At 41.7% G+C, this 144,179-nt stretch overlaps 1 protein-coding gene and 1 pseudogene across 1 annotated transcript; both read right to left on the bottom strand.

Annotated features, from left to right (window-relative positions):
* Positions 1 to 3,885: 3,885 nt before the first annotated feature.
* On the bottom strand, positions 3,886 to 5,246 carry LOC120043685 (annotated as a pseudogene).
* An 18,172-nt stretch (positions 5,247 to 23,418) lies between these two features.
* LOC120045086 (ephrin-B1-like) lies at positions 23,419 to 100,440 on the bottom strand. The gene is made up of 5 exons (XM_038989956.1): positions 99,383 to 100,440; positions 72,799 to 73,076; positions 48,767 to 48,859; positions 34,125 to 34,256; positions 23,419 to 27,843 (listed from the first exon to the last, which is right to left on the bottom strand). The coding sequence occupies exons 1-5, from the start codon at positions 99,499 to 99,501 to the stop codon at positions 27,452 to 27,454; spliced, it is 1,014 nt and encodes a 337-aa protein (XP_038845884.1). The 5' UTR covers positions 99,502 to 100,440; the 3' UTR covers positions 23,419 to 27,451.
* Positions 100,441 to 144,179: the final 43,739 nt, after the last annotated feature.

The raw sequence follows: 144,179 nt of genomic DNA, 5'->3' as shown, positions 1-144,179 counted from the left end.
GAGATACGCGTAGCCAGCAAAGGTTTGAAACTGGCAGAAAAATGTCATGCTCTCAGCCATGAGGTACATGCCTTATCATTTCCAAGGTTATAGGAAAATGAGCTGACCCACCTTAATATATTTAGCAGTTTAATCTGCAACACCATATGAATCTTTAACATGAGCATCTCCTGTGTTGGTTAGTATTCACCCCATGCAGTGACAGAGTGTGTGTTAGGATCCGGTCCAGTGCATTACCTAGAATGTGGATTGGTCTGTTGAGGCTTCCAGGGGAAGCAGTGGAGCCTCAGATCTGTCTGCAATTGTTTATCTCACCTGTAATGTGACTGGATTCACATTATATGTCAGTAAATTACAGTAGCTACACTCATTATGGCATCCTGTCCTGTGTATCTTGGATATCTGTATATCACAAGTATCAACACAAGTATCAACACCTGCAATTTATTGATGTATTAAATTATTTAAATGTTGGTTTAACAGGAATTAAAGGGCAGTAACGCTTAAACGGTTTATAAATCTCAAAGTATAATATTATGGTGGTAAATTAGACACATTTCTTAGTGATAACGCCATCAGTAAATGTAACTATTTTAGTAAACCTGTCACGTTCCTGACCTGTTTTCTGTTGTTTTGTATGTGTTGAATTGGTCAGGGCGTGAGTTGGGGTGGGTAGTCTATGTTATGTGTTTTCTATGTTGGGTTAATGGTTTGCCTGGTATGGTTCTCAATTAGAGGCAGGTGTGTGTCGTTTCCTCTGATTGAGAGCCATATTAAGGTAGGTTGTTCTCACTGTTTGTTTGTGGGTGATTGTTCCTGTGTCTGTGTTTACCACATGGGACTGTTTCGTTTGTTCGTTCGTTTTAGGTAGTCTGTTCCTGTTCGTGCGTTCTTCGTCTATATGTAAGTTCGTTTGTTTCTGGTCTGTTGACTTCGTTTATTGTTTTGTAGTTTGTTATAGTGTTTTGTCAGTGTTTCGTCTTTGATTCAATAAATTAGTATGTATTCCTCACCTGCTGCGCCTTGGTCCGTTCATGCACCACAAGACGAACGTTACAGAATCACCCACCAACAAAGGATCAAGCAGCGGTGTAACGGGAGAGAGAGACAGCGCACGAAGGAGGAATGGACATGGGAGGATGTTTTGGACGGCAAGGGTTGCTACACATGGGAGGAGATCCTGGCTGGAAAGGATCGCCTCCCATGGGAACAGCTGGAGGCAGCTCGGAGAGCGGAGGCAACCGGAGAGAGGAACCGGAGTTATGAGGGGACGCGTCTAGCACGGAAGCCCGAGAGGCTCACCCAAAAATTTCTTGGGGGGGGGCTAAAGGGTAGTGTGGCGAGGGCAGGTAGGAAACCTGCGCCCACTTCCCATGCTTACCGTGGAGAGCGGGAGTACGGGCAGACACCGTGTTATGCGGAAGAGCGCACGGTGTCTCCTGTACGGGTGCATAGCCCGGTGCGGGTTATTCCACCTCCCCGCACTGGGCGGGCTAGAGTGAGCATTGAGCCAAGTGCCATGAAGCCGGCTCTACATATCTGGCCTCCAGTACGTCTCCTCGGGCTGGTGTACATGGCACCAGCCTTACGCATGGTGTCCCCGGTTCGCCAACACAGCCCAGTGCGGGTTATTCCACCTCCCCGCACTGGACGGGCGACGGGGAGCAGGCAACCAGGTAAGGTTGGGCAGGCTCAGTGCTCAAGGGAGCCAGTACGCCTGCACGGTCCGGTATATCCGGCGCCACCTTCCCGCCCCAGCCCAGTACCTCCAGTTCCAGCACCCCGCACTCGCCTTATGGTGCGTGGCCCCAGCCCAGTACCACCAGTGCCTACACCACGCACCAGGCTTCCAGTGCGTCTCCAGAGCCCTGTTCCTCCTCCACGCACTCTCCCTGTGGTGCGTGTCTCCAGCCCAGTGCCTCCAGTTCCGGCACCACGCACCAAGCCTCCTGTGCTTCTCCAGAGCCCTGTACGCACTGTTCCTTCTCTCCGCACTCGCCCTGAGGTGCGTGCCCTCAGCCCGGTACCACCAGTTCCGGTACCACGCACCAGGCCTATAGTGCGCATCGAGAGTCCAGTGTGCCCTGTTCCTGTTCCCCGCACTAGCCTTGCGGTGCGTGTCTCCAGTCCGGTACCACCAGTTCCGGCACCACGCACCAGGCCTACTGTGCGCATCAGCGGGTCAGAGCTGCCTGCCTGCCCAGTGCCGTCTGAACTGCCTGCACTGCTCGTCTGCTCAACGCGGCCTGCACTGCTCGTCTGTCCAGCGCCGTCTGAGCTGCCTGCCTGCCCAGCGCCGTCTGAACTGCCTGCGCTGCTCGTCTGCTCAACGCCGCCTGCACTGCTCGTCTGCCCAGCGCCGTCTGAGCCATCCGTCTGCCCAGCTCCGTCTGAGCCATCCGTCTGCCCAGCGCCGTCTGAGCCATCCGTCTGCCCAGCGCCGTCTGAGCCATCCGTCTGCCCAGCGCCGTCTGAGCCATCCGTCTGCCCAGCGCCGTCTGAGCCATCCGTCTGCCCAGCGCCGTCTGAGCCATCTGTCTGCCTAGCGCCATCTGAGTCATCCGTCTGCCACGAGCCATTAGAGCCGCCCGTCTGTCCCGAGCCATTAGAGCCGTCCGTCAGTCAGGAGCCGCTAGAGCCGTCCGTCAGTCAGGAGCTGCCAGAGCCGCCAGCCAGTCAGGAGCTGCCAGAGCCGCCAGCCAGTCAGGAGCTGCCAGAGCCGCCAGCCAGTCAGGAGCTGCCAGAGCCGCCAGCCAGTCAGGAGCTGCCAGAGCCGCCAGCCAGTCAGGAGCTGCCAGAGCCGCCAGCCAGTCAGGAGCTGCCAGAGCTGCCCTACAGTCATGAGCTGCCCTATAGTCATGAGCTGCCCTATAGTCATGAGCTGCCCTCCAGTCATGAGCTGCCCTCCAGTCATGAGCTGCCCTCCAGTCATGAGCTGCCCTCCAGTCATGAGCTGCCCTCCAGTCATGAGCTGCCACCCAGTCATGAGCTGCCACCCAGTCATGAGCTGCCACCCAGACCCTCCCCTTGAGTTTTAGGGGTGCGCCCGGAGTTCGCACCTTGAGGGGGGGGGTTCTGTCACGTTCCTGACCTGTTTTCTGTTGTTTTGTATGTGTTGAATTGGTCAGGGCGTGAGTTGGGGTGGGTAGTCTATGTTATGTGTTTTCTATGTTGGGTTAATGGTTTGCCTGGTATGGTTCTCAATTAGAGGCAGGTGTGTGTCGTTTCCTCTGATTGAGAGCCATATTAAGGTAGGTTTTTCTCACTGTTTGTTTGTGGGTGATTGTTCCTGTGTCTGTGTTTACCACATGGGACTGTTTCGTTTGTTCGTTCGTTTTAGGTAGTCTGTTCCTGTTCGTGCGTTCTTCGTCTATATGTAAGTTCGTTTGTTTCTGGTCTGTTGACTTCGTTTATTGTTTTGTAGTTTGTTATAGTGTTTTGTCAGTGTTTCGTCTTTGATTCAATAAATTAGTATGTATTCCTCACCTGCTGCGCCTTGGTCCGTTCATGCACCACAAGACGAACGTTACAAAACCAGAAATTATGAATCATTACTGCATCAAATCAAATCAAGCGTTGTTTATACAACACATTTCAGACATGGAATGCAATATGCTTTACAGGAAAAAATATTGAAAAAACTATTAAAATAAAAGCTGAAATATTAACTACACAACAAACATAAGATTGAAAACAAAAGAATGACAAAAACTAAACAACTAAAAAGCACCCCAAGGAAAAGCAAAGCTAAAAATGTGTTTTAAGATCTCTTTTAAATATGTCCACCGTTTCAGCCCCTCTCAGGTTTTCTGGCAGGCTACTCCAGAGGCTTGGGGTATAATAATTAAAGGCTGCCTCTCCATGCCTCTTGGTCATAGGCTTTGGGATAGTTAAAAGGCCAGTGCCAGAGGATCTGAGGGACTTACTGGGTGCATAACTTAAAAGCATGTCTGACATGTATTGGGGTGCACAATCGTGGATTGATTCAAAAACCAATAGAAGAATCTTAAAATGAATTCTAAAACTCACAGGTATCCAGTGCAGAGACCTTACACCGGTGTAATGTGTGCTCTCCATCTGGTCTTGGTCAGTACCCATGCTGCAACATTCTGTATGTTTTGCAGTTGACCAATGGTTTCTTGGGTAGACCAGACAGGAGAGCATTACAGTAGTCAAGCCTGCTTGTAATAATAGCATGGATGAATCTCTCTGTATCAGCCTGAGAGAGAAATGGCCGCACCTTGGCAATGTTCCTCAGGTGGTAAAAAAACCGATTTTGTTCACATTCCTAAAGTGTGATTCGAAATTTAGTTCAGAATTTAAAATAACACCTAGGTTTTTTACCTGGTGTTTTGTTTTTATTGCCCATGAATTAAAATGTGTGGCTAGATTCTCTCTCTGTGCTTTGGCTCCAACAATAAGTCTTGTCTTGATTTAGCTGGAGGAAGTTGTGAGCCATCCAAGTATTTAAATCACTAATTCAGTCTAATAATTTATCCGTGGAGGAAAAATAATCTGGTGACACAGAAATGTATAGCTGTGTATCATCTGCGTAGCAGTGAAAATCAATGTTGTGCTTTCTGATTACGCTTCCAAGGGGTAACATTTATGAACTGAACAGTAACAGACCCAAAATCCAACATTGTCGAACGCCACATGTGATATGTATTTTCTCTGAGTTATGTTCACCAAAGGTGACAAAAAACTCTTGACCGGTTAAATAAGTCCTAAACCATTTTAGAACTGGACCGGAGAGGCCAACCCACCTCTCCAGTCTGTCCAGAAGGACATCATGGTCAACAGTGTCGAATGCAGCACTTAAATCAGAGAGCAGTTTGGCATCTGTGTTGGCTCTAAGATAATTTATCACTTTAACTAAGGCTGTCTCTGTGCTGGGCACGAAAACCAGATTGGAATTTTTCTAAAATACAGTTTGCAAAATAATTTAGCAGTTTGAACACCAATTTCTCCAGAATTTTGCTGGAGAATGGAAGGTTGAAGAATGGCTGAAAATTGCTAAAAGCTTAAGAATCCAAATTACTTTTCTTCAGAAAGGGTTTCACCAAAGCAGTTTTAGTGCAGTGGGGATTATAGCTTGCACTTCTTCAGATACACAATTAAATATTGTTTTGAGGAAGGTGATGGGGACAGGATTGAGAAGGCAGGTAGAAGGCTTAAATTGTGATGTCACTTTCCGGAGCATGTCTGTGTCAACCAGGGGAAATAAATCCATCATGCCTTTGCATGGTAGCTAGGGCGCATATCATCAAACTTCTCATGAGGTCTTACTTGACTGACACCCAGCGTAATGTTGGTTATCTTATCTCTGAAATATGCCGCAAACTCATCACATTTAGAGGTGGAGGAAAGTTCACATAGGTTTGCTGGGGTAGGATTTATCAGGCCATCAATGGTCGACAGAGCACTCTCTAATTATTCTGATTAAGAGTGATCAAGAGAGCCCGTCTGGCATTTCTAATTGTGTAGTGTGCGTTAAGTGTGCGTTAAGACCACCCCTACACTCTTTAAAAAGGGGTTCAAAAAGGGTTATTCGGGTGTCCCTATAGGATAACCCTTTTTGGTTTCAGGTAAAACTATTTTGGGTTCCATGTACAACCCTCTGTGGAAAGGGTTCTACCTGATAACCAAAATGGTTCTACTTGGAACCAAAAGGGTTCCACCTGGAACCAAAGATGGATCTTCAAAGCGTTCTCCTATAGGGACAGCCGAAGAACCATTTAGGTTATAGATATCACCTTTTTTTCTAAGAGTGTAACATACAGATCGCTGAGTGATGTCATGAGGGGGTGAAGGTCGAGAGTCGGCCCTTTTCATGTCACAGGAAGTGGTTATTTTTCGTTCCAGTCGTAGCACAAACATTCATGATATGTATGAGAATTCACAGTGATGGGGAGATCAAACACTCCGTCATACAGGAGAGAGGGGGGAACTACTTTCCTCATGACATTAAAATGCACTTCAGAGTGTCTGCAACATAAACTTCCCCAGAAAAGTAATTTCACTGTGAATTTGAGCACCAGTATGACAGCACAAGCCAGATAATCAGAATTTGTGGGCAGAGTGTTATCTCTGCAGGCAGTGTCAGGAAATTTACTGCTGAAAACATTCAGCGGTAATACATTTGTTGCTTATGGTCATTCCTAAAAGAGTGTTTCTTCCTGCTCACTGACCAGATTTCGGTCTCTCCACTTTCATCTTTGATAAGAAAATCAAGCCAAAGAGAGAAATGTCCTCCACACTCTATATTACAGACATGATGAGATACAATCATGAATGCGTGGCTTGCAATGTGAAAAGTTGAAGGAGAACTGTATATGAAAGTAATACTGTCTAGATGAGTATCATTAAAGCTCTTCTGATGTTAAAATAATCCATGACTTCTACCGTCTCCTCCATGATGTTAGTTGGGTTTAAACCGTTACTTATTGATTGTTCCATATATATATATATATATATATATATATATATATATATATATATATATATATATATATATATATATATATATATATACACACTGCTCAAAAAAAATAAAGGGAACACTTAAACAACACAATGTAACTCCAAGTCAATCACACTTCTGTGAAATCAAACTGTCCACTTAGGAAGCAACATTGATTGACAATAAATTTCACATGCTGTTGTGCAAATGGAATAGACAACAGGTGGAAATTATAGGCAATTAGCAAGACACCCCCAATAAAGGAGTGGTTCTGCAGGTGGTGACCACAGACCACTTCTCAGTTCCTATGCTTCCTGGCTGATGTTTTGGTCACTTTTGAATGCTGGCGGTGCATTCACTCTAGTGGTAGCATGAGATGGAGTCTACAACCCACACAAGTGGCTCAGGTAGTGCAGATCAATGCGAGCTGTGGCAAGAAGGTTTGCTGTGTCTGTCAGCGTAGTGTCCAGAGCATGGAGGCGCTACCAGGAGACAGGCCAGTACATCAGGAGACGTGGAGGAGGCCGTAGGAGGGCAACAACCCAGCAGCAGGACCGCTACCTCCGCCTTTGTGCAAGGAGGAGCACTGCCAGAGCCCTGCAAAATGACCTCCAGCAGGCCACAAATCTGCATGTGTCTGCTCAAACGGTCAGAAACAGACTCCATGAGGGTGGTATGAGGGCCCGACGTCCACAGGTGGGGGTTGTGCTTACAGCCCAACACTGTGCAGGACGTTTGTAATTTTCCAGAGAACACCAAGATTGGCAAATTCACCACTGGCGCCCTGTGCTCTTCACAGATGAAAGCAGGTTCACACTGAGCACATGAGCACATGTGACAGACGTGACAGAGTCTGGAGACGCTGTGGAGAACGTTCTGCTGCCTGCAACATCCTCCAGCATGACCGGTTTGGCAGTGGGTCAGTCATGTTGTGGGGTGGCATTTCTTTGGGGGGCCACACAGCCCTCCATGTGCTCGCCAGAGGTAGCCTGACTGCCATTAGGTACCGAGATGAGATCCTCAGACCCCTTGTGAGACCATATGCTGGTGCGGTTGGCCCTGGGTTCCTCCTAATGCAAGACAATGCTAGACCTCATGTGGCTGGAGTGTGTCAGCAGTTCCTGCAAGAGGAAGGCATTGATGCTATGGACTGGCCCGCCCGTTCCCCAGACCTGAATCCAATTGAGCACATCTGGGACATCATGTCTCGCTCCATTCACCAACGCCACGTTGCACCACAGACTGTCCAGGAGTTGGCGGATGCTTTAGTCCAGGTCTGGGAGGAGATCCCTCAGGAGACCATCCGCCACCTCATCAGGAGCATGCCCAGGCGTTGTAGGGAGGTCATACAGGCACGTGGAGGCCACACACACTACCGAGCCTCATTTTGACTTGTTTTAAGGACATTACATCAAAGTTGGATCAGCTTGTAGTGTGGTTTTCCACTTTAATTTTGAGTGTGACTCCAAATCCAGACCTCCATGGGTTGATAAATTTGATTTCCATTGTTAATTTTTGTGTGATTTTGTTGTCAGCACATTCAACTATGTAAAGAAAAAAGTATTTAATAAGAATATTGCATTCATTCAGATCTAGGATGTGTTATTTTAGTGTTCCCTTTATTTTTTTGAGCAGTGTATATATATATATATACACTACCGTTCAAAAGTTTGGGGTCACTTAGAAATGTCCTTGTTTTTGAAAGAAAAGCAGATTTTTTTGTCTATTTAAATAACATCAAATTGATCAGAAATACAGTGTAGACATTGTTAATGTTGTAAATGACTATTGTACCTGAAAACGGTAGATTTTTAATGGAATATCTACATAGGTGTACAGAGGCCCATTATCAGCAACCATCACTCCTGTCTTCCAATGGCACGTTGTGTTAGCTAATCCAAGTGTATCATTTTAAAAGGCTAATTGATCATTAGAAAACCATTTTGCAATTATGTTAGCGCAGCTGAAAAATGTTGTTCTGATTAAAGACGCAATAAAACTGGCCTTCTTTAAACTAGTTGAGTATCTGGAGCATCAGCATTTGTGGGTTCGATTACAGGCTCAAAATGGCAAGAAACAAAGAGCTTTCTTCTGAAACTTATCAGTCTATTCTTGTTCTGAGAAATGAAGGCTATGCCATGTGAGAAATTTCCAAGAAACTGAAGATCTCGTACAAAGCTGTGTACTACTCCCTTCACAGAACAGCGCAAACTAGCTCTAACCAGAATAGAAAGAGGAGTGGGAGACCCCGGTGCACAACTGGGCAAGAGGACAAGTACATTAGAGTGTCTAGTTTGAGAAACAGACGCCTCACAAGTCCTCAACTGGCAGCTTCATTAAATAGTACCCGCAAAACACCAGTTTGACGAAAGCAAAGTTTGAAGGACACCATTATTATTTCAATTAAAAATCATTATTTATAACCTTGTTAACGTCTTGAATATATTTCCAAATCATTTTGCAACTCATTTCATGTATATTTTCATGGAAAACACGGACATTTCTAAGTGACCCCAAACTCATTGCTCGCACACACTTTTTCAGTTCTGCCCACACATTTTCTATAGGATTGAGGTCAGGGCTTTGTGATGGCCACTCCAATACCTTGACTTTGTTATCCTTAAGCCATTTTGCCACAACTTTGGTAGTATGCTTGGGGTCATTGTCCATTTGGAAGACCCATTTGCGACCAAGCTTTAACTTCCTGACTGGTCTTGAGATGTTGCTTCAATATATCCACATAATTTTCACCCCTCATGATGCCATCTCTTTTGTGAAGAGCACCAGTCCTTCCTGCAGCAAAGCACCCCACAACATGATGCTGCCACCCCAGTGCTTCATGGTTGGGATGGTGTTCTTTGGCTTGCAAGCCTCCCCATTTTTCCTCCAAAACATAATGATGGTCATTATGGCCAAACAGTTCTATTTTTGTTTTATTAGACCAGAGAACATTTCTCCAAAAAGTACAATCTTTGTCCCCATGTGCAGTTGCAAACCGTAGTCTGGCTTTTTTATGGCTGTTTTGGAGCAGTGACTTCTTCCTTGCTGAGCGGCTTTTCAGGTTATGTCGATATAGGACTCGTTTTACTGTGGATATAGATACGTTTGTACCTGTTTCCTCCAGCATCTTCACAAGGTCCTTTGCTGTTGTTCTGGGATTGATTTGCATTTTTCGCACCAAAGTACGTTCATCTCTAGGAGACAGAACGTGTCTCCTTCCTGAGCGGTATGAAGGCTGTGTGGTCCCATGGTGTTTCTACTTGCGTACTATTGTTTGTACAGATGAACGTGGTACCTTCAGGCCTTTGGAAATTGCTCCCACGGATGAACCAGACTTGTGGAGGTCTACAAATCTTTTTCGGAGGTCTTGGCTGATTTTTTTTGATTTTCCCATGATGTCAAGCAAAGAGGCACTGAGTTTGAAGTTAGGCCTTGAAATACATCCACAGGTACACCTCCTATTGACTCAAATTATGTCAATTAGCCTATCAGAAGCTTCTAAAGCCATGACATATTTTTCTGGAATTTTCCAAGCTGTTTAAAGGCACAGTCAACTTAGTGTATGTAAACTTCTGACCCAATGGAATTGTGATACAGTGAATTATAAGTAAAATAATCTGTCTGTCAACAATTGTTGGAAAAATTACCTGTTTCATGCACAAAGTAGATGTCCTAACCGACTTGCCAAAACTATAATTTGTTAACAAGAAATTTGTGGAGTGGTTGAAAAACGAGTTTTAATGACTCCAACCTAAGTGTATGTAATCTTTTGACTTCAACTGTATATATTTAAGCAAAAAGGCATAGGGGGGTGTGGTTTATGGCCAATATACCACGGCTAAGGGCTGTTCTTAGGCACAACGCATCGCGGCGTTTCTGGACACAGCCCTTAGCCGTGGTATATTGGCCATATACCACAAATTCCCGAGGTGTCTTATTGCTATTATAAGCTGGTTACCAACATAATTAGAGCAGTAAAAATACATGTTTTGTCATACCTGTGGTATACGATCTGATATACCACAGCTGTCAGCCAATCAGCATTCAGGGCTCTAACCACCCAGTTTCCAAATATGTATATATATAAATAAAAGTTTTTTTCCGATTGGATCACATTGTTGGTCTTCCTGTGAATCCCTTGATTGTTGTCTTATTGAGTTTTTCACAGTATTTAAAAACATATATTTTACCTTTATTTAACTAGGCAAGTCAGTTAAGAACAAATTCTCATTTTCAATGACGGCCTAGTAACAGTGGGTTAACTGCCTTGTTCAGGGGTAGAAGGACAGATTTTTACCTTGTAAGCTTGGGGATTCGATCTTGCAACCTTTCGTTTACAAGTCCAACGCTCTAACAACTAGGCTACCTACCGCCTAGTGTTAGTAAAAGCAGACCAGATTCTCTCAAACGCTAGATAATACATGTCCCTCCTGAGATGTGGCCCTCCTGGATGTGTTTTATAACAGCATAGATCTCTTTATTCTAATTCTCATATTGAAGTGAGGGGTCATGAGAGGTGGAACCCTTTCTCTAATGGGAAGTCTGCTGCCTTACCAGATCACATGGTCCAGCACCACTCTTTAGCTCTGCTGTTCTGTTCCTAGATAAATAAATTAAAGTGTCAGGAAAGTTATCAGCGTTAGCATTCACTTTCACTTGAAGGGGTTGCATGAAACGATTTGTCCCTCCAGTTTTCTACACTCCTTAAAGCGCTAAAATTATATTTTTTAATATTCATGACAAGATATTCGCTGACAGTGGCTCTTATGAAACTTTTGAGACGCCAAAGAAATATGTGCTGAATTTTCACAAACTGAGTGTTAGAAAGAATATGTTTTGGGGGGTGCCTTTGCTGACAACCAGTACCCCTGGTACTGTTTAAGAGGCAATTCAATGCTTCGTACAAACATCTAGCAAACCCTATGAGAGGCAGGATACTATACAATTCAGGTCATATTGTGAAAAGGGAGGAGAAACACTTTTTTTATTTTTCATTCCAATTAATAGCATCAAAAACTTGTGTTTGATTGGATTTCCATTTGAAATGATTATGTTTTAGAATAAAATAATCAGCAATATCTAAATAAATGATCACCTTGGAGAATTTTTTTAAATGCTACCGTATACAGTAGAAATAATTGTTGTGGAAACTGAGGACTTCAGGGAGCTAATAAGGATCACCACAACAACACATGATTTGTTCATTTGGATCAATTTGCAGTTAGGTTGTCAAAAAGCCAGGATTTCAAATGACAGGATGCCTCAGCAGCATAGCTATACATACAGTAGTTAGAGACCAACATGCAAATACACATTCATTACAAGACCTCCTGTACTAGCTCCAGCCACGAGAACAATATTTGCTCAATACATGTGTGCTATGCGCTGAAGCTCAGAACAAATGGATAGCATCAACGAAGCAGTTAGTGGAGAGGAAATGTATAATAAAACTCTCTCTTTCACTTTGTCTCTCTCTCATTGGACCTGCGATCAGTGCTGGCTGGAATTGTGTAGAGTACCAGCGTTAGCCTACGTATGCCGGCCAAAGTTCAAAAAGGTTGGAGTAATGGAGAGGACAGTGTTTCGCTATCACAGGTGCGTGATCTTTTAAATCACCAACATGATGTCTACAAGCAATTGTAACTGCAACAGGAAAATAGCTTCAAGAGCTTTGTCCAAATACTGGTGGACTTAAAACTTATTTGGGAACGGGGGGCAGTATTGAGTAGCTTGGATGAATAAGGTGCCCAGAGTAAACTGCCTGTTACTCAGGCCCAGAAGCTAGGATAAGCATATCATTAGTAGATTTGTATAGAAAACACTCTAAAGCTTCCACAACTGTTAAAATAATGTCTGTGAGTATAACAGAACTCATATGGCAGGCAAAAACCTGAGAGAAATCCAACCAGGAAGTGGGAAATCTGAGGCGCATTTGGATTACTGGACTAAACGCGTGAACAAAAAGGAGGAATTTGGACATAAAGATGAACTTTATCGAACAAAACGAACATTTATTGTCTAACATGGAGACCTGGGAGTGCCATCAGATGAAGATCATCAAAGGTAAGTGATTAATATTAACGCTATTTCTGACTTTTGTGACACCTCCCCTTGGTTGGAAAATGGCTGTATGGTTTTCTGTGGCTAGGCGCTGACCTAACATAATCGCATGGTGTGCTTTCGCCGTAAAGCCTTTTTGAAATCAGACACTGTGGCTGGATTAACAAGAAGTGTATCTTTAAAATGGTGTATAATACGTGTATGTTTGAGGAATTTTAATTATGAGATTTCTGTTGTTTGAATTTGGCGCCCTGCAATTTCACTGGCTGTTGGCGAGGTGGGACGCTAGCGTCCCACATATCCCAGATAAGTAACAAAAGAATGGACGATCTGAACAGAGAAGGCCAAGACCTTAGTAACAGTTTGCAGTTCTCCAAGGGAAAGGTGGATGTCATGAAAGAGACTAGCAGCAAGATGGCAACAAACTGTAAGTCTACATGAGATAACAATAGCACTGTCTGTGAATCATTTTTAGAGATGACTTGTAAAACAGACTAGAGCCCTCAAACTCAACTCTGGACCTCGAAGCCAGTTCCACTGCATTTTTTCATTGTTCCCTTCTAAAAGCATCAGCATGCTTCAGTTCGGCTTGCGGCTAGCCGAGGTCGGCTAGGCGAACATAATGAGTGTTCTCAAATATTCCCTTTAAAGATCTTCACTTGAAAAACGAGAAAAAAGCGGCAATAGTACTGTTTGTCTAGTAGTACTGAGATGCCGTAGCATAGTCAGAATGAATCTAAGATAACTCAAGAAATCTGACATTAATTTTGACATTTCTGATGAGGAGATCTTAGTCGCTCAATTTTACATCTAACTAAGATGTTTGATGGAGTATTTCTCAATAACAAAATTGCACGAAAATAAGTCTCTCACTGACAACAAAGGCTTTATTGAAGAATCCCTACAGTTGACCAATCACAGGCGAAGGAGCGTAGACTTCGGCTCCCCAACTTTGGCTGGCCTAGAGTAAAAATCTGTGCACGAACAGCCGAAAAAAACTCTTACCAAAGTCAAAAAAACTAACAAAAACTAACAAAATGTTGTCATAATATCTGCATAAACTCTTCCGAACTGTTTCAGCTGGGATGCATGCGGACGCCTTAATCAGGGACTGATTTAGGCCTGGAACACCAGGTGGGTGCAATTAATTATCAGGTAGAATGCAACACCAGCAGGCTCTGGACCCCGTAGGGTAAGAGTTGAATACCCCTGATCTAGAGGGACAATCCAGGAGGAATAACATAATTGTGGATGGCATACCAGAGTCTCCAAATGAGACCTTATGATGGAGATGTCATTCACTGGCCGCAGGTAGCATTTGGTAAGATAACACACCCGCACACACATACTCATCACCCCTCCCTGCTCCATTCAAGTTCACCTAGCGATCTCAGTTCATACATTGCACACATTATTCTTACATCTCTTCAGTAACAGTTTGGTATGGTATAAAGTTCCCAAACTTTTTAGTCCCGTACCCAGTCAAACATTCAACCTCCAGCTGCGTACCCCCTCTAGCACCAGGGTCAGAGCACTCTCAAATGTTGTTTTTTGCCATCATTTTAAGCCTGGCACACACACACTATACGATACATTTATTAAACATAAGAATGAGTGTGAGTTTTTGTCACAACCCGGCTTGTGGGAAGTGATAAAAAGCTCTTATAGGACCAGGGCACAAATAATAATATAATAATAATCAATCATTTTGCTCTTACATATGAAACCTTATTTGTTCATCGACAATTGTGAATAACTCACCACAGGTTAATGAGAAGGGTGTGCTTGAAAGGATGCACATAACTCTGCAATGTTGGGTTGTATTGAAGAGAGTCTCAGTCTTAAATCATTTTCCACACACAGTCTGTGCATGTATTTAGTTTTCATGCTAGCGAGGGCCGAGAATCCACTCTCACATAGGTATGTGGTTGCAAAGGGCATCAGGGTCTTAACAGCGCGATTTGCCAAGGCAAGAAACTCTGAGCGCAGCCCAATCCAGAAATCTGTCAGCTTCTGAATAAATTCAATTTTCACAGAACCGCTTGTTGCAATTTCGATGAGGCTCTCTTGTTCAGATATCGGTAAGTGGACTGGAGGCAGGGCATGAAAGGGATAACGAATCCAGTTGTTTGTGTCATCCGTTTTGGGAAAGTACCTGCGTAATTGAGCACTCAACTCACTCAGGTGCTTCGCTATATCACATTTGACATTGTCCGTAAGCTTGAGTTCATTTGCACACAAAAAAAACATACAATGATGGAAAGAACTGTGTGTTTTCCTTGATAATGCAGACAGCGAAGAGCTCCAACTTCTTAATCGTAGCCTCAATTTTGTCCCGCACATTGAATATAGTTGCGAAGAGTCCTTGTAATCCTAGATTCAGGTCATGCAGGCGAGAAAAAACATCACCCAGATAGGCCAGTCGTGTGAGAAGCTCATCATCATGCAAGCTGTCAGACAAGTGAAAAATATGGTCAGTAAAGAAAACTTTAAGCTCGTCTCTCAATTCAAAAAAATGTGTCAATACTTTGCCCCTTGATATCCAGTGCACTTCTGTATGTTGTAAAAGCGTTACATGGTCTCTGCCCATATCATTGCATAGTGCAGAAAATACACGACAGTTCAGGGGCCTTGCTTTAACAAGTTAACCATTTTCACTGTAGTGTCCAAAACGCCTTTCGAGCTGTCAGGCATTCCCTTGGCAGCAAGAGCCTCTTTGTGGATGCTGCAATGTACGCAAGTGGCGTCGGGAGCAACTGCTTGCACGCGCGTTACCACTCCACTATGTCTCCCTGTCATGGCTTTTGCGCCATCAGTACAGATACCAACATGAGCAGTAGCTACATTTTGCTGCATACGGACCTTTAGTGGAATTCCCATGAGAGAGTAATGGTTAATGTGATTGGATGTTAATTATTTGACTAGGCTACCTGTATTTGACATTGTGTTGTTATTTCACTGAACACTAGATGGTTTAATTGTATTTTTGGCAAAGAAACGAGGCTACTCAAGCGAGAAAGAAACCTCACCCAAATGTATAGCCCCGTTGGAAAATATAAATGGACTGTTTTATAAATTTTTAAAATGTGAATCACATTTTTATTTGGTGTACCCCGAAGGCATTGCTTGTACCCCAGTTGGGGAATACCTGGTATAAAGAATACGCATACAAGCTTTGATGTTTCATTTAGGGATGTTTATTGTACTTATCAATGTTTTGGATGAGCGCTCTGTTTGTTTGTTTCTGTTCCCCTCTCTCCGTCTCTGTAGCTTCCGGGTATGCTGGAATCGGGCTGGCTTTGTAGTGCCTGTCCCTAATTGCTCGTTCATTGTCCACCCTCCCTCCCAAAAGCCCGAGAGGACTGAGAGAGCCAAGCTTCCGGGTCAGTAGCTTCAGCCCAACATCACATATACACACAAAAATACACCAACTGACACTCACAAGCACCTGATTGACTGACTCTATTACTGTAGCTAAACAATGTTTTTATTTTATTTATTCATTTTATATTATGTCTATCTCAGATAAGCTACCCAGGAAAGGGCTAAGAATAACCCATGTTAATATATGTAGCCTAATAAATATGCTTCATAAAATCAATAACTTGCTAACATCGGATAACATTCATATACTGGCCATTTCTAAACTCATTTAGATAATTCCTTTGATAATACAGCAGTAGCGATACAAGGATATAACATCTACAGAAAAGACAGGAATGCCTATGGGGGAGGTGTTGCGGCATACAGCACCTTCAAAAAGTATTCACACCCCTTGACTTTTTTTACATTTTGTGTTAAAGCCTGAATTTAAAATGGATTACATATAAATTGTGTGTCACTGGCCTACAAACAATACCCCATAATGTCAAAGTGGAATTATGTTTTTATAATTTTTTTGAAATTGATTAAAAAAATTTTTTTAAAAATGTCTTCAACCCCTTTATTATGGCAAGCCTAAATACGTTTAGGAATAAAACAATTCATAAGTCACACAATATGCTGCATGGACTCACTCTGTGTGTAATAATAGTGTTTAACATAATTTTTTTATGACTACCTCATCTGTCAAGCAGTGAATTTCAGACACAGATTAAACCACAAAGACCAGGGAGGACTTCCAATGGTAACTGGGTAAAAAAAACTGACATTGAATATCCCTTTGAGCATGGTGAAGTTATCAGTAACACTTTGGATGGTGTATCAATACACCCAGTCACTATAAAGATACTTCTAACTCAGTTGCCAGAGAGGAAGGAAACCACTCAGGGATTTCACCATGAGGCCAATGGTGACTAAAACAGTTACAGAGTTTAATGGCTGTGATAGGAGAAAATGGAGGACATTGTAGTTACGCCACAATACTAACCTAAATGACAGAATGAAAAGAAGGAAGCCTGTACAGAATACAAATATTTCAATCATTTTGCCACCTGTTCTCTATCATAATCAGTCAAAAGTCACGACTAGGCCGTTAGCATAAAACATGTTTTTTTTTCAAAAATATGTCATTTTTTGGGATTAAAACAGAATTCACAAGAACAACATGTTTTCTAGCCAACCCAATTCATTTAAAATGTTGAAATCATAGTTTAAGTACACTTATCAGATGATAAGAAACATGTTTTGAAATGAGTCATTAGCTAGCTAACAGTTGTTTAGCTGGCTAGCACACCCACAAACTTGTTTTAAACATATTAACCAGCTAGCAAGCACATTATCTTATCAAACTACTAAATGAGTTGCAAGCCAGGTACATGTGATGTCAAATAACAATATTTAATGTCTTCTACAGTGGGACTTGTGCTGCGACATGCAAAATGCAAATGGCGCTGCGCTGAAAACCCCCAAAAACTTTTAGGGGGATTTTCTCTAAACAGCTCATCAGGGAGACTTCCAATGTAACTAGCTGGCTGCGCTCAATTGTAACAGTTAATACACAAATTATACATCATTTTGAAGCTATGAATCTCCTATTTCCAGTAGTGTATATGACTTCTAATGTGTTTAGGGGTCAATGTGACTGATTATGATAGAGCAAGTCACAAATGATTTGCTACTGGTCTTACACAAAGCTAGAATGACTATGTATCAGATGACTCCACAATCTACATGTCAGCACCCAAAGCCAGTGAGTTCACAGAAATTCTAAATCAGGGAGTTACAGTCAGTATCAGAAAGGGTGATTAATAATAAACTGGTCTAAAACTAAAAGCATTGTGTAGTCAGCAAAAAAAGAAATGTTCCTTTCTCAGGACCCTGTCTTTCAAAGATAATTAGTAAAAATCCAAATAACTTCACAGATCTTCATTGTAAATGGTTTAAACACTGTTTCCCATGCTTGATCAATGAACCATAAACAATGAATGAACATGCACCTGTGGAACAGAGGTTAAGACACTAACAGCTTACAGACGGTAGGCAATTAAGGTCACAGTTCTGAAAACTTAGGACACTAAAGAGGCCTTTCTACTGACTCTGAAAAAGACCAAAAGAAAGATGCCCAGGGTCCCTGCTCATCTGCGTGACCGTGTCTTAGGCATGCTGCAAGGAGACATGAGGACTGCAGATGTGGCCAGGGCAATAAATTGCAATGTCCGTACTGTGAGACGCCTAAGACAGCGCTACAGGGAGACAGGACGGACAGCTGATTGTTCTCGCAGTGGCAGACCACGTGTAACAACACCTGCACAGGATCGGTACATCCGAACTAAGACAGGTACAGGATGGCAACAACAACTGCCCGAGTTACACCAGGAACGCACAATCCCTCCATCAGTGCTCAGACTGTCCGCAATAGGCTGAGAGAGGCTGGACTGAGGGCATCACCGGCAACAACGTCGCCTATGGACACAAACCCACTGTCGCCTATGGGCACAAACCCAACTTCGCCGGACCAGAAAAGACTGGGAAAAAGTGTTCTTCACTGACGAGTCGCGATTTTGTCTCACCAGGGGTGATGGTCAGATTCGCGTTTATCGTCGAAGGAATCGAGCGTTACACTGAGGCCTGTACTCTGGAGTGGGATCGATTTGGAGGTGGAGGGTCCTTCATGGTCTGGGGCAGTGTGTCCAGACTCACATTAAGCATCTCCAATCCAAAATTAAATCTAGAATTGGCTTCTTATTTCGCAATAAAGCCTCCTTCACTCATGCTGCCAAACATACCCTCGTAAAACTGACTATCCTACCGATCCTTGACTTCGGCGATGTCATTTACAAAATAGCCTCCAACACTCTACTCAGCAAATTGGATACAGTCTATCACAGTGCCATCCGTTTTGTCACCAAAGCCCCATATACTACCCACCACTGCGACCTGTATGCTCTCGTTGGCTGGTCCTCGCTACATACTCGTCGCCAAACCCACTGGCTCCAGGTCATCTATAAGTCTTTGCTAGGTAAAGCTCCACCTTATCTCAGCTCACTGGTCACCATAGCAACACCCACCCGTAGCACGCTCTCCAGCAGGTATATTTCACTGGTCATCCCAAAAGCCAACATCTCCTTTGGCCGCCTTTCCCTCCAGTTCTCTGCTGCCAATGACTGGAACGAATTGCAAAAATCAATGAAGTTGGAGACATATCTCCCTCACTAACTTTAAGCATCAGCTGTCAGAACAGCTTACCAATCGCTGCAGCTGTACACAGCCCATCTGTAAATAGCCCATCCAACCAACTACCTACCTCATCCCCATATTTTGTTGTTCTGCTCTTTTGCACACCAGTATCTCTACTTGCACATCCTCATCCGCACATATATCACTCCAGTGTAAATTGCTAAATTGTAATTACATTGCCACTAATGGCCTATTTATTGCCTTACCTCCTTACTTCATTTGCACACACTGTATACACATTTTTCTATTGTGTTATTGACTGTACGTTTGTTTGTCCCATGTGTAACTCTGTTGTTGTTATTTCTGTCGCACTGCTTTGCTTTATCTTGGCCAGGTCACAGTTGTAAATGAGAGCTTGCTCTCAACTGGCCTACCTGGTTAAATAAAGGTGAAATAAAAATACAATTAAAAACAGCATCATCGGACTGAGCTTGTTGTCATTGCAGGCAATCTCAATGCTGTGCGTTACAGGGAAGACATCCTCCTCCCTCATGTGGTACCCTTCCTGCAGGCTCATTCTGACATGACCCTCCAGCATAACAATGTCACCAGTCATACTGCTCATTCTGCGCGTGATTTCCTGCAAGACAGGAATGTCAGTGTTCTGCCATGGCCAGCGAAGAGCCTGGATCTCACGTCTGGGACCTGTTGGATCGGAGGGTGAGGGCTAGGGCCATTGCCCCCAGAAATGTCTGGGAACTTGCAGGTGCCTTGGTGGAAGAGTGGGGTAACATCTTGCAGCAAGAACTGGCAAATCTGGTGCAGTCCATGAGGAGGAGATGCACTGCAGTACTTAACGCAGATACTGACCGTTACTTTTGACCCCCCCCCCCCCCCCCCCCCCCTTAGTTCAGGGACGCATTATTCCATTTCTGTTAGTCACATGTCTGTGGAACTTGTTCAGTTTTTGTCTCAGTTGTTGAACATTTCTTTTTTTGCTGAGTTTATTTGGCTCGAAACATTCTCTAAAACATTAACCTCAATAGGAGTTCTGTATAAAGGGATGAGCAAGTTGAGGTAACTAAACTCCTAGGTATAACACTGGATGGTCAATTATCAAATTCAAATCAAATTGACAAAGTTGTTGTGAAGATGGGAAGGGGTACAGTTGAAGTCGGAAGTTTACATACACCTTAGCCAAATATATGTAAACTCAGTTTTTCACAATTCCTGACATTTAATCCTTGTAATAATTCCCTGTTTTAGGTCAGTTAGGATCACCACTTTATTTTAAAAATGTGAAATGTCAGAATAATAGTACAATGATTTATTTCAGCTTTTATTTCTTTCATCACATTCCCAATGGGTAAGAAGTTTACATACACTCAATTAGTATTTGGTAGCATTGCCTTTCAATTGTTTAACTTGGGTCAAACATTTCGGGTAGCCTTCCACAAGCGTCCCACAATAAGTTGGGTAAATTCTGGCCCGTTCCTCCTGACAGAGCTGGAGTAACTGAGTCAGGTTTGTAGGCCTCCTTGCTCGCACATGCTTTTTCAGTTCTGCCCACAAATTTTCTATAGGATTGAGGTCAGGGCTTTGTGATGGCCACTCCAATACCTTGACTTTGTTGTCCTTAAGCCATTTTGCCACAACTTTGTGGCAAGGTCATTGTCCATTTGGAAGACCCATTTGCGACTAAGCTTTAACTTCCTGACTGATGTCTTGAGATGTTGCTTCAATATATCCACATCCTTTTCAACCCTCATGATGCCATCTATTTTGTGAAGTGCACCAGTCCCTCCTGCAGCAAAGCACCCCACAACATGATGCTGCCACCCCAGTGCTTCATGGTTGGGATGGTGTTCTTTGGCTTGCAAGCCTCCCCATTTTTCCTCCAAAACATAATGATGGTCATTATGGCCAAACAGTTCTATTTTTGTTTCATCAGACCAGAGAACATTTCTCCAAAAAGTACAACCATGTGCAGTTGCAAACCTTAGTCTGGCTTTTTTATGTCGGTTTTGAAGCAGTGGCTTCTTCCTTGCTGAGCGACCTTTCAGGTTATGTCGATATAGGACTCGTTTTACTGTGGATATAGATACTTTTGTACCTGTTTCCTCCAGCATCTTCACAAGGTGCTTTGCTGTTGTTCTGGGATTGATTTGCACTTTTCACACCAAAGTACGTTCATCTCTAGGAGACAGAACGTGTCTCCTTCCTGAGCGGTATGAAGGCTGTCAAGCAAAGAGGCACTGAGTTTGAAGGTAGGCCTTGAAATACATCCACAGGTACACCTCCAATTGACTCAAATTATGTCAATTAGCCTATCAGAAGCTTCTAAAGCCATGACATAATTTTCTGGAATTTTCCAAGCAGTCAACTTAGTGTATGTTAACTTCTGACCCACTAGAATTGTGATACAGTGAATTATAAGTGAAATAATCTGTCTGTCAACAATTGTTGGAAAAATGACTTGTGTCATGCACAAAGTAGATGTCCTAACCGACTGGCCAAAACTATAGTTTGTTAACAAGAAATTTGTGAAGTGGTTGAAAAATGAGTTTTAATGACTCCAACCTAAGTGTATGTAAACTTCCGACTTCAACTGTATGTCTGTTATTAAAAGATGTTCTGAGTTTTTTACACAAAAATCAACTGTACTAGTTGACCAGGCTCTGATCTTGTCCCATCTTGATTATTGTCCTGTAATATGGTCAAGTGTAGCAAAGAAAGACCTAGCAAAGCTACAGCTGGCTCAAAACCAAGCGGCACGCCTTGCCCTTAACTGCACATACAGAGCTAACATAAACAACATGCATGCCAGTCTTTCCTGGTTGAGGGTTGAAGAGAGATGAATTGCTTCTGATCTACTTTTTATGAGAAGTATTACTGTAATGAAAATTCCAGATTGTGTGGAATTCATATCCCACAAGACATGCCACCAGGGGCCTCTTCACAGTCCCCAAGTCTAAAACAAATTCATGGCAATACACAGTATTATACAGAGCCACAATCACACGGAACTCCCTTCCACCTCCAATTACTCACGCAAACAGCAAAATTACCTTAAAAAAAGATCCAACAACATCTCATGGAACAGCGGGGACTGTGTTTGTATATAATAATTTATTTATTTTCATATTGTTTGTATATCACGGTATTTAAAGTTTGTGGTACTACCCTTGTCTAACAGTGTATCAGTGTTTAGTTACTTGTCATGTTTTGTGTTTTTTTGTGGACCGCAGGAAGAATAGATGCTGCCTCTACAAAAGCTAATGGGAATCCAAATAAACAAACTCTCTCTGGGCTTAGTGGCAGATGAGCATATCTTCCCCCAGGCTGTTGCCTATATTGCATTACTCTCAGATAGAGGTCGGGAATCTAATTCCATGCATGCCCTCCAAGTGCCACTCCATGGTTGCAAGATGTCTGGAGTATCTCTCAGAGAACATCCTGAGTTTTTGAATCCCTGGCACAAGGCAAATGACATGCCATATGTGCTTCATATTGGACCCAGTCAAGTATTTACTTAATGTTTTGCATATTAAAGAGGAGAGAAACAGAGGATCTGTGAATCCAGCAGCACTCTCTAAGCCATCTATTTAAAACATAGGCTTCAGATGGAACACCTGTCTTACAGAGACAGATCAAAGTTTTGGATGTAAAATAATGATAAAACAACATTTATTTTGTTCAGCTAAGAAATGTGGCTGTTGAAATATACACTGCATGTACACAATATTAGGAACACCTTCCTAATATTGAGTTGCACCCCCCTTTTCCCTCAGAACAGCCTCAATTCATTAGGGCATGGACTACAAAGTGTTGAAAGCGTTCCACAGGGATGCTGGCCCATGTTGACTCCAATGCTTCCCACAGTTGTGTCAAGTTGGCTGGATGTCCGGTGGGAGATGGACCATTCTTGATACACACAGGAAACTGTTGAGCGTGAAAAACCCAGCAGCATTGCAGTTCTTGACACATTCAAACCAGTGCGCCTGGCACCTACTACCATACCTCGTTCAAAAGCACTTAAATCTTTTGTCTTTCCCACTCACCCTCTGAATGGCACACATACACAATCCATGTCTCAATTGTCTCAAGGCTTAAAAAATAATTCTTTAACATATCTCCTCCTCTTCATCCACACTGATTGAAGTGTATTTAACAGGTGACATCAATAAGGGATCATAGCTTTCACCTGGTCAGTCTGCCAGGTGCTCCTAATGTTTTGTACACACACAGGGGTGCCTTGCGTAAGACACATTCTACTGTGCAGGGTCAATGCACCATATGTTATAGATTTTTTTTTATAAAAGACGACACCAGATAAATCCATAGGAAAAATTTATTTATCAATATGCAATATCAGGATTTCAAACTTGGCTCATGGAATTTCCATTCCATAGTAACTGGTTATGTTGAACATGGGTGTTGAAGCTGCGTGTGAATGAAAGGCGAAATATATGAACATGGAGCAGACGCAAAAAAACAAATTCACTGGGATTGCATACATGTACATTGAAAATAATACTGAATCATGAACAGAAATAAAACAATGACAATAATGATTTACTGAGGGCAGGGAAAGTGAGCAACCAGTCACACTGAACACGCCATTACTGTTTAAACTGTATTGAGCAGGAAAACCAAACCAAATAATGTAGATATTTTCCTTCTTACTCCTATAGCATGGAGATGGTCACACACTTCAGCTATCAGGTTGCTAAGCACTGCTGTAATATTTTTCAACTATGCGAGTGGCCTGGCCACCATACACAGCACAGCAGAGGTGGGCTGAAATTGGCTGTGTGGCTGATAGCTGAGGAAATGTCTGGGGCTTGAGCTGCTTTCTCATTAGAGCGAGCCAGAGATAATATCGTGATAATCTGCGGAGGTCAAGAGAGCGTGTCCATTTCACCTTGAGGGGTGTCGAAGGACTGAGATAGAGCCATGTATGTTGGCCTTATTTATTTCCCAAAGTCGCAAGCTCAGCAGACCTCCTCCAAGCACGATGCTTCTTCTTCACCTTGGACTCTCACGACTAGAGATGGAATTACTGTATCCTTGGTCAGTGAGACCATACAGAGAGTTTAGGGAAACTTGCACGGAAAGATGCCCGGAATAATGTATTGCTCATCTGACTATTTCAGCATGGGTAAAACATTTCTTTTTTACCTTTGGAGCATTGTATTATACTCAGACTCATCTTGATCAAAACATCAAGGCATCAAGTATTTACTTGGTTGCTCACCATACCCTGTTTTTAAGATCGCTAACATATCCATGGATTTCAAGAGGTGACTGTGTCACAGAGAAAATCTATCAAATGTATAGGAGAGTATCTGGCCCTTCTCTAGACTCCCAATCCAGTCCCCACCCACCCACAAACAGTCTGTGACAGCAAGAATGAAACTGAGGGGAAATAATGGTTCTCATGTTGTATGTATGTGGTGAACAATGATACAATTTTCTTCTTTCCTTGTAAGGCCTGGCACTTAAAACACCCGCTCTAAGAGATTTGTGTCTATAAAAAAATCAAGATTTATACAAAATGTCTTTCCAGAAACACACCTATTTACAAAATTCTGCATTAAAAAAACACATTTTACGATCATAAATGGGTCTCTATTAAATCTAACTTTAAAATGGTACTTTTTCACATATTTACATTATTTTAGGCCACTGTACTACCAAAAATAAAATAAAAAACAATAAACAAGCAGTAAAGGGACATCACATGTTACTTCTAGGACTACAGGGTATTGTGTTACTGTAAATAATTGAAGATCACACAGTGGTGTACACATTATCCTTAAATATTGTGAAGATGATCATTGTGTAATAAACTATACCTTTACCCAATGACAAACAACACACAACAATAAAACAATGCTTGTTCAATATCTAAAGAATTAGGATTCTGTTTGTTACCAGTTGGTCATTGACTTAATTTGAGCTTTATTCTTAACACTTTGATAAAACTTAGTTACAGTATAATTCAGTTCAAAACAAACAAAATATGTTTAAAAAATGTCAAATCATGGTTAGAGTCATATTTGTATATGTTGTAGACATAATTTATTTCTGTAATGTAAGTGATAATGTACAAGACACCGGGAAGGCAAAAGTCAACTTTGAGGCTATTTTTGAGCGAAACAATGTTAATTTATCCAAATAAATCCAGACTGAAAAAAAAATATATATAATGTTTCAAAAGAACAGTCAATCTGCTCTAACCCTCAAAGCAAACAAATATGTCAGTCTAGTCACGTCCATCTAAATAACAGTGAATCTGCTCTCTTATCTGAAACAATGCCAACAAACTGGTAGCACATGTCCTGCTCTCGCTGATAAACTTCTTAATAACTTAAAATAATCTCAATGTTATCAACATGAAAAGTATGCCAGAGTAATTCTACTGTAAATACATGACAGTATCTATCTTGTTTCAAAATAAACACACACGACTAGACTATGGGACCCACTTAAGTACATGGAGATAAGATATTGAAACAGAAAACATGTGTGATGATTCATGTTGAAAACAATTTGGTACCAGTGTAATCTTGCCTGGTCTTTGAGGATGCCAGGTGATAGGAATGGTAAGTCATTAGTCCTCCTCCTGAAGACACCAGAGATGTTTTAGCGCCATCCCTTTGCGGTTGTAACAAGGGTAAAACTCTTTAGGAATTAAAAAAACCTTTTTGTGAGTAGGAACAGTTTAAGATAAATATGTACTGTATTGCAATTACGTTTGTACAACAATTTGTAATGTAGCAGAATCATTACTTACTTTAAGTGTCCACTCTGTACCTCTCTTGTCTGCGCTGTGTTTTTTTTTAAAGGTTTGGTTTTCTCATCATCGCACAGTTGAGGAGAATAGGGACTGGAGCTGGTTGCCAAACTCTTTCCATTGTCCTCTAACAAGCTTTTATGGAGATGCACAGCACGTTGGACATTACCTGCATCCCTTCTCATTCTGAGCACACGACTGATCCAGGCACCATGCCTAAGTGGCTATGAATGAATTCAGACTCAAACATGAATGTGGCAAACAATAAAACCATCCTTAGCTACATCCCTAGCATTCCACTGTCTCCGGGCGCAGAACTATCACTACAAATGTCATACCGTTAGGTGAACGCAAATCATTCCCTCCGAAGTCATCCAATTCTTCTGAGAGCACGGCCTTTAGGTGGGAGCAAAAGGCTCTGCTCCTTTGATAACATCTTAATTGCTTCCACACTTTTTTCTGCTCAAACAAATTTGATCTTGTTATTCTTTTTCACAAAGGGGAAAACTCGGAATGAAAACCCTCGAGGCCGCTCAGACACAGAAGTGACCTGTCATTTTGAAACATAACCTTTTCATTTTCTTAAAATTTATTTCAGTCATGATGACCTCTCACCGCAATTGAGTATGAGCTATTTGTCTTTCATTAATTCACATCCAGGGTGAGACATGTTCATTGCTAGTTTTTTCCCACCACAGTTGCATACCTGACTTTGCCTGTTCTGACACGCTTAAAGAAATATAACAGGAGACACATACTGAACACAATTATGGGACCTACATATGTAAGTGTTTTTTTTTTTATAAACAGAAAGAGTGGACAACCTCAAAATAGCCATTAATGACAGAGATCGTCCTACATGTGACAAAGTATCAGTAAAGGATACATGAAAAATATTAATATTTACCATAATATAGTATGTATTAACTAGATATTCAGTAGAAATATTAATATTTACCATAATATAGCATGTATTAACTAGATATTCAGTAGAAAAGAAACACAATGTTGAAGGAGCAGACACTGGTGAAAAGCAAGCTACTGTAGGTGACTGATAAAAAACAATAGCGCAGGTAAAACACATTTGTTGTGAAAGGGAAGTGTATTTTGCTGTCATCACACTGTGCCTTTTTCTGTCTCTGAGCAAACCATGGAGGCTTCATTACAGGAATGGAGCCCATGAGTGACAGCCCTATTGCAGGGTCCTTTGTTTGTGTAGTATACCCTGTTTGCAACTCGTCTCCATTGTCAGAGTGAAGGCTTCTCTACGCCATAGGCTTTACCATCTTATAGTCTTCTCAGACACACAGTATAGCAAAACTTGGGCGAATTAAAATTTCTAGCTTGAAGCAGGAAGAGAAGACGACACAAACTCTTCAAAACCTGCCTTTGGCCTATCCGGAAACATAAAACATGTTTCAACTACTGTGTCCAGGACAACCTTCTTTCATTTCTGTTCTTGTGTCACTATTTTGAACATCAAAAGTGTCTTTCAACATCAGACGGACAAGGTAGTAAAAGGTAGGCCAGAATTCTCCCCTACAGCAAGCATCCTAGACATAGTCGTTGCCTCAGACCTTGTAGTAGATGTTGGCTGGGCTTTGCGCTGGCATCTCTTGGACTATATAAACCGGATGGCCGTATTCCCCGCTCACCTTCTCGTAATGGGGGCAGTAGTTGTTTTCTGTAGTCCGTAGCGGGATGATGATGTCACTGGGTTCGGAGCCGGCGTTCCCAGAGCACTTGGGGCTGGCCAGCGTGCTGAGTGACAGAGCGGTGGTCCGCTGCTGGGTGTGCTTGCGGTTCCTCTTCTTCAGCTTGATCAGCAGGACGATGAGGATGATGATGATCAGGAGGAAGATGACGCATCCCGCCCCGATGACTGCAAACAGCGCTGGCTTGGAGGCAAAGAAACCCTCCGCTGAGTCGGACGAGTCTGACTTGTTGTCCTGGTTCATGGTGTCTGTGGATGGAAGAAAAAAGGAATCAGTTAGCAGCAGGGAAAGAACGAGCAGTGGTCTGCTTGGCAGACTGTCAGACAAAGCTGTACTGTTGCTGATCATGATAGAGGTGGAACCCTGCGAGTGTGCAAATGGGTTCTCAAAGAGAAAAAAGGCTTCTTCCATTATTCCTCTGAATTGAGTGAGTAACTAGGGGCTTCCTGACTGTGTGGCCTTTGTGAGCATGTGGGGGTGTCAGTTTTAGACAGATGATAGCTCATTTCTTCTTGGCATGCATCTTGAGAGCGAGGGGAGGATTAAACTGTGTATGTTTAGCCATATGTTATAACTCCACATGAGGGGGTAAAGGAAGAGAAACTGTTTAAATGTATATTACCGGCTTGAGGGAAAAGAAAACACCAGTCTCTCATTAGACACAGAGGATGAGGACTGAGTCCAATTAGAGTGGCATGCCTATTTCCTGTGTGGTCCTGAAGCCTCCCTCCCTAACCCTCCCTCCCCTTCTTCACTATTTATACTCCGCTGCATCCCAGCTCTGCCTGCCTGGAAGCACAGTTTCCACCGCTGCCTGTCTGTCTGGGAGCATAGCTTCCACTGCTGCCTGGGAGCATAGCGCACACTGCTGCTTGTCTGCCTGGGAGCATAGCTTCCACTGCTGCCTGTATGCCTGGGAGCATAGCTTCCACTGCTGCCTGTCTGTCTGGGAGCATAGCTTCCACTGCTGCCTGTCTGCCTGGGAGCATAGCTTCCACTGCTGCCTGTATGCCTGGGAGCATAGCTTCCACTGCTGCCTGTCTGTCTGGGAGCATAGCTTCCACTGCTGCCTGTCTGTCTGGGAGCATAGCTTCCACTGCTGCCTGGGAGCATAGCGCACACTGCTGCTTGTCTGCCTGGGAGCATAGCTTCCACTACTGCCTGTATGCCTGGGAGCATAGCTTCCACTGCTGCCTGTCTGTCTGGGAGCATAGCTTCCACTGCTGCCTGTCTGCCTGGGAGCATAGCTTCCACTGCTGCCTGTCTGCCTGGGAGCATAGCTTCCACTGCTGCCTGTCTGTCTGGGAGCATAGCTTCCACTGCTGCCTGTCTGTCTGGGAGCATAGCTTCCACTGCTGCCTGTCTGTCTGGGAGCATAGCTTCCACTGCTGCCTGGCTGCCTGGGAGCATAGCTTCCACTGCTGCCTGCCTGCCTGGGAGCATCGCTTCCACTGCTGACTGCCTGCCCAATGCTGCTGCCGCACTGTCAAAACGGAGGCTGCTAGCTACAGTGCCTTGCAAAGTATTCATCCCCCTTGCCGTTTTTCCTATTTTGTTGCATTACAACCTGTAATTGAAATAGATTTTTATTTGGATTTCATGTAACGGACATATACAAAATAGTCCAAATTGGTGAAGTGAAAAAAATTCTAAAAACGACAAGTGGTGCGTGCATATGTATCACTCCCTTTGCTATGAAGCCCCTAAATAAGATCTGGTGCAACCAATTACCCTCAGAAGTCACATAATTAGTTAAATAAAGTCCACCTGTGTGCAATCTAAGTGTCACATGATCTCAGTATATATACAAACCTGTTCCGAAAGGCCCCAGAGTCTGCAACACCACTAAGCAAGGGGCACCACCAAGCAAGCGGAACCATGAAGACCAAGGAGCTCTCCAAACAGGTCAGGGACAACGTTGTGGAGAAGTACAGATCAGGGTTAGGTTATAAAAAAATATCTGAAACTTTGAACATCCCACGGAGCACCATTAAATCCATTATTAAAAAATGGAAAGAATATAGCACCACAACAAACCTGCCAAGAGAGTGCCGCCACCAAAACTCACGGACCAGGCAAGGAGGGCATTAATCAGAAAGGCAACAAAGAGACCAAAGATAACCCTGAAGGAGCAGCAAAGCTCCACAGCGGAGATTGGAGTATCTGTCCATAGGACCACTTTAAGCCGTACACTCCACAGAGCTGGGCTTTACAGAAGAGTGACCAGAAAAAAGCCATTGCCTAAAGAAAAAAATAATCAAACACGTTTGGTGTTCGCCAAAAGGCATGTCAAATGAGACAAAAATTTTGTTTTTTGGCCATCAGGGAAAATACTATGTCTGGCGCAAACCCAACACCTCTCATCACCACGAGAACACCATCCCCACAATGAAGCATGGTGGTGGCAGCATCATGCTGTGGGGATGGTTTTTTATCGGCAGGGACTGGGAAACTGGTCAGAAATGAAGGAACGATGGATGGCGCTAAATACAGGGAAATTCTTGAGGGAAACCTGTTTCAGTCTTCCAGAGATTTGCTGGAGGTTCACCTTCCAGCAGGACAATGACCCTAAGCATACTGATAAAGCAACACTTGAGTGGTTTAAGGGGAAACATTTAAATGTCTTGGAATGGCCTAGTCAAAGCCCAGACCTCAATCCAATTGAGAATCTGTGGTATGACTTAAAGATTGCTGTACACCAGAGGAACCCATCCAGCTTGAAGGAGCTGGAGCAGTTTTGCCTTGAAGAATGGGCAAAAATCCCAGTGGCTAGATTTGCCAAGCTTATAGAGACATACCCCAAGAGACTTGCAGCTGTAATTGCTGCAAAAGGTGGCTCTACAAAGTATTGACTTTGGGGGGAGGGGGGTGAATTTTTATGCACGCTCAAGTTTTCAGACTTTTTGTTTTATTTCTTGTTTGTTTCACAAAAAAATATTTTGCATCTTCAAAGTGGTAGGCATGTTGTGTAAATCAAATGATACAAACCCCCCCAAAAATCAATTTTAATTCCAGGTTGTAAGGCAACAAAATAGGAAAAATGCCAAGGGGGGTGAATACTTGCGTAAGCCACTGTACGTTTACACTGGGGATGGAGGGATGGATTCCACAGTGAACCAAATCTCAGCTCTTATTATTTGTTCATTTATTTTGCAGGGTAAGATGACCTTGATGAAAGCGGAAGGAAATCCCATTTCAAAGTTGGCAGATGGAAAACAACAGACTATTGATCGTACATGAGACCATAGAGCCCAATGTGTGTGTTGAAGGCAATGGAAGTCTGTCGGTCCCCATTGCTTTTATTTTCCTGCTTGTCAGAAATATGTTGAGTGAACAAAAGACTAGTTTGTTCTCGCTCACATTAATGAAGACCACCTGCCAGTTAATAAGAGGACGTTATCGTGACACGGAACATTGGCTTTCCTCAAGATCGTCTGAATGATTATGAAACACTAGAATTATTCAAATTACTTCTGGGTGAACAAATTTTCACATTTGCACCTAACTGTAAGCCCATGCCAACACTTCAGAATGTTCTGAATAATTTATAGAAATCTATTCTGGCTATCTCTCTACCCAGTTTAATTTAGATGTTGAGCATGAATGACTGTACAGAACGTGTTATTTATCATGTGTTTTCCTCACATTCTACGGAGACCGCTTCTGCTTCCAAAGAGCTTAATAGCTCAGGAAAAATGTGCATACAAATTAAAGAGGTTTAACCTCTTTGTATTACAGAGAAAACAACATTTTACATTTAAATCGATTGAATGATTGGCAGAAGGAAGCCGTTTCCCTTGTTAAAAGCATTTTTCTGAATGCTTAGTCCCCTCCTGTACTCCCTGTTCACCCACAACTGTGTGGCCGCACACGACTCCAACACCATCCTTAAGTTTGCTGATGACCAGATGGTGGTAGGCCTGATCACCGACGACGATGAGACAGCCTATAGGGAGGATGTCAGTTACCTGGCAGTGTGGTGCCAGGACAACAACCTCTCCCTCAACGTTAGCAGGGCAAAGGAGCTGATCGTGGACTACAGGAAACGGAGATCAGAGCACGCCCCCATCCACATCAACGGGGCTGTAGTGGAGCGGGTCGAGAGCTTCAAGTTCCTTAGTGTCCACATCATTAAGGAATTAACATGGTCCACACTCACCAACACAGTCGTGGCGGGGCATGACAACGCCTCTACCCCCTCAGGAGGCTGAAAAGATTTGGCATGGGCCCTCAGATCCTCAAAAAGGTGTACAGCTACACCATTGAGAACATCTTGATTGCCTGCATCACCGCTTGGTATGGCAACTGTTTGGCATCTGACCACAAGGCGCTAAAGATGGTGGTGCAGACGGCCCAGTACATCACTAGGGCCGAGCTCCCTGCCATCCAGGACCTCTATACCAGGCGGTGTCAGAGGAAGGCCCGGAAAATTGTCAAAGACCCCAGCCACCCAAGCCATAGACTGTTCACTCTGCTACAGCACAGCAAGCGGTACCGGAGCGCCAAGTCTGGAACCATAAGTCTGCTGAACATTTAATTAAATGGCCACCGAACTATTACATTGACCCTTTTTTGCACTGACTCTCTTACACTGAATCTATGCACAATCACTGAACTCACACACTCAGACATTATTACACTGACACTCCAACACACACTACATATGCTCACACCCACACACACACACACACACACACACACACTTTCACACGCTTCACATACACTGCTACTACTCTGATTATTATCTATCCTGATTGCCTAGTCACTTTTACCCGTACCTACATGTACATATTACCTCAACTACTTCGTACCCCTGCACATTGACTTGTTACATGTACTCCTTGTATAAAGCCTCATTATTTATTACGTTACCATTTCTTACTTTTTAACTGTGCATTGTTGGGAAAGGGCTCGTAAGTAAGCATTTCATGGTAAAGTCTACACCTGTTGTATTTGGTGCATGTGACAAATAAAATTTGATTGGAATTACCTATGATATCTGTGCTCCTCTGTCAAACAGGGCGATGCTTCAACACAACAAAGGCAAAGCATTGTAACGAATATCTCACAGTATCTTTTAACTTTATAGCAGAGGGATAAACTTCCCAAAAGTATCCCCAAATGTTTAAATGATGAAGTATTTGTAAGTTGAAACGTATCATTTCGTTCCTGCTGGCAGCTCTGACAATAAACCCATGCATATTGTGTCTGCTGTCCTGATTGGCTTTGGATCAGTTGTGTGCGTTTGGCCGCGTTCAGCTGTGGAGCTGTGCAGACAGGCATGATAAACCATCGACCTTTATTACATTCCTCTTCACCCGAGGTATGAGAGCTCTCGGGTAAGTCAGACTCAACAGGTTGTTATGGCGGCGCTCTTCTTCCTTCTATGCAGTTAAAGGAATAGGACAGAAACAAAAGTTCAAAGAAACACACATCAAGAAAAATGTCTGCCAAACCTTCACATTGAAAGAAAACCGCACTGTGGGAGACTTGGCAGCTGTCCATGATGAGAGGGAAGGCCACTTTTTCCAGAACATCTGATTTTATTTTGTCCTGCAGCAGAGCCAGAACCCTTGGGCCCAAATGACTTTCTAAACCTATATAAACTTCAGCATTTTCTGCTTCCCTGTAAAAAAATACCATTCTGGTGACTGAAACCCTAGCAAAATAAATACAAATGGATCTATCCAATATGCAGAAATCCTGCTCTTTATCTGCAGCTAGATCTCAGCCTAACAGCTAGGATTTTAATTTTTCATTACCACACTTGAGCACCGTGTCTATCCACATTACTACTCAGCATAATTAAAAAAGTGGATCAGTGTAACTTTCTCAAACCAAAAGGGAAACATATAATGTGTGTGTGTGTGTGTGTGTGTGTGTGTGTGTGTGTGTGTGTGTGTGTGTGTGTGTGTGTGTGTGTGTGTGTGTGTGTGTGTGTGTGTGTGTGTGTGTGTGTGTGTGTGTGTCCACAAAAATTGTAAACAAACAAATAATTTTACCAACCCGGGACATTTTGTTAGTCCCCACAAGGTCAAATGCTATTTCTAGTGGGTTTAGGGTTAAGGTTAGAATTAGTGTTAAGCTTAGAATTAGGGTTAGGTGCTAGGGTTAGGTTAAAGGTTAGGGTTAAGGTTAGGTTTTGGGAAAATAGGATTTTGAATGGGACTGAATTGGGTTTCCCCACAAGTTTAGTTATACAATACTGTGTGTGTGTGTGTGTGTGTGTGTGTGTGTGTGTGTGTGTGTGTGTGTGTGTGTGTGTGTGTGTGTGTGTGTGTGTGTGTGTGTGTGTGTGTGTGTGTGTGTGTGTGTGTGTGTGTGTGTGTGGCGGATGTGGGGGAGCATTGTACAGAGAACAATGGTTTCACAGAGTGGGATACAGTATTGGAAGCAAACCATGACCTTTTGGCATTGAAGGTTACAGTCAAATCTTGCACACTGATAATAAGGACTAGAGCACAAAACCGGGAAACAGGGGTCATACTGTGGCAAATACTCCTTTTCCCACAAGTCTGAGCATCCTCACCTTTGTTGCCTGGCTCCACGGCTCCACCCCTGCCCCCCTTATTATTTGGTTTGGTGGTTGTCTCCTTCACAACGTTTTCCTCTTGGCTGGGCTTCTCTGTTATCACTGGGTCCGGTACAACTGTGTTCGGGTCTGCAATTTGGACGAAGAACGTTAACAAAGTTAGATTCCAATGTGAATATTGTAAATGCTGTTGGTCCTTTTAGTATCATTTTCCAATAAAGATTTAAAATGGGGTGTGGAATGGGAGCCATAGTAATCAGTTCCTTTGACCCCAATTGTATGTCCTAATTAAAGCCAATGAATATAAAGTCTGAGGCATGCATGACAGTGTCTGCTATAACCTGCCAAATGAAGCTATAAAAAAGGCATTAGTCATTTTTTGCGGTAACACTTTACTTGACACATAGAGTCATAACACGTTATGACACGATCATAACCATGTCATAATATGTCATAATAGCTGACAACCTGTTATAATGTGGTCATAACACTGTCACAACACATATTTAGACCTGTTGTGACATACAGTATATTGTGTTCTTTTATGGCTGGTTATGACGCCTACATAAGAGTGTCAAAACCCAAAAAACCTACCACACAAGGCAAAATATTCCATTACACCATAGCCTACGTGTTAACTGTATAGTTCTGTTTGTTTTTTATTGACCATATTAAATTATTATATTAATTGCATATTAATTGCATACACATTGATGTCAGACACGCACCTACCCCAATGCTCTGTTGCTGATGACTGGGATGAATGCAGGAGCAGATTTCAGGAGCAGGACAAGACACCCTCTTTTTGACTGATAACTGATATAACGGCATGCACGTGATAGGCCTATCTGGCTTATATGATTATGATGGTCAGAATGCTTCTTGAAAGTGTCATAAAGTGTATTTTCTTAGTCCAAGTAAAGTGACACAGGATGGTCATGTTTTTTGACAGTGTCATAAAGTGTATTTTCTTGGTCCAAATAAAGTGACGAAGGTTGGTCATAATGCTTTATGACAGTGTCATATTTTCTATAAGCTATTTAAAATATGATGGAAAAAAACATGACTGTAAAGAATTCATTACAAACAAAGGATTTTATAAACAAACTTTCAAACAAAAGGAAACTTCTTAGCAGGGAAATCAATTATCTGAACAAATAATTTGAATAAATGTAGGTGTCATAACCAGCCATAAAATAATGTAATATACTGTATGTCACAACAGGTGTAAATATGGGTCATGACAGTGTTATGACCATATTATGACATGTTATGTCAAGTTATGTCAGCTGTTGTGACATATTATGACATGGTTATGAGCAGTGTCAAGTAAAGTGTTACCCTTTTTTCATTGTTCCCCTGAGTGTCATCAATGTAGAAGCATAAGGGGAGTAGTCTGAATACACTGGCATTAAGGGAGATTTCATCGACTGGAAAATCATTGAAGTGTACATCAGAGGCTGGTGGTAGGAGTTAAAGGAGGACAGGCTCATTGTAATGGCTGGAATGGAATACATGGAACAGAGTCAATACAATAAATAGAACAGTTTCTATATGCCTGATGTGTTTGATACCGTTCCATTTATTCCATTCTAGTCTTTACAATCAGACTTTACTCCTCCCACCAGCATCCTCTGGTGTACATATGCTGTTTTACTTCCCCTCCTCCCAAGAGAACTATGTGATCTTGGAATTATTTTACTCTAATAGTTTCTAGAAAATATTCTCAACTAAATCAAGGAAACAAGTAGCACTTAAATGTCCAATTGTTCTTTTGTTAGAATGGCATTTTTAAGAGCCCTGCTGGGGGTCTAGCAGGGCCTAAAATAGTGTATAAGAGATCATACAAAAGATTTTGCTGTGACTCATGTGGATGATGTTAAAAATATTTGTTAGTCGGATGTGATTAAGAAGGAGCATCCAGATGCTGCACTTGAAGAATTTATGAAATTGCTTCTTCCAATTATTGATAAACATGCACCTGTTAAGAAACTGACTGTTAGAACTGTTAAGGCTCCATAGATTGATGAGGAATTGAAAAACTGTATGGTTGAACTGTATGGCTGCACACCTGACTGGCTGACTTACTGCAAATTGATAAATTATGTGACTAAACTCAACAAAAAGAAGAAACTGTATTGTGAAGCCAAGATCAATGATATAAAGAATGATGCAAAAAAAATTGAGTACTTTAAATGAAATTATGGGCAAAAAATGTTTTAATTCCATCTTTCATCGAATCAGATGTCTTATTCATCACAAAACCATTTGATGTTGCTAATTATTTTAATGATTACTTCATTGGAAAAAGTGGAAAAACTTAGGCAGGAAATGCCAACAACAAACTGTGAGCCATCGTACTCACGTATTTAAAAAAATAAATAAAAAAATATTTAAAAAATGAAAGAAAAGCATTGCAAGTTTAAATTTGGTAAAGTTATTGAGGGAGAGGTGGAAAAAGTATTGTTATCCAATCAATAATGACAAACCTCCTGGCATTGACAATTTATATGGAAAGCTACAGAGGATGGTAGCTGACTCTAAAGCCACTCCTATCTGTCATATCTTTAATCTGAGCCTAGAGGAAAGTCTTTGTCCTCAAGCCTGGAGGGAAACCAGTCATTCCACTACCCAAGAGTGGTAAAGCGGCCTTTACTGGTTCTAACAGCAGACCTATCAGCTTACTGCCAGATCTAGGCAAACTGTTGGAAAAAATTGTGTTTGACCAAGAACAATGTTATTTCTCTGTAAATAAACGAACAACAGACTTTCAGCATGCTTATAAAAAAGGGCACTCAACATGTACTGCACTGACACAAATGACTCATGATTAGTTGAAAGAAATGAATAAGAAGAATATTGTGGGAGCTGTACTGTTAGATTTCAGTGCAGTCTTTGATATTATTGATCATAACCTGTTGTTGAGAAAACTTTTGTGTTATGGCTTTTCAACCCCTGCCATATTGTGGATTCAGAGCTATCTATCTAATAGAACTCAGAGGGTTTTCTTTAATGGAAGCTTCTCTAATGTCAAACATGTAAAGTGTGGTGTACCGCAGGGCAGCTCTGTAGGCCCTCTACTATTTTTTTAACAAGTTGATGAGACTAAATTACTTGCTGTTACCTTAGATTGTAAACTGTCATGGTCGAAACATATAGATTCAATGGTTGTAAAGGTGGGGAGAGGTTTGTCCATAATAAAGAGATCCTCTGCTTTTTTGACACCACACTCAACAAAGCAAGTCCTGCAGGGCTAATATTAAATACTATGCATGCCAGTCTCTCTTGGCTAAAGGCTAAAAGTTGAGGAAAGACTGACTGCGTCACTTCTTGTTTTTATAGAAACATTAATGTGTTGGAAATTCCAAATTGTTTGCATAGTGTCACGACTCCTACCGAAGTTGGCTCCCCTTCCTGTTCGGGTGGCACATATTATGAAATGAAATTATGGGCAAAAAATGTTTTAATTACATCTTTCATCGAATCAGATGTCTTATTCATCACAAAACCATTTGATGTTGCTAATTATTTTAATGATTACTTCATTGGAAAAAGTGGAAAAACTTAGGCAGGAAATGCCAACAACAAACTGTGAGCCATCGTACTCACGTATTTATAAAAATAAAAAAAAAATGAAAGAAAAGCATTGCAAGTTTAAATTTGGTAAAGTTAGTGAGGGAGAGGTGGAAAAATTATTGTTATCTAATCAATAATGACAAACCTCCTGGCATTGACAATTTATATGGAAAGCTACAGAGGATGGTAGCTGACTCTAAAGCCACTCCTATCTGTCATTGTTTTTGTGTACTGTTGTACATGCCTGTAAGTCACGGTTCGTGTACGTTGTATTTTCTGAACTGTTTAGTTCCCCTTGTGTGTTGGGGCATTTGTTTTAACTGGGGGAACACTTCTCAGTCACCTCAGGTGAGTAAGCACCAGACTCACCCAGAACCCCCTGTTGGTCACATGTTTGTCTTGATTTTTTTCCTTGATTTTTTCCCCTCTTCCCAGCATAAGGCACTAGTCGATTCAGGTGCAGCTGGGAACTTTATGGATCGCGGACTCGCCATCAAGCTAGGTGTTCCGCTTGTGCCGATAGATTCTCCCTTCCCCGTGCACTCCCTAGATAGCCGGCCATTAGGGTCAGGGTTGGTCAGGGAGGCCAAGGTTCCACTGGACATGGTGACGCAGGGGAATCATAGGGAGCGTATAAGTATCTACATTATCGATTCGCCTGCGTTTCCAGTGGTGCTGGGGATTCCCTGGCTGACTAGTCACAATCCTAAGATTTCGTGGAAACAGGGGGTTCTCCAGGGGTGGTCAGAGGAGTGTTCTGGAAGGTGTCTGGGAGTTTCCATCGGTGCCACGTCGGTGGAAAGTCCAGACCAGGGTTCCACGGTGCGCATCCCCCCCGAATATGCCGATTTGGCAATCGCTTTCAGTAAAAAGAAAGCGACTAAATTACCACCTCATCGACTGGGAGGGGATTGTGCGATAGATCTCCAGGTAAACGCTGCGCTTCCCAAGAGTCACGTGTACCCATTGTCCCAGGAGGAGACGTTGGCTATGGAGACATATGTCACGGAGTCTCTGGGACAGGGGTACATTCGGCCCTCCATCTCACCCGTCTCCTCGAGTTTCTTTTTTGTAAAGAAAAAGGAGGGAGGTCTGCGTCCGTGCATTGATTATAGAGGTCTAAATGCTATCACAGTGGGGTTTAGTTACCCACTACCTCTCATCGCTACGGCGGTGGAATCATTTCACGGAGCACAGTTCTTTACAAAACTGGATCTCAGGAGCGCGTATAGTTTGGTGCGTATTCGGGATGGAGACGAGTGGAAAACCGCGTTTAGTACCACATCGGGCCACTATGAGTACCTCGTCATGCCGTATGGGTTAAAGAATGCTCCAGCCGTCTTTCAATCCTTTGTAGACGAGATTCTCAGGGACCTGCACGGGCAGGGCGTGGTGGTTTATATTGATGATATTCTGATCTATTCCGCCACCCGCGCCGCGCATGTGTCTCTGGTACGCAAGGTGCTTGGGAGACTGCTGGAGCATGACTTATACGTCAAGGCTGAGAAGTGTGTGTTCTCCAAACGAGCCGTCTCCTTCCGGGGTTATCGCATTTCCACCTCGGGGGTGGTGATGGAGTGTGACCGCATTAAGGCCGTGCGTAATTGGCCGACTCCGACCACGGTGAAGGAGGGTTTGCCAATTACTACCGGAGGTTTATCCGGGGTTTTGGCCAGGTAGCGGCTTCCATTACCTCACTGCTGAAGGGGGGCCCGATGCGTTTGCGGTGGTCGGCAGGGGCGGACAGAGCCTTCAATAGGTTGAAGGCGCTGTTCACGGATGCACCCGTGTTGGCGCACCCGGACCCCTCTCTAGCATTCATAGTGGAGGTGGACGCGTCCGAGGTTGGGGTGGGTGCCGTGCTATCACAGCGCTCGGGTACGCCACCAAAACTCCGCCCCTGCGCTTTCTTTTCAAGGAAGCTTAGTCCAGCGGAGCGTAACTATGATGTGGGGGACAGGGAGTTGTTAGCGTTGGTCAGGGCTCTGAAGGTGTGGAGACACTGGCTTGAGGGGGCTAAGCACCCTTTTCTCATCTGGACCGACCACCAGAATCTGGAGTATATTCGGGCAGCTAGGAGACTGAATCCATGTCAGGCAAGGTGGGCCATTTTCTTCACCCGATTCCGGTTTACTCTGTCGTATAGACCGGGCTCTCAGAATGTAAAGGCTGACGCACTGTCCCGCCTTTATGACATGGAGGATAGGTCCACCGAGCCTACTCCCATCCTTCCAGCCTCGAGGCTGATTGCACCAGTGGTATGGGAGGTGGACTCGGACATCGAGCGGGCGTTACGGGCGGAGCCTGCGCCTCCTCAGTGTCCGGCTGGGCGGAAGTACGTGCCGCTTGGTGTTCGGGACCAACTGATTCGGTGGGCTCACACCCTACCCTCCTCGGGTCACCCTGGGGTGGCGAGGACAGTGCGGGGCCACCGGGAGAAGTATTGGTGGCCCACCTTGGCTAGGGATGTTAGGGTTTATGTCTCTTCCTGTTCAGTGTGCGTCCAGAGTAAGGATCCTAGGCACCTTCCTAGAGGGAAGTTACAACCCCTCCCCGTTCCACAACGGCCATGGTCTCACCTATCCGTAGATTTCCTGACCGATCTTCCCCCGTCTCAGGGGAACACTACGGTTTTGGTGATTGTGGATCGGTTCTCTAAGTCCTGCCGTCTCCTCCCATTGCCCGGTCTCCCTACAGCCCTACAGACTGCGGAGGCGTTATTCACCCACGTCTTCCGGCACTACGGGGTGCCGGAGGACATCGTCTCTGATCGGGGTCCCCAGTTCACGTCCCGGGTATGGAGGGCGTTCATGGAGCGTCTGGGGGTCTCGGTCAGCCTGACGTCCGGTTATCACCCCGAGAGTAATGGGCAGGTGGAGAGAGTGAACCAGGAGGTGGGTAGGTTTCTGCGGTCGTATTGCCAGGACCGGCCCAGCGAGTGGGCTAGGTACGTCCCATGGGCGGAGTTGGCCCAAAATTCACTCCGTCACTCCTCGACTAACCTATCTCCGTTCCAGTGTGTGTTGGGCTACCAGCCGGTCCTGGCACCGTGGCATCCGAGTGGGTGCAGCGCTTCAAGGAGACCTGGAGGGCCGTCCAGGAATCCCTCAAACAAGCCAGTGGATGGCAGAAGAGGAGTGCTGACCACCACCGCAGTGAGGCCCCCGTGTTTGTACCGGGGGACAGGGTCTGGCTCTCGACCCGAAACCTACCCCTCCGCTTGCCCTGCCGGAAACTGGGGCCGCAGTGTGTAGGGCCCTTCAAAGTCCTGAGGAGAATAAACGAGGTGTGTTATCGATTACAACTCCCTTCCTATTATCGTATTAACCCCTCGTTTCATGTGTCTCTCCTCAGGCCGGTGGTAGCTGGTCCCCTGCAGGACGGTGAGGTGCCGGAGGTCCCTCTTCCCCCCTGGACATCGAGGGGTCCCCGGCGTACACGATACGGGCCATTCTGGACTCGAGACGCCGGGTGAGGGGCCTGCAGTACCTCGTGGACTGGGAGGGGTACGGTCCGGAGGAGAGGTGCTGGGTACCGGTGGGGGACATTTTGGATCCGTCAATGTTGAGGGATTTCCATCGCCTCCATCCGGATCGCCCTGCGCCTCGCCCTCCGGGTCGCCCTCGAGGCCGGAGTCGGCGCGCTGCGGGAGCCGCGTGTCAGGGGGGGCGGGTACTGTCACGACTACTACCGAAGGTGGCTCACCTTCCTGTTCGGGTGGCGCACGGCGGTCGTCGTCACCGGCCTACTAGCTGCCACTGATTTTTTCCTCCCCCTCCTTGTTTGTTTATTGGTTACACCTGTTTGTAATTAGGTTGATGAGTTGGGCTTTATTACCCAGCCGGCCCGCCTGCTGGGTGTGCGGGATTGTTTTTGTGTACTGTTGTACATGCCTGTAAGTCACGGTTCGTGTACGTTGTATTTTCGGAACTGTTTAGTTCCCTTGTGTGTTGGGGCATTTGTTTTAAGTGGCGTCGTTTTCACCTAGGTGGTGATTAAAGTTACGCTACTCTGAACTCTCTGTCTCCTGCGTCTGACTCCTTCCTCCACTACACCCCGGGCATTACACATAGTCAACTTACATTCAGCATTGACACACACACTTACCCCGCCAGACATGCCACCAGGGTTATTTTTACATTCTCCAGGTCCATAACAAATTCAAGGAAACGTACAGTACTATACAGAGCCATGAGTGCATGGAACTTCCTTCTATCTTATATAGCACAAGTGAAAAGCAAACCTGGTTTCAAAAAACAAATATAGCAACACCTCATGGCACAACGCCTCTGCCCCATGTGACCAATTTGTTGTGTGTATGTACCAACATGTATGTGTAATTGATAGATTCACACACACACACTACATGTTACCCCGCATGTAGGTTGGTCCTGCCGTACATACTTACACGTACGCTACGGTCACAAGACGCAGGCCTCCTAATTGTCCCTAGAATTTCTAAGCAAACAGCTGGAGGCAGGGCTTTCTCCTATAGATCTCCATTTTTATGGAATGGTCTGCCTACCCATGTGAGAGACGCAGACTTGGTCTCAACCTTTAAGTCTTTACTGAAGACTTATCTCTTCAGTAGGTCATATGATTGAGTGTAGTCTGGCCCAGGAGTGTGAAGGTGAACGGAAAGGCTCTGGAGCAACGAACCGCCCTTGCTGTCTCTGCCTGGCCGGTTCCCCTCTCTCCACTGGGATTCTCTGCCTCTAACCCTATTACAGGGGCTGAGTCACTGGCTTACTGGTGCTCTTTCATGCCGTCCCTAGGAGGGGTGCGTCACTTGAGTGGGTTGAGTCACTGACGTGATCTTCCTGTCTGGGTTGGCGCCCCCCCCTTGGTTTGTGCCGTGGCGGAGATCTTTGTGGGTTATACTCAGCCTTGTCTCATGATTGTGGTGCGGGGGCTGTGCTTTGGCAGAGTGGGTGGGGTTATATCCTTCCTGTTTGGCCCTGTCCGGGGGTATCATCGGATGGGGCCACAGTGTCTCCTGACCCCCCTTGTCTCAGCCTCCAGTGTTTATGCTGCAGTAGTTTATGTGTCGGGGGGCTAGGGTCAGTTTGTTATATCTGGAGTACTTCTCCTGTCTTATCCGGTGTCCTGTGTGAATTTAAGTATGCTCTCTCTAATTCTCTCCTTCTCTCTTTCTTTCTCTCTCTCGGAGGACCTGAGCCCTAGGACCATGCGTCAGGACTACCGGGCATGATGACTCCTTGCTGTCCCCAGTCCACCTGGCCTTGCTGCTGTTCCAGTTTCAACTGTTCTGCCTGCGGCTATGGAACCCTGACCTGTCCACCGGACGTGCTACCTGTCCCAGACCTGCTGTTTTCAACACTCTAGAGACCGCAGGAGCGGTAGAGATACTCTTAATGATCGGGTATGATAAGCCAACTGACATTTACTCCAGAGGTGCTGACTTGCTACACCCTCGATAACTTCTGTGATTATTATTATTTGACCATGCTGGTCATTTATGAACATTTGAACATCTTGGCCATGTTCTGTTATAATCTCCACCCGGCACAGCCAGAAGAGGACTGGCCACCCCTCATAGCCTGGTTCCTCTCTAGGTTTCTTCCTAGGTTTTGACCTTTCTAGGGAGTTTTTCCTAGCCACCGTGCTTCTACACCTGCATTGCTTGCTGTTTGGGGTTTTAGGCTGGGTTTCTGTACAGCACTTCGAGATATTAGCTGATGTACGAAGAGCTATATAAAATAAATTTGATTTGATGATTTGATGTTCTAGTTTTTAAATGTATGTAAAATGTAAAGTCTTTTGTCTCTAATGTCTTTTTCGTTATGTGTCGGACGCTAGTAAGATTAACTGTCACCATTGGTGTCGGCTAATGGGGATCCTAATAAATTTTAATATAAAAAAGTATATTTAAATGCAAGATGTTCACATTTATTTAACTAGGCAAGTCAGTTAAACCTGTCTGGCTCTGGCGTTCCGCCAGCGGAACTCCTCCCACATTCCACTGAAAAGGCAGAGCGCGAAATTCAAGATATTTTTTAGAAATATTTAACTTTCACACATTAACAAGTCCAATACAGCAAATGAAAGATACACATCTTGTGAATCCAGTCAACATGTCCGATTTTTAAAATGTTTTACAGCGAAAACACCACATATATTTATGTTAGCTCACCACCAAATACAAAAAAGGACAGACATTTTTCACAGCACAGGTAGCATGCACAAAGCCAACCTAACTAACCAAGAACCAACCAAACTAACCAACAAACAACTTCATCAGATGACAGTCTTATAACATGTTATTCAATAAATCTATGTTTTGTTCGAAAAATGTGCATATTTCAGGTATAAATCATAGTTTACATTGCAGCTACAATCAGAAATTGCACCGAAAGCAGCCAGAATAATTACAGACACCAACGTCAAATACCTAAATACTCATCATAAAACATTTCTGAAAAATCGATGGTGTACAGCAAATTAAAGACAAACATCTTGTGAATCCAGCCAATATTTCCAATTTTTTAAGTGTTTTACAGCGAAAACACAATATAGCATTATATTAGCTTACTACAATAGCCTACCACACTACCGCATTCATTCATCAAGGCACGTTAGCGATAGCAATAGGCACGTTAGCGATAGCGAATAAACCAGCAAGATATATAATTTTTGACTAACCTTGATAAGCTTCATCAGATGACAGTCCTATAACATCAGGTTATACATACACTTATGTTTTTAACCACTGAAATCAGTGGTTATACATTGTGCTAACGTAGCATCTTTTTCCCACAACGTCCGGATATTTTTCTGACACTTTTTCTGACACACATATTCTGACCAAATAACTATTCATAAACATAACTAAAAAATACATGTTGTATAGAAAATGATAGATACACTAGTTCTTAATGCAATCGCCGTGTTAGAATTCTAAAAATAACTTCATTACGACATCCAGCTTAGGTATAGCGAGAGAGTACCCAAAAGCTGGGCGCAAACGACTAGTACAACATGTTCGACAGATATATGAAATAGCATCATAAAATGGGTCCTACTTTTGCTGATCTTCCATCAGAATGTTGTACAAGGGGTCCTTTGTCGGGAACGTTGTTTGGTTTTAGAACGGCCTTTTTCCCTCTCGATTTAGCAAGCACACTTGCCAAGTGGCGCGAATCTCTCCATCGTCAACAAACTCAGAGAACGGAACACGGCAAAACTCCCGAAAAAATTTCAATAATCTGATTAAACTATATTGAAAAAACATACTTTACGATGATATTGTCACATGTATCAAATAAAATCAAAACCGGAGATATTAGTCATCCATAACGACAGCTTATCAGAAGGCAAATCCAGGTCCCTTCTCGCGCTCTCCAGAAAACAGGAAACTGGTGACACGTCATGCCAAGAGCTATTATTCGAGCCCAGATCAAGTTACACACTCAATTTCTTCTCTCACTGCTTGTCGACATCTAGTGGAAGACGTATGAAGTGCATCTAAACTAATAAATATCAAGGACTTTAATAGGCAGCCCCTAGAACAGTCATCGATTTCAGATCTTCCACTTCCTGTCAGGAAGTTTGCTGCAAAAGGAGTTCTGTTTTACTCACAGATATAATTCAAACGGTTTTAGAAACTAGAGAGTGTTTTCTATCCAATAGTAATAATAATATGCATATTGTATGAGCAAGAATTGAGTACGAGGCCGTTTAAATTGGGCACGATTTTCCCCCAAAGTGAAAACAGCGCCCTCTGTCCTCAACAGGTTAAGAACAAATTCTTATTTACAATGATGGCCTATTTTTTATTTATTTAACTAGGTAAGTCTACTGGGGAACAGTGGGTTAACCGCCTTGTTCAGGGGCAGAACGACAGATTTTACCTTGTCAGCTCGGGGATTCGATCCAGCAATCTTTCCGTTACTGGCCCAATGCTCTAACCACTAGGCTACCTGCTGCCCCTAAATGGTGTGGCACCGTATCTCCACCCCCAAAACAATATCACACATCTTAACATGACAGCCTGTTTAAAAAATAAATGTCACATCCATAGCTATAAATATGACCATAAGGTTGTGTGCCTCTTTGGATGTTAACACAATATTTAAAAAGGCATACTGATATTCATTTAAACAGCTCATTTTAAACCAGTTCATATTGCTGCTACAGTGTGCTATGTTCTCAACTGGTTTTGCCTTGGGACCCAACTTGAACCAGGTTGTCTCAGTCGCAATCCAATATTTGTAGCACCATTTTTGTTTCTAAAATGTAATCTGGAAAACTATTTTTTATACTATATTGATAGTAAATGTACCAATTATATGACAAGGGAACAACAGTCCCAACTTTTTCATTGTCAATAATTCCATTTTGCCCATATTCTTGATGAAGAATGTTAAGCTCTCTGGCTTGAGACCACAAAAATCAACCAAATCTGCGAAATAGCGCTGCTAATAACTATATTGAAAATACTGTGATTGAAGAAAAATTGTTCAAAGGTTAAATTATAAACAAATATAGGTTAATTATAATTTCTACACACTTTCTACCTGGTTTTAGTCGCTACCCATTCAAAACCTAATTTGGGTCGATACCCACCAGTTGCGAATCACTGATCGAAATGGCACCCTCAGTTTTCTCAGTTTGATTACAGTTAAGAGAACTATTGTGCCAGAAGCATTAGTGGTGTGATGTCTGCTACTGCTACTGCTGACTGCTGGTTCCTAATGTGCAGCACAACATATGGGGCTGTCAACAACAACTGAAGAATCTCCACCCCCAAAACAATTTCACACATCTTAAAATGACAGCCTGTTTAAAAAATACATTTCACATCCGTAGCTATAAATATCAAAGTGGTCAATTCAGCAGTTTCAAACATCGACAGGCCTTGCTCTTGCTCATTATACTAACATTGTAAAAGTTTTGGTTAGAGATGATAGAGAGGCCATCAAAGCCATCAGCCTCCATTTAAACTAACCAGCACACGGTGCCACACCATCTAATTTCATGGGTTAATTGTCATCTGATAATTACATAAAATTCAATGTTCATACACAAATCAATAAATTAAATCTCAGTGTGCAGTAATACAAGAGCGACTCAGTATGAGGAAGTGCATCAGCTGATTCTGACACAGTCTGTTGTTACATGGAAAAGTCTAAACGGGATGCTTGGGACATCCCAACTCTGAAGTCATCCCATTGAAGTTGACATTGCAAATGGTTAAGGTAAGGGTTAAAGTTAGGGTTAGGTAAGATATATGGTTAGGGTTAAGGTTAGGTTTATGGTTAGGGTAGGGACGTCTCAAGGATTCCGGATAGCACTAACTGTCGTTACATATTCAGATATTAGTCATGACTTTTATTTTTACCAAGGGATTAGTACTGTGCGATTAGTACTGTGCTGTATATCATCTTCTAATAATATGTTGTGTTGTGTTGTTCATTGTTTTGTGTGTTGTTTACAATCATACTTTAGTGACCGTTGTCCTGGATGAGTCAGTGTAATAAAAACAAAGGAACAATACTATTTCCTCATTACTTCATTGTATGTGATTTGTTTCTCTGTGTCCACATTATTTGTGGCAATAGAGTTTCTATGACTCACTGGTTGAAAATAAGACGTGATCCTTCAGCAAACACACAGCTGAATGTACTATGACCTAGCGTCAGTAACGTCATTGCTCCAAATCATAAAGAAATAAACTGTTGCATTCCAACCGTAACAGCCTGCACAAGAAAGCAATGTTAATGACATAGCCTATATAATCTTTTGACTGTTTCCTAGCTCCTATCATAGTGGTTACCGTGTATTAAACACAGCCTTATGCAAACAAGTCTTGAGAAAGACAAAAGGAATGTCAAGCCAATGATGATAATTATTATCTCAAGTCAGCTATAAAAATAATCCCCAGCCTATGCGGTAACAGCCCATATGTGTAGAATCAGAGTCTTATCGGCCGACCCTCTCTTTGTGGTTTGTTTGTTTTGGATGTGACGGGGACCAGGGCAGGGTTTTAGACCGACCTTGACACTCCTAGCTTGACGCCAGACCCAGATGAGTGGGCCAATATACCAGTGAGGGGTTAAGGAGAGGGAGAGTGCACGTGATGATTGATGGTATCTATATGGAGACCTCCGTTTTTTCCCCAATTGGTCTCATCTGTTTTACACGGCTGATAGTGCATGCGGTATATGTCTTTATTCCTTCATCACATTGATTTCTGCTGAAATGGTTTGTGTTGGCCTCGTAATCCACTGTCAGTGTGGTAATGTATTGAGACAAATGCGTATACATGTTGCAGTGTTATTTCTAAAAGCTAGTGGGGGCATGCCATGGCAGATTAGACAGCCCACATCACATCAATGTAGAATGCCTGGGAACTCTTGCCCCACTTATCTCAATGCATTGACATTCTGTTAAGGAGCACTCGGAGACTGCTGCCTCATTTGGATAACAATGTCAACACTTATTTGAGTTTGTGACACTGTGTGAGAGACGAGGTTTAAATAGGTTAAAGAGAGTGACAGTGTGTGAGAAACCTGGACTCTTCAGGCAAAGCAATCTCATTCATGTTAGACCGACAGGCTGTCTAAGTAATAGGACAACAGGTAGCCTGTAACATGCTCTCCGAGAATGTCCTGAATATTTTCCACAGCTTTCATTTTCTCATTGTGTGAGTGAGTTCTTTTGGTATGTGTGAGAAAGTGTTCAGTGTGTCTCTGTCTGTATTTGCACAAGAGCTTTTCTTTTTTTTCATCTTTCCCTTCTCAAAAAGAAAAGTAAAGAATGGAGTGAAATGTGATGTCTGAGGCCCTTATTTTATGAGAGATGAAGTCACTAGACGACTCTCCACACACTGTGAGTAGCGGAGTGGAGTATCCCACTGTAAAAACCAATGCCTGGTTGTCTGACTATATGAACAATAGTTAATGAAATGCTCCTCGTAATGACATTCCCCGTACAAAGCTTTCATTATCACTCATCCATAGTTATATCCTGCCTGGCTCTATTGTGACTGCCTTTTACTGTTTTTCTGGTGTTCCAGCCAGTGCACATAGGCGCTTACTTACCCTGGCCCACTTTCATGACGATCTTCATAGAGAGGGTGTTGCAGACCCCTCCTTCCCTGTTCTCCAGGCCCTCCAGGGTCCCATTGGAAGTGGCTGTGATGAGAGACAGGAAACAGCATTGGAACATAAATAATAATTACAGACACTCAGAATTAATGTACGGCTTGATTGTTCATTCATGAAGAGATCTCTATAAATCTATATATGTGGCTATATCACCGCACACTGATGGATGCAATTATTTAATAGATAATTCAGAAAACTACACAAAGGTTGCTGTCCATGCCTCATAATCTATCATCTAACCACTTGTGCTGAGAAAACACTTTTCTAACCCATAATGTAGATACAGGTATAAACCTGTTGATGCTTACAACAGGTTTTCATCTTTTAACTACACACTGGTAATGTCCGCTCGGGTTGTAGTTTGAGCACCACATAAATACAAGGCTCTTTATACATTCTTCTTGTGTGCGCTGCATATATCTGTACACGAGGAAGGAAATGGATGATGAAAATGGATGATGAAAAGCCCTTGAGTGGGCTCTCCTCTTACTAAGACATGGCTGTGATAGTAATCTGATCCCAGGGGAATGTGGTGCTTTCAAAACACTGCTGAAATCATACATGTGGAGAGAGGAAGGTGTACACACTGCACAGTCCAACATTTTTATGTGTGGTAATCACATTTTACCCACCTTCCCTCCCTGACTCTCTACCCCTCCTCGCCAAAGCTTAAAGAGGTTTTTGTTCTTTCCTTTTTGCTGAATAAATGTACCAAACATTTGGCAAGGCAAGTTATGCCAGAAGCAATTATGGCGAGCTGCAAATGCCAGGGGCTTAGCTTTCTCTTTCGGCATGCCCTGTAATTAGAGACTGGGTGGCACAGTGGCCTGCAGCCCTTATCTCTGAGGGGCTTTCCTTCAAATCAATACCCACTGAGGGGAGCTGAGGAGGCCAGGGGAAAGGGGAAGCCAATAGGGTCTCTGTCTCCCTGTGTTGCTCCTGTCAGCTCTGCTTCCCAAGGACTTAAGTCACAGAAACGTGGCGCAATTGGAACTCTCTAGTCTAAGTTGGGACAGAAAAGACCAAGGAGTGTGAATATGGATCGGGTTCTGGATAATTCTCTCAGCCCATAGATACAAGGGGGGCGGTTTCCATGCCAGTGAAAGCCGGTGCCCCGCCCTGCCCCGTTTGATTCTTTTCAGACCTGCTCCGTGGGTATTTTCACCTCCAGAAACCTCCGCTTTTTTCTCCATCTGCTCCATTCTCCTCCTCACAAGGCACTAAAGGAACGGCCACCTTATTAGCTGGTCCAGATTCCCCCCTCATTAAGAGTCATGAATGAGTTGCCATGTAGGAGAGTGTTTGACTAATAAGGTCCCTCTCCAGGAGAATCAAAGCCCCTCTCAGTGGAGCCCAGTCACAATGGCGGTGGGCCGGTGAGAATGGGGCATGTGGCGCTGCTCCAGCAGAGGTATCCCACCACACCACTGGCTCAAATCACCAACTGCTCAACAACACAGAATGGGAGGCCTGTGAACCCGATTTCTCTCTTTCTTTCCCACATTTAGTTTTCCATTCTTCAAGGATGCAATTAGAAGACAGAGGACAAACCAAACTGGGTTCATTACAAACATTTTGGATTAGCAAATCATTCTTATGGCGTAGCCAGATAGAACAAAAGGAGAATGAGTTATTTTGTTTTACAGGCAAAGCTTAAAAGGGGCTTACATTGACGCCAATGTACTAATGAGACCCTGAATATATTGGCAGAAACATTATAATGGAAACTGATTCATTAAGGTATGGAGCTTGAGAGGTATAGTGAGAAGACAATCTCATTGACTATTGGCCCATGCAGGGATTAAACGTGGAACCTAGCCTTATCAATCTACAAGCCTTGACCTTAGCTGATTACATTACCTGTCTGTCTCCTTCACATTTCATGCTCTATCATGCAGGGTAATTTCTGTTACTCTCTTTCACTACTACTACCAATTGAGACCTCTCCATCAGCCGAGAGAGGCCCCAGCAAACTAATGTTGGCTTTAAATAAAAGTGACAAGCTAACCTTGAATGGTTTGATGGAGCAAGGGAAGAAAAACCCTAGACACTTCATTAGTCTTTTCTGATTGCATTGACCACGAAGTAGACTCAGCATGTTTCTCAGAAACCAACTGTTTCAGACATCCTATAGTTGTCCTGTATTCCACAAATAGAACCATTCACTTGATAGATCAACTTTTAAATAAGGTTCAATGGGAATTCTGTCATCGAACATGTGGGACTGTCTTATTAGGTTTAGAGCACTCATGAAGTGAGAACAGATGCGTTAAAAACAGGAGCAATCAATAGCTTACAGCACTTAACCCGAAAAACAAATTGTGTTTTAGTTTACAGAATGGATCCTTAACACACTGTTAGTGGAAGGTTGAGGCGGTGAGTGGAAGAGAGCCCTGCTGCCTTGAATGATGTCACAACTATTAAGATGCATAGGCCTGGGAGAGGTGCCAGGCTCCGACCGAGTCATCATGCACAGTGTGAGCATGCCACCAGTGCCCGCGAGAAGCAGGGCAGAGAGACAGACAACTCTATCCAACAAGGCCTCCAAATATGGCCCACTCTGCTGCCCATCAGAGAAAAACTTTGTTAGATTCTAGGAAAGGAAATCACAGCATCACTGAGGAAGGATAAGGGAATTATATAACATGCATTGCAGTTGTCTGCTATTGTTGCAAACACTGTATACTGTTGTTCACCATTGCAATGAGGAAACAATTAGTTGGTTCAAGGACTGTCAAGGCCAACCTTTGAACTGGGAAAACATCATTTAACACAGGATATGAAGCAGGGTGTGGGGACGAGGTCATCATCAGTCCCATCTCTTCCACAGCTGCTAAAACTGACTTCTGTTTTCAAGTGAACTAGGGGTCACGTTTCACAACTTATGGGGCTCTGAGATGTTGGAAAGATATCTCTGTCTTGCAACAACACCGGTCTCTATCATTCACCTTCAACAAAGCTACTGCACTCGTGCAATGAAACAGAGTCTGGAAAAATAGTAATAGTCATAAAATAAAAATTCAAGGACAATACTCAAACTCTTCCGTTTTGGGGGTACTAGGAAAATGTAGTCGTTTGTCCCTAACTGTATTGTAGTGTACCAAAAAAATATTGAGGACATCTTGAGATGAAAAGATTAGTTTAGGGACTGGGGACACGTCTTGCCTGACAGCCTGTAGACAAAAAGTTCCCTTCTCATCCAATAGATCAATGGTTTAAGTTTATAAAAACACCTCTTCTCCGTTATCTGTAACATTACTAAACTATTGGTATTTTACCATCTCAAATTATCAGGACAAATGTTTATTTATATGCAAAGAATGTGTATCAAATAGTGCATAGTCCAGATCTGAGAATTATTTTAATTCTACTATTATAGCTTGTTCAATTCCATTGAGTGAGCTAATGCAAGAGTACAAAAAATACAGAAACACCTTTGGTTAGTGAAACTGAAAATAGCATTTGTATTGTATCAGAATGTAAATGTATGTTTATATGACTGAGATGGGACCCTTCGTTAATATATGGCACTGAAGATAAAAAAAATGAGTTAGGAAAGGGTGGGGTAAACTGAGCCATTGTTTTACATTCAGCATCACTCCGTCAAGGGAAATATAGCATTATTTGGCGAGAGAAAAAAATATCCAAATATATTTCAGGATGTTGTGTATCCCTTGAAATAATCAGAATTCATGTAAATATTACAGTTTTGAAAACAAAGCTTGTCCAAAAAAATGTGCTCTTTTGGCACAACTTACCCTGAGTTAAGCCACCTACAAATGTCTGCACTGAATAAAATATTACCACTACCTTTTAAAAACCATGTCTATCTTTATTTCCCGAACGCAGATCAACACAATCACATTTGCATAGTTAATTGTTGAATCAATTTCACTAATGAATTATCATTTACACACTGTGTCACTTCTTCTTTTGTCTTAGTATGTCTCTATTTTGAAAAAAAATACAACTTTTCCATGACAATAATTATTACTCTCCTCTGACTGAGCATTTTTGCCCGTTGTCACTTTCACCATTAGAGGGCGATCTGTCAATTTCTAGGGTTCTGTACTCCTGAAGTTGTTGTCTGTTTTGTGATCGCCAGGTACTGTAGCTAGCAGTTCTCTGCTGTTAGCAACCAATGGCTAGCAGTGTCTTACTGGCGATAAAAACGGATGATCGCAATCATTTTTGTTGAGTCATTACTGAATTTTTTATGTAACAAATCAAATATTAAACCTCGTCAACAATTAATGGCAATTCATAGTAACGTCATAACCAATTAATTTAGATGCAGCGTTTATTTGAAAGAGATGTTTATTTGCTGAAATGTGTGCCATTGCCCAGCTATTAAAAGTGACAGGCGTCTATTTGAGACTGGGTTTAATTGTTTTACGGTATATTAGGCCACACAGCTACAAGGATGCACTTTCATGCTAGGTTTAGGACCTCATATTGAAGCTTATAGAGACCCCAACTGATGGATAACACAATCTTAAAATGATCTACTTTGGTTTAGATAGAAGCATCATGAAACCTCTACCACAACAACTTGGTGAAATCAGTTTTTTGGACCCAACTTCCTCACCACTTTTTCCATGTGGTTTCTTCCTTCACAGACTCAATGAAATGATGACCTCTTCCCCACTCTCCCTACTGTATAGCTACCACAAGATAAGGACACAAATTATTTAAAAAAGACCCTTCTGTTTGAATCATAGCATGGTTGGCTCCTTACGACTGGGGGATGGAAGCAACTGGCATTAGCACATAATTAATTTGCCAAGAATATGCTCTATATGCTTAAGTGTGTTGCTCCGAGGTAGGCTTCTGTCATGACTGTAAAATAAATGGTGTGCCGTTCTAGGTTTTTTCCTTTAGCACCTCTAATTAACTCCAACATGTTTCCTCTTGAATTATGGTTTCTGTCTTCGCTCCGAGGACAAAAAGTCCCAGACAAGCATGCATCATCTAGCAGGCTATCATACAGTACTTGTATGCAACTGCAACAGCACGGATACTGTGCTGCTTGTTTAAACGTAAGCCAATCTGAAGGGAGACTTGTTTACTCATTGTAAGACTGTGGGTGAGGTTATGAAGCAAGACAGTTTGTTATACGGTTGACATTCTCTGTGGTTTATCCTCATTTAGCCAACAAACAACATACTGAGCTATCTCCAAGCTTAACTGTCATTTCAGTTTGTATGGATGTTCCTCTGAGTGCAGCCAATACCACATCACCACATATACACCAATGCACGTAATCTTTAGAAGCAAACACGATACGTCCAAAAATGGATCTTCTGTGTGTACTTAGATCAAATAACACCATCCAAAAACAAATAATCATGCAATCCATTTTGAATTCTCAATGTGCTCTGTAGCATGCTTCTATAAAATGCTTAGACAGGCACCTGTACAAGGTCCTGTACAAGTGTTCACTGAGCAAGAACATGTACTCATGCATGCATGAATCAACATGTGGCATACAAGGTCCATCTGTAATGTAATTATTATACATTTGCAAAAATGTCAAAAATTCCTCAATAAACAATGTTTTATTACATATTAATTTAGGGGTATTACATAACTCTCCTGTATACAGGACCACATGCCCATAATGTTTAGGCCACAGCTTCTGTATTATTTCCTGTAACTACTAGTGGCATCTTTGCCCCAAACACCATCTGAGATGTTTGAGCTCTACCCCATCTGACAGAAACACAGTTAATCTGTTCCAGTGGTGACAGGACCTTCACTGACCCACCACTTTAAAACCTTGGGACAAACGGCCAGGAAAGGCACAGAGAAAACAAGGCAAGCAAACAGTGCAAAGCACCTTTAAAAAGCCTTGATGAGTGATAGGCTTAGTGGATAGAATGGGTCGTTGTAAAGTCAACTCCCAGATGAGCACTGACAACTGTGTTCCAAGGACTACGCCAGGCAGCCACCCTGACAGAAACTGGAGTGGGATTCAGCATTCTGAGACAAGGACACAGCTACTCTGACCCACATCATACAGACACACAGGGGACACTGGAAACATTGGCAGCTAGCTACTCTGTCCATATAGAAAAACATATGAAAATCTGGAAAAGTAAGAAACTGTGGTATGTTATGCAGATTATAATTATAATTATATGCTTGTGAAATGTTGAGAACATTTTGGGCTCACTCTATCTTTAGGGAGAAGCTTGGTTTTGGCCGTGTTTACGGTCAGTAAGATATTAAGATGCTAAAGATTTGGGTTAGGACTGGAAGCAGTTATTTTAGGGCTTCAATGGAGAGTGGCTAAGGCCTAAGGCTGTCCCATCAGATCAGGCACAGTTGACCAGCCTGCTGCCAAATTAAGCTGAGGGTCTGGAGGGGAGATTTCAGCGCTGTTGCGAGATTACAGCACACTCAGCTCCGCCAATGATATTAAGGACGACCTTTAAATCCCGGGTGCCAGCTGCACCATGGGAGCTGGGAGTCCCAGACCAGGAAGGGGGAAGAGGGGGGAGATCAGCTCCGCCGCCACCACCGTCTCCCTGCCTCACATCAGAATGCGAACACAGGCTCACTACTAGAGATCAGAACCAAAGCAGAGCTTTGAAATAAATTAAGGGAGACACATTTTTTATTTCTCCCGCTGAACCTGTCAGCAGGATCTGTGAGGGTCCCCATGGCTGCTAAGATGGCTGTAGGTGCATAGAGGGCGCCTAAGAGGGTGCCTGTGTTTGAACAGACATTTAATTGTGGGTTATGAGTGTTGTCTTTCAAGCACATCCGGGAGAGACATGTGCTCAATATTTCCACAACAAGGTTCTGTATGGCTATAAACACTCCAGCAAGGTAGCAATAATGAAAAGCCCTCAGATGTGTCTTTTTTCATTTTGACAGCAGTCAAGTGTAAATTGAAAAGTCAACATTTACTTCGGTTCCATGTGACTTCATTTATGTATTGGGTTGGTTGTCTGAGCTTGACAGGGACCAGGGAATGACTAGTTTTGCCCAAATCCCCAGTTTAACGGGCATAGCTGTAATTACACACAGAGCACAGATCAAAGCTGTAACCCATGTTTAAAGATGATGCACAGGCATTGTAATTGTTTACCGTTGGTGAGGCAGCGTTTTTGACAGAAATAGTGAGTTGGAGAGACCCCAAAAGACTTGTTCTGGGTAACTCTCTACCACTGTTCACTGAAACCCGAACTCGGGTGCTGCAGAGTGACAGAGGAGACGATGCCTCGAAGGCTCTTCCTGCAAACTGGGATTATTTGATTTAGCTCGAAGGAAACTACAGAGATAATATACAAGCCTTCAAGAGAAACCAGAAGGGATTCATTTGAAAACTACTGAAAACAAAAATTTGATACTGCTGAATACAGCTTTCAAAGATCCTTTATTCTCAAGGTCATACTAAAATAGGGATTTTACAAGGTTTACAATGGTTGAGAGGGGATGTCATTTTTCATTCTTGTCCAAACTGATTCACGTAGAGTGGGATCAATTAGAATGGGATCAAAACAGTTTCAGAATGCAATTAAAACATAAATCGTGGCGTGAAAAGTAGAACGTAATGGCAACATGTTTACTTAACCTATTATTTTCTGTGCACAGAAAATGCTGCATACTACATGATGAAATCCCTCAAATGAAAAATTCAACAAAATATTTTCTTTAAGTAGGCAGAATTTAGGTACACACAAGAACCTTTGACTCGGGTTGTGTTCTCTAGGGACAAAGTTAGATCTTTCTTTCTTTTCTTTTCCTACAGAAATTTTGGCGCAATGTAGGGATGGAAATTGCATATTACTTGAATGGTGTAGCCTCACATATCGCTTTTCTTCCAGTAGAGAGAAGCCTGCCAGCATTCTAACACTGGAACTGAAGTGCTTTAGCGTCTATTCACTCCCTTTCCAACACGCAGATGTGATATTTAGTGTACTGTGGGACTTTGTAGCTAATTTAGTAGAGCATTGCTAGAGCACTGTGCTTGTAACGCTAGGGTTGTGAGTTTGATTCCCGGGACAACCCTTATATAAAATGTATGCTTGCATAACTGTAAGTAGCTTTGGATAAAAGCATCTTCTAAATGCCATATATTATACCTCCAGATGGACTATACACTCTCCGAACTCTTTTTCCATGGGACAACTCAAATATGGGGACAACCCCCATCCTACTGTATATACAGCATAATTGTAGCGCCATGCTTCACCACATCACATCCTGTGAACATACTGCAGTTCATCTTCAGTATAACAGGTGAGACAAACATAAAAAAGCCTTCAGATTTGTGTAGCTTTATGGTACATGTATATAACTTGGTACTACCTCAGTCTAGAACACCTACAATATTTCATCTCACACACGCACACAAACACATTTGTTTTACTATCCGTATGGAGACCAAAAGATTGATTCCCATAAAAAATCATATTTTCCATAACCTCTAACCCTAACCTAAACCCTAGCCCCAAACCTAACCCTAATTCTAACCCCAGCCCTAAACCTAAACCCTAAGCCTAAAATAGCCTTTTTCCTTGTGGGGACATTGCAAAATGTCCCCACTTGTCCGAATTTTCCTTGTTTTACTATCCTTGTGAGGATTTCAGGGATATCCGATTGAGTTAAATAAAGTTTCAATAAAATAAATAAAATAAAAAATTCTGGTCGCCACAAGGATAGTAAACCACCCCAAAAACACACTGCTATCCACCTATATGTGGGTTCTTCAAACATGTGACCTCACTCCTCCTCAACTACTGTGCTGCAGAGTGTTTGTCATTTGATATTTGAACTCAAGCGTTGTCTATGATAGGAAACACATAAAAGTGTCATGCAGTCCCCCACCCGGCAGGAGGTTCATTGAACCAAGACTCCACTAATTTCCATAGACAAATCACAGCCTCCCAGGACTGTGGTCCTGACTATATCCTTATATTTTATTTATGTTAAAGTGATGGATGTTTAAATGAGAAAAATGCCATCTTAACTTGCTCCCTGTAAAGTCGCACCATCCATTCTGTACAAGATTGACAGCCCTGGGACTAAACAGCCCCCTACAATCCAATAGATGTCAGGAGCATTTATGAATCGGTGCAAATGGTGCAATGAGATAGCAGTGGGACAAACCTTATCAGACCCTTATACACTGGACAAGATGGAGCTGCTCCCAAACTGGTATAAGGAATACATGGAGTAGAACTTAGGACATATTACATAGTTTGGTGGTGTGTATATGTACTTGGTTGTGCTTGTTGGGTGGGCGTGATAAATATGTTTTGTTTCTCTCATTGGCCTTCTCTACTTTTCTTGATGTTTTCTATTTCTAATAAAACAAATGGTCTTTTAAAGGACAAAGTACTTACCACACAAGAGACACTGTAAAAGCAGCTCAACGTGTATTCCCACAGCAGTCTGTACCAGGTCTCTGGACGCAGAAATACCACTTAATATTGATTGTCTAACTGTGTGGGTGGTATAGAAGCCACTCTCTATCATACAGCCTGAGAAGCCAGGAAACCTGACATGGCTGGTTTTCCAGCACACAGAACACACAAGGAAATTCATGATGAAGAATATTTTCACAATTATCTCATAGTTATTCTTGTCTGAGTGACTCTGAGGTCTGAGTAAACATATCTCAAATATCTTCTCCAAGGACACGCTATCATCTACTCTACAGGGATATCTAACACTTTGCATTACTGTTCCAAGAGGGACTCCAGTATATTATGATAACGTCAACAGAAACTTCAACTTAAGAAGTTTTACTCATATCAATGATATACAAAACAAATCATGGCTCTTAGCACCATGTTGTTTTTTTAATATTTCAGTAAAACTGTTTTCTAAACAACTCTGAGAAGTAGATTCATAGAATGAAAGATGGAATGCCCACTGAGTGTTTGCTTACAGTTCTATCTCAGATGTAATGAGAAAGGAAGACAACATTAATACTTGTAAGGACCTGTGGAGAGGTGTTGGACATTTTCAAATTGAGAGCGACTAGCAATATCCATGTTAGCACATCTATTTGTTTTAGAGCATCAATAGAGAGTTTGCTGAGACATCAAAGACTGTGAGGAAGGCTAGTTAGGAAGATGTTTTGCTTCCACACTCTATTGTTGCTCATAAACAAAGACAAATGACAGTAGATTGGGGCGTGCCTAGTTTTCCTCAATGTGCTCCCTGTCTATGATGGATCTGACAGCACCAGCACTGACCTTTTCATAGTGCCCTTCTGATTTCATCGATTGATGGTTAAAGTCAACAGTGACTTGTGAAACCCTAACACATGGAATACTTTCCACAACAACCGATCCTTTGGCCAGGACTGAGATGGATGGTTTAAAAAGAGGAATTTCACATCCAGCTAGAAATCCCATTAGCAGCAACACTTTTCTCTGATTATGATTGCTCTCATTTATCTTAATGATATATAAGTGAACACAACTACTGCAGTCATTTTCAAATTTCAGATTGTAATGGACTATTATTCAAAATTACATTGTTCCAAAATAGTGAACTGTAGCCTACCATTTATAATCGCGGTGCGTGTTCTAAGGCTTCTCCAAGCAATTTTATTTAAATGTTTAAAAAAATATATCCAGGATTTTTGGACAGTTTGTTGGAACTCTGCAAGCTTGATCTTACACTGTGAGCTTTCTGAAAGAGCATTGACTTAATACCCTCTCTCCTCAGCTCCCTAAAAGCAGGAATTGGTGTTAAATTAGCCTTAGTTTTAGCTGTGTATGCACAGGGAGCAGGGGGAGCACTCATTACCCTACATAACACGCATCATCACTACGTCCCATCATGCCTCACTCTATGGCCCCCAAAGGCCAAGGTGACTACCTTAGGGACATCGCTATGGCAACAGGTAGAGGATCTGATCCATGTGGAGGCGCAGATGGTTCAGTGTTTTGAAGAAGCAGAGACTGACCAATAACTGAAAAAACAGCTACTCTCTGAAGAAGCAAAGGTCAACTTTAATCATCTCCACAGCTCCACACAGGAATCTCATAAAAAGCTAAACAAAGCTAGTTCATTCTCATCTATACCCCTACACAAGTGAAATAAGAGAAGAGAGTAAAAGTCTTTCTAAAACAGAACTGCTCTACAGACTAGTAATGTCGAAAGTAGTTTGCTGATTGGGCCCCTTTTAAGAAATTCAAGCTTTCAATGAGGTCAGTTCATAAAAAATAAAAATGATCTAAGATTGGATGTATACCATGAAAGCAGAGGCTTCTGGAAACAAAAGGAAAGCTTGGCTTATGATCTAGACAGCGCCTATGTTTGTAATTAGATAAAAAATCGAAAGCATATGCTTTGTTGGAACTCCAAAGCCTGCGATCAAATGTGTTGTCTGGAGAGCGAACGATAAATATGCTTCTTCTAACCAAAACGCCCATTACATTCACATCAAGAGAGTAAACAAGTCAAGAACAGGGAAGTGGATGAACCAAAAAAATGCAGATCCGGTAGAAATACGTTTCTATTTAACACACAGGATCACACTATTTTATGGGACAACTGACTCCTTTACATTTCATGTGACTGACAACTCTATGACTGATTTCTATTTTCAGTTTAAAAAAAGGTTATTCACTGCACACTGCTTCTGTCTGATATAACTCAAGCCTTTGACACTGTGGGTCACACAGATTTAGGAGTTTAGTTACCACCTCACATCATTTGAATAAACATCTGAATAGGATGTTCTCAACACTATAACAGCGACCACTATGGAAAGCCCCTTGGTTCCCACCTCAGGGAAACTTGACCCCTCTCTCATGGCAGCCACTGTAAAAGAAAACGAACCCGGTAATTCTCATTCTTCATCTGTGGCATATGAAAAATGTTGGCTCGGGCCAGCTCCAAAAGCTGTGGCTGCATAGCGGTACATCAAAGCCAGGGTTATGTCCTCAAAATCAGAATCATCTGTTCTTTATTCCAAAGTGACCGGCTATTCAACTTCCTTATGCATCCCAGTCAGCTTCGGAAGGGCTCTGATCTCACCCTCAAGGTGCAGTCTAGGCCTGCGATAACTATCAATAAATAATCAGAGGCTCTTTTAGAATAAACCAGGCCCTAGATAATTAAACCCTGAGCAAAAGTCCTACACTCCAGCGCCATTGTTGTGACATGTGCAACACAATACACTTAGGCCTTACATTTTTCATTACGCCTACATTTGGATCTATTCCTGATTTAAAAAAACATTAGGAGTATCCAGGGACCAGTTGAACTAGTGATAAAAAGAGAACCTTTCAAATGTAAATTTCCTGTTCTTCATTTTTCAGTCTTTTCCAGCTTAATACTTCTCTAGAGAGCATGACATTAATGTTTCCAGGATCATGCTTTTCACATTATCTTCTCTCTTAGACAATACCAGACCCTTTTTTTCTCTTTTATTTTTTCTCACATTTACACCTTTCAAAAGTCAAGGGAAAGCCAATTTCATTTGATGCCAAATGACAGTAATTACACTGTATAAGACATGACAATTAACTCCCAAGTTTCGCAAGGAGACATGCATATTCTCCCATGGCCTACAACCTGCACTGCATACATATGAAGAATAAGGGCCCAGTTGTGTATCTCTCGTTGTATCTTGGCCCGTGTGCGATGAGAGACTGTCACTTTAAGGTCTTAAACAGACTGGTAGACAGTGGAGATGTCATGGTGTGTCAGAGGTAAGATGGAGCGCAGCAGATGACATCATTCCTGGGGCTGGGCTGAAGATTAGAGTCAGCTGTCTGAGGGAGCCTCCATGACAAATCTCCCCCTTCCCCTCCTGCATCCACAGTGCTCAGGGGGGAATGGTGCTATATCTGGCCCAATTACACTGTGATTCCCTCTACCTCAGTGACAAGGCTCATGCAGCTCTCTGGCTGCTTCCTGACTAAACTGCTATGAAGGACACCTCCAGAGGGGGTTTACGCCAGGAATGGAAGACCAAGAGGAATCAGGACAATAGACACGAGGCAACATGGGGAATATATGATCGGTGCAGTCTGTCATAAAAATTGAGTAATGCCTGATCAGCTGTTTTGCTATGTTTGTGTTTCACATCCATTTAAATTCCTATAGGAAGGCTTTTGAGTCAAGCTCAGTTAGCGAGCTGGACCAGTAACAGAGACCAGTTAACTGGATACACAAGTAACATGGCCTTGTGATAGAAACCAGTTCACCAAGCAGCAAGCCACTGAGTCAAATTAACAAGAGACTAGTCAGCCTGTTGAACCAATGACTAAGCATCAGTGATGTTCTGCTTGAATAGCTCATTTCTGTCATCTTTTTCTTGATAGACAGATTTTTTGTGTGTAACGCATTCTAATGCTGCGAGTACTATAATCAAGGTTTCCAGTGAGTGTAACATTTTAGAGAAGTTATGTCAGCGAGAGATGACGCTAGCGGAACATGATGAAAGAGTTTAATTGTAATCGGGCCCAGGATTGAAGATCTTCAAAGCTACTGTGAATTCAACAGACACAGAGCTTTATGAACTGAATCGAGAAGAGGCAGATTATGGGAGAAGCAAATGCACTACACATGGTGTGAGAGCCATGGAAGTAACAGGTCCAGAAAGACGCTGCCTCGGAAGGCTTTGTTGTGTTTTTCTGGAACAGCAGGGGCCATATCAAATGACTCGGGAGACATAATGGGGACAACTAGTCACATTTTAATGTTGAAAATCATTCAAATGGTTTGTTTGCTTGAAATTGTACTCATTATATTTATGTACTGGTTCAAATCTATGGTTCTCTGAGGAGCTTCAAGCATTTATTTCACAATACCTCTCTTATAAGTGTACTATAGTGCATAAGGTCTTGTTTTTCTTATCTTGTAACATCTCCCTACTCAGCTTTTCTTGCACACATGTCCTCTTCTGCCCCTACAATGCACTGGATGGAAATTCAGGCTGTGGTGCCAATCAGCTCAGTTTCCAGAGACATTTAGTAGATTATGTCCATGTCCTGCCAACAGCCCACCATCCCACCCAGTACACACACACACTCTCCCACTTACACACACAATTACATATGCACACACGTACGCATGCAGACTCACGTACTATATGTGCACATCCCCACACACACTCACACAAACAACACCACGCACATCTCGGTTTCTCTTTCTCAAACCCACTCATGGGCCTCCAATCCCCCAGCCCAACTGGAGTGGCAGCTGTCACAATGCGTCACCATCAGCCGTGGCGGGTAACAGGGAATCAATCAGTGTGCAGATTAGAAAATAGGTTCTCCCAACAAAAAACCTCCATAGACATACACATTGTTCAAAGTAGGGGATGTGTTGTCTTTTGAAAAGAGCATGAGATGATTAGCATGGAAGAACTCCATGCTAAAATGGATTTTTGTTTGGGGGATTGTTTTTTTCTATCTGGGAGTATAATCACTTCAGTATGTCTGTTTCTTTCTACTGCAGCCCTGTGGTCTGGCCGACTGGCCCTGCTGCCAAATGGTGGTCAGGCTGGAGTTGACATCAGTGGGTTATCACTGACACCCCTCCTGCTGAGACTCGCTGACCCTCTGCACAGGGGCACACAGGGAAAGACCCACCACCACAGGGGGGGGGGGGGGGGGGGGGGGTGACCACCACAGGCCCATACGAATCATGTCGTATGTTTACTGTGGGGATGAACTATGTGGTGCAGCCAGTGCAAGAACTGACTCCCAACGCACGGCATATGAGAAAGCTATACCAGTGTGCATACAGTCAACAAAGATAATCCTCTCCATGTCTGTGTACACAATGTGAGGGAACTATACCAAAGAGCATATCTTTTAATTCTGAGGCGAGAGTGAGATAAAAAGTTTATGCTAGCCTCCTCCGTGTGCTGCATCCCCCCCCCCCCCCCCCCCCCCATCATTGGAGCAAATTAGAGGCATTATCTCTGGTGTAATGATGTTTACAGAGGAGTATAAAACAATGTGATGAAGCATTATGGCTACTCTGCCACAGAGCCATAACAAGTATGTCATAGAGCAACAGTTATTCTGAGCGACAGAGAGTTAAAGTACACACAGAGCTGTAGCAGCTGGGTCACATTGCCTTGAGACATTTATATAAAAGTGCCAAGGAAGTTTAATCTTATCAGCAGAGTGATACCTAATAGAAAAATCGTTATCCCAGAGTTAGATTGAGACGTTTTGGCATACCAATTGAATATAGTGTATGATGAATCTGTTCTGTCTGAGGAGTTTTCATGGTCAGCTGTTTTGAGTCACAGGAAACAAAGGTCTGAACTCAATAGGGAAACTCTTCAAGGTACTTTATTTTCCCTAACGTCATAAGAACTACTTGGGCCCATAAAACAGCTTTATATGCCCTTGGTACAGTCTAAATGTAACCCCTAAGATATCTCACAATTTTCTGGTAAAAGAAAATGCAGATATTTTTCACATTTTTGACTCAATGGTATTTGACAGTATTTTATGTTTTTAAATAATACAAGTTTTCAATATGCATTATGACTAGTAAATTACCCTAGGGTGGCAACAAATACAGTATAAGTGATTTCAATGGGGCTTTCTCTATTCTGACTGTTCTATACTGATCAATCCAACTTAATTTTCAGAGTTTTCATAAATGTCAGCATTTCCTGCACTTTTGTTATCATTTCCAAACGGTGCCACGCAGGGCTCCATGATATGGGAAAACAAATCTAGGCATAGTTAACTGGTGAACTGCTGGAATCATGGAAATAAAATTATTATTCAAATTCTTTAGTTGGAATTAGGGTTGCAAAGCCACCCGTAATTTACCAAAGTTACCAGAATCTTCAGTAATTAACAGACAATCTATGGCAAGCTATCGTAACTTTGGTCATTTATACTTGAATAACTTTTAAAAAATGTATTCATATATACTTTTATTTGTTATATATGTGTCCATATTGTCCGTGAGTTTGTAGTAGATAGACCACATGGTTAAAGAGAAAATAGCCTAATTATTGAAAAAAACAGGATTATTTTCTATTAACTCTTCCAAATATTGACTTTTCTTCACAACTGCCATCATTTTGACGCCAAAACATTGACAAAAAATACATATTGACATAGTAAAATAAATGTGTGTAAACAAAAGGAATGCTGAAACCCTCATATTAAACACTAATTGTATTCACTAAATAGATGGTTTATATTTAGGATAATGTTTTACAGCTTTGTCATTAAATATTTTGTAATTCTCTCCAAAAAATGTATCATCTTACTTAGTTATTTTATATATTTTACATGTGATAAGGCCACACAGAGGACCAGAGATATTTAGACAACTGTGATAATCTGAAGCCACTAGATGTCTTGTTATAGATTACATAAAATCCTTAAAAGTAGCAAAATGCTGGTAGTGTACTGATAACTTTGAAAGTTTCCAGTAATATATCCTCCCTTTGTAACCCTAGTTGGAATGTAGTGGGCCGCACCTTGAATACACTGAGTATGTTTACATGCACACTAATAATTCGATATTAAACTGATTATACCAGTAGGCAAAGTATCATAATAGTAATGTAAACACCTTACTCTGCTTATTTATTTAACCTTCATTCTATTTTATTTCACATATGAGCCCTGAATACATTAACTACAGAAGATACACACATCAAAATATAAATACAAAATGCAAGCAGAAAGAAAAACATTGTCATAAAAAACAAACACATTCTTCAGTAATAAGGTCCTCAATCAGCTTTCTGAATTGCCCTAGAGGCACCAGAGCATCAAATTTAAGAACATTTTGAAGATTGTTCCACAAATAAGGTGCAAGAAAACTAAAAGCTGATTTACCTAACTCAGTAGAGACCAAAGGAATTTCCAGAGTTAACCATCCCTGAGACCGGGCTTTTTAAATGAAAACATGGCAATGTATCAACCCACGTGACATCAAAGAGGGACAACCAACTTTCTGCTAGAGAATGCAGTGATGAGTACTAAAATTGTCTCCCGTAATAAAGCGCAATGTGCTGTGATAAACTGCATCTAACGGCTTTAATGAAGTGGCAGCTGTGTTCATATACAGTAGATGATGTTGCCATAGTCTAGGAACGTAAACGGAATGATCTGCTTTCTACTATTTAGCGAGAGGCAGGACATATTTCTATAGAAGAAACCCATTTTTTTTCTCAGCTTCTTAACTAACTCATCAATATGCTTTTTTAAAGACAGCTTCCATCTATCCAGATGCCCAGATATTAGTAAGCAGGGACACGATCAATATGGACACCATCCAAAGTACACATGCTTAAATCATCATACTTATATTTACATATACTTAGGTTTACCTGCATTCAGAACTAATTTCAGGTCAATAAAGTTTTTCTGTAATACAATTATCTTAATCGGTGTAAGGTCAAAGTAAGCACTCGCCAATTAAAACACTTGGTTTTCTGAGCAATCTTTCAAATTATTAGGACATGTAAACTGCTTAATCGGCGTTCCAATGGTGTATTTGATCTGCTCATGTGCAAGCACCGGTAGCGCAAAACTCTCTCTCATGCGCAAGTGAAGTGGGTTCGGATAAACTGAAAGAAATAGAAATAGTTGTCCAAACACAAAATCAAATAGGCTTTGTAAAAATAACATGGTCACTGTGGTAGAACGTTTATTTTGATTGGTGATTTTCTACATTTATTTAAGTCCCATCAGGTGGCCTGATTTCAGATATGTCCATGTAAACAGGATTATTAGGAAAATCGTTCTTCTCGCAAAGCATGCAAACCTTTTAAACTAAACATTATATTAATCTGACTATCCACAATAATCATATTATTGTGTGCATGTAACCGGGCTCATTGTTGTTTGACATAACAACATAACAACCAAAATTGTTTGCCAATGTTTCCAGGTGACACTAATTAGATGTTACATTAGACGTTTTCTTACCTCATGTAGCTAGCTAACATATACATGCTTCGCCTATTCCTCTCTGATTTAGAAGATACTGCCACAGATAGAACAATGAGACAGATTTTTCTGTCTCGTGTATAAATGTGAAGCATCTGGTTGGCGTTTCCACTCACTACCAAACTAGGTGATGAGAGGAAGCCCAGTGGCCCTTAGTGGGAGAAGGAGTGAGATGGAGTGAGATGGATTTTGGCCGACATTCTTCTAATTTTCTCATCGATGAAACATTTGATTTCCATACAGTTTTCTGTTTCCAAAACTATAATCTGTATCAAACAGAGTGGACTGCATTTTTGTAGACTTTACCCTTTGCCAAAGTTTACAAAAACGGTGTTGTTTAGAAGGAGTGCAAAGGCAAATTGCACACGCGTACTTCACAGAGTAGTGATGGGTCGTTCACGAACGAGTCGGCTCTAAGAGCCAGCTCTTGTAGGTGAACATTGGAAGCCGGCTCGCATATCAGAAGAGCCGAATATATTTATACAAATATTACAAATAAAATTAAGATCTGAATAATCAAAAGATTTAAATGAATAGAATTAACTAATTCAAAGAACAAAAAAAGAAATAAAATAATATAGGCCTAAATGCTCAAGTGCACACACATTCGTTCTGACGGTCTGCTCAGACTAACAGCCTCACCTGTTGTTCCTGTCAATCAGACACGCAGTGTCAACCAATGAACCAAAGATGGGACGGCCGAGCCAACTCACTCACAGTCACACACTTAGCAACCGAGGAGAGAGATGAAGGACAGCTGTGAAAACAACAGCTGGAAAATGAGTCGGAAGCACAGTAGCATTTGGATGCATTTTAAGAATGTAGACAATGTTAGAGCACAGTGTAGAATTTGCCAAAACAAAATCTCATATAAAGTCGGTTCAACGCACAACCTACACCGGCATATGTGAACTGTGCACACAACTGTGAAGCTAGCTGTAGCGGAGCTTCGAGAAACTAGCGGGCCTGCTAGTCATAGTGGTGGGGCCAGCACCTCCACACGTGGAGATGTATCCACTCAGTCAAGTAGGCCTATTCCGCGACCCACAGCAACACAGTCTTCTATGGACCAGTTTATGCCAAGGTCTATGTCTGTAGCAAAACAAGGCCAAATTGATATTGCATTGGCTAAAATGATTGCCACCGATTTCCAGCCATTTTCGATCGTGGAGGACAGAGGTTTTAGAATTTATAGCAATAGTCTAAATCCAATGTACATAATTCCAAGCAGGAAAACCCTTTCAAAATCACTTATTCCACAACTGTACGAGAGCACACAGGTTTCAGTGCGGGAAAGAGTCCAAAAAGTTGCAGTTTGCCTTACCACTGACTGCTGGACATCAAGGGTAACCACTTCTTACATGTTGGTTACATGTCACTTCATTGAAGATTTTTCGATGGCTAGCTGTCTTCTGGACTGCTTTGAGTTCATCGATAGACACAACTCAGAGAACTTGGCAGAGGAACTGTTGAGAGTGGCAAGTAGATGGAAAAGTGTTCTGTTGTGTTAGCGACAATGCAGCTAACATAACCAAAGCCATGAACATTTTAAAATGGACCCATCATCCATGTCTTGCCCACACAATCAGCCTGATTGTAAGAGATGCTCTGAAGGTGATGAAGCCCACTGTGGACAAAGTGAAAGCAGTTGTGGAATACTTCCACAGGAGCACAGTAGGTGCTGAAAAACTAAAGTCTACACAACGCCAGATGGGGATGCCTGAGCTGAGGCCTAAACAATGGACAATGGTGGAATTCAGCATTTTATATGTTGAAGCGGTTTCTTGAGTCAAAGGATGCCATCATCTCTACCCGGGACATTGGCAATCCACCTGTTGATGCTCTGACCCAAGAGGAATGGGAGGTGGTGGAGGAGGTGTGCAGAGTCCTGGAACCCTTTGAGCAGGTCACTGTGGAGATCAGTGGAGAGAGGTACAGTAAGCAGTTATTACTACATCATTATTTAATCCAGCATTATATATGTAGATGAGCGGTAGATGAGAATGTAGTATCAGTCGACAAAACATGAACCTGAACTAATAAGTTACTGATCTCTCTTTTCAGCTATGCGACTGCTTCAGAAATGATACTCCTGTGTAAGGGTCTGCAGAGAATCACAGCCAGCCACCAGAGAGAAGCAAATGTAACCACAGGACATGTGACAGAGTTGATGGACACCCTATGTTCATCAATGGACAGAAAGATCCACAGAATGGAATATAATCACGTGCTATCAGAAACCGCTGCACTTGACCCCAGGTTTAAGAAGTTAGCCTTCAGTGATGCCAGAGCGATTGATGAGGCTCTTCAAAGAATAACCTCAGCAGCAGGGAGGGACAGCCCCAGCAGTCAGCTGGCTCAGGCACCAGGGCAACAGGAAGAAGAGGGATCAGATGGAGCAGAAGCACCAGCAGTAGAGCCACAAATGTCTGCTGTTTGGATGCTGTTTGACGAGAGAGCAACTGGAGATGCAGCACAAAGGAATGCCTCAGCAGATGCCATAATGGAGGTCCGATCCTATTTGGAGGAGCTATTTGGATCTGCAGATCCTCTGAGCTGGTGGAAGAACAAGGCCTCTGTCTACCCATGGCTTACTAAAGTCATGACAGGGAGACTCTGCATAGTGGCCACATCTGTTCACTCTGAGAGGGTCTTCTCGAAAACGGGACAAATAATTACTGAGTGAAGAAACCACGTCAGCCCCTCGAAAGTGAGGCAACTTGCATTTCTGAATGCAAATCTCTCATAAAAGCTAAATATGGTCAGCATTTCTGTGTGCTGCTGGTTATAACATAAATAATAAAGAAGAGAGAGAAAAGAGGGACCAGTTTAATGTTTTAAGTTGGATGCTGCAGTTTTACACATTGTTATTTATTTTTCTTTCTGAAATGGTGCAATATTCTATTATTATGTTGTTCAGATTGTATTTGTTTTGAATTGTTACATATATATGCACTTCGTTTATATACATTACAAAAGTTATACTTCATATGCACATGTTATAGCATCCTTCGTTTTTACATTTCAATTTGTGGGATGCTGCAGTTTTGCAAATTGTTATTTATTTTTGTTTGATATGGTGCAATATTCTATTATGCTGTTCAGATTGTATTCGTTTTGAATGGTAAGATTTAAATGCACTTTGTTTATATACATTAAAAAGTAATATTTTAAATGCAAATGTTTAATAGCATTCTTTTTCATAACAAACCAATGCATTTTTAAATACATTGTGGTTAAGATAGAGTATGATTTCATTTAATAATTTCATTAGAATTGCATTAACACCAATCATAGTCAAACTATCGCAAACTGTTTGACTTGAAAAAATACAAAACATATATTTTTTTAAGAGCCATTTGGGAACCAAAAGAGTCGGCTCTTTTTGGTGAGCTGAGCCGAACGAGCGGGCTCATTGATAAGAGCCGGAATACCCATCACTATCACAGAGTAGGCGCTCCCTAACGGAAATTTGCAAATAAATTGTAGAACGCACCAATAGGATCTCACTAGCTCGTGCTTGGCTCTGCCCATCTCCTTGCTTGTTTTGCCCACTATGATTCATTTGCTCCCATTGGAAATGGCAGGCTCTGGTCTATCTTGGGTTAGTTATACAAATCTTTGATACCGTTGCACAAACAACATACTTATCTATAGTATGCATACACCATTACTGGTACCATGCTGTATTAGATAGCTATGTTTGCTCTGACTCTTACTACATTTAGCAAGCTAGCTAGCCAGCTTACTAGAAACTAAAAATATTGATTTGAGCCACAACTTGCTATGAAAAGACAAACTAGCAGACAGTAGTTTGCAGACAGTAAGATACACTAACTAATAGTGTAATAGTGGAAAGCAGCGTGTCACCAACATCTTGTTGCATCTATCTGACCATGCAGGCTGCAGAATGAACAGCAAGAAAGTGGTTGTGACTCCGTGGTCGAGCGACTGCTCTCCTCGAGTGACAGGGAGCAGGGCTTGGTGTGGGAAGTAGCATGCACCAGGATAGAGAGAAAGACGATTCAAGTAGAAAACGGAGTAAACTATAAAAACAGACATTACACGCACCTTTGCGTTTCAAATGTAACAAACCAAACATTGAAATACTGTTACAGAGGGTAAAGTAAGGACCGAGTTTTGGAAACCCTGGATTAGATCAAAGACAAAGTCAGTCAGATCTCAGAGAGATATTCTCACAGACAGCAGCACTCTTGGCAATGGAAGTTGTGCGTTTTATCAAACATCACTTTGATTTATGAAGAAACAAGTGAATCAGCAGTGTAGAGTGCACTGTGCTTTGCCTCTCATTTTCATCACTAATCCACCAATACTCAGAGAGCTGCAGAGTTCACTAATTAAACAAGCGCTTGAGCTCATTTCCCCTTTAACAAGAGTCACTGTTTATCAAGAGATGTCAAAAGAATACCGGATACCTTATCCAACGTTCTGTACGTGTGTGGCTGGGACTGCTCTTACACATTCAGTGTGCACACATGTTTTGATAAATGTGGCCCATTTACTCCTGCAACCACATCATAAATTGTTCTTTTTGGAACAGGAATAAAGAACATGAGGAAAATATACAGACTACTTTCAAGGATAATCAGAAATGTAATCAGTTTGTGGCAAAGACACAATATGTTTGGTTTCCAATTAGAGAAGTATCAAAGCTGGAAGCGCTTTTTCATGCTTCACCAGTCATTCAGTGTGTTTTTATGGGACATCCACGTTGGGTTGAAGACCAGTTATCAGTGAGACTGGACATTATGGTGTCATTGATGTTCTGATGCTAGATCTGTGAGAGGATAGGACAATAGCAGAGCTCCTTCCCCAGCCAGCCACCAGTGATGATCTAAAGACATACCAGGTGGATCAAAGGGTTAAAGAAAAGAAGCCTTGGGCCTGTGGACCTGTGGAGTCCGGTGAAGTCGATTATGTGCTGGTGTTAGGGTGTCAGAGCCAATGGGCTCGGCTCAGCGATGTGTAACAGAACAAATCAGGCCTGCTTGACTGGAGCTGACCCCTCTGCCAGAGTTTAAGTGTTATTGCAACTGACCGGATCTGACAGAAACGATTTCGCCTCAGAAAATTCAGAGACCCCTCTACGCTTAGAGTCGCACTGAGCAGGGAGAACTAGGCTAGTAGTGGCTGCACTTAAAAACAACGGGTCAAAAGATACTCAAGGACGCTCAGGCATTCCCGAACAAGGACTACCTGATAAGATTTTCATTCAACATACATTATAGTCAGATGACCTTAAGAAAATGTTCATGTTGTGCTGAGGGAGTTTAATGTGAGCTGTAACGATTTCAGGCTCAGCAGAAGGATAATCAATTCAGTTGTACTAGACAGGTCTCTTTCAGATCACAGCAAATATTTCAGAAGCCTTGTATTCCAAGAAAAAGAGCCAGTATCTATATGTGGCATACTAAGGAATGTTTAAGGGATACTTCGGGTTTTTGGCAATGAAGCCCTTTATCTACTTCTCCAGAGTCAGATGAACTCATGGATACCATTTTTATGTCTCTGCATCCAGTATGAAGGAAGTTAGAGGTAGTTTCGCAAGCCAATGCTAACTAATGTTAGCGTAATAGCTGGAAGTCTATGGCATCTACTAGCCTGTTAGCAGTTACCATAGACTTCCAGTCATTGCGCTAACACTAGTTAGCAATTGCGCTAATTCTAGTTAGCAACTTCCTTCAAACTGCACGCAGAGACATACAAATGGTATCCCACGACTCACGAGTTCATCTTACTCTGGGGAAGTAGACAAATGGCTTCATTGCCAAAATCATGAAGTATCCCTTTTAAGCCCACGGAAAATACAACTGTTTGATCTTATCGCAGCACTGCAATACCCATTTCTAAATGATAGATTAAGGAAAAGCCTTGTGAATTGTTTGCAATTCTATTCCATGTCGGGGCTGTATTAAACTATGAATAATCTAGGAACAATCGTGTTGTAATTTCTAAGCATCAATACAAAGTTTATAGATGGTATAAAATAAGATGCATCGGTGTGGTTAAATACCAGATACTCACATGTGATGTAGTAATTGATGTTCTTTTTGAACTCCAGGCCCATGTAGTTTGGACTGAACTCCTGAAACTTGATTGTGAATTTGATGTCCTTCTCAGGCTTGTTGCAGTTGACCAACACATTGGGGTCCATGACTGTGCTGCATTGGTCTGCCTGCTCCTTCTTCACCAGGTATAGTTTGTAAAACTCATACGGCCGCCCCATGTCTGCCTTTGGGCAGATAATGTCCAGCTTGTCTCCTATCTCTGGATACATCACCAAGCCCTTCCCATACTGAAATCTGAAACAGACAAAATATGACAGAGAAAGGTAAGAATATCAAATACTCAAATAACAGCAATACATATAAGGTCTGGACATACATCACATTCACTGCATAACAGTGTGTTATAACTCTCTATAAAATGTGATTCTTCTTTACCCAATACAATAGTGTTGTCCGTGTCTGGCTGGCAGTTGCTTGAGCAACAGTGACTAATTTAAAGTAAATTGTTTGTTATTTCACTTCACTTAAAGCAGGTGCAAAACAAATCATGAGTGAATTAATTGTAAGGAACATGTTAAGGGAAGCGGGGGCGGGTGTTTACAACGCCACATAAACATGGCCGACCGTCGAGGACAGCTTTGGGACATGCTTTTACATCTGGGGTTGATAACATCAAACACACAGATAACAACCAAGAGCTCAAGCTGTTATAATGTAAACACTTGCATTCATTTACATCAATGCCCATTGATTTAAAACACAGCAAACAAAGCAGACATCCCCTATCTTTACCTCAGCAAACATACAGCACAATACCAGGGCAGATGTCAATAGGAAATCAGTTTGACAGAGGGCTGCCCAGGCCCTGATTGAGCTTAATCTGCGGCAAGTGAGGAGAGAGTACAGATAAACACAAAGCGCTGATGGACAGATGGCATGCATGCCTTATCTAGATGCTCCACACCTTATCTTTCACAAATTCATTTTGATATCTTCTCTCTCTAACTCAAAGCAACAGGCCCTGCTGAATTCTATTTGAGGATTTAGACCTGCTGATTGCCTTTGATGCATCATACTTCTCAAGTGGTTTCTTTTTCTTTTTTTGATAAGAACCCTTAGGTCTGCTGACATGCTTAATCCAAAATGAGAGAAGAGCTGATGTTGTCAGTTTTTGATCTGGTCCTGTAGAAGTCAAACAAATCGGTATTGTGATGAATGTGTTTTTGTTCAGCTTAAAGTCCAAACAACCTTGTCCTAGTTACCAGAGAGATGCTGCTCAGTTTGATGATGATGATGTGTTTGGTTGCGATGGAGACGGAAATGTACAACTTGATCCTTATTTACATTTAATTTGCATACACACTGTTCCCAACCACTTTCAACATGGTTTAATAGACAAGAAACCAGCTTTCATGACTCATTCATCTTAAGGCCCTGGTGGATAGGAGGCCGACTAATTCTCCCAACACTAAAATGAATCAACAGTAAGCAATGTCTGTCTGTATGTCAGTCAGTCTGCCTGTCTGTGGGAAACCTTAGTAACTAAGGTATGCTAGTATGATATCTTAGACAAAAGTATGTGCCCTGGTTCCACTATGTCAATCCGTCATGGCTCGTTTAGTATCCAGTCTGCAACGACCCTGTCTCTCTACTTGCTGTATTCACTCACTAGTAATTAGTCTCTCCTTCTCTCGTCCCTTCGTCATGACGTTCTATGTGGTATTACAGATCTTTGCCATGCATGATGGGACTCATGATTTGTAAAATAAAAAGGGTCCCTTGCGTTCGCTAACAGCTTAGGAGATGTGCTGATGCATTATTATTCCCTATATACTGAAGCGGAACTGGACAACAGCATACTATTACTGTACATAAAGACGAAGCAGAGTGCACAGCCTGGAGTGAGCACAGCTTGCCTGGCCCTGCGGTTAGATTGGTGTTGTCTTTGTCTCTCAGACACTGGGTCCTCTGTTTGCTTCCCAAACCTGTTTGATTTGCCCTTATCCTCAGGCTTCTTCAGAGACTGATCAGGTGTCTGGCTTTAGTTTCCGTATTGTCTCCAAAGTGTTTCTGAGCCAATGGAAATGCATTCTTCAAAGTGTGTATATAATGTAGCTCTGTTAGCAAACTTTCTCAAACTAACACTCAATCCTCCACAAAGCAGCGATAATCTCTCTGTTATAATCCTCTGTATTTACGGTCATGGGATCCTCAGAGGATAAGGTAAACGGCCAGGGGCCAGCATAAAGTCATGCACCTAACAAAGGATTCACTGCATTTGAGGTAGCTGCCGACTAGCAGTATATAAAAAAGAAATAAAAACCAACTGTATTTTAAACTAAAGTGAGCAACACATAACTCATGGCTGTCTGCAACACCGACACTGACTGTCTCATTCTGTTGTCTCTCAGTAGCCCCCTCTTCAGTTCACAGTTATGGTCTGACACAAGCACCTCAAAATGGAGTACATCAATAGAACAATATGACAAAAGCCATGTTAGGTATTTCTCTATAAACTGTGTCAGAGCAACTTGTGTTGATGGTTGCCTGCCGTACCCTGTGTGGTCCAACAAAAATAGAGAATAATACACCTACAAAAACACAACCCTGACTAAATGCACAACAACAATAATCGAGTAGCTATAGATGTCAGAGAAGGATATAAGACAAGGATACCTTAAAAATCACACAATACCCTGTCTGCTGCTCCTCTGTGCTGATTAGGATGTCTCAGGTTTTGTAAAGCTTTGACTGCCTATTACTACTCCATCTACCAATTCCATCTACCAATTACTACTCCATCTACCAAAGGGATGCCCAAACAGATCCTCCATTCCCTTTGTGCTGATCAAACAGGACTGCTGCTCTGTTGAGCTAAGAAGCAAAGCAAAGACAGTGTTCAAATTCCAGACTGAACACTGGAAATTACAGGTCATCTTCACGATTAGGGCTTTGAGCTCTGAATATCCTCCCACCACTTTCCATAGGAAATGCGGTTTAAAGAGTGACAATTTGACATGGCAGGCAAGAGTTTTTTCGTTTTCATCACTATTATTTTCAGGGACAGAAATCAGCAGACACAGTGGGGTATTATGTGAGTTTTAAAGCGTAATGAATATTAATGAGAGTGATTAGCATATTCATCCGGGGTGCTAAATGATTGCCATTTCATTCAGTTTGCCATCTTACAAATCCTTTCAATGGTCATTTTTCATCAGAGAAAGAATGGTATTATTACTGCTTTCTCCACAGTCAGTAGGGTTTTAAAGTGATGTTACATGCAGCTAGCACACCAGGATATTTTTGTAATACATAAACATTCAGTTTAGGATGCATGGTGATCCTCAAATAAAATGCATTATATATCATATGGTTACAAGCATGTCCGAATCACCATAACTCATTGTTACAACAAGTAACCTGCATTTAGATAATAAACAATCACAGACAATAGTGGGGGAAACAGTGAGTGGTCAGTCCTTTACTGGATAGTAATACAATGACAGCGAGCACAATAACTAGCAAGTATAACATCTGCAACTATTGACTGGAAATTCCATTTTCAGGGTCTTCCAGGGCAAGGACAAATAGCAATATTGCACTGAGTGCATTTGTGAAAACATATTTTTTTAAATAACAGTGGATTTGATTTCAATATTGAACTAATCCTCCATCACCATGTTGCCTCATCTCCTGCCATAAGTTGCCACCCTGGACCTGACAGGCCTGATGCTGCCTCCACTCCAAGGCCCCTGGGATACTGTTTAACATAAGTAGGTACCAGGCCAACACCTTATCTCAGCCTCACATGCTAAATAAAATTCACTGGGGTCCAACAGAGACACAGTCCCAAAGACATATTGTGACTGCTGCTCTCAATCTCAAGACACAGCCCCTCAAAGTCTATAATCTAGCAATCATTAGAAAAACACCCTTTTAAGCCGTGGGGAATGATTACTTATAGATAAGGGGACGCCGGATTAATCCAGCTTCTGTTATCGTTATACAGCATTGTTATCTTAATGTTTCATCATTATAAAAACATTGAGTGAGTGATAAACCAAATTAACCAACCTTTAAGGCCTTATTTTGCAAGAAAACAAATGAAGACAATATTTTATTCAAATCTTAAATTGATGGTTTAGGAGTCAACATATTTGCATTAAAATCAGCTTCCTAAGGTTACAACCTCTGGCGGACATTTGGCTCCATTATACCAGGAAGCTAACGTGGTCAAACACTGAATCAGAGACATTCATTCAGCCTGTCAATGAAGACATCAACTTCTGTGAACCGTCACTGATGCACGTTTTTGCTTGAACAAACCAAGTAGGCATAAAAATTAAATAAAATGCAAATGTCCCAGTATCTTTCCCACTGCTAGGAAAACGACAATCAAATATGTGTCAAATATACCAGGTGCAAGGGGACAAGCTCAAGCAATATGGGAAAACTTGAAGAAGCAAACTCATCTCCATTGTCTGCGCTGCTCATTATCAACTGTGAAAGACTGAAAAAATAGCCCTCCTTTGTTCTTCACTCATTTGGGCCTCCTACACACTTAGAGCCTGGGCAGTTCCTTTCAGGCTTTGGAGGAGACAAGGCCTCATTCTCTCGCCAATCGGATTTACAAGATGCACCAGTCGGGCATAAACAAGTTTCCATAGAAACGTTATGATTTCTGTGCAAATTTTCCCTCTTCCTCTCTCTCTTTCCCACATTCTCTCCCTCCACCCATCATCTCTGATTAAAAATGATTACATAGTCTACAGGGAGAGGAGAGAAAATGTTTTCTAATCTTATTCAAAATTAAGGTAAAGACTTTTTTTCTGTGAATAAAACTAAAGTATATTTATTCAAAGCCAGGAAAATAATATAAAGTGTAAGTTTTAATTTGCATTGTAGTCACACACAATTATTTTCAGTTGCATTTGTAATTGATTATATTTATTAATCAACAGCACTGTAATTCATGTGATTGAATGGAACCCCCCCATCCCCACTTATAGAGTGAGCTCAGAATCGCCCCTCCCCAAGGCGTGCTCAGACGAACGATAAACTTCACAGTGCATCATTATCACAGCTTTCTGCTTTCCTCATTTTAACATTACGCACATGACTTAAACTCTCTCCCTGCCTCTCTCTATCTCTCTCTCTCTCTCTCTCTCACACACACACACACACACACACACAAACACACAGACATTTTTAAACAACTGAACACAGACTTAAGACTGGCTTGAATGCAACCAATTAAAGAGCTGCTATACGTAGTCCATGCAAATGAAGGTTATTCATTCACATGCTCTCACAATGCTACTGAGATCTTCACACAGCCAAGGGGGGAAAAGATCTCTCATGAGTGGCATGGCCACACTCTCCCCACCCCACCTCCCCTTCACACATTCCAAGGGGGAATTCAAGCACATGACTTGGCAGACCCTTCCATCCCACAATGCCCCGTTGCTGGAGGATTTAGGCTATCCAATGGAATATCAGAGAGGGGTGCAACTAGTCTGGGACTCTAAAGCCGTCACCATTCATACAACTTCATCAATAGGCCTCAGGCTAGCTAGAGGGCAGGATACACTCTAAACATTCAAACGTGCACATTGAATACTTAGTTATTTAACATTTACAATTATGAGTCAATTCCAGTTGAAGACAAAATTGACAAATGCAAACTTGCGCATCATTTTTTGCAGTTGAAGGATCTTGGGCTCGTTGAATAATATCTGTTGTTTATTTCACCAGAAGTAGTTTTCCTGTGGTCCTAGTTTTTAAGGTTGGACAAAAATGGAGATTGGCAGGTATTATTTTCCTTCAAGCCTACAAATCATTAACTAACAGAAAAACATATTCTTGCTTTGACAGTAATTTGAGGGTAAGGTAACCGCAACCCAAACAAGCTGTTATGCAGTGAGAGAAGAAAAATAAATGCCTGAAAAAAGAAAATCAACACCTTCTAAACATTGCATCCAATCTTTAAAACTTTTCCTACAAGTCTGTGATTGTGTTAAAATACAATATTTTATATTTTACAATATGATATGGATGTTGCATCCCTGTCCAAAAGACAGACAACTGCAGCTGAAACTGTTGGTACTGGTCAATAAATTATTACTGTAGCGTTATTAAACGATTGCCATATTGTACACATTTTTATTTTTATTTTTTCATTTTTTTGTGTTTGAACTTCATATAATTGCCAAAAATAACATAACTTTTTTATATCTTTAACAGCAAATACACATTAACACGGGTACATTTACGTCCATTAATGGGGTACAGTATAAAAAAGACCTGTGATAGCGTTCACACCAAACCAATTCCTTGGTTAATGTTGCTCAAATACAGACTGGTCATTGTTTAGTGAGTTCAGTGTAGAATAATGGCTTTTGTGTCAATGAGCTACAGTCTGGTTTACAGAGGCACTCAAGGCACGTGCATCACAGTGCTCTGCGGTAAGTATCATAGCAATTTCAACGTACCAATACATTTTACCTTCAACCCGGCTTTGAAAAGCAAATGGGCAGTTAGTGTCTGGTAGTACGTAGGCAGAGGATCAGTCACACTTAAACAGTTAGAAGGGTGTTAATGTGTTATCTTAAAGTTGCAATACCCTCACAGAAATGTTCAATTACATATCGAAGGAGAAACGGCGACTCGGCGAGCCCAGGGGCAACAGCGACAGATGCCCCCTACAGGTAGAGAGAAATAATCACCCTCCTTACTAAATCCATTACATCTGCTTTGCTTTGACATCTATTTTGGTCTCCAGTGCATGGAGCTGCCTGAGATTACCAGGGATACAGTAATTGGCAACAAGGCTGTGACTCCTCCAAATCAAGAGCCCAGTTTGGAGTATATCAGTTCTCAGTTCTCGTGGGCTGGAGACTGCAGCCCAGGGCTGGCTGTGTGAATGATCTCATTATCCCAATTACCTTCAAACAGGCTGAGGATTCTGTGGCAGTATGAAGTGTTGTGTCACTGTGACTGAGGTTTGGTTCACTGTAGCAACATTTTACTACATATCGAAAAGTGACCAATGGCTAACCTAATAACTCACTGGATAATTATTAGTCACATCATAGAAGTGCACTGCAGACTTTAGTTGAATACGGAGAAATCATATCATAGTCTACTACACAGTGCTTACACACTAATAAACTTGCAGAAAACACTAGCTATAGGGAATCAGCCACAGAAGCAGTAAAGTACTGTATCTGCAGCATGACTAATTTAGACACTCCCTTTTCAACTGGAAATTTTCCACACATCCTTCCTGCTGCCTGTATGACTAAATATGTCTCAGCCTACGCTGTAAAATACCAACAAGATTGCTAAATTATGAATTCCGCCTAGGAATGAGGGTGGGATTCATCACAAAAAAATGTACCACCGTAAAAATGCAACTTGGCAAGCGAAGCCAGCATGAGCATCAATGGACTGTTAGGGCCTACATCTGAGTGTTGGCAACTCTTAACTATGCCACTTTGACCACAAAGACCTCATACGGAACATTTTGTTTGAATATTTTTTGCTGAGATGTGAAAATACTGATCGTTACCTACACTGCTCAATTTAGATGTACAAATTTGTACCATAAATCAATCAAATCTAGGTCCATTCTAAGTTGGCTGGAGACAGAGACATACCAGGGTCACTGTGGTTCTGAGAGACACGTTTCCGGTCCTGGATGAAGCCCAACCCCAGATGGACTCTGATCAGCTGAGGAAACCCACTACAGACCCAGGGGGCTAGTGGCAGCCCAGCCAGCCCAGCCGACCAGGCCTGATCTGAACGGTGGCCAAAACACACCGAGTGATAGAAGAGCGCTCCGTACCAGGAGGTCCTCAGGGAAGGATGCTCCTTAAATGGGTTTAATTTGGGCGTCTGCCTCTGACTGTAATACCGTATGTGCTTCTAATGAGGATATATCAGTGTGGCCTCATGGAGATGGGGATGACATGATGAGACATTCTGTGATATAAGGTTCAGAAGGAAGCAGGCTATTACCTGGGATTGGAGATAAAGGTGTGGATGGAGGGTGTAAATTAAGACTAGTGCTACATTTATCTGACATCCCCTGCTACTCGATAAGAGGGGGAGTTTTTCTGTTCAGTATCAAAAGGGCTTTAACAACATTTCTCTGTAATGTGTTTCTGAGGCAGGTGCCCTGAAGAACATACCACATATATATTTGGCTGCATGGCACATGGAAATAAATGTATCACAAATTTACCAGAGGAAATACTAGCTAGCACTAGTTATGGACAGAAATTTGAATCAGGGGCATATAAGAAATGTTCAACCACTCAGTGTTCATTGTTTGGGTTTATCTGTGATATCAAAGAGGGCAAAACGAAAGACAACCTAATTTTTTTCAATATACTCCTACACAGTGGCTGCCATTCATCAGAAATGCTCAACTAAAACCGCCATAAAGATGTTCTGATTGTGTCTCTTCTGCTGTTACATCCCTTCAAGGCCACTAGGAAAAAGCTAATTGAAAAAGAAAATGATACAAACCAATGGTACACATAAGCAGTGGTGGAAAAAGTACCCAAAATCATACTTGAGAAAAAATAAAGATACCTTAATAGAAATTTACTCAAGTAAAAGTGAAAGTCACCCAGCAAAATACTATTTGAGTAAAAGTCTAAAAGTATTTGGTTTTAAATATACTTAAGTATCAAAAGTAAATGTAATTGTTAAAATATACTTAAGTCTCAAAAATAAAAGTATCAAAAAGTACCAAAAATAAGTATCAAAAATACAATAAAATAATTTCAAATTGCTTATATTAAGCAAACCAGACGGCAACATTTTCTTGTTTTTCTTTTTATTTACTGATAGCCAGGGGTACACTCCAACACTCAGACATCATTTACAAAGAAAGCATGTGTTCAGTGAGTCCACCAGATCAGAGGCAGTAGGGATGACCAGGTTTGTTCTCTTGATAAGTGCATGAATTGGACCATTTTCCTTTCCTGCCAAGCATTCAAAATGTAACGAGTACTTTTGGATGTCAGGGAAAATGTATGGAGCAAAAAGTACATTATTTTCTTTAGGAATGTAGTGGAGTATAAGTAAAAGTTGTCAAAAATATAAATAGTGAAGTACATATACCAAAAAAAATCTACTTAAGTAGTACTTTCAAGTATTTTACCTTAAGTACGTTACACCACTGCATATAAGAGACAAAACTTGTGTTTTTCTTTTACTAAACTTCTTTTTAAAAGTCACCTCCTCAACACTGCTTTCAGCTCATGGGGAAGATAATTAGCTACTTCGACTCCAGCAAGGCAGCATAATTTGTCTTGCTCACGCCCGGCAGCACAGAAGCAAGTCCTTGCCGGTAATAAGTCTAAAGAACACATATGACCTTAGGACAGTTCCCATATGCAAAAGGATGGCAACAGTAGTTCAGGACAAAACCTGACAAGGAGACAAGATTTATGATCCAACTGAACAAACTATGGGAGGTATAATGGTTTTTATTTATTCTCTACCCCCTTGTAACAGTGTTCAATATTTATCATTCTTTGTTAGGAAATGAACCATCACAACTATTGTTCAAGACTCAATTGGACAAGCGGAGCATTCCCGGGGCAGGTTCCCCAGATACGTCCATGACTTCTGCCCACATTCCCATCGCTTTGGTTAGGAGGAAAGAATGCCACAGGTCAGAGGAATGAGACGATGAGGCTGGCTCCTTCCATCCCCCTTTAGCGTTGACATGGAATGCGTGATTGGCAGCTCTCTTTATGTTTCTGACTGGGGGGAAAGTCTCTCAATAATACAATCTGACTCTAACCGGCCCACTGACAACAGGTTACTTACTCCTATAAACTCATAGAACCTTGAGACTCATAAGAACATTTTCCAAATGATTTTGAGCTAATACATTAGCAATGTACATACTCCTTTAATTAAGCTGCATTTGTCAACAAATAATATTATTCATGGTATTTCTCAATGCTATACTCTATATTTCCTATCTGAGAGACTGCAGTCTCGCTCGAGGGGAAAACAAACCTTGCAGTGAATGCAGAATATTGTTCACTGACATTCTCAGGCAGAATTTGATGTGATTGATGGTGATCTGAATTCAGCGAGAATTCCCATAGACTGTACTGTTACAGGAAGGACTTAATGAGGATCTGGCACCGCAATGGTGTTGCTGATCAGGTTACACACTGAGAACTGATTACCCTCTGCCCAACAACCAGCAAATAAACAGGTTTTACTCAGCAAACTGGAAGAATGCATAACCTGAGTAGCCTGAGAGACCCATGTCAATAATTGTAATATAACTTCCATTAACGTGAATAAAAAGAACTGGCCAAAAAATGTCCCGTGCCTTGGATTTAAAACAGATGGAAAATGTGATTAGTTGATTCGCTCAGTGGGCTGCATTGGCATGAATAGTGTCTTCTATCCTACAAGAGGAATCAGTAGCACTAATTCACCATTACAGTAGACAGAACTAATTAATTTGGCAGTAAGAGCTGATATCGAAGCTGCCGTCTCCATGCTAACCCTATGTAGACAAGTAAGAATGTAACTAGTCTGTCTAGCTAACACCTCTCCCAGGAAAAAAGCTGTGTATGCTCACAAAATACCTGGCTCAGTGCAAGTTCAAACATCTATGACACAACAACCATTTCATTGTCAAGACTTGTCCCAGGAGCATAGTAAGACTGCATTAATCAAAAACAGATCATTTTCTAGAGGAGCATTACACCACTTCACACGTTGAGCCCTGCACAACCGAGAAGTCATTTCTAATGGATTTAACCAAAACCCACTAAACGCACACATAAATCAAAATAAGTGCATGTCTTGGCCTGACCAGATTTGCATCTGACTGCCCCCTACTCCCTTTTATTAACTACCACACCAAAGAGACTCCTTTCAGAGTCAAGTCGGGATGAGAAAAGAACACGGTGTAATAGTAGGCGAGGGGAACAAAAGGGATCGAATGACAGCCTGTCATTGGGAAAGACAACTCAATCTCATATTGTTTAATTGAGAGTAGCACAATGTAACAATTCCACTGCTGGTGATCACAGTATTTCTGATTAGAGGGCATAGTCTGTGATGTATTATATCAACATATCACACCACTGGTCTGTCTTGAAAAACCTGTTGACCGCAACAATGTCGGTTAACAAGAGAGATAGAGCCAGCCACATCGATATAAATAGAATCTCCACCCAACACATCTTGGGGGGGGGGGTTACCTTTATTTAAATAGGCAAGTCAGTTAAGAACAAATTGATCTTGCAACTTTTCAGTTACTAGTCCAACGCTCTAACCACTAGGCTACCTGCCACCCCAAAATAATGGGAACCTTCTGTTTACTGTCAAGAGGAAACAAGGATAAAACAACTTATTGAACTTGGACCTTTTCAACACTTTGTGTGATTCCTTGTCATGCTGGTTGGAAACAAGTTTGGCCCCAAAGCAATAAAATACACTTGCCGTCTATTTGCCTATTAACAGTGATATAGGAGGAACTTTACAGAAACAGCCGACCACAGAACAATGCTAAATAAGGGTGAATAATCTCAATATTAACAACTCACTCAAAGGAAAGGTCAACCAGTAAACTAAAATATACACTGAGTGTACAAAACATTAAGAACATGTTCTTTCCATCACATAGACTGACCAGGTGGATCCAGGTGAAAGCTATGATCCCTTATTGATGTCACTTGTTAACTCCACTTCAATCATTGTAGATGAAGGGGAGGAGACAGGTTAAATAACGATTGTTAAGCCTTGAGAAATTGAATTGAAACATGGGTTGTGTATGTGTGACATTCAGAAGATGAATGGGCAAGACAAAATATTTAAGTGCCTTTAAATTGGGTATGGTAGTAGGTACCAGGCATACCGGTTTGTGTCAAGAACTCCAACGCTGCTGGGTTTTACATACTCAACAGTTTCCTGTGTGTACCAAGAATGGTCCACAACCCAAAGGACATCCAGACAGCTTGACACAACTGTGGGAAGAATTAGAGTCAACATGGGCCAGCATCCCTGTGGAATGCCCTTGACACCTTGTAGAGTCCATGCCCCGACGAATTAAGGCTCTTCTGAAGGCAAAAGGGGGGTGCCACTCAACATTAGGAAGGTGTTCCTAATGTTTTGTACACTCAGTGTAGGTTAAAACTAGACATACAGACTATTTGTATGGAACATACTAAACCTGCTGCTGCTGATGCATTTCATTTAAATAGCTAATTGCAAAAAGGCAAATCTCTCTCTTGTGAAACCAGAGTTTCAACAACAGTTGACAGGAGCAACAAGAAACAGGAGAAATACAAACAAAGCTGTTGTGATAAGGTTGGAACAGGTCTGTTTTAGTGCCTGGGGCGTGTATTACAGCTCTGGTCTGACAGACAGAAAGATGACAGTCCAGTTATTCAGTTTTTTGCCTTTGTTTCAGTAGGGTTATTTCCTTTTTAATTATAGTCTTCTCAAGACACCATTTGGTTTTGCTTTTGAGGAACAGCTGGCTAATAGCTTAAGACAGCAGGGGGAAAGACACGCTATTAGGGAAGCTATATTATCACCAAGCTATATTACTACCATCTGCAACAGATACTGGCCCTTAATCTCACTGAGTTTGGCCACACTGACACCGGAGCCTCTCTCTACCCAACAAGTCTTCCCTTTTGTGGAGACAGCTGCAACCTTGCCTCGCAATGTGACTGTGGACACGCACTGTTCATCTAGCACTTGACCAGAACACAGATAGAAAGTGGTTGATGTGCTTGAGCAGACACAATGCTAAATGGAGAAGACCACCACAGCCATATTGTCCAATCACAGCAAGTTTCCTCTTTGGCAACTTTTTCTTCCCAGGAAACAAAGTCTTAATGGAATATTGCATAAGACTAGTTCATTCTCTTTATTGGGATTTAGAAATTAAACTATTCTAACCATGTGATATTTTCTACATTTGATTCTTGATGACTTGATTCTTCCCTGGTTCTGTTTCCTTCCCACAGAGAATAAGAAACACATTAAAAATCCTGAATAGACTTTCTGGGTGCTAAGCCAGGCTATTTTTCAAACCTCACTCTGAGGGGATAAATGCTGACACACTATAATAACACTTGTCACGCAGCTGGCAACCTTAATGCCAACACAATGCACCAGAGGACTGCTGTTTTCAGAGCTTCCTCCTACCTCTTCTTTCAGCAGATTATTCAGACCGACTAAATTTGGGAACACTGGAATCATCGGAATCGAGCACAGCAGCTCCCCTGATATGTCAGAGAGAAGTCTAATGCTTGGAAATTGTTGCCTGTATTAAATAACTATTAGGATTTGGGTATTGCATGTTGGATGCTTTAGTATGGCAGATGTTGAGCTGAAGGAGCTGTTTGAAGTGTCAAGTGCTCCAACTCCCCCCTCCCATCGAGCGCCTTGCCATTGCCTTAGATTTACAATACATCTGTTAGTTTACATAATCACGTTTAATTTCCCCTACAGCTACGTATGGGCACCAGCCAGCACTCATGACAAATGCTCCAAGACGAATTGCTTTAAGACAGTTTTAGTGTGGAGAAAATTAAAACTCAAATATTAGGTTAAATCAGTCACTGGAGTATACATTTCATTACACAGAATCTAAACTCAGTAAATCAGTGTCCCACTATTCCTATAACAGTGGCTGTCAAGCGATCAAGTTCCAGCCAATACAGTCACATGATAACAATGACCACCCTATTGGAAAAATTGCTTGAAAAATCTGAATCAAAACATTTGTCTCTTATTACTGTTTTAGTAAGAGGCATTACTGAGCCAAGATGATAACAGGTGCATATATTTTGATGCTTTTATGAAAAACAAGCTTCAGAGATGCATAGCCTGGGGTTTCTCAGTCCTATTTTACTTCAGAGTGCCTTTAAAGTTTTTAAGCTGCCAGATCCATAAAGGCCATTCCGGTGGGAAGAAGCGGTGGCTTATGTCACAGCCTCATCATCAGTCAAAGCCTCAGCGGGGTGACCTGCGGCCACACTGTAACCTCACTGCAGGCAGACAATGGCCCAGTCCCCCGGAGGAGTACCTGGTCTCCAAACAATGTCATTTATTTTAATGTGAAAGGCCACACTGGGAGGAATTTCAATTTGGACTTCATTGTCCTCTTTTCTCTCTGAAACTTTAACCTGACAGCTCACCGCCTCTTTTCAAAACAAATGCTTTTGTCTGCAGGATTAATCCTCTATTGGTATGCCTGCATTGTCTTCAATATTCTCCATATCCCTGACTGTCAGGTAAAATAATTACATCAGGGTCATAAAAAGAGAAAATGTGCACGAAATCTGTGACTATCTGACTTAATCCATCAAACCAGCAATCAAAACAATGCATTAATAGACCTAAAATCCCACTAGCTTTAAGCCGCTGTGGATTTAACTGCAGCCTAACAGAAGGTTTATAAAGATCAAAACCACTATTCTCAGAAACTCTAAAAAGAAAAACGATGTATTTTTATATTTACAAATAAATCCACATGGTAAAAAGTTATATGCACAACAAATGATCTACTATGGGCTGTCTATAGTTTGCCTAAACTCTGTCAGAAATGGGAGAAAAGGGGGTTGTTTTTTCCCCTCTGTGTATGCGCAGATTCCTTAGCAGCCTCCTGTAAAGAGCGGGAGAGAATGCTTCCCGGCGTGGGGCTTTTGAGCTGGCCTCTCCAGCTGCCAGGGCACTCGGCGGTTTGAGGGTCCGCCAATCCTTGGGAGCTGTGCCGTTAACAGCGTGACTTTTAATCCACCCCCCTCCTCCCCCCAAACTCTGTGCAGTGGACTAGGGAATCCTTTCATGCTGGTCATTCACATAGCAACGCCTCGAGAGGGCCTTCAAGGAGCCCCAGTAGAATGGGTTAAAGGTGGCATGGAGAAAGCCCTGGTTTACAGACACATTGGATCACTAGCCTTCATAGAGCTGGACGGCCAGACAAAGGACAGAGGAAAACCTCAGCAAATCTCAAGGCGGCTACCATCTGACGTGCACCCTCAGAGAGGGAGAAAAATCATGTTCATAAAATTTGAAAGGTGGCTGTTATCTATTTGTCACAGTCAGGGTCTATATGGTTATAATCACTCTGTCTGTGTTATGCCATTTCTGCTGTGTGATTTCTTTCATGATGCATGGTACAAATTAAAGGGTCTGTTTCATAATTAATAATAAAATGTATTCTAGCAAAGAGTCCATCTGGCGCAGTGACACACTTACGGAAGACTCGGCCTATCAGGCTCACGGCATCAGCCATTTAGTTAAATCTATTCTGAAACGCCAGTTCTAATGGGCTTTGGAATGGCTGTCACATCCATCCGTTCCAGAGCCAGGAACTAGATTTGGAATGCAGAGAGACACAAGGGTTTCCCTACTGCTGTCCTCTCCATGAAGAAGATCAAACCAACTGCTTCCCTGTTTGGGATCCTGCTCAATACATAGGTGTAACTAATGGAGTCAGATCCGATCAGAGTGTGTGTGTGTGTGTGTGTGTGTGTGTGTGTGTGTGTGTGTGTGTGTGTGTGTGTGTGTGTGTGTGTGTGTGTGTGTGTGTGTGTGTGTGTGTGTGTGTGTGTGTGAATATAACAACATTGATTTTAAGATACAAGATAATACAAGAAGAGACATAGCATGTCTATACATGACCGCACCTTTAGCCGTCCTTACCATTAAAACAAAACGATTCAAAACAACTTTAAGAAAACCTGTGCATACTATTAACACAGACCACCATAAGTTAAATAAGTTCTGCAACAAACTGTGAATGCAAAAACGATTATATTGTTGAAGACCTCAAAAACAAAGAGCACTATGTTAGGGGAACCATATGCATTTGTGGAAAGCAATATCTGTATCCAAATCTCACAGTTGGTTGGGGCGATGTGTGTGCTGAGTTCCAAGGTGAGAGTGTTTGGTGGAATACCCTTTGTGTGATCTGTGCCTCTGATATCTAACATCTGCTCTTCTCCCCTTGTGCTATACAATCCCCATTCTGTACAGTAACCTCTCTGACATTTTTGTGCAAGCATGAGCTAGGCATGTAGAACTGACACCCCCCAACCGCATTATCCCAAGCCCTTGATTGTTTAGTAGAATTAAATGAATGTTGTAGTTAACTTAGGAATGGTCATGGATCGAGTGTGCCAAACAATGCCGTTCTTGTGGCGCTCAACAATGACTCAGCCTACTCTGCCAATAAATATGAACTCAATGGTTTTCAACTGTATGTAACGGCTGTGACGAGAGATGGAAAAACACATGCATCCATTTTCTCATGCAACTTTATACAAAATGTCGGTAATGAAAATATAACCTTTCTGAACCACACACCACTGGCTATTTTATAAAATGTTCTATAGGACTACCACTAATGTACTACGCTTCTGAATGTGCCTTTCAAATATATCCAGAAACTTGACATAACTGATTTCTGCTTCTCAGCTTCCTTTGTCTACATATGAGCGCCTTTGTAACGGTAACTGCTTTGGGGTCCAATCTAATGACACATGTTCAACAATCAGACATTAACAGACAACATTAATTATTAGTTGCCCCTTAAGCATTTGGGTATCTTTCATTGCATTAGAGAGCTCAGTATTTCATTTAAGAGGGCTGTGAATGCATGAGTCAGTGCTAAGGAACTTCACATCCAGACTGTCAACAGATTCATAAAAGGTCCTGCATATACTAGTCACATTAAAAAAATTGTAACAGCTAGAAAATACATATGTTACTGCAAGAGATTTGGGTCGTCCATTAACAGTGCATTTGGGTGGAAAGCTCACTCCCCAGAGTAGCCCTGAGAAAACATGCTGTAAAACATTCCCCTGAATATTCCCTTTTCATGTATTGATTTAAATAAGTAACGAAAAGGTAAAGGCCACTTAGAGTGACCTTATCAGTCAGTTACAGAGCACTCAGAAATGAGAATGTGGCCCACATGAGAATGGAGAAACATCAATATTTTCATAGACATAAGATGAGGTGACAGTTCTCAAGTCTTCATCTCAAAATGTCTAATCTCTCATGGACAGAAAACATACACACAAATGGACATGAACCTTCTTATGATGGGATAAATGTCAGCCACTTTGGTCAGAGAGTTGGTCAATCATGGTTTTCCAGTTATGTGATAAGATATTATGTAAAATAATTAATTGTAATAATTGCAATATTAGAATTTTTGCAACCAGGAAATGGCCGAGCGATTTCTGCATAGTGCACCTTTAACTGCCAATATGTCAACATTACATTCAAACAATAGTACCGATCGGTATTAAATAGAATGCCCACCTGTTGGGAAAACAACCGGCATAAAAAAGCCAGCCTACGGTTTGCAACTGCACATGGGGACAAAGATCGTACTTTTTGGAGAAATGTCCTTTGGTCTGATGGAACAAAATAGAACTGTTTGGCCATAATGGGGGAGGAAAAAGGGGGAAGCTTGCAAGCCGAAGAACACCATCCTAACGTGAAGCACGGGGGTCATGTTGTCATGTTGTGGGGGTGCATCATGTTGTGGGGTTCTTTGCTGCAGGAGGGACTGGTGCACTTCACAAAATAGATGGCATCATGAGGTAGGACAATTATATGGATATATTGAAGCAACACCTCAAGACATCAGTCAGGAAGTTAAAGCTTGGTCGCAAATGGGTCTTCCAAATGGACAATGACCCCAAGCATACTTCCAAAGTTGTGGCAAAATGGATTAAGGACAACAAGGTCAAGGTATTGGAGTGGCAATCACAAAGCCCTGACCTCAATCCTATAGAGAATTTGTGGGCAGAACTGAAAAAGCGTTTGTCAACAAGGAGGCCTACAAACCTGACTCAGTTACACTAGCTCTGTCAGGAGGAATGGGCCTAAATTCACCCAATTTATTGTGGGAAGCTTGTGGAAGGCTACACGAAACATTTGACACAAGTTAAGCAATTTAAAGGCAATGCTACCAAATACTAATTGAGTGTATGTAAACTTCTGACCCACTGGGAATGTGATGAAAGAAATAAAAGCTGAAATAAATCATTCTCTGTACTATTATTCTGACATTTCACATTCTTAAAATAAAGTGGTTATCCTAACTGACCTAAGACAGGGAATTTGTACTAGGATTAAATGTCAGGAATTTTGAAAAACTGAGTTTAAATGTATTTGGCTAAGGTGTATGTAAACTTCCGACTTCAAATGTATGTACCCAGAACTTAATTGAGTATCTAACCAATTAAGCAAGACTTTAGTTCTGAGTTAACCAAGATAATAAAATGTCTAAAACCATGCCTTGGAGATCTCACAATGGTATGTACGTACAATGACCTTCCTCAGGTGCTCAGTTGATCAGAATCAAGCCATTAATGGCTGAAAAAGGTAGACTCAGGCAACTGTCTGGAATAGTAGCTCCACTACTTTCTGAAAGTGGAATATTAGAGTGCCTAATGACACAATGACTGCTTTTACTTTCCTTTCATTTTTGTGCTAAGCCGTCCTGAGGTGGCTCTAAGTCTCTCCTCTTTGTGATGGGGTCTGGGTTTCTGTGAAACGTTATCAGAACCAGCATGAAGGGATGAGGGCAGGAAGAGAACAAAACCACTCCTGTGACACTTCTCAAAGGAATCTCTTTCTTGTGTAAACTACGGCTGAAACCTAGGGAGCAGGGGCATGGGTGGGTTTATTAAAGGCTAGAGGGTTGGCACAGCCTATTTAAACAGTGACAGAGTTAATCTCTAGACTGTCACTTTTAATCACAGGCGCATTGATCATGATGGCACAGTCAGGCAAAGCTTGAGCTACTCCACTTGGCTCTAATGTATTAAACACACAGGACACTCGATATCTTCTCCATTTATGATACGCTGCTGAATCTCCGGACCAAGCTATATCCGTAAATGTCTACATGTGACTTTGTGAGAATAATTAAAACACAAATCAAATGCAATGTTTTCTCCCATTTTACAACATCATGTCGAACTGTTGACATAACCATAGACCAGTCACTGAAGACAGATAGTCTCTCGTATTGGTCTTCACAGTGTGAGATTTCAGAGGTTTCACTCCCTAATTGATAACGTTAATAATACACTAACTGGATAGTTAAAACATTAACCTTTGGTGTCTCCTTTGTCTTTTTCACTTGTTTCTGACTGAGGATTTAATATGGGATTAGTTAAATTACTTAGTTAGAGGGTCTGATTTCAAGATAGCGCACTGAGCACAGACGAAAATAATACTCCCTGGCTTTAAAAGGCAAAGATAATTTCTGAATCATTGACTACAGTATAATTATGGTATGAAGTGCACCATCAAATGGAATGATACTGCATTTAAACTTTTTTTCTTCTTAACAGCCAGTCTCCTGTTGTCCTATCATAACCTCCGTGAGGAGACCTTAACAATATTATGAAACTATTATTGTTAGTGTGTAAATGCAAGTTGTCTAAAAGCTTGCCATTGCCTGTATTTCACATGCATCAATGGTTAAAAACAGCAAATCTAGTCTCTTGAAGACATACAGTAGGACTAAGTGGCCACCACCTGCTTGGCTCTATCTGACACATAACCCATAATCTTGGGAAATACAGGACAGGATTACATTGCTATTGTTCTCACAAGGGAGAGAGATGGCAGGGTGAATTTATGAGGTCTAGCAGTGATGGGTCTCAAAAGCAGAACAGCATCCTACATGTAGTACAGTGCCTATCATACGTATTCACCCCGCTTGGATTTCTTCACATTTTATTGTGTTACAAAGTTACAAAATCAATGATCACATCTATACTGACCACATCTACAATATATAGACAAATTGATATGGTACGTCTATGGAATAGACTGATAAATATGCCAGAACACAGAATCACAAAAACAAATTGGACTGGGACCTTACTCATAACTATCCATGGGCTAGAGAATTATCTATTTGTTGTGAAACTGAAATACAGTTTCACCAAAAATATGGTAATTTCAGGAACAAATTTCCATGTGGTGTTAACCAAATCAAGGGCAAGCCTTTTCTGATCCAAAAGGAAAATTGGGCAGCTGATATTTGGTTTAAACCTAAACTTAGAACGTACACTCTCATCAAAGAGAACTACATCACTGAACCATATGTCCACCTGAACCCAACAGAAAGCCAAAGGTCAGTTAGCGCACAACTCAGATCCGGCACCCTCCCTCTGGTTATAAAGACGTGTAGATTTAACAGAGTGCCTGAAGATATTTTTTAGAACATGCCTATTGTGTGATCTTGAAGAAATCGAAAATCAATGTAGTGTTTTATAGCCCTCTGTATGACGATCTGAGACATGTTCTTTTTTGTAACATTGTGGTGATAACCCTGAAGTATTCTGCTTACGGGACGAGCAGAGGCTTGAATTTTGTTTCAGACAGGGCGTGTTTGAGATTGCTCAGATTGTTCACAATGCCTGGAGGAGAAGGAGAAATGTACTGTTTGTGTAGTGTGGCTAGATGGTAGCTGTACTGGCCATGATTATTGTATGCATATAATTTGTAAAATGTTATTTTGTTTTGAGTACAAGAAAAATGGTACTGTGTTTAGTAGTGACTTGTAAGCCCATGTGGGCTGGGCACCAGTAGGTGTATGACACTTAAATAAATCATATCAATCACTCAATCAACAATAACAAAAAAGATCTACACACAATACTATGTAATGTCAGTGGAAGATTAAGATTAATGAAAAATAAAACACTAATATATCTTGATTAGATGAGTATTCACCCCTGTGAGTCTTATTAGATAAATCTATTAAAAATATTTTCCCAAAATTCTTCAAGTTCGGTCAAGGTGTTAGGGATCATGGCTAGACAGCCATTTTCAAGTCTTGCCATAGATTTTCAAGCAGATTAAAGTCAAAACTGAAACTTGGACACTCAGGAACATTCACTGTGTTCCAGGTAAACAACTCCAGTGTAGATTTGACCTTGTGTTGTAGATTATTGTCCTGCTGAAAAGTGAACTTCTCTCCCAGTGTCTGCTGTAAAGCAGACTGAAACAGGTTTTCCTCTAGGATTTTGTCTGTGCTTAGCTCCATCCCGTTTCTTTTTATCCTGAAAACCTCCCCAGTCATTGCTAGTGTCTAGCATACCCATGCTATGATGCAGCCACCACCATGCTTGAAAATAAGGAGGCAGTTACTCAGTGACGTGAGGTGTTGGATTCGCCAAAAAGTATATTCCTTTGCAGTGTTTTTTTTGCAGTATTGCTTTAGTGCCTTGTTGCATACATGTGCATGTTTTGGATTCTGTTTATTTGTATTCTTCTTTTTACTCTGTCATTTAGGTCATTATTGTGGAGTCACTACAATGTTGTTGGTCCATCCTCAGTTTTCTCACATCACAGCCATTGAACTCATTTCTAAAATAATAGCCTCATGGTGACATCCCTGAGCAGTTTCCTACCTGTCCTGCAGCTCAGTTCAGAAGGACGACTGTATCTTTGATGTGTCTGGTTGGTTTAATACATAATCCACAGCCTAATTATTAACTTGACCATGCTTAAAGAGATACTCAATGTCTGATTTGTTATTGTTACCCATCTACTAATCACTGCCCTTCTTTATGAGGCTTTCAAAAAGTTTGGTCTTTGTAGTTGAATCTGTGCTTGAAATTCAATACTCGACTGAGGGATATTACAGATGCTGTATGTTTGGGGGACAGAATAAAGGGTAGTCATTAAAAAAATAATGTCAACTGCTATTATTTCACACAGAGTGAGTCCAAATAACTTATTATGTGATTTGTTACTCCTGAATTAATTGAGGTTAAACAAAGGGGGTAAATACTTATGCAATGACTACATTTTAGTTATTGAATTTGCATTCATTTGTAAAAATGTGTAGAATTCTTTTTCACTTTGACATTATGGAGCATGTTGTGTAGATCAATGACAAAAAAAGCACAATTAAATCTATTTCAATCCCACTTTGTAATGCAACAAAATGTGAAAAACATGTATGATAACCACTGTCAATCTAGTTGACAAACTACTAAATTCTTTCTCAATGTTTGTGTGGGATATCAGTGAGCCCAACATGGAAATTGCTACAACACACTACATTTTAAGATGACAAATATGACATGAAGTATTTTTTCTACAGCTAGAAGAAGATGCTCTTATAACAAAATAAAGAAAGGTTTGTCATAATATATTTGATTGTACTTTGAACAAAATATTCTCTCTCTTTTTCATGGTAGATCTACAATATAGTAAATGCAGGTAAACCTATCTCAAGTTGCTAGTGAGCTCACTTCTCAGAGGAACTTAGAGAAATCTCCTTTGTTAATGAAAGACAGATTTTCAATTACCTACTCTTTTTATTCCCTCCTGAGAAATTAGAAAGAAACAGGTTTGTTCAATATCAATAAATCCAATTACCAACTATATCCCCTTCTTTCTCTTAGGTAGAAAAAAATGTATTGGAAAATATTATCTATGCTTATATAACAGTATAGCTTCCGTCCCTCTCCTCGCCCCAACCTGGGCTCGAACCAGGGACCCTCTGCACACATCAACAACTGACACCCACGAAGCATCGTTACCCATCGCGCCACAAAATCCACGGTCCTTGCAGAGCAAGGGGAACAACTACTTCTAGGTCTCAGAGCGAGTGACGTCACCGATTGAAACACTCTTAGCGTGCACCACCGCTAACTAGCTAGCCATTTCACATCGGTTACACTCACACCCCTTTTGCCCTCCTCCTTTTCCGCAGCAACCAGTGATCCCGGTCAACAGCATCAATGTAACAGTTTAGCTTCCGTCCATCTCCTCGCCCCTACCTGGGCTCGAACCAGGGAACCTCTGCACACATCAACAACTGCCTCCCACGAAGCATCGTTACCCATCGCTCCACAAAAGCCACGGCCATTGCAGAGCAAGGGGAACAACTACTTCTAGGTCTCAGAGCGAGTGACGTCACCGATTGAAACACTATTAGCGCGCACCACCGCTAACTAGCTAGCCATTTCACATCGGTTACACTTATCCATCCCTCTTGTAAAAAAACAAAAACAATACTCCTACAGTAATATCACAGAAGAAAAATACAAATCTACTGGTTGTAATAGTAAATATTTGTAAATATATGCCTGAAATAGTATTTGGAATACCTTTATCTATTGTGGATTTGAACGTATAAATTAGAAGTCTGCAAGAAACAACTTTTCCAAAATGTTAACAATATCTTAAAATGTTGGCTTGTGATCAAAGAACAACTGCATTTATATGCATTAATCTTTGTATTGTGTCTAGAGTTTACACTCTTGCGCATTCTGTGAAGTTCCCTGGTCTACCACAAGCTGTTCCTCATGTACCCAATCACTAGATCTGCTTTTCAATGCTGTATGAGTTTGATCTCTGTATCACAGTAGGCCTATCTACGTGTTAGAGTGTGACTTCATGTGATTACATGAATGGAGTGCTTTTCATAAGTGTATAGCTGTAAAATGAGTGTGGGCTACCCACGCCAGTGGTCTGGTACTGGGGAGGAATCAGCAGACAGTGTGTCTGAAGTGCATATGACTCGATGTGGTGGACCGGCTACATCATTTTAATAAGGGCAAATAATAAAGAGTGGAGAAGGGAATAGTAGCAACCCTAAAGCTTTCCTCACTCATAGAGTCTGTTACTCTGAACAACAGAAATACTGAGTGCCAAAATAAAAGTCCCAACATACAGTACGTCTCAGCTAAGTTTAGTGTTGATCCATCAATATTGGCTATGTGTCCTATTTGAAACTGTATGCAGACAATTTGAGTCAACATTGACAGAGACGTCAAGTATCGTATTGAGAAAAAATTGGAAATCACAGAATCGTAAATGATATTTAACATGTAATAAGAAGTGCTGTCGAACATGCACAACTAACAGACAAAAAATTGTATACCAGGGGCCTTTGCGTAAATGTGTCTTTAAAAAATTGGTGAGTCGATCTGCCTGGAATTACTGTGGAAAGCCCTGTAAGCTGCTTTACAGAGTGATTTGCCAGCGCTTGCATGGGGGTAGTGTTATTCCATATGTCCGAGTTAGACATCTATTAAGCCTATTTCTGGGCCATCACCTCGAGTCATAAAATCATTACAGCCAACAAGAACTCAAACAATGTTTATTTAGCGTCCCTGAAAAGACTTGCTTTGGCCTGTTTTATTATAAGGCAATATTAAACACATGAGACAATGTCTTCTTCGAAATACATTACTTATGTTGACATTTTGTGTGGTCTCTGATCATTTGAGAACTGAAGTTTCAGTTTACATCCACACTGAACACACAATGAAACTCATCCGAACTACTGACAAATGTGTTTCACATACAATGTCTTGATACAAAATGGCTGCTGAATTCCAATTCTAAAACCACAGGTGCAGTTGGAGCAAACTTAGTCTGCACCAATTCAACAAAATAAACAAAATAAACGTGCTTCAGCTCTGAATAAAATGAACAGTTTTAGTTTATACATTGGAAAGAAAATATATCTATTATGTTTTGAAGTTAGCTTCTCTGGAGGTGCAATCATCAAAAATTTTTGTGTGAATTCAATTTCTAACATATCAATTCACTTATTTTGATGCCTGTATGAACATCATCAAGTCTTCATGTCCTCATGGCCCAATAGATCTGTAATCAGCTTTTAAGTGGCTGGCTGCACTCTGGACGACCTAGCTACCAGCATTGTAGGCAAAGCAAAGCAATACCACTCGGTGGATAAGTAAACAAACATTAACTTACTTGAGAAAACAGCCACCAACTGTTGTAAAACAAAACAGCCCGTTTTTTAACAACTGCTCAACTGCAATTAAAGACTTGTCTCTGTCAGCACTTTTACGTTGTTCCGTGTCGTGACTTATTTTAAACTGTGTACTGTTGAGTGAACAAGCTCAGGACTAGGCCACTTCACTTGACTTCATCCAATTCTGGTGTTTAAATCCTGAATACCGAGGCCCTCGGTTATTCCTTTCAAGAATAATGGAGATGTGTTCTCAATATTTCAAATTTTTAAGTTAATTATAAAAAGGTGTGATTCACCTTATCAGCTTAATTGGATGCTTGGATAATATAATTAATATATTTTATAAAAAATATATGCAAGAGACATCACTCTCTGCTACCTTGTGGTACCACTTCAATTTGTTCCCTTATATTACTTTAATCTTTACTGATTGAAGAGATTTTGCCCAAGGGTTATATATATATACACACACACACACACATATATATATATATATATATATATATATATATATATATATATATATATATATATATATATATATATATATATAAATATATATATATATATATATATATTGTTATATATATATATATATATATATATATATATTGTTATATATATATATTGTTATATATATATATATATTGTTATATATTGTTATATATATATATATATATATATATATATATATATATATATATATATATATATATATATATATATATATATATTGTTATTGTTATTTTATACACTATAGCATTATTAAAGACAGACAGGCCTCAACAGCCAGAAACTACCCATAGAATCTATTGGAGACTCGGTATTGCAGGATCAGAAATGATTCCAGGAATAACTTGGATTGAAATACATATGAAACATATAGATGTTTGATATGTCTTCATCTAGATCAAATAACAAAATACCACTAAAGGCCTATATATTCTAAAAATCCCTGTTACGCTCTGAGGACTGAAGTATGTTGAGTGGGGATGTTATATTAGGCAATGTATCTATCCTCAAAGCCAGAAAGATATGGATTAAACTTGGAAAACACATTTATAAATGTGTCAATCCATCCAGAGAGCACCTGAAAACACACACACACACACACACACACACACACACACACACACACACACACACACACACACACACACACACACACACACACACACACACACACACACACACACACACACACACACACACACCAGGAGCAGTTGCTGCCTCTCACTTGATTATAGAGACCACTCTGCTACAGTAGAGATGTAGGCTTCCCTAACAGTAAATGATGGGGCCTGGATGATTCTAGGTGAATTTGGCACCTCATAAATGTTGGTTGGAAGTTGAATAATGACAAACACGAGTTAATGAATCCTATCTAAATAACGAACATAGCTTGAATGAAATACATTTACCATAACATCTAGAAATCCATGAATGACTCACTAGGCAGAACTGAACTAGGCTTATTATTGATGGTTTAAAATATGCCCTTTATGATGTATAGGCTATCAAACCATGTCTGGCTTTCCCCATGACTCCACTTCATATTGTTTTACAGTAGGCCTATGCTTTTCCATTCAACACCGTGTGAGGCATCAGAGCCAGCACATTACAGAGCCCTGAATGTCATTCAGCGCAAATAGTAGTTGGAAACATGTCCAGGCGCCTATGCATATGTATTGACCATTAGCATCTTTACGCATGCTAATAGAATAGCATGAGCGTTGTGTTGTATTCAATGCATGGTAATACAGATATAGGCTATATGTCTAATATATCCTAGATTAGCACATTTAACACTTACTTGGGGTTTTGTGAGTTCCAAACCACCGATTCCAACGTTTTGGCCACGGGCAACAGCGACCTGCACAAGACTGTCAAAAACCAAAGGTAGTACTTCCAATTGGAACCGGAGCCTGCCATTTCCACGCTTATTCAGTGATGCAAATTAATCAACCGCACGATGAAATCATAAAACAAAAATGGATACAGTGTAAATCTTGCACAATTCTAGATCCCATTCGCTAGTGTCGCATGTAGATCATGCGTAAAATCACGTTTAAAATGACAAATGATAACCATCACTGAATAGATATCATGAAATCCTGTTTCCTGTTCCGTGCAGGCTATGCACGCAGAACAAGAGTATATTGCAGGTAAAACAATGTTCTGGATTCTTTATCGCATCACCTTACCAGTGTCGAATAGATTTGTAAGGTATGCGTACGTTTAAACTCCTTGATATAACAAGTTTCAAAATGTCACTGGTCAGAAAATAATGTTCAGTCGGTTAACAAGTGGAGTCTTCGCCCGCGAACCCGTGCGCTGGAGTGCGTTTTACAGTTGTTGATGCACATTTAACAATCCGATACTGTAAATGTGACCCCTTTGTCCTTGCTTCAGGAAAGATCTCTGGCACGTCTGTTTTCTTATATTCTTCTTTGTATGGTGAACTCGTTGTCTATAGATAAGTCAATTTCATTGTATCGTCTATAATAACGCTCTAACAGAAAACATTTTGCGTATCTCCAAAATAGCCTACTCCATATGTGTAGTAGCAGACTCCAAAACACTCGAGATAAAATGCGCAAAATCCTTATTTCAGGTGGAAGTTAATCTCCTGTGCATTGAAATTCCAATCCACTTGAGATGTTACAGTCTGCCTGTATATTGGAGACACCAACTCATGTTCGAAGTCCGTTCTGAACTGCTTCATCCAAAGTGCATGAATCGCGACATTGATAGGCTACGGGTGAATAATCCAGTTTAGAATCTATTTTAAAAAAAGAAAACAGCTGGGAAATAAAGTGAAATCTTGTGCCTATTTAACTTGAACTCGCAATGAGTTTTTCCAGTGATAGTTCCAGCGTACAGTGCACACTCCAAACTGGCATACGATACTCCTTCGCACACACTGCTGCGTACGTAATGCAACGCTTGGATAGCCCTGACCTCCCAACCAATCAAGGCAGCTTGGCGGAGTCCTCTCATTATTCAGTTGTTCATCATTCCCTTGACCGAAGGGACTCGGCATAGTACAGTCTGGGCCATTTACAGTGAATACATGGCAATTAAGAGATACTTATCATTTTCAACATATGTGCGGACTATTTTGTATAAATATGCGTTGATTAGACATGGTGAATATGTTGGCCTGCACCGGGAATGTCTCCACAATCAACAGAGGTAATACATTTAGCCTTTATAAGGTTTAATATAGCAGCGCATGATACATTTATTATAGGATGTTGCTCACTACATGGACTACTTATAAGGTGTTTGATATAGTCAAAAACATATATTTTTGATGAGTCTCACATTAATTAAAGATGGTAGTCTGTGACTCTAGTAGGTCTAATATGGCTCGTATTACTATTGACAATGTTGCCCTCTATCGGAATGGGTGGAAACGTTGTGGGAAAACAGAAAGCATTATCACGAGTGGATCTTGCTGCATCTACTCTTATTTTATTAATTTCTATTCTAGGCTATTATCTTCATCCTAAAACGTTTCTCTGCCAGTAATATATGTGATGCATTTGAGTCAAATGATGTATATTATCAAAGTTATGGCAGCCCATTGCAAAGCCATTATTGGTCAGGCTTGCTCTTACAAATCAAAAATCTAATTGTATTAGTCACAAGCGCCGAATACAACAGGTTTAGACCTTACAGTGAAATGCTCACTTACAAGCCCCTAACCAACAATGCAGTTTAAAATAAATAAATAAAATACGGATAAGAATAAGAAATAAAAGTAACAAGTAATTAAAGAGCAAAACAGATGTTTCCAAGTGTGTTGCCTTTTAGGAACTCGTTATTGATTAACATCTCGATATGGTTCAAATGTAAACTATTTCTTCTTATATCTAATTTCAACACAAGCCCGAAACACTCAGAATAAAAAGCAATACTAATGGATATCTTTTGCACACCATCATTTATGATGGAGATAGCTAAAAAAAAAATGCATTAAATGTAGGCTATTATGGAGATAAACATTAATAGAAATATACTGATAATTTCCTGCTTTAAATCAAATTACAGGTAAAACTATCTTCCTTTGGCCTTTGGCCTTCCTTGGCCCCTTGGGATCTCTTTATGAACGTGCCAATGTAGGGGTGGACTGGGACCTAAAATGTCCCTGGCATTTATAACAAACTGGCCCGTTTTTTCCCCTTGAGGTCCCTACACCTGCCCATTTCTTTCCTCGAGGCCCCCATACCAGCCCATTTTTTCCCTTAAGGCCCCCATTATTAGGCAGATAATTATAATTTTGTGCTAAAAACCCATGTTAGACAGGCCCACTGGGCTAAAAATGTACTAGCCGAAATGCCAGATGGCCAATCCACTCCTGCTTGAATGGCAGAAAAGTGCTGAAATATTTCTGTATATAGCCAAGCGTAATATAGAAAAATAAATAAATGTATCTCCGTTTCCCTTTGCCTCTTAACCAAAGCTACCTAGTAAGATTGTGCTTATACACCAAAAAACTAACTAATACAAAAAATTGTGAGTAAAAGCACAGCTGTTTTCATAGTTGTGTTTCATGCCATGGTTGGCGTTCAATGCATCTCTGCAAAGTCAGGAATATGTGACCTTTTCATATTGCTGTGGCTTCATCCAAGGAAGTTCTCTAAAAATAGCTCCTCGCTCTAAACTAGATGTTTGATTTATTTGTGACCTACTTAGGATAGACACATAATAGCAACTTTACATTGCAGTTTGCTTATTTGAGCTAACCTGATATCATATTGTGACCGTAGACTATGTAGAATATTCTTTAACCTCCTTAACAAAGCATGTATGTCAACGTTTGTAATAAGGGAGAAAAATACAAAAAGGTCTTCATTTGAATATGACACTCATTGAAAATACCATTCAGGCATATAGTGAAATGCTCAGGGGATCCAGTGGTAAAATGGAGTAGCAATGGAGGATGGGCATGTGGCCAGAGGGTGTGCAGGTTTAATTCCCAGGTGTAGACACTGCTGTTTTGCCCTTGAGAAAGGCACAGCTTCACTGAATATAATCAGCTGTATAATTCTGTGTCAAGTGGAAAATGTGGAGTTACTCTCAGATTGCAATTGCCATCACATAACTAGACACATATTGTAAATTATTGTTTGTATGCTGATCAGTTCAAGCCATTTTTGCCATCCAGTAAGAGGTAGACGGATACAGCGGACAGCACTGGCAACATGGAATGGAATGTCCGTAAATTAGTTTGCTGCTAAAGGATGGACTATTTTCAGTTACTAAGAAGCCATTTTTAGACAGTCCTATCGTACAGCTGACTGTTTAGACTGACGGTTCCAAATCCATATCCAATGAAAGGCAGCCACTGTGACTAGATATTTTCATTTAGATTATTCTTGGCTGTAGATTTCCCCTTCATATTTGCTGGTTATCGATGCACAGCCAGATGACCTCAACAACTGGCTGAGGTGGTAGATGAATACTGTAATAAATGGTCTAATAGAAAGCATCGTTTCTAAGCATTTTAACCATTTGTGTGGCAATCCTGTATCTGCTGGTGTCATACTGTGCCCTTTCTGTAAAGGTACTGTATGACACCGGCATCACATTCTTACATTCCCCTAAAAAGCCCCTTACAATGCTGCCTCGCTGTACCAATTTAGACTATCAAAAAAGTGTTGTTGATGTTAGAAAGGATAGTGTGTGAATCAGCTTTATCTATAATTCAGTAACTATTTAAAGTTGCTGTGGGAAGGAATAAAAAAATATAGCCTTTTTCTCTCACCATATCAGCAGAGGGTGTATTGATTATCAAATGATTGCATATGTTTGGCCTCATAACTCAGTTATGAAACTGAATGGCTCCCACTTGGTTTTAGAATGTGGCGGTGAGTCTACTGGAAAGATATCAGAAGTTGTTGTTTTCCCTCAGAATGTGAGCCAGTGAGTTTAGTCAAAACACAAACCTGTCCAAATATAAGCAGTGACCGCATTTGCAAAACACTCAGAGAGAGGGAGAGAGGGAGAGAGAGAGCTAAAGCAACATCACACAGGTGACTTATGGCCCTGATGTTAGCAGCTCTTTAGAGACGCTGAAAGCCATGGATGTGCCTCTGATGTCATTAGAGAACTCTCCTACTGGAAATTAGCCTTTGGTGCAGTCAACTCTGATGAATAATTTATGATACAATCTACAACTTAGATAACTGAAAGAGAATGCAGAGATATAATTTGTGTCTACAGCTTTCATTTACTTTTAATTCATTGAGTGGTTTTGTGTCTATCCAAATTAATAAGGGGTTCTATCTGGGAAAAGATATGATTCCAAAGAGCAATCATAAACCACATTACTCAAGAAGAGCACATAACTCGGGGTGTGTCTGAGCAAAGGAAAGAGTGGTGTTGTTTTGGATAGGAGTTTAAGTGGGTAAAACTAAAGGGCTTACTGAAGTGTGTCGTTCCAGCTTAGGGCCTGTGTAATTATAGGGTCTAAAATGTGTCATCAATTATTTATAAAACTGTAAGAATTAGCAATTTGCTTGTCATCCAATATTTAAAATGTTGCTTCAAAGGGAGCCATTGTGTCCCACTAATGCTTGGCTTTCAGGAAGATTGAACAATACCACGACATCGGCATTATAGAATCAATGACAGGATGTTTTAATGGGATTTTTATGGAACTAGAGGCACAATTATGGTTGCTTTTGTGTTTATCTGCTATGACAGTAAAGGCGAGCACTCCTCTCAAGGAGAGAGCTTATTGCTGAATATGCATAACCCACAATAGGAGAGAGAACAAGAGGACCCCCTCCCTCCTGAGTGCTCTCAGGGCTGTGAGAATGGAACAATAATAACTTAAGAAAGCTTCATTTAAACTACTCTCCAGAAACTACTCTGCCTTGAAATATCATAAATCAGCCATGGCTAGATGAGACAGGGGAAACGGCTATCGACTCACAGGAGAGAATAAGTCAATTTAATTAAGACTGTTGCACCATGAGAAATATTGTGTTTTTCTAGTCCATAAGGGCAGGTTTCCTCTAACCTTTTGTAAAGCAATTTTCTTGCCGTTTTGACTTGCCTCAGCAAAGGTTTGATTTTCCCACTAAAATAAAGTTGCAGGAGTTGATAATATGATTATATCTAGGTCACACACTTCTAGGAATGTATTTAGATGATTCTTTGAGATTCTCCGTCATTGCGTTCAGCTACCTTGTCGTGGTCTGACTCTGATCTCTGATTAACACTTATCATTTCATGATATGCCAGACACATTCTGTGGGGATTCAGCAAGCTTGTAAAAACCTCCAATAAAAAGCAGCTGCTCCTGGTGCAGCTGCTGCATGAGGCATGTGGGCATGTGGATCGCTGCAACCTGGTCTCAGAGCATTTCGTATTATTCTGTATGTAAATATGGGACACTCCATTTAGTATGATATGTAACATTTCACCTATTTCATCACCTATTTCATATGATATTTTACGAATTACAATTCGTATTATATGTTACGAATTGGCAAACGTACAATATTGTCACGCCCTGACCTGAGATATCTCTGTTTTCTTTATATTTTGGTTAGGTCAGGGTGTGACTAGGGTGGGTACGTTAGTTTTTGTATTGTCTAGGTTTTTTTGTAAGTCTAGGGTTTTTGTAGGTCTAGGTATTTGTATGTCTATGGTGGCCTGATATGGTTCCCAATCAGAGGCAGCTGTTTATCGTTGTCTCTGATTGGGGATCATATTTAGGTAGACATTTTCCTTTTGGTGTTCGTGGGTTCTTGTCTATGTGTAGTTGCCTGTCAGCACTCGATTTGTATAGCTTCACGTGTCGTTTTGTTATTTTGGTTCGTTTGTTCAGTGTTCATTCTTATTATAATAAAGAATGTACGCATACCACGCTGCGCCTTGGTCCGATTCATATGACGAACGTGACAAATATGTTATGAATTTGCCAAACGCACAATATGTTACGAATTTGCAGGTGGCTAATGTTAGCTAGGCTAGGGATTAGGGTTAGGGGTTAAGGTTAGGGTTACATTTAGGAGTTAGGTTAAAGGGTTAAGGTTAGGGTTGGGGAAGGGTTAGCTAAAAGTGTTACGGTTAGGGTTAGGGGAACTGTTAGCTAACATGCTAAGTAGTTGCAAAGTGACTAAAGTAGTTGAAAAGTTGCTAATTAGCTAAAATGCAAAAGTTGGCCATGGTTAGATTCAAACTCGCAACCTTTGGGTTGCTAGACGTTTGCGTTATACACCCACCCATCCACCCCACTTTCATTTTTGCCTTAAGTAACCATCTGTCTTGAGTATCAACACCAAACCTAACATATCATACTAATTTGAATGTCCTGTATTTACCTTTACTATGTTACGTCTGGTCTATGAGACCAGGCTGGGATCGCATGACCCTCATGAATTTCATATGCAGTACATAGGCAACAGTACAGTATGATTTCTATGGGAAAGCGGTAAAGCTGATGGAATGTCAGACAAGGCACGTGAGCATGTACAGCACTTTTCTCCACCACATAAAAAGCAGCACAAACAATGCCACGTATAGCATAGTACTGACCAAAGTCGATTTAAAAGTTTAACACTTAAGATGAACTAATCGGTGCCTTCATACCTGTCATGCATACAGAAACTGATAAGCCACAGCAATACAGACTAGGTTACATCAGGTTATGTTTGTATCAAACCCATAATGCGGTTTCGTAGCCTCATGTCCCAGAATGTGCACTATAATCGGCAGTGGATTAGATTGCACATTAGCTAGTTAGAGAATTATCCACTCAACATGGCTTAATCTTTACCTAACACTCTTTATCATGAGACCAAGGGCTAAGAAACAATCAAGGTACATCAAGTAATTTTTTTCTGATTACATTAACACTCTCCGTATTAACAGACTTGCCCTGACATGAATATCTCTCAGATATATAGTCATTCTTTCAGTTGAATATCTCAATCTGTTGCTTGTAGCTTTCACATTATCTCTTCCTAGCTAAACTAAACTAGCTATTAGTCTCAATGCATTTTTGCTTCAACTTCTCGATTGACACAAATTCTGAGTTTCAATCCCTTTGTTTATTTCAATTTCAAATCTCACATGGATGTAGCGTCTTCTCTCAGACGAGTACAGTATCTCAAATTAGTTCAGTGTATCCTTAAAGCACCACATGTCTTCAAGACCTTTTGACAGACTTGCAGAACATAACAGGCATTCAAAACATGGCTCATGTGATTCAGTGTGAGCTGTTGGGGGTGGTTTAAAAATAAAGAATAAGAGGAAGCTCTCTGTCATTTATCTTCACCTTGCAGGCCCTTACATCAGTTTGCCTTCCGTATGTGTAATTGTGAGCCCACGACCCCTGCGCTGGTGTGCCGGTGTGTAACAATGCTTTCAAGTTTCCTCCCTGATTAGACATTTCCCCGCTTGTGTTGAGGTTGGGTATGGTCCAACATGGGCAAAAGCCATCCAACAATTCATACCTAAAATAGCAAATTTCGGTATACAGTTGAAGTCAGAAGTTAACATCCACTTAGGTTGGAGTCATTAAAACTCGTTTTTCAACCACCCCACAAATGTCTTGTTAACAAACTATAGTTTTGGCAAGTCGGTTAGGACATCTACTTTGTGCATGACACAAGTAATATTTACAACAATTTTTTACAGACAGATCATTTCAATTAAAATTCACTGTATCACAATTCCAGTGGGTCAGAAGTTTACATACACTAAATTGACTGTGCCTTTAAACAGCTTGTAAAATTCCAGAAAAGGATGTCATGGCTTTAGAAGCTTCTGATAGGCTAATTGACATAATTTGAGTCAATTGGAGGTGTACATGTGGATGTATTTCAAGGCCTACCTTCAAACTCAGTGCCTCTTTGCTTGACATCATGGGAAAATCAAAAGAAATCAGCCAAGACCTCAGAAAAAAAATTGTAGACCTTCACAAGTCTGGTTCACCATTGGGAACAATTTCCAAACGCCTGAAGGTACCACGTTCATCTGTACAAACAATAGTACGCAAGTATAAACACCATGGGACCATGCAGCCGTCATACCGCTCAGGAAGGAGACGCGTTCTGTCTTCTAGAGATGAACGTACTTTGCTGCCAAAAGTGCAAATCTATCCCAGAACAACAGCAAAGGACATTGTGAAGATGCTGGAGGAAACAGGTACAAAAGTATCTATATCCACAGTAAAACGAGTCCTATATCGACATAACCTGAAAGGCGGCTCAGCAGGAAAGAAGCCACTGCTCCAAAACCGGCATAAAAAAGCCAGCCTACGGTCTGCAACGGCACATGGGGACAAAAATGTTACTTTTTGGCGATGTCCTCTGGTCTGATGAAACACAAATAGAACTGTTTGGCCATAATCACCATCGTTATGTTTGGAGGAAAAAGGGGGATGCTTGCAAGCTGAAGAACACCATCCCAACGTGAAGCATGGGGGTGGCAGCATCATGTTGTGGGGGTGCTTTGCTGCAGGAGGGACTGGTGCACTTCACAAAATAGATGGCATCATGAGGGGCGAAAATTATGTGGATATATTGAAGCAACATCTCAAGACATCAGTCAGGAAGTTAAAGCTTGGTCGCAAATGGATCTTCCAAATGGACAATGACCCCAAGCATACTTCCAAAGTTGTGGCAAAATGGCTTAAGGACAACAAAGTCAAAGTATTGGAGTGGCCATCACAAAGCCCTGACCTCAATCCCATAAAAAATGTGTGGGCAGAACTGAAAAAGCGTGTGCGAGCAAGGTGGCCTACAAACCTGACTCAGTTACACCACCTCTGTCAGGAGGAATGGCCAAAATTCACCCAACTTATTGTGGGAAGCTTGTGGAAGGCTACCGAAACATTTGACCCAAGTTAAACAATTTAAAGGCAATGCTACCAAATACTAGTTGAGTGTATGTAAACTTCTGACCCACTGAGAATGTGATGAAAGAAATAAAAGCTGAAAGAAATAATTCTCTCTGCTATTATTCTGACATTTCACATTCTTAAAATAAAGTGGTGATCCTAACTGACCTAAAACAGGGAATATTTATTCGGACTAAATGTCAGGACTTGTGGAAAACTGAGTTTAAATGTATTTGGCTAAGGTGTATGTAAACTTCCGACTTCAACTGTACATGTAAAGAGATAACTTTTGGGAAAGGGCTAAACCATTGAGCAAGAAGACTTGAGTCGTAAGAGACTGTGTTTAATTAACATGTTTATTCTCTGTGATGTGTTGTTTATTTAATCTGCTACCCAGTAATTATCTCTGGGAATTTACAGTCCATTGAGGCCATTGTCAAGGCAGTGGATCCCATGAAGAATGACTTATTCATAGTTTGTGTGGAAAAACATCAAAGCGCGAGAGCCTTTTGTGTTTAGTGTTAGTTTATTGGTTTTATTCGATTCAATCAGAAAAATGTGTTCCCTGATTGTGAGTTTTAAAAAAAAAACATAAGAGTCCTGTCACGTTCCTGACCTGTTTTCCTTTGTCATGTATTTGTTTTAGTTGGTCAGGGCGTGAGTTGGGTGGGTTGGTCTAGGTTTGATTTTCTATGTTGGGATTTTGTGTTCGGCCTGGTATGATTCTCAATCAGAGACAGGTGTCAATCGTTGTCCCTGATTGAGAATCATACTAAGGCAGCCTGGGTTTCACTTGTGTTTTGTGGGTGTTTGTTCCTGTGGAGGTTTTGTTGCCACACAGGACGGTTTCGGTTTTGTCACGTTGGTTGTTTTTGTATTTTGAAGTGTTTTGTTGATTTTCATTAAAAGAATGAACACTAACCACTCTGCGTTTTGGTCCCCACCTTCTGTCAGCGAGGACAGCCGTAACAGAAACACCCACCACAAGAGGACCAAGCGGAGTGGAGAAGGGCAGCGACAGCAGCAGAGACAGACAGAGGAATGGACATGGGAAGACGTCTTGAACGGCAAGGGTTGCTACACATGGGAGGAGATCCTGGCTGGAAAGGATCGCCTCCCATGGGAACAGCTGGAGGCAGCGAGGAGAGCAGAGGCAACCGGAGAGAGGAACCGGAGGTATGAGGGTACGCGGCTAGCACGGAAGCCCGAGAGGCTCACCCAAAAATTTCTTGGGGGGGGGATAAAGGGGAGTGTGGCGAAGCCGGGTTGGATACCTGAGCCAACTCCCCGGGCTTACCGTGGAGTGAGAGGGCGTCGTACTGGTCAGACACCGTGTTATGCGGTGGAGCGCACGGTGTCCCCAGTACGCGTGCTTAGCCCAGTGCGGGCTATTCCACCTTGCCGCACTGGGAGGGCTAGGTTGGGCATCGAGCCGGGTGCCATGAAGCCGGCCCAACATATCTGGCCTCCAGTACGTCTCCTCGGGCCGGCGTACATGGCACCAGCCTTACAGGTGGTGTCCCCGGTTCGCCTGCATAGCCCAGTGCGGGCTATTCCACCTCGCCGCACTGGCAGGGCTACGGGGACCATTCAACCTGGTAGGGTTGGGGAGGCTCGGTGCTCAAGAGCGCGTGTCCTCCTTCACGGTCCGGTATATCCGGCGCCACCTTCCCACCCCAGCCCAGTACCATCAGTGCCAACACCACGCACCAGGCTTCCAGTGCGTTTCCAGAGCCCTGTTCCTCCTCCACGCACTCTCCCTGTGGTGCGTGTCTCCAGCCCAGTGCCTCCAGTTCCGGCACCACGCACCAGGCCTACTGTGCGCCTCAGCAGGTCAGAGTCGGCCGTCTGCCCAACGCCGCCTGCGCTGCTTGCCTGCTCAGCGCTGCCTGAACTGTCTGCCTGCCCAGCGCTGCCCGTCTGTCCCGAGCCTTCAGAGCCGTCCAGCCAGGACCAGCCAGAGCCGTCCAGCCAGGACCAGCCAGAGCCGTCCAGCCAGGACCAGCCAGAGCCGTCCAGCCAGGACCAGCCAGAGCCGTCCAGCCAGAAGCTGCCAGCCAGCCAGGATCCGCCAGAGCCTTCCGCCAGCCAGGATCCGCCAGAGCCTTCCGCCAGCCAGGATCCGCCAGAGCCTTCCGCCAGCCAGGATCCGCCAGAGCCTTCCGCCAGCCAGGATCCGCCAGAGCCTTCCGCCAGCCAGGATCCGCCAGAGCCTTCCGCCAGCCAGGATCCGCCCCTCAGTCAGGTGCTACCCCTCAGTCAGGTGCTACCCCTCAGTCAGGTGCTACCCCTCAGTCAGGTGCTACCCCTCAGTCAGGTGCTACCCCTCAGTCAGGTGCTACCCCTCAGTCTGTTACTGCCCTTTGAAATAGTGGGATTGACATGGAGGGTGAATATTGGGAGGAGGCCACGGAAGCGGGGGTTGACTATGGTGGGGTGGGGACCACGACCAGCGCCAGAGCCGCCACCGTGGACAGACGCCCACCCAGACCCTCCCCTAGACTTTGTGCTGGTGCGCCCGGAGTTCGCACCTTAAGGGGGGGGTTCTGTCACGTTCCTGACCTGTTTTCCTTTGTCATGTATTTGTTTTAGTTGGTCAGGGCGTGAGTTGGGTGGGTTGGTCTAGGTTTGATTTTCTATGTTGGGATTTTGTGTTCGGCCTGGTATGATTCTCAATCAGAGACAGGTGTCAATCGTTGTCCCTGATTGAGAATCATACTAAGGCAGCCTGGGTTTCACTTGTGTTTTGTGGGTGTTTGTTCCTGTGGAGGTTTTGTTGCCACACAGGACGGTTTCGGTTTTGTCACGTTGGTTGTTTTTGTATTTTGAAGTGTTTTGTTGATTTTCATTAAAAGAATGAACACTAACCACTCTGCGTTTTGGTCCCCACCTTCTGTCAGCGAGGACAGCCGTAACAAGTCCTCAGCTAATAAATTAAAAAAAATTGGTCTCTGGTGAAAACTTTGTCTAAAAGGTGTACGTCTCAGCACTTCAGACTTTGTTTAATGATGGGGAACAGGTCATCTAGTATTAATAGACTTCGAAAAGTTGAAATCACTTCCTTTCTCAGGACACCTCTCTGGGCTGTGAGGAGGACAGCTTTGGGACGAAGGGTGACACAGGGGTATTCATGGTTAATGGACAAATTTCACACCTCCACCTCTAAGATCCATTTAGAGCTTAACCCCTTTCCTCTGAGATTATTTTTTTTGCGAACATGAATATGAGTCCCCAAAGTCCCAGCAGTGAATGCCCTGAAAAACATTCAGAAGGGAGTGCTGAGCACCTTAGCCACCTCTCCACATGAAGAACTCTTTCTTCCTCTTTCTCTATCACTCTCTTTGTCACTTCAGTCCCACTGCTTCTCACTGGAAAGATAGAAAGTACACATCAAATACAAAAAATACAAGAAAAAAAGTATTAAGTAAAATGTGACTATTTCACCTAATTACACTGTTTCACAACTCCTTCAGTACCCCAAACAGTACACATTATTATTGTATCCCCAGACAAGCACACCTGATTCCACTTTTCAGCTAATCATCAAGCCCTTGATGAGTTGAATGAAGCATGTTTGTCCAGGGCTACAACGGAAATGTGTAGCGTTGGGGGTACTTGAGGACCGAAGTTAGGAACACTGGCCTAATAGACTGATGCATCTCCGTCAACCTAAGACGATACAGACCCGACTCCACGAAGTACAGAATTAGTTCATCTGGAGCATCAGTTATGTCAGCTCACGCAGCGAGAGGGACCCTCTACCACGTCACTCTGCATGTTATATTCCCTGACTTATTTCAGCTCTTGTCCTGGGATCATACCTCCTTTTTGAAGTTGAGCATGCATTTCCCCTGGGCATGCAGCGGGAGCGCAGCCACGAGCAAATCATTCTTTTCCACTGTGAAATGGGGACTCGGGAGAGAATTAGGATCTTTGTTGTCAGCCCAAGCGGTGGCTGATGGTGATGTGGGACGATGGGGGTCCAGTAGAGTATCCAGCCCTTACGTTGATAGATGAGGTTTCACTGTCATATCATCATAGTTATGTAATAGCTCTACAATACAGCATGAAGTGAAAAGGAACTAGACACTGAACACTGGTGTAAAGAGCTTTCCTCAACAAAACAGTATTTGATTTAACGATTAAAAAGTCCATTAGCACTGACATACGGATGTTCAAACAACTAATTAGGTGAAATGTTGCGCTAAATTTGAGTCCCCTGCCAGAATTGTTATTGCTCTCCTTTCAATGACTGCCGATTTACACTCTGAGAATTGAAATCAAGGCTCTTAGGCCAGCATGTGTCACGATCGTTTGTAGAATTAACGGACCAAGGCGCAGCGTACGTAGAGTTCCACATGTTCATTCAGATGAAACTCACAAAAACAATAAACAGCAAACGAACCGTGCAGCAAATGCAGTGCTCACAGGCAACTAAACAAAAACAAGATCCCACAAAAACCCAGTGGGAAAAGGCTGCCTAAATATGATCCCCAATCAGAGACAACGATAAACAGCTGCCTCTGATTTGGAACCATACCAGGCCAACATAGACATATAATAACCTAGATAACCCACCCTAGTCACACCCCGACCTAACCAACATAGAGAATAAAAGGCTCTCTATGGTCAGGGCGTGACAGCATGTATTCGTTGCTCTTAGCAATTCAATGTGCACAAAAAGTTACCAACCTCTATATTGATTTAACATTGGCAGTCAACACCTCCAATATAGCATGAACAGAGAGAAATTGCATTGCAGAAATATTTATGCACAATCATTGAACTCTGGCCTCATTGTGTAACCATGAGCGTTAGTTGATGAAGTTGTATAAGCATAGTTCAGGAACAGTTGTCAAGAAAGATTTGTTGGAAGCAGCTGATAGATATTTTAAAAGAAAACAAAAACATACAATGTGATGAATACAGTGTCAAACACTGAGAATGCTAAACAAGCAGACAAGGGATATATTAATATTGAAAGTTTCTTTTTTCTGGGTTCTCACTGGGTTATTATTACTGCAATTAGTTACTGTTAGCAATGAACTACAGTACATTTTTACTTGATCGAAGAGGTGACTATGTGTACTTTCCAAGTTTCATTCCCACTAGAAGCAATTGCCTGTTTGCCCCATGTTTACTTATTTTTTATTTTTTTATTTCACCTTTATTTAACCAGGTAGGCCAGTTGAGAACAAGTTCTCAATTACAACTGCGACCTGGCCAAGATAAAGCAAAGCAGTGCACAAAAAAACAGAGAGTTACACATAAACAAATGTACAGTCAATAACACAACAGAAAAATATATGTACAGTGTGTGCAAATGTAGAAGAGTAGGGAGGTAAAGGCAATAAATAAGCCATAGAGGCAAAATAATTCGAAATTTAGCATTAACACTGGAGTGATAGATGTGCAGATGATGATGTGCAAGTAGAGATACTGGGGTGCAAAAGAGCAAGAGGGTAAGTAATACTATGGGGATGCGGTAGTTGGGTGTGCTAGTTGGGTGTGACTCTTTTCTCTGCATACATCAATGATGTCGCTCTTGCTGCTTGTGATTCTCTGATCCACCTCTATGCAGACGACACCATTCTGTATACTTCTGGATCTTCTTTGGACACTGTGTTAACAAACCTCCAGACGAGCTTCAATGCCATACAACACTCCTTCCGTGGCCTCCAACTGCTCTTAAATGCAAGCAAAACTAAATGCATGCTCTTCAACCGATCGCTGTCCGCACCCGCCCGCCCATCTAGCATCACTACTCTGGACACTTCTGACTTAGAATATGTGGACAACTACAAATACAAATAGGTGTCTGGTTAGACTGTAAACACTCCTTCCATACTCACATTAAGCATCTCCAATCCAAAATTAAACGGCTCCAAAATTAAATTAAATTAAACGGTACAGTGATCGGTAAGCTGCTCTGACAGCTGATGCTTAAAGTTAGAGAGGGAGATATAAGACTCCAGCTTCAGTGATTTTTGCAATTCATTCGTCATTGGCAGCAGAGAACTGGAAGGAAAGGCGGGGCTTTACCTAGCAAAGACTTATAGATGACCTGGAGCCAGTGGGTTTGGCGACGAATATGAAGCGATGGCCAGCCAACGAGGGCATACAGGTCGCAGTGGTGGGTAGTATAGGGGGCTTTGGTGACAAAACGGATGGCAATGTGATAGACTACATTCAGTTTACTGAGTAGAGTGTTGGAGACTATTTTGTGAATGACATCGCCGAAGTCAAGGATCGGTAGGATAGTCAGTTTTACGAGGGTATGTTTGGCAGCATGAGTGTAGGAGGCTTTGTTGCGAAATAGGAAGCCGATTCTAGATTTCATTTTGGATTGGAGATGCTTAATGTGAGTCTGGAAGGAGAGTTTACAGTCTAACCAGAAACCTATTTGTAGTTGTAATTAAATGTTGCTGTTTTTAACACTTCTATTGAATGGGAACTGACAAAGTGATTAGTATTTTGTGAGGGTTAAGTGTGAATAGCAGAGTGATTGACAGAGGAGGGCTGAAAGTCCAGAGTAGGGGGACTGAGAACAGGAAGAATAAAGATGTTGCCTTTACAGTGCATGAGTGGAGACTGAAGTGTTTAACTGGTGGCAAGGGACAATGGAGATGGAATGACTCTTTAGTTCAGTGATCATATGTATTTGTATGACAGACTATAAGGAGGAGGTAAGAGCCCTGGCGGAGTGGTGCCAGGAAAATAACCTCTCCCTCAACGTCAACAAAACAAAGGAGCTGATCGTGGACTACAGAAGACAGCAGAGTGAGCACTCCCCCAATCAACATTGACGATGCCGAGGTGGAGAGTGTCAAAAGCTTCAAGTTCCTCGGCGTGCACATCACTGACGACCTGAAATGGCCCCTTCACACAAAGGGCTTGGGGGCACACTGCCTGCCGTCCAGGAGATCTACAGCACCTGGTGTCACAGGAAGGCCAAGAAGATCATCAAGTACCTCCTAGCCAGCTACCACCCGATACTCTACCCTGCACTTTAGAGACTGATGCCTTATGTACATAGAGTCATTGAACACTGGTCACTTTAATAATGTTTAGTACTGTTTTACTCACTTTATATGTATATACTGTATTCTAGTCATGGTTCATCCTATATAACAACTGATGTACACACTTTTTCTATTCCTCTACTGTCTTTACACACCATTATATATGTGTGTATACACTCAGCGGCATGTTTATTAGGTACACCCATCTAGTACCAGGTCTAACGTTGGCAGTCAACACCTCCAATATAGCATGAACAAATCTGAGAGAAATTGCATTGCAGAAATATTTATGCACAATCATTGAACTCTGGCCTCATTGTGTAACCATGAGTGTGAGTTGATGAAGTTGGATAAGCATAGTTCAGGAACAGTTGTCAAGAAAGATTTGTTGGAAGCAGCTGATAGATATTTTGAAAGAAAACAAAAACATACAATGTGATGAATACAGTGTCAAACACTGAGAATGCTAAACAAACAGACAAGGGATACAACAATATTGAAAGTTTATTTTTTCAATGTTCTCACTGGGTTATTATTACTTCAATTAGTTATTGTTAGCAATGAACTACAGTATATATTTACTTGATTCAAGAGGTGAATATGTGTACTTTTCAAGTTTCATTCCCATGAGAATCAATTGCCTATTTGCCCCATGTAAATGAAGGTTGCTATTTTTAACACTTCTTTTGAATGGGAAGTGACAAAGTGATTAGTATTTTGTGAGGATTACGTGTAATTGGCAGAGTGATTGACAGAGGAGTGCTGACAGTCCAGAGTAGGGGGACTGAGAACTGGAAGGTTAAGGATGTTGACTTTACAGTGCATGAGTGGAGACTGAAGTGTTTAACTGGTGGCAAGGAACAAGGGAGATGGAATGACTCTTTAGTTCAGTGATCATATGTATTTGTATGACAGACTATAAGGAGGTGAGAGCCCTGGTGGAGTGGTGCCAGGAAAATAACCTCTCCCTCAACGTCAACAAAACGAAGGATCTGATCTTGTACTACAGAAGACACCAGAGAGAGCACTCCCCCATCAACATTGACGGGGCCGCAGTGGAGAGTGTCAAAAGCTTCAAGTTCCTCGTAGTGCACATCACTGACGACATGAAATGGCCCCTTCACACAAAGGGCTTGGGGGCACACTGCCTGCCCTCCAGGAGATCTACAGCACCTGGTGTCGCAGGAAGGCCAAGAAGATCATCAAGGACCTCGCTAGCTAAGCGCTAGCCAGTCAGTGGTGCTGACAGATTGAAACTGGTATGAACAAAATGTGTTTCACTCTATCTCATAAAACAAAAACATGCTAACTAGTCATCAATTAGCTAACATTTTTTAAAGTTCATTAGGAAGTTTAATTAATAAGTTAGACACTCACCGGACAACTTTTGTAGGTAGCTAGCTAGATAGCTTGGTTTCCATTTTCCAACAGATTTTTGTAATCTCACTGATTGGTCATCAACAGTCACTGGTTTTAGAACTAATGTGTTCACCAGACACGGCTAATGGTAAACTTTGTTACTATGGGCAATAAATATTGTTGCCACAGGTTTGCCGCAGATTCACCACTAGTGGCAAACATTTTCAAACTTCTGGCAACATTTTATGGCACACTATTTAGTTTGCAGCAAATTTGTCACAAAGTTGCGAGAAACTTGCCGCGACAAATTCATTTTGGAATGGCTAGCAATAAAAATAGAAAAAATATCAAAATGAGCAATGTCATAGACTGGAATATGAATAAATATATATATAATGTATATAAATATACACTGAGTGTACAAAACATTAGGAACACCTTCCTAATATTGACTTACACCCCCTTTTGCCCTCATAATGCTTCCCACAGTTGTGTCAAGTTTGCTGGATATCCTTTGGGTGGTGGACCATTCTTGATACACACCGGAAACTGTTGAGCATGAAAGACCCAGCAGAGTTGCAGTTCTTGACACACTCAAACCGGTGTGCCTGGCATCTACTACCATACCCTGTTCAAAGACATTTAAATATTTTTTATTGCCCATTTACACTCTAAATGGCACACATACACAATCCATGTCTCAAAGCTTAAATATCCTTCCTTAACATGTCTCCTCCCCTTCATCTACACTGTTTTGAAGTAGATTTAACAGTTGACATCAACAAGGGATCATAGCTTTTAGCTGGATTCACCTGGTCAATCTGTCATGGAAAGAGCAATGTTTTGTACACTCAGTGTATGTACACATAATGGTGTGTATAGACAGTATGGACAGTATAGGAATAGAAAAGGTGTGTACATCAGTATTTATATAGGATGAGCTTTGACTAGAATACAGTATATACATATGAAGTGAGTAAAACAGTATGTAAACATGATTAAAGTGATGAGTATTCAATAGCAACAGTGACTAAGGTTTAGGGCAGGGTACTGGTTGGAGGCCGGCTAGTGGTGACTGTCAGATGGCCTGGAGCTAGAAGCCTGCTTCTCAGTCTCTCGGTCCCAGCTTTGATGCACCTGTACTGTTTCTGCCTTCTAGATGGTAGCTGGGTGAACAGGTCTTGGCTTGGGTGCTAGCTAGCTAGCTAACGTTAGCTACAGTATCATATTTTTGCACAATTCATGTGATAACTAGCTAGCAAACTAATGATTTGCCTAAACACTTATATTTTTAGGTGAATACATTGCTGTCTTTTAATACCAATATGCATGTCAATATGCTAGTGTTACTATTCAGTAGCATGTTAGCTAGCCCCACAGCTTAGGCAGCAACAATATGAGCTGACTTGACATCAAAGCAAAACCTCACATTTGCACATGGATACCCTTCCCCTACCCATGGTGTTGGAAGAGGCTGTATTGGGAAGAGGATTCATCAACACGCTGGAAAGATTAACTGCATCAACACCCTCGACTAACTGGTGCCCCCGCACATTGACTCTGTACCGGTACCCCCTGTATATAGCCTCGCTATTGTTATTTTACTGCTGCTCTTTAAATATTTGTTACTATTATTATTTATTTTTTAAGGTATTTTTCTTAAAACTGCATTGCTGGTTAAGGGCTTGTAAGTAAGCATTTCACTGTAAGGTCTACACCTGTTGTATTCGGCGCATATGTAACATTTGATTTTATGTTTGTGGTGCACTCACTCAACACATTTTTGAGTGATAAATGAGAGTATATCGTCTTCGAGCTTAATAAGGTAAGCAAATGCTTCTATTCTCATAAATGTAGCCCATATGTACAGTCGTGGCCAAAAGTTTTGAGAATGACACAAATACTAATTTTCACAAAGTTTGCTGCCTCAGTGTCTTTAAATATTTTTGTCAGATGTTACTATGGAATACTGAAGTATAATTACAAGCATTTCATAAGTGTCAAAGGCTTTTATTGACAATTACATGAAGTTGATGCAAAGAGTCAATATTTGCAGTGTTGACCCTTATTTTTCAAGACCTCTGCAATCCGCCCTGGCATGCTGTCAATTAACTTCTGGGCCACATCCTGACTGATGGCAGCCCATTCTTGCATAATCAATGCTTGGAGTTTGTCAGAATTTGTGGGTTTTTATTTCTACACCCGCCTCTTGAGGATTGACCACAAGTTCTCAATGGGATTAAGGTCTGGGGAGTTTCCTGGCCATGGACCCAAAATATCGATGTTTTGTTCCCCGAGCCACTTAGTTATCACTTTTTCCTTATGGCAAGGTGCTCCATCATGCTGGAAAAGGCATAGTTTGTCACCAAACTGTTCCTGGATGGTTGGGAGAAGTTGCTCTTGGAGGATGTGTTGGTACCATTCTTTATTCATGGGTGTGTTCTTAGGCAAAATTGTGAGTGAGCCCACTCCCTTGACTGAGAAGCAACCCCACACATGAATGGTCTCAGGATGCTTTACTGTTGGCATGACACAGGACTGATGGTAGCGCTCACCTTGTCTTCTCCGGACAAGCTTTTTTCCGGATGCCCCAAACAATCGGAAAGGGGAATCATCAGAGAAAATGACTTTACCCCAGTCCTCAGCAGTACAATGCCTGTACCTTTTGCAGAATATCAGTCTGTCCCTGATGTTTTTCCTGGAGAGAAGTGGCTTCTTTGCAGCCCTTCTTGACACCAGGCCGTCCTCCAAAAGTCTTTGCCTCATTGTGCGTGCAGATGCACTCACACCTGCCTGCTGCCATTCCTGAGCAAGCTCTGTACTGGTGGTGCCCCGATCCCGCAGCTGAAACAACTTTAGGAGACGGTCCTGGCGCTTCCTGGACTTTCTTGGGCGCCCTGAAGCCTTCTTCACAACAATTGAACCGCTCTCCTCGAAGTTCTTGATGATCCAATAAATTGTTGATTTAGGTGCAATCTTACTGGCAGCAATATCCTTGCCTGTGAAGCCCATTTTGTGCAAAGCAATGATGATGGCACGTGTTTCCTTGCAGGTAACCATGGATGACAGAGGAAGAACAATGATTCCAAGCACCACCCTCCTTTTGAAGCTTCCAGTCTGTTATTCGAACTCAATCAGCATGACAGAGTGATCTCCAACCTTGTCCTTGTCAACACTCACACCTGTGTTAACGAGAGAATCACTGACATGATGTCAGCTGGTCCTTTTGTGGCAGGGCTGAAATGCAGTGGAAATATTTTGGGGGGATTCAGTTCATTTGCATGGAAAAGAAGGACTTTGCAATTAATTGCAATTCATCTGATCACTCTTCATAACATTCTGGAGTATATGCAAATTGCCATCACACAAACTGAGGCAGCAGACTTTGTGAAAATTAATATTTGTGTCATTCTCAAAACTTTTGGCCATGACTGTACATTCATATTTTTTTAACAATTAGATATTTCATTGCTTTAAACTAGTAGCTAGCTCATCTTGATCATGTCTTGTTCTTCTCTCTTTCTAGAAGAAATTTGTTACATGCAAAAAGACAGATTGAGGCCTTCAATCAAACTGAGGACAGAGAAGTATGTGTCTATCAGGTCAAGGCTTCTTGCATGCATGGCTTTGAGATGTAAGTTAACAATAATTCATTTTGGAAAAATAATATGAATTGCCATATTAGGCATTATGTTGCTTTTCTTCCACCCAAGCCTTATACACCTGAGTCAGGAAGAAGAGACCACTAGTAGACAACTGTCTCTTAATGATGAAGTCCCCAGTCTAGATTGAATATCATAATTAGTTCATTAGTTTGAATCAAATTAGTTGAGGCTTGGCTAGAGAAAGATCTTGTATACTGTGGATCTCTAGGAACAGTTGGCCACACATTTAAAGTTAGATTTAGAAGGCCTAAGTCCCAGTTTATGATAGCTACATCATTTGTATATATATAATATATACAAGGTTAGAAACATTGTTTCCTTGCTTAAAAATATATAGAATGCCAGTTTCAGTGAGAACCATAGCAGCATCAAGGCACCTTTGTAACAGCTGACCCTGTTTCTCCAAAGCCATTAGCTTAGCCTATGTCTACCTTTTAAGATGCCAAAATAGAAAATGTTTTCAGTTCCCTCATTTTGTTTTTGTTTTGTGTATTCTGATTGTTTCAATGAATGCTCTCAACAAGCGTTGGACAAAGGACTTCCACTTCCACATCTCCAAAGTTCACTCAAAAAGGTAATAGTTCTGAACGGGGTTTGATTTAGTTTTTGTTCTTTTAATTATTACAATTTTGTTAATTATCTTTTAAACTTTCATCGGTGGAAAGCTATTGCTTAGTTATCACTTGGCTCAGGTAAATTCTGTAGTTGCTCCTTTAAACATCCTACGGTGAACATCCTCATAGTGTTCACATTTCTCTCATGTAAATGTTGTAGCTACATAATTTTTTTAAATAAACAATGTATTTGGGAAATATCCAGTATTTGCTCTTTTCTTTATTAGCATGCTGATGATTTCAAGTTGTATTGGATTTATTTGTATCTGTTAAGACATTAAATGCATGTTGTTTAGTATATGTAGAACATGTATTACATGTTCGGAAAGTATTCAGACCCCTTGACTTTTTCCACATTTTGTTTACATTACAGCCTTTTTCTAAAATGGATTAAATATAAAAACAATCTCAGCAATCTACACACAATACCCCATAATGACAAAGCAAAACAGTTTTTTTTTTAAACAGTAATTCCTTATTTACATAAGTTTTCAGACCCACTTCTATGAGACTCGAAATTGAGCTCAGGTGCATCCTGTTTCAATTGACCATCCTTGAGATGTTTCTACAACTTGATTGGGGCCCACCTGTGGTAAATTCAATTGATTGGACATGATTTGGAAAGCCACACGCCTGTCTACATAAGGTCCCACAGTTTACAGTGCATGTCAGAGTAAAAACCAAGCCATGAGGTCAAAGGAATTGTCCGTAGAGCTCGGAGAGAGGATTGCTACAGCATTGAAGGTCCCCAAGAACACAGTGGCCTAAAATCATTCTTAAATGAAATAAGTTTGGAAGCAACAAGACACTTCCTAGAGCTGGCTGCCTGGCCAAACTGAGCAATCGGGGGAGAAGGGCCATGGTCAGGGAGGTGACAGAGCTCTGACAGAGCTCTAGAGTTCCTCTGTGGAGATGGGAGAACCTTCCAGAAGGACAACCATCTCTGCAGCACTCCACCAATCAGGCCTTTATGGTAGAGTGGCCAGACGGAAGCCACTCCTCAGTAAAAGGCACATGACAGCCCACTTGGAGTTTGCCAAAAGGCACCTAAAGACTCTCAGACCATGAGAAACAAGATCCTCTGGTCTGATGAAACCAAGATTGAACTCTTTGGCCTGAATGCCAAGCGCCATGTCTGTTTTTTAGCATCAGGGACTGGGAGACTAGTCTTGATCGAGGCAATGATGAACGGAGCACAGTACAGAGAGATCCTTTATGAAAACCAGCTCCAGACCTCAGACTGGGGCGAAGGTTCCCCTTCTAACAGGACAACGACCCTAAGCACACAGCCAAGACAACGCAGGAGTGGCTTCAGGACAAATCTCTGAATGTCCTTGAGTGGCCCAGCCAGAGCCCGGACTTAAACCCGATCCAACAATTCAACAATTCTGGAGAGACCTGAAAATAGCTGTGCAGCAACGCTCCCCATCCAACCTGACAGAGCTTGAGAGGATCTGCAGAGAAGAATGGAAGAAACTCCCCAAATACAGGTGTGCCAAGCTTGTAGCGTCATACCCAAGAAGACTCGATGCTGTAATCACTGCCAAAGGTGCTTCAACAAAGTACTGAGTAAAGGGTCTAAATACTTATGTAAATGTGATATTTCCGTTTTTTTTTTATACATTTGCAAAAAATTCTAAAAACCTGTTTTTGCTTTGTCATTATGGGGGTATTTATGGAAACACAAGCATTTCGCTGCACCTGTGGTAACATCTGAAAATCTGTACGCGACCAATAACCTTTGATTTGATGTTGTTCTGTGAACAATAGGCCTACATCAAATTAATGTCTATTTTACTATAAATTATAATGTTCTAAATTGTTGTCTCTGTGTTGCCTAGTGTTGCTTCTGTCTCTGGGTCTCATGTAATAGTTGAATTGCTATAGGCCTACCTTTCTTGAAGAAAAAAGTATTCAAGCATGTATTCATTGGAAGTTAGATCCAAATTCCAGACCCCTTACAGGAAACCTTCCCTATTTAGTTACCAGCAGCTGTGTTAGAAAAGACACAGAAACTTGAAAACACCTCATACTACATTCTGCATCCTGTCTTCATCCTCATTTATATGGTCCATCGTAAAGTTACAAAGTAATACATAATGCAAGGCCTGGGTTGCTTGTTCTGTATATTGACTACCATAAGGAATTCCTCAATTTAAAGATTTTCCTATTCTTCTTCTTGGCACGAAAGATGGAGCTCTCGCCTCACTGGGAATTGGGAGGAATTTTTCTCCTGTGGGCGAAAAAAGGCTCCATTGTATGTTGTCCTGCAGAACACACATGAATGAATTGTAAGTAGCTCTGCTTTTTGTCATTATAACTGAAAAATAACCACTTTAGTCACAGTCAGCTGAGACTTACTCAGTCTAGTTTTGGAATCGTCTACTTTCCATTATGGAATGGCAAACTAATTATAGAAACATTGTTGAAAGTTATACTAGACATACCATATAGGGCAAAACAAATGTCATAAAGCTTAGCTGTTGAAGTTAACTATTTGCTAGGTGGGCATCCATCTTACTCTGGCACATAGAAAGCGCTTTCAGTACTCTGTAAATTTGAACTTTCCGCAGGGACCAGCAGTCATTTGATACTCTCCTGGCTGTAATGTCAATAAAAGTGCAGGCGAAGCCTTCAGAGCCACTGCATGACTAGGTAGGCAGCCTACTGTATAATCACCACAAACTCCCTGTTGAGTGTCTATATGTCTGAACAGGAACAGTTTGAGAGGCCTCTCTGGCTCTCTCCGCCTGCAGCAACATTTTGTCTATGTTCAAACTGGAACTCCCTCTAGCCTAGCCCATTCTAAGAAAATACCACTGAGAAGTCTTTTTATAGATGTAGCTTGGCGTTATGTGCCTGCTTCGTGCTTTCTATGTGAGAATGCAGCGCTCTCCCTGTAGAGGCACAAGAGTTGTAAATATTTATGTCAATAGTGACTCTTTGATATCTCTGTCACTTTAAAGTTATTTTGTTCCATTCAGCATGCATGGTAGAAAACTATTTATGTTTTCTGTTGTTTGTTTCACTGACAAATAAACAATTACCACAGGTTATCTGCATGTAGACCGTCAAGCACAATGATTCTTCTTCTACTGCATACAGTATGACTGCCAGCCAATGATAGCCAATGTCTTTTCAATGACAGAGTCACAGCTAATCATCAAGTGCTTGTGGAGTTGTCTGTAACATTCCTACTAGAACACACTTGGGTGCAGTAACTGTAACTGTCCCTGACCAGTGCAGGTGCTTCAGAAATGCCCCTGGTCTGTAACCTGAACTGACTGACTGTCCCATTTTTTTCAGCAGCTGTCACTCAAACAGGACTTGGTTGAGTAATGTGAACCTGTCAGCTCTGCAAACCCTTAAAATCAACCATCCTAACACTGATGACTTACAGGACAGCGTAGAAGTCACATAGCCTGTAAAAACACTGTCACATTCCTCACTCAACACTCAATCACAATAGTGCAAAGCGGTCTGTAATATGTCAGCACTTGACCCAATACAGAATAGTAACATATGGAAAAAATAATGTACAGCAAAGTATGTTTTGGTTGTGTGTTGTTAGGTTTATTTTGGCACTCTTTGTTGTCATAAAGACAAAAACATGTAACATTTAAATGCTGTAACAACATTTCCTCAAATAGTATATTTTGAACATACCTTAGACTTAGAGAGACTCCATTCAGCCTCTTCCATGTTTCTAGTATTTACATAAGTTCTGAGAACAGTCTAGAGGGGACTTAGTCTTCATTAACCTACTTCGAAGTTCATTTGGGCATGTATTGACCCACTTCTAAGTGATGGTGATATGAGTAAATGACACTAGACAGACTGTAGGCCAGAGTCCAAGGTCTGTTAGTAGAGACGCAGTCTGATAATTGGCTTGCTGGTTGGCTGTATCTGAACTGTAGAGTGATGCTTCCAAGGAGGAACGTTAATGTGCTGAAAAGGAGACCATTTACCAGACACAAGCAAGAAGTACAATACAAGTTTGAGAACGAAAAGAAGGCTCTCACAGTCATCCAGGGAAACATGGCTGAGGGCTTGAATCAGTCTGAAAGATGATGGGGTGTCCTAACCACTGTGTTCATGTATAGTCTCAATCATGAGAGATATGTTGAGCTTATTCCAGAGCATGAATACAATGATTTAATATGTTGCTCTTTCTCTGAATAACTGCAGGGCAGATGTCACTGAGTCTCCAGACTAGAGCGACCTCCCATGGCTCCCCCTGCTTTTCCCCTCTGCTATCAAAAACCAGGGAGTGGAGTGGTGGAGTGGTGTGGTTCTGCACTCATCAATCATCCTGAGGGGAGTGGAGTGACAGCAGAGGGCGGGGCCACCATTGTCTACACTTGTAATGTCACTGGTAGGACATAGCAAGACCATTATACAGATAAAGACACTTTTATCTTGCCTGGCTGGCCTGGCATGTCCAGAGGTGGGGGAAGGGGTGCTAAAACATTACGTACTGACCGCAAAGTTTCAACTAGAGTCATTACACTCATAAGATTGGGGTCTAACATTTCTATATCTGCTCTATTCCCTCATCTCGCTTTACATCATTTATGAGAAGACACAATCATTTCAGGATTTCTTGCCCTACATTCCAGGTTAATGTTGTAGATTATTTATCTTCATGGACTCAAGTGTGCTTCTTAGCACAAAGCACCGTACAGTTGCTTAACAAGGTCCTCCTCAATTTCTGAGAGAACAGCTCATGTATAAGAGCAGCAGTATAATTATTTGGAGACATAGAACACATGATATACTCTGTTAACTCTAGATGGATGAGATAAAGTATCTTAAGACAAATTAACAAAGGGCAGGCGGAGAGTGGTCATGCTCCAGGGGGCAGAGAGGAAGAGTCTAATACGTACAGTGTTCTGTGTGTGGAGGACAATTACCAGGTCTTTATCATCCCTGCATGCAGACACTTGTTTCCCAGGCCTCCCCTACATTTGAGTGCACTGGAGTGCAACAGCATATGGCCAACAACAGCATAAGTGATCTGTAGCTATGTTCAATTAGACCCCTGTCACCACTGGCTCTGGCTCTTGGGAAGAGAGAACGGCCACGTTTGAGTGTGCAGAGCCCACTTCAGTCTCTCATCCATGCTTTATATCTATCGCCTTCACTATCCCAGCTAGCCAAGTGCTGCTGGGGCATATCAATTTTTACAACTTATAGGAACGGACCCATAATTCTCCGTACAATAATGTTATCCAACCAACAGGTTGAGTTTGGCAGAAAATGGGAGGTGAATGTAGGAAAACGGGGAGTGAATGGACGCTGACTTTAGAAAAGGAGATAATGTTTCTCTGGGCCATGACACTGTAATGCCTCAGAGCACACCAAGGACGGGTTTCTGTTGGGAGGAAAAAGACAAGGAGAGAGGAGGACTTAGGAGGGACGGGGCGGTCATGCGGAAATTATTGCCTGCAGGATAGCAAAAGTAATTTCATGCAATGAACATTTTGTGACCTTCGAAATCAAATTTATCATCACCTATTTTTTATGTGAATTAATATGTCTGCAATTTGGATAGCAACCATTTTGAATTACTTGTCACATGCCTGTGCAGTGTGCTAACAAGGAAAACATTTCCAATGACAGAAGAGTGTTGCAGACAACCATTTTGGATTACTCATCACATACGGTACCTGTCGGAATCAGAATGAGAATCACCTTTACAGATGTAGGATCTCAATTTGATCACTCTTTTGTTGATGATAATTTTCCTGCACGGCAGGAAATACTAACTTGTAGTGTATTTGAGTTTTAAAAAGATTTCTAAAGTTTGTAATTTCCACTTGATTTCCAGACTTGATTTGCCCTAATGAAAAATGTATCACCCCCTACAAAAATGTCCATTAATTATAATCCACATAATAATTCACATTGGTATTGCTGCTGCTCGCAATAGACAATATACAGACAGAATTACACATAATTTACACATAATCTACATACAATAAATACAAGTGGATATAATAAACATAGAACAATTACACATGAAGGAGAGTATGGCAAATTTACAGTTGAGAATATACTGGGAATATACTGAGATGAACTGAATATACAATTTAGAATGTACAGGGGAAATGTATACTATTTATATTGCAAAGGGAATGCAGTCAATAGGTGTACAGTTCAAATTCAGTTCAAGTGTGCTGTTCAGTTCAAGTTCAGTTCACACTGTGTATGCTATGACAGAAGATGTGAAACATGGGAGTGTAACAAACAACTATTTTGGATTACTCTTCACATACCGCTTAAGTGTGCTAACAAGGAAAATATTACTAATGACAGAAGGGAGTGTAGCAGCTTTGAGAAGTATATCATATTTCTCATGGAAATTGAAGTTAATATACTTTTTCCCAGAACATGAATTCCACAAATTAATGGTGCTGTATAGCAAATAGCTCATGGTTTATGTGATGCGTAGTAAGAGAGGCTTTAGTTTGACTCATGATCCTTATAACCGTAACCACATAATTTTTCTAGCACCTAGGATTGTCCCTCTGTGGTGCCTTGGTTAAGTTATTTCTCAGGAATGTCTCATGACTGACATTATGATTTGATTTTACAAGCATCAGTGGTGAAAGAACCTCAATTTCTTCCTCTGGCATTTTAAAAGGAAACCACCTGTATGCAAAGGATTTACGATGAAAGACTAAGCGGTAAACATAAAAACAGACATTTATTTTTGTCCATTCTTATCTTTATTTGTATCATATACTAGTTATGCGTGTAATCTCAATACCTGCTAAACCTGAAAATACCATAATGAGTCATAAAGCGACCAAAGATTTCAGATAAAGTCAATAAAGAGAAGTAATAGAGAAATACCATACATCGGGCTGCTTTTGTAAAATAGATGGACTTTTCGATCAATTCTTTATCTCTGCCTCACCTAGACATACAGGCTCCCTTCCTCATCATTGCTTTGTTAGAAAAGCACATCCTAGTGGTCTCTCACCTCTTTGAGATTGTGGGAAGGTCGAGGAAGGGACAAGTACAATACTAGGAAGGCAAGATAAGTGGACAGAATCGATCAGAGAACAGAATGTGCTTCCTTTACAGACTTTTAGGAAATCAGCACTGTTGGTTTGATTTGTATTGCTTTTACTGTGAACTGTGTGGTATGTAGACAGGTGATGATCACAGACAGCAGATGAGGACAGCAGTGGAGTTAGCTGTCTGAAGGGGAGCAGCATATGTGTGTGACATGAATAAGAGATACTGTGGAGTAGAGGAGCTGAGTGCCTCTCACACTGAGACTATGTGCCTGCCGTTATGATCCATCTGAATCTGCCTTAATTAAATCTGCAGGGTCTGAAATTGCCCAGATCTGACACTGGTTTGGGAACAGCCCTTGTGACTTCTAATCCTGAGTCACTTACGGGACAAATGTATAACCAAATAAACTTTGTTAGACTATGATTTCATGCAGCTGTTAAGACGAATTGTGTTAACAGTCCTCATTGCAGCTGCCAGCACATATCACTGGAGGGGTCAGTCCCAAGAGAATTAGACACATTGGTATTCAAAACATTCATTACAATCAGTCATACTATATGTCTGGTTGTTTTTAGCTGATGTTTTGCACTGAGACACTTGACATAATATAAGCTACTGTATCAGTAGGATCAGCGCGTGAAAATTAAGGAATTTACTGTGAAATGTGTCTGGGGCTTTGGCTCTCCCATAAGCTTCCATCACCTGAGTTCCCACTTGTGGACAGAGGATGGTGGACTACACAGTGTGTGTATCGCATGAGTGGTCAACTTGTATATCAATACACGCGGTCAACTTGTCTATCAAATTTGCAAATAGACACCTCTCTCACTACAAGCCGCATGTCTCTTCTCTTGCAGGCCAGGACAAGGCCCATCTGAAAGGGGGGATTAAAAACAAACAGAAATTCAAACCTTAATCCTGTTTAATTACAGGTCCATTTGTTTAATGGCTGATTGACAGCATCTATGCAAATACAGCCTCTCTTGAAGACCACGCTGCTCTTTGTGTGAATGCTAACTAGAGTGGTGCTTAAGAGCAGTAGCCCTGTGGTTGCAGAGAGCCCAATAACACCAGGGTGAGGAGAAAGAGAATGTCTTCACACTCCTGGAGGGAGGTGTTATCACTATCGTGGGGGAGCCGTGAATGGACGGGCCTTCAATGGCCACTGAGAGCATTCCTCTTGAGAGGAGGAGGCACCTAGCCAGCCCCAAAGCCAGCCCCACCATTCAACAGGGTCAGCACAGCATGGTCTGGCTCACTAGTCGTGCCACTAATGAAGAGTCATAAATTATTCTAAAATAACTCAACCTGTCAACTATGTCCAGGTGATGTCGTTACTGATTTGTTTTAAACTTTGACATTCTTTAGTCTTGAATGTTTGCGAAGATTTAGCAATTTTACATGTTTAACTTTAAAAATATATATAAGATAGCATAACTTTAACGATAAAAGCTGAATTCAGGACAGCTGACATCTTGGTTGATGTATCTCCAGTTACTTCTAGATTACCATCAACCTTTACAGCCCTTCTTATATATTGTGCAAGTAGATTCCTGATTTTAAAATTCACATTAGTTAGTGGCTCAGAGCCAATGGAAATGCCTGCAGAGAAAAGGTGGAAGTGATGACTTGATATTCAACATCATCCTGTATCCTGCTTATTGAACAAAGAACAGAGATCTGGAAAAGCCATCACTGATGATGCTGGTGGTACTCCGTAAAAGCCCACTCACTGTTGCTTCAGTGTACATAAGGACGAGGTGATGTTAATAGAGTCAGAGAGACAATCACCAAGCCCAAACTTCCTACTCATTCAGTAGCCATGCTCTGCGTCATCAGTGATGATGACATCCAAACAGAGAGGATTGCTTCCAGTCTGTTATGTCTGGCACAGGTTGGCTGGCTCTCTAATCGAGTCTACCATCTGCAGTGACAGATCACTCATTTCTCCCATTATTTATTTATACAGTGGATGATAGAGTAGACTAAATATTGTACAAGCTGGACATTTTTTGTATGGAAGGGTCAGATTGGTCTAAATTATGTGATATAAAATCAAACTAAACTGTTTGTCTTGTCCCTTTTGTGATGGCAAGCATTAATTGTACTGTGTTTGTAAAACAACTACAGTATAATGGAATGGGATAACATACCTTGTGAACAGTGCCTGGTTTGGGGAGAGGAAGGATGAGGTCCAAGTCTGGCGCTGTGTCAAAGATGTGCTGCTGTGTTATTCTTGTTCTATTGTAACTTGTGGCTAGCATTCATATGGAATCTAAATGTTTAGCTCTATGCTTGAAGAGTCGTAGATTGCTTTGTTGCTGATCTTGTCCTGCTTCCAGGGCTCTTCCTCTTATTGGTTGTAGTATTTATTGCTGTGAAAGTAGTGTTGCTCTCATACTGCCCCCAATAAGTCAGGTATAACACAACTTTGACCCATGTAAATCCATAGATGTCTCTTAATTTCACACTTTAAACCAGGGAAAGCTAGCCTGGCAGAATCTGGCAGATATGGCAATCTGAAAATATGTTTGGTATCTCAGATTGTTCTCGCAATTCTCACATAGAAATTTAATTGGGAGAAAGGGTGTTTGTATGCTTTTTACATTTGTATCACAAACCATTTTGGAGAAAATCATGATGAAGTGGCCATTTCAGGCCCTTTTTAGACCTATACATGCCTCCTGTAAGACCCTATGATCCGTGAATTGCACATGACGCAGAGTTAAATTATTATTACTATTTTTTATAAATAGTAACACAAGAAGAATAAAATACAAGGATGAAGGATGAAGCTATATAGCAGATTGTTGTTTATTGTCTTACGTCTTGTACTGGAGGCAGAACTGAGCGATTTCCCCTTAGATGGCCCAGCTGCAACGTCATAATTGGCAATATTGAAAAAATATATGAACACAAAAACATGCTTTTTGGTCTTTATTTAAGGTTATGGTTAGACATTATGGTTAGCAGTGTGGTTAAGGTTAAGGTTATGGTTAGGTTTAAAATCAGATTTTATCACTTTTTGGCTGTGCCAGCTAGTGACCACTCCTCAAAGCTGCCTCCAAAACAAGATTCATGATGAAAAATGCTAACCTGCGCTATATACAGGGAGTACCAGCACCAGATCAATGTGCAGGTGTTAGAGGTATTTGAGGTAGATATGTACATAAAGGCAGGGTAAAATGAATAGGCATCAGGATAGATAATAATACATGAAAAATAAAGAACAGAGTAGCAGCAGCATATGACATACACACACACTTTCACACTCATCATATGGTGCTGCTACTTTATTTTCCTCTTATTATTATCTATCCTGATTCCTAGTCATTTTACCCTGTCTTTATGTACATACAGTGCATTCGGAAAGTATTCAGACCCCTTGACTTTTTCCACATTTTGTTACGTTACAATTCTAAAATGTATGAAATTATTGTTTTCCTCGTCAATCTACACACAATACCCAAGAATGACAAAGGGAAAACAGGTTTTTAGACATTTTTGAAAATGTATTAAAAACAAAAAACATAGATACCTTATCTATATACAGAACCAGTCAAAAGTTGGGACACACCTACTCATTCCAGGGTTTTTCTTTATTTGTACAATTTTCTACATTGTAGAATAACAGTGAAGACATCAAAACTATGAATTAACACACATGGAATCATGTAGTAACTAAAAAAGAGTAAAACAAATCCAAATATATTTTATATTTGAGATGATTCGAAGTAGCCACCCTTTGCCTTGATGACAGCTTTGCACACTCTTGGCATTCTCTCAACCAACTTCATGAGGTATTCACCTGGAATGCATTTCAATTAACAGGTGTGCCTTGTTAAAAGTTAATTTGTGGAATTTCTTTCCTTCTCAATGCGTTTGAGCCAATTGTGTTGTGTTGTGTTGTGTTGTGACAAGGTAGGGGTGGTATACAGAAGAAAACCCTATTTGGTAAAAGACCAAGTCCATATTATGGCAAGATCAGCGCAAATAAGCAAAGAGAAACGACAGTCCATCATAACTTTAAAATATGAAGGTCAGTCAATCCGGAAAATGTCAAAAACTTTTAAAGTTAGTTCAAGTGCAGTCGCAAAAACCATCAAGCGCTATGATGAAACTGGCTCTCATGAGGACCGTCACAAGAAAGGAAGATCCAAAGTTACCTTCTCGGATAAGTTCATTAGAGTTACCAGCCTCAGAAATTGCAGCCCAAATAAATGCTTCACAAAGTTCAAGGAACAGACACATGTCAACATCAACTGTTCAGAAGAAACTGCATGAATCAGGCCTTCATGGTGGAATTGCTGCAAAGAAACGACTACTAAAAGACACCAATAAGAAGAAGAGACTTGCTTGGGCCAAGAAACACGAGCAATGGCCATTAGATCGGTGGAAATTTGTCCTTTGGTCTGATGAATCTAAATTTGAGATTTTTGGTTACAACCACCGTGTCTTTGTGAGATGCATAGTAGGTGAACGGATGATCTCCGCTTGTGTGGTTCCCACCGTGAAGCACGGAGGAGGATTTGTGATGGTGTGGAGGTGCTTTGCTGGTAACACTCATTGATTTATTTAGAATTCAAGGAACACTTAACCAGCATGGCTACCACAGCATTCTGCGCTTAGTGGGACAAGCATTTGTTTTCAACAGGACAATGACCCAACACACCTCCAGGCTGTGTAAGGGCTATTTGACCAAGAATGAGATTGATGGAGTGCTGCATCAGATGACCTGGACTCCACAATCACCCAACCTCAACCTAATTGAGATAGTTTGGGATGAGTTGGACCGCAGATTGAAGGAAAAGCAGCCAACAAGTGCTCAGCATATGTGGGAACTCCTTCAAGACTGTTGGAAAGCATTCCAGATGAATCTGGTTGAGAGAATGCCATGAGTGTCTAAAGCTGTCATCAAGGCAAAGGACGGCCACATTGAAGAATCTCAAATGTAAAATATAACACTTTTTTGGTTACTACATGATTCCATATGTGTTATTTCATAGTGTTGATGTCTTCACTATTATTCTACAATGTAGAAAATAGTAAAAATAAAGAAAAACCCTTGAATAAGTAGCTGTGTCCAAACTTTTGACTGGTACTGTAAGTATTCAGACCCTTTGCCGTGAGACTCAAAATTGAGCTCAGGTGCATCCTGTTTCAATTGATCATACTTTAAATGTTTTTACAAATTGATTGGAATCCACCTGTGGTAAATTCAATTGATTGGACATGATTTGGAAAATGCACACACCTGTCTATATAAGGTCCCACAGTTGACAATGCACGTCAGAGCAGAAACAAATCCATGAGGTCGAATGCATTGTCCGTAGAGCTCAGAGACAGGATTGGGTCGAGGCACAGATCTGGGGAAAGGTACCTAACAGTTTCTACATAACTGAAGGTCCCCAAGAACACAGTGGCCTCCATAATTCTTACATGAAATAAGTTTGGAAGCACCAGGACTCTTCCTTGAGCTGGCCGCCCGGTCAAAGTGAGCAATCAGGGGAGAAGGGCTTCGGTCAGGGAGGTGACAAAGAACCCGATGGTCACTCTGACAGAGCTCCACAGTTCCTCTGTGAAGATGGGAGAACCTTCCAGAAGGACAACCATCTCTGCAGCACTCCACCAATCAGGCTTTTATGGTAGAGTGGCCAGACGGAATCCACTCCTCAGTAAAAGGCGCATGACAGCCCTCTTGGAGTTTGCCAAAAGGCACCTAAAGGACTCTCAGACCATGAGAAACAAGATTCTCTGGTCTGTTGAAACCAAGGTTGAACTCTTTGGCCTGAATGCCAAGCGTCACCTCTGGCGGAAACCTGGCACCATCCCTACAGTGAAGCATGGTGTTGTTAACATCATGCTGTGGGAATGTTTGTCAGCGGCAGGGACTGGGAGTACAGAGATCCTTGCTGAAAATCAGCTTCATAGCACTCAGGACCTCAGACTGTGGCTAAGGTCTAAAAAACTGTTTTTTCGTTGTCATTATAGAGTATTGTGTGTAAATGAGGGGGGGGGGGGACTTTTTAATCATTTTTAGAATAAGGCTGTAATGTAACAATGTGGAAAAGTCAAGGGTCTGAATACTTTCTGAATGCACTGTATCTTACCTAAAATACATCGTACCGCTGCACATTGATCTGGTACTGGTACTTCCTGTATACAGATTCAACCTTGTGTATTTTATTCCTCTTGTGTTACTATTTTGTATTTGTATTGTATTATTATTTTTTGACTCTAATTGTTGGGAAGGGCTTCTAAGCAAGCATTTCCAGGTAAAGTCTACACCTGTTGTATTCGGCGCATGTGACAGATACTATTTTATTTGACTCCTTATACGGTCCTCTAAAATATGGAGTATGTCTAGATTCTGAAGTAAAATTCAGACAAATGTATTCAACATTAAAAATATTAATATCAATAATAATGAATATCTCAAAAGTACCCTTTTTGATTTAGCTTATTTTTAGACATATTGTTTGGAACAATGTACTCTTCAAACACGTCAAATTTCCAGAGTGGGTGCTATGTTACTTTTGAAAATATGACCCATTTTATAAATAAAAACTGACATTATAGGTCATTAACCAATCACATTCAGCAAAGCACCAGCAGAGGGAGTTCCCTTTGAATCCATTTTCCTATTCACTGTGTAGGTTGTGCTCATAAAATGTATCATAACTTCAAAAGTAGCAGAGCACCCGCTCTGGGCATTTGATGTACATGTAGAGTATGTAGTTTAAAACAATACGTTTATAAATGAACAAAATCAAAAAGGGTACTTTTGAGATATTCATGTTAATATTTGTTATGTATAATAAATACATGTGAAAATGTGTATTTCAGAATCTAAACATACTCCATATGTTAGAGCACACTATAAAGAATATAATGACACCAAGATGTTGTCTGTGTTATTTACGGTTCACAGATCATAGGTGTCACGCACTGACCTTAGATATCTCTGTTTTTCTATATATTTTGGTTAGGTCAGGGTGTGAATAGGGTGGGTACGCTAGTTTTTGTATGTCTAGGGTTTTGGTATGTCTAGGGGGTTTTGTATGTCTATGTTGGCCTGATATGGTTCCCAATCAGAGACGTTGTCTCTGATTGGGGATCATATTTAGGTAGCCATTTTCCTCCTTTGTGTTGTGGGATCTTGTTTTTGTATAGATGCCTTGTGCACTGCAATACTGCACGTTTGTTATATTCTTTGTTGTTTTTGTTGTAAGTTTCACTATTAAAGAATGTGGAACTCTACGCACGCTGCGCCTTGGTCCGATCCTTTCAATGAACGTGACAATAGGTTCCTACAGGAGGGCCTAAAATGGCCACTTTCATCATGATTTTTTAAAAATGGTTTGTGATACAAATGTAAAAAGCATATTAAATGTCCTTCCTCCCATTGAAGTTTCTATGTGAGAATTGCCAGAACAATCTGAGATACCAAAAATATTTTCAGGCCATCCCAGCGGGGAATCGCCCATATCAAGAATTTAATGAGGAACTTTTAAACAAGATCAAACTCACAATTTCAGTGATGATTGCACAGGAATAATCATTGTCAGTCAAAATATTACCTGTCCTAAGGAATTAGATAATTGCACCTCCTAAATCGATTCTCTTCAAAGAGATACTGTATTATTGATCTTGCTACAGTAGTCCATTACTGTCAAGTGCAGGTGTAGCCCTTGACAGTTTTAGCAGTCTTTGAATACAGAACGCAGGTGTCTTCTTTCCCTGGGACAATAGATTTGTCTGCTGTGTGACAGTAGAGGTTCCCAGTGTTATTTTAAGGCCTCATTAGTGGGATTCTTGTTTTAGCTTCTCAGCTGTATTTACCACCTGGTATGGGACTGATTTATGACATAAGGAACCCTGTCTGAAAACCAGCTGAAACCGGCTGCCCTTTAGAACGCTCTTATATTTATCTTGGAGGTTTTATCTCAAACAATGTGCACACTTCAAAGCCAACTCACAGGAAAAAAACATTAATTAGACCCTCAGCTTAAAGATTGTCCAGTTTCCTGTGTCGGTTTGGACTGAGTTTTCTCAGACAGTAACATTGAGGGATACACTGGAGGTTATCTCAATGACCAGCCACGGATATACATTCGGCACCGGACAAAGATACCTGCTAAATGACAGAAATAGAAAATAGTTTGTAAAGTACATTTCTCTAAGGAAACCAAGCATTTGGACCAAAGCTATTGACAGTTTTACTGGAAGCCTCCCAAGGTGGTTTGTGTCCCTGTTTCTGTGTCACAGAGTGATATTTGTGGCTAGTAGGACAGTGCTGATGACTTCCTAGACTGTACCTCTACTCTTAATGTTTTAAGGTGAGCCATATAATGCAGCAGTGTCAGAAAGCAGGTTTCTTAATCGTGCTACAACATCTTTAGCACCTTATAGAGTGAGCCTGAGAAGGAGGTGGGTATTGATGTGGCTGTGAAGGACAGTCCCTGCTGGATCCGGGGACAACGTGTGTGACAAGACAGCACTCTATTAACCCAGCAGCTGTCTTCACAGGGGTCCATGTCATTCTGGGGGTATAGGGGTGAGGTCTCTGCCCACCCCAGCATCCCCTCAATGAGAATCTGATACTCTGACTGCCTGCCTGCCTGACTGCCACAGAAGGACATAAATCAATAACACAATCATTCAAACTACGTACAAAGGCATATTGTAAGAAAGGGACACCCCCTGTGATGTTGAATATCCAGACACATTTGTTCATCTGGTAGTCAGCAGAAATCTCAGGCAGGTCACCTGTGCTTCAAGTCAGCATTCGACGTCCATCCATGTCTGAGGGCATCAGGAGGTGACTTGGAAACCGGCCACTAGAGGCAACAGTGAGTGCTGTTATCTTTAAGGAGGTTTCGGTTTTGCTATGGAGTTGTGGATGGGTTCTAAAGATTGTATGTTCGAATCCAGCAAATAGAAAGTTGTTTTTTATATTTTTGTTTTAAGCCTATCCCAAACCTTAACCCTTGCCTTAACCATTTGGAGTTAATGCCTAACCTTAAGAATTTATAGTTAATGCCTAAACTTAACCTTAAACACTTTGAAATTTAACGTTTGGAACAACTTAGAAATTTGACGTTTGAGAAACATGGATGAGTGTCTAATTCTGATGTGAGACTGGGAGAGCTTGTAGGAAATTTTGTCTGTATGAGTCTTTTATTGGGCAAAATCATTTCATGCTGATACAACCTGGTTGTAAAATGTATAGATCAAAACAATTTCCCGAAACAGTAACCAGGCCCCATGGCATTTTGTTATGATGTTATGTTCCATAAATACATAATACTTTAGAAAGGTTCCTGAGCGTAAATTGCATATGTGCCATACTCGCACTCTGGGATATACCTCCCTGCCATGGTAGTGCTTCTCTCTGTTGACATACCAGCTGTCAATCACCACAAAGATCAGTGCCTCTGTCTGTCACCCCCTCCTGATGCACTCCTCCCCTTGGTGAGTCCTGGATTCCTCCCAGCATCCAGCATCCTTTGGGGGCTCCTTTTCTGCTCTCCTCTTATTTCTTCCTTCTTCCTATTCATGTGAGCAGAGATGTTCTTTACTGCTTTTGTTTGGAGAAGCTGGGCTGACCTGTTGTGGTGGAGGACCACCTGCCGCCACACATTCTCATGTTTCCAGAGCTCCCAGTGACGATGGCAGGGGGGCAGGGAGGGGCAGAGGAGGGGTGGAGGACAAACCTGTCCCAGGGTGACCCCCCCACACACATACACACACACACATCCATCACTCTGATGGCCAGAGCTGTTATTCCTCCTTTACCCCCATGTAGTACATCAGCCTGGTTTCATCCTCAGCTCATTTTTCACACCCCACAGAGCTGGGGAGGTGTTGGGGAGGTGTTGGGGAGGTGTGGGCGATGAGTTTGTGAATGGAGTGCCTTCACTGGATGAGTGGCTGTCGTCAGCTGCTCCTGGCTAGAGGTCGCTTCCCCGGCCTCATTTCTGAGTGGCTGACTGATCTTTACTTGAGGAGTAACAAAGAGAGGCTGGCTTTAATGAACTCTCAGACATGGCCTCCCAAATGCATGAGGTCAGTGGAAACATCAAAGCCCCTCTAATAGGCTTCAGAACCCCCACTAGAACATATACCATGAGAGTCAGTCCATGATCATCTACAGTTGACTTTATTCATGGTTCACTATTATAAACTGTTATGAATTCTGTGACCGAACTAAATGATGAGGAAAATATATATTTTTCTTCCACAAAAGCAATTCACTTTGAGTCGCTCAGACACTCTTCTTGTCCATGGATACTAAAGGCTTAAATGCATTGCATTGCACAGGTCATGGAATTTGACAGAATGTCTTTTATTGCCAATGTCTCTATCCTTCACCCTGTAATCCAAGTTTGATATTAAATTAATCCACTACACTGTATGTGACAATCAATTGTAATTCATGTTTTAACTATCAAAGCCTACATTTATGGAGGATGAAATATCCATTGGATGAAAGATTAATTCATCAAATTGTATGGTTCAAAGAACTGGCTGCCATGTGTGAAAAACTGTTTCACGCTGAATAAAGTCCAGAAAATACCACATTTGGATTTAAGTGTTCTTTCCAGCTATTGAAAATGACAGTGACAGAGTAAAGCAAGCAGAGAGAAAATGATCTGACACCAGGTCAGTGGACGACCCTTACTGGATGTGGTATGCATTCAGATCATTAAACTCCCTGACTGGCATTTCTCTAGGTGAACTCTCGGACACCAAAGCTTCAGGCCTCTCACTCCATCAGCCACCATATACCCCCCCCCCCCCCCCCCCCCCACACACACAACCAAAAACCCCTTGCTAAAGCCTTTAAGCACCAACCATTTTAATAAAGTAGACGGTTGTCAATAGACTGCCTCCTTTTTGGGATATATGAATGGACAAACATCTGGGTCTTATTATGGTCACGGAGAACAAGCCTCGCCACAGTGCCGAGTTGGGGAGTTTTCATACAGTATATCACCAGGCTATCTCCACTCAGCTCTCCTCTGCAAAAACCAAACAGGCCTCTCAACCACACAGATTTATTACTCATTTTTGCAGTGTGTGGGGAGTGGAGCTGTAGATGGTGCACACCAGTTAACAAATGGCCAGAATGAAGAATGGGCACTTGACACCAGCCTCAGTGCATTAGTCAGCCCGGCTAATTGTGCCAGCCTCCTGCCACCCAAGACTGTCTCCATCTGGTCTCGAACATCCTCTCTCTACAGGAATCTACCCTGCCCTGGCTGGCTGTATCTCCTTAACTATTACATCCTCTCTCTACAGGAATCTACCCTGCCCTGGCTGGCTGTATCTCCTTAACTATTACATCCTCTACCTTGGCCTGAGAATCGCTCACTCTTTTCTTTTCTCTCTCATGCTGCTTTTCTGGTCACTTCTATCTCCATCTGTGTCTCATCTCTCATCTAACCCAATGGGTTTCCCTTACCCGTCCCGATCTTTCTGATTCTAGCACTGGCTATTTCTGTCTCCAACCGATGGAGGAGGACATGCATCATTAACTTCCTGAAGAATAGTATTGATTTATATATGGATATAAAAATAATAATGAAAACTTGGATGTTGATGAAAGGAGATCCTGGATGTGAATGAGGGACTCAATGTCTTTGTCAAAATTCAAACAGTATGTCGCCCAAACTAAAAATAAAATATGCGTTGGGAGGAATGTTTTGCAAACCTTAATTTTCAAGTTTCATGTTGAAACTTATTAATAAGCTATACGTTACCTTCATCTCTGTTCAGGCAGGTTCAGTCTGATCCTGACTCACCTAACATTTCTCCTTCCATTGGAAATGTAATTCAAACACACACACACACACACACACACACACACACACACACACACACACACACACACACACACACACACACACACACACACACACACACACACACACACACACACACACATTCAAACACACACACGCTCCACACTCACCTCAGCTATTCTATCCAATCATTGGACATTTTCATTAGATTTAAAGTAAATCATTGACAGAACAAATGTGGATTATTGCCTAGTCATTTTGTTTAATGCTATGATTGTTACCTTAGGCGATAATCATTGCAATTGTTTTGACCAATACTGTACGTTAATCCATAGCTTTAAGAGTGGGGCTACATGTACCCAACAGGTTATCTACAATATTTGGATGGAATGGACTGTAGGCCTACTGTATCTACTGAGACAGAGATAGTGATGGAAAGCTCATCTACTGGAAGTATGTGTAACTGTTCCCTTAGGGATGGACCAACTGAAACAGCAATTACCCTGCACACACTGGGCTTGGTTATCTGGTGGAATACTATACTAGGAGGAGTGGTTATCTGGTGGAAGACTATACTAGGAGGAGTGGTTATCTGGTGGAAGACTATACTAGGAGGAGTGGTTATCTGGTGGAAGACTATACTAGGAGGAGTGGTTATCTGGTGGAATACTACACTAGGAGGAGTGGTTATCTGGTGGAAGACTATACTAGGAGGAGTGGTTATCTGGTGGAAGACTATACTAGGAGGAGTGGTTATCTGGTGGAAGACTATACTAGGAGGAGTGGTTATCTGGTGGAAGACTATACTAGGAGGAGTGGTTATCTGGTGGAAGACTATAAGGAGGAGTGGTTATCTGGTGGAAGACTATACTAGGAGGAGTGGTTATCTGGTGGAAGACTATACTAGGAGGAGTGGTTATCTGGTGGAAGACTATACTAGGAGGAGTGGTTATCTGGTGGAAGACTATACTAGGAGGAGTGGTTATCTGGTGGAAGACTATAAGGAGGAGTGGTTATCTGGTGGAAGACTATTCCAGGAGGAGTGGTTATCTGGTGGAAGACTATACTAGGAGGAGTGGTTATCTGGTGGAAGACTATACTAGGAGGAGTGGTTATCTGGTGGAAGACTATTCTAGGAGGAGTGGTTATCTGGTGGAAGACTATTCCAGGAGGAGTGGTTATCTGGTGGAAGACTGTTCCAGGAGGAGTGGTTATCTGGTGGAAGACTATACTAGGAGGAGTGGTTATCTGGTGGAAGACTATACTAGGAGGAGTGGTTATCTGGTGGAAGACTATTCCAGGAGGAGTGGTTATCTGGTGGAAGACTATTCTAGGAGGAGTGGTTATCTGGTGGAAGACTATTCCAGGAGGAGTGGTTATCTGGTGGAAGACTATACTAGGAGGAGTGGTTATCTGGTGGAAGACTATAAGGAGGAGTGGTTATCTGGTGGAAGACTATTCCAGGAGGAGTGGTTATCTGGTGGAAGACTATTCTAGGAGGAGTGGTTATCTGGTGGAAGACTATTCCAGGAGGAGTGGTTATCTGGTGGAAGACTATACTAGGAGGAGTGGTTATCTGGTGGAAGACTATAAGGAGGAGTGGTTATCTGGTGGAAGACTGTTCCAGGAGGAGTGGTTATCTGGTGGAAGACTGTTCCAGGAGGAGTGGTTATCTGGTGGAAGACTGTTCCAGGAGGAGTGGTTATCTGGTGGAAGACTATACTAGGACGAGTGGTTATCTGGTGGAAGACTATACTAGGAGGAGTGGTCATCTGGTGGAAGACTATACTAGGAGGAGTGGTTATCTGGTGGAAGACTATACTAGGAGGAGTGGTTATCTGGTGGAAGACTATACTAGGAGGAGTGGTTATCTCTTGGAAGACTATACTAGGACGAGTGGTCATCTGGTGGAAGACTATACTAGGAGGAGTGGTTATCTGGTGGAAGACTATACTAGGAGGAGTGGTCATCTGGTGGAAGACTATACTAGGAGGAGTGGTTATCTGGTGGAAGACTATTCCAGGAGGAGTGGTTATCTGGTGGAAGACTATACTAGGAGGAGTGGTTATCTGGTGGAAGACTATACTAGGACGAGTGGTTATCTGGTGGAAGACTATACTAGGAGGAGTGGTTATCTGGTGGAAGACTATACTAGGAGGAGTGGTTATCTGGTGGAAGACTATACTAGGAGGAGTGGTTATCTGGTGGAAGACTATACTAGGAGGAGTGGTTATCTGGTGGAAGACTATTCTAGGAGGAGTGGTTATCTGGTGGAAGACTATACTAGGAGGAGTGGTTATCTGGTGGAAGACTATACTAGGACGAGTGGTTATCTGGTGGAAGACTATACTAGGAGGAGTGGTCATCTGGTGGAAGACTATACTAGGAGGAGTGGTTATCTGGTGGAAGACTATTCCAGGAGGAGTGGTTATCTGGTGGAAGACTATACTAGGAGGAGTGGTTATCTGGTGGAAGACTATACTAGGAGGAGTGGTTATCTGGTGGAAGACTATACTAGGAGGAGTGGTTATCTGGTGGAAGACTATACTAGGAGGAGTGGTTATCTGGTGGAAGACTATACTAGGAGGAGTGGTTATCTGGTGGAAGACTATACTAGGACGAGTGGTTATCTGGTGGAAGACTATACTAGGAGGAGTGGTCATCTGGTGGAAGACTATACTAGGAGGAGTGGTTATCTGGTGGAAGACTATTCCAGGAGGAGTGGTTATCTGGTGGAAGACTATTCCAGGAGGAGTGGTTATCTGGTGGAAGACTATAAGGAGGAGTGGTTATCTGGTGGAAGACTATAAGGAGGAGTGGTTATCTGGTGGAAGACTATAAGGAGGAGTGGTTATCTGGTGGAAGACTATACTAGGAGGAGTGGTTATCTGGTGGAAGACTATAAGGAGGAGTGGTTATCTAGTGGAATACTATACTAGGAGGAGTGGTTATCTGGTGGAAGACTATAAGGAGGAGTGGTTATCTGGTGGAAGACTATACTAGGAGGAGTGGTTATCTGGTGGAAGACTATAAGGAGGAGTGGTTATCTAGTGGAATACTATACTAGGAGGAGTGGTTATCTGGTGGAAGACTATACTAGGAGGAGTGGTTATCTGGTGGAAGACTATACTAGGAGGAGTGGTTATCTGGTGGAAGACTATACTAGGAGGAGTGGATATCTGGTGGAAGACTATACTAGGAGGAGTGGTTATCTGGTGGAAGACTATGCTAGGAGGAGTGGTTATCTGGTGGAACACTATACTAGGAGGAGTGGTTATCTGGTGGAAGACTATAAGGAGGAGTGGGAATCTGGAGAAGTTCTGCCCCCAGATATAGAGCTTTCGGTAGCACCCAGCTGTCACAGCCCTAAGGTGAATCCTGCTTGATGCACCAAAAACTGGCGCATTTTAGAGAGAAATTAACCTAGTGTTAGCCTAGCCCTGTTTCACTGTAGATTTTCTATGATTGATCAAAATATCTCGCTGTCACAATAGCTAGCACAGTGCTCTGTGTTATTTTGTGCTTAATGTAATGTTTATTTATACCGTCTCCCACGCTGCACTCTGCTATTCATGTGAAGGCCAGATTGAATGCATTCATTGTGCTCTGGCAGTATTCTTTTTTTTCTCCTGTGACAAATTAAGAAAATCTATAGTTTTGCTTGAGGAATTCAAATACGTTCTGAGAATTTTGTTTATGTTGCATTAATTGAGGGAAGTCTCGTTCTTTCCCATCAGTGAGGAGAGAAACAGTATCCCCTTCCCTGCCAGCATTGTTTACTGAGATATTATGGTGTATGCTATATGCCCGCCCGTACCTGGCTGCTGATGACAGTCTCCTTCCCATACCACCTGGTGCCAGACCATATTTCACAAAGTCAGACAGAACCGCAATCAATCAGAAGCCATCCCCCGCCGAGCCTCAGCGCCCTGGAAATATTCCCTAAAAGCTGCAGCCAATTCCTCTTTACTGAACCCCCAACCCCCCTTTGGGCACACATGTTTTCCGCTAGTGAGAATCCTTCTCTCATTATTCCAGGCTAAACGTAACCCTTGGTAAGGTAACCAAGCCTCTGTTTTGCATGACAGGAATGCTAAAAGAGATGTGCTTTTCCACAACTGAGATTCCAGCCTCCCGCCACCCCTCTCCCTCGGTGGACATATGACTGATCCTTAAATCTTTAAACTGAGACCGGCTGTCAAAAGCTGTAAGACTCAATATTCCTGTGCCAGCCAGAATAGGACCATGAC

Source organism: Salvelinus namaycush, chromosome 3, assembly GCF_016432855.1.
Source record: "Salvelinus namaycush isolate Seneca chromosome 3, SaNama_1.0, whole genome shotgun sequence".
Classification (NCBI taxonomy): domain Eukaryota; kingdom Metazoa; phylum Chordata; class Actinopteri; order Salmoniformes; family Salmonidae; genus Salvelinus; species Salvelinus namaycush.
This window is presented reverse-complemented; position numbering and strand designations above follow the sequence as displayed.

What these genes read in the sequence shown, in the direction of transcription:
- LOC120045086 (XM_038989956.1), bottom strand. Translation starts at nt 99,501, where the DNA reads ATGGCAGGCTCCGGTTCCAATTGGAAGTACTACCTTTGGTTTTTGACA. An exon ending in TGGAACTCACAAAACCCCAA is followed by an intron (nt 73,077 to 99,382) that starts GTAAGTGTTAAA and finishes TGTCTGTTTCAG; the next exon opens with ATTTCAGTATGGGAAGGGCT. An exon ending in CGTCATGAAAGTGGGCCAGG is followed by an intron (nt 34,257 to 48,766) that starts GTAAGTAAGCGC and finishes TCCAAATTGCAG; the next exon opens with ACCCGAACACAGTTGTACCG.